The 141,631-nt window shown below is 41.7% G+C and overlaps 7 protein-coding genes and 1 long non-coding RNA gene across 20 annotated transcripts; 4 read left to right on the top strand and 4 right to left on the bottom strand.

Moving 5' to 3' along the window:
- Positions 1-29,585: 29,585 nt before the first annotated feature.
- LOC146677005 (uncharacterized) lies at positions 29,586-34,432 on the top strand. 2 transcript variants are annotated; one of them, XM_085417550.1, is made up of 6 exons: positions 29,586-29,743; positions 30,422-31,331; positions 31,600-31,696; positions 32,070-32,180; positions 32,629-32,795; positions 33,128-34,432. In XM_085417550.1, the coding sequence occupies exons 2-6, from the start codon at positions 30,424-30,426 to the stop codon at positions 33,585-33,587; spliced, it is 1,743 nt and encodes a 580-aa protein (XP_085273676.1). In that variant the 5' UTR covers positions 29,586-29,743; positions 30,422-30,423; the 3' UTR covers positions 33,588-34,432. The 2 variants fall into 2 exon arrangements, with proteins under 2 accessions (XP_085273676.1, XP_085273683.1); XM_085417557.1 differs by lacking the exon at positions 30,422-31,331 and having other exon boundaries at positions 29,618-29,743.
- A 1,142-nt stretch (positions 34,433-35,574) lies between these two features.
- LOC146677004 (uncharacterized) lies at positions 35,575-39,534 on the bottom strand. The gene is made up of 12 exons (XM_085417540.1): positions 39,328-39,534; positions 39,147-39,179; positions 38,963-39,052; positions 38,480-38,551; positions 38,283-38,371; positions 38,068-38,170; positions 37,701-37,803; positions 37,569-37,621; positions 37,379-37,457; positions 36,661-37,157; positions 36,268-36,461; positions 35,575-36,159 (listed from the first exon to the last, which is right to left on the bottom strand). Exons 1-12 carry the CDS (start codon positions 39,475-39,477, stop codon positions 36,015-36,017), a joined length of 1,608 nt encoding a protein of 535 aa, XP_085273666.1. The 5' UTR covers positions 39,478-39,534; the 3' UTR covers positions 35,575-36,014.
- Positions 39,535-64,306: 24,772 nt separating this feature from the next.
- Positions 64,307-76,156, top strand: LOC146677003 (uncharacterized). 2 transcript variants are annotated; one of them, XM_085417488.1, is made up of 22 exons: positions 64,307-64,477; positions 67,601-68,556; positions 68,713-68,774; positions 68,856-68,894; positions 69,988-70,046; positions 70,128-70,162; positions 70,258-70,380; positions 70,508-70,633; positions 70,958-71,074; positions 71,188-71,312; positions 71,409-72,043; positions 72,117-72,207; positions 72,312-72,448; positions 72,546-72,682; positions 72,775-72,847; positions 72,967-72,992; positions 73,075-73,206; positions 73,728-73,858; positions 73,943-74,801; positions 75,232-75,298; positions 75,426-75,547; positions 75,631-76,156. In XM_085417488.1, the coding sequence occupies exons 2-22, from the start codon at positions 67,636-67,638 to the stop codon at positions 75,661-75,663; spliced, it is 4,050 nt and encodes a 1,349-aa protein (XP_085273614.1). In that variant the 5' UTR covers positions 64,307-64,477; positions 67,601-67,635; the 3' UTR covers positions 75,664-76,156. The 2 variants fall into 2 exon arrangements, with proteins under 2 accessions (XP_085273614.1, XP_085273605.1); XM_085417479.1 differs by having other exon boundaries at positions 70,128-70,171.
- Positions 76,157-76,660: 504 nt separating this feature from the next.
- On the bottom strand, positions 76,661-89,527 carry matr3l1.2 (matrin 3-like 1.2). 4 transcript variants are annotated; one of them, XM_085417510.1, is made up of 22 exons: positions 89,253-89,527; positions 87,661-88,561; positions 86,596-86,657; positions 86,386-86,424; positions 85,795-85,889; positions 84,055-84,092; positions 83,752-83,868; positions 82,514-82,639; positions 82,241-82,429; positions 81,780-81,904; positions 81,120-81,531; positions 80,845-81,042; positions 80,682-80,772; positions 80,478-80,494; positions 79,960-80,082; positions 79,646-79,774; positions 78,752-78,880; positions 78,539-78,669; positions 77,582-77,852; positions 77,350-77,488; positions 77,122-77,237; positions 76,661-77,006 (listed from the first exon to the last, which is right to left on the bottom strand). In XM_085417510.1, exons 2-22 carry the CDS (start codon positions 88,402-88,404, stop codon positions 76,947-76,949), a joined length of 3,351 nt encoding a protein of 1,116 aa, XP_085273636.1. In that variant the 5' UTR covers positions 88,405-88,561; positions 89,253-89,527; the 3' UTR covers positions 76,661-76,946. The 4 variants fall into 4 exon arrangements, with proteins under 4 accessions (XP_085273636.1, XP_085273626.1, XP_085273646.1 ...); XM_085417500.1 differs by having other exon boundaries at positions 87,661-88,558; XM_085417520.1 differs by having other exon boundaries at positions 80,682-80,769; positions 87,661-88,558; positions 89,253-89,526.
- A 263-nt stretch (positions 89,528-89,790) lies between these two features.
- LOC146677001 (uncharacterized) lies at positions 89,791-102,863 on the bottom strand. 8 transcript variants are annotated; one of them, XM_085417416.1, is made up of 22 exons: positions 101,485-101,825; positions 99,939-100,839; positions 98,921-98,982; positions 98,468-98,506; positions 97,979-98,079; positions 97,559-97,596; positions 97,339-97,455; positions 96,772-96,897; positions 96,440-96,688; positions 95,416-95,540; positions 94,010-94,643; positions 93,753-93,935; positions 93,590-93,680; positions 93,386-93,402; positions 92,869-92,991; positions 92,525-92,653; positions 91,795-91,923; positions 91,582-91,712; positions 91,171-91,387; positions 90,848-90,959; positions 90,652-90,767; positions 89,791-90,548 (listed from the first exon to the last, which is right to left on the bottom strand). In XM_085417416.1, the coding sequence occupies exons 1-22, from the start codon at positions 101,583-101,585 to the stop codon at positions 90,495-90,497; spliced, it is 3,795 nt and encodes a 1,264-aa protein (XP_085273542.1). In that variant the 5' UTR covers positions 101,586-101,825; the 3' UTR covers positions 89,791-90,494. The 8 variants fall into 8 exon arrangements, with proteins under 8 accessions (XP_085273542.1, XP_085273523.1, XP_085273532.1 ...); XM_085417397.1 differs by having other exon boundaries at positions 89,796-90,548; positions 97,559-97,602; positions 101,485-101,823; XM_085417406.1 differs by having other exon boundaries at positions 89,797-90,548; positions 97,559-97,602; positions 99,939-100,836; positions 101,485-101,823.
- On the top strand, positions 102,803-113,907 carry LOC146677000 (polyadenylate-binding protein-interacting protein 2-like). The gene is made up of 4 exons (XM_085417465.1): positions 102,803-102,938; positions 103,196-103,338; positions 105,622-105,801; positions 113,106-113,907. Exons 2-4 carry the CDS (start codon positions 103,198-103,200, stop codon positions 113,169-113,171), a joined length of 387 nt encoding a protein of 128 aa, XP_085273591.1. The 5' UTR covers positions 102,803-102,938; positions 103,196-103,197; the 3' UTR covers positions 113,172-113,907.
- Positions 113,908-127,165: 13,258 nt separating this feature from the next.
- neurog1 (neurogenin 1) lies at positions 127,166-128,335 on the top strand. The gene has a single exon (XM_085417396.1). The coding sequence runs from the start codon at positions 127,308-127,310 to the stop codon at positions 127,890-127,892; it is 585 nt and encodes a 194-aa protein (XP_085273522.1). The 5' UTR covers positions 127,166-127,307; the 3' UTR covers positions 127,893-128,335.
- A 5,288-nt stretch (positions 128,336-133,623) lies between these two features.
- LOC146676998 (uncharacterized) lies at positions 133,624-134,301 on the bottom strand. Its single transcript, XR_014907314.1, has 3 exons — positions 134,148-134,301; positions 133,876-134,053; positions 133,624-133,789 (listed from the first exon to the last, which is right to left on the bottom strand). It is a non-coding gene; the product is annotated as an uncharacterized LOC146676998 (long non-coding RNA).
- Positions 134,302-141,631: the final 7,330 nt, after the last annotated feature.

Below are 141,631 nucleotides of genomic sequence, written 5' to 3'. Positions count from 1 at the left end.
GGTGAGAGCAAAGGTGTGAAATGTATAATGAACAAGATTAAACATCAAAGACCAGAACAAAGTGTTAAATAAAGGTCATGACAACAGCTACAGGAGACACGCTTCGTTAAACACACAAACAGGAAGGTAATCAAACTTGAAAACATCACACACTGTAATCAAAATAGTCCTGACAAATATATATATGTACCTGTCCTTTATGTCTCATTGGAGCTACTTTGCTCTCCAGAAAGAAGAAAACTGAAAGTAAGATTCACATTTTCTCCTTTTGCTTTTTCTGTGGTGAAATCAATATTAGTTCTTCTGCACTGAACAACTTTTGCAGATGGTCGAGGAATAAGTTCTATTTTGCTTTAAATATTATTTGCATTATTTAACAATCATTGATGTTCTAAATGTGCAGCTTTACAAACATAATCAAGGATAAGTGTGCTTAAAAAATATTGCACGTATTGTTGTTTTAAAGCTCGACGTACATAGCAAGACATGTCAGGAAGTGACAATAGACTATATGCAAGGAGTTTGATACATGTTTTATTCAGAACTTTTCCTTAATAAAGTAATTTTCTTATGTTAATTTATGACCAATCATAACTCTTGGAGTTTTAAACTTAATCACTTCGGTTTCCTTTTGATTTCCAAAAACTAAATTTAAAAAACTCTGTGAAAATGACAAATATTATTAACAGAAAGTATTAAAAGTTTAAGACCCATCACTGATCCCTGGGGTACTCCAGAGGCAAAGTTTCTAAATCCCGATTATTTTGTTGTCTTAAAATGCATCAAATTTGCACAGATAAATATATCCAGGAAACATTATTTTAAGGTTTAAACCTTCAAACTTAGCTGTTGTTTAAAATTTTGCAATTATTTTTACATCATCGTTATATGGAGAGATTTGTGGGGGCCACTTGAACTTTTCTTTGGACACTATTGTTATCCCTGTGGCTTTGGTGGCACCTAGGCCTTTTAGAGATGCTGGTTCCTTTTTGTTTTTTACTTTTGTTTGACCCCTGACACTTTTGAGGAGTCCTGGGTACTTTATGACCTCTTGGATTTTTGGAACTAGGACACCTGAGACACTGGAAACATGATTCTTTGGCAGGCCATAGCCCTGGGACTTTTGTGGCTCCTTGAAAGATTTTTTTTTAAAGGTCCTGAGACGTTTTGGATGCTCATGATCCCAAAAAGTATGTGACCTGTGACTTTTGGGAACCCTGGCACTTTTTTTGGCTCCTGAAATGCATTTTGACTTTTAAAGGTTCTGGTCCTTTGGCTCTTTTGGGGCCCTGAAACTCTGGAGCTCCTTAGATTCTGGGGGCTCTTTATATCACCCCCATCACAAAAGAAAGACTTGTGATGATGGGACTTTTGAAGGTCCTGCTGCTCATAGAGCTGATCTGTTGAGTCGGTTTGGGCCCCTGCATGCTGAGGGCATGATGTGGTGATTTTAAATTCATAGAGAATAAAAAGAAATGAAGCTGGAATTTAATTTCTTCACATTTACTGACCTCCACTTCCTTTCCCAGCTCCTTTTCTTCTTCTGCAGCTTTCATAAATGCTTCAATTTAAGGCCTCATTTCCTCTCATCTGCTTCTACGGTGGTTTAATATTTTGTTTTAGTCTTGATGACCGGCTGTGAAGGTCAGTGGACAGAAACCTGGACCATCTTTTCCCCCTCCCCTCTTCCACGGTCAGTGTAAGGACCATTACCTGAATCCCATTAAAGCCATGGCTTTGTCCCAAACCCTTGTAAAGACACCCCCTCCCCCCCGACTCCTCAGCTGCTGAGTGAACAGACCTTCAGAGGTGAAAACATACTTGTCACATGAATGTAAATGAAATGAAACCTCACCACGCCCTGTTCCTGTTACTCTGCCTGTCAGGCTGAAAAAAGGGCACAGATTCCTCTCGATATAGACGTCTGATTGCTTTTTCATTCCCTCAAAAGAATGGTAAAAAGAGGTGAAATTTACACTTAAAATATTTAACTAATTTTCTTTTTTCCCCTCTGAGGACTTGTGTGAGAAATCTAATCTTATTGTCTGACACATTTAGGGCAAAATATAGACGATCTGAAATGGTCGAACTGATCAACCTCCTCTAAAGGTTTCAGGCTTTTGCCATGAAAGCTCGAGCTTCTCCCTCTTCTTCATGTAAGCTGCGTTAACTTAACGAGCAGTTTGCAGCAATCACACACATTCACCTTGGAGGATGAACGCCGGAGTCTTTAATGACCCCGACTGCAGTTTTTACCTGCAGAAATTATCGATTTCATCTCATGTTTGTTTGTTTGTTAATCTCTGTGTTTAATCAGCGGGCTTCTAATTAAATCCATAAAGCAACGGACCTGAAGGATTTTATTTGTTTCCGTGTTTTCTCAAGGCTGCGTGTTGGTTTGTTATTGAGTCAAACTTGCGTTGATGAAAGGAAAGAAACATCCTTCATCCGGTAAGCTGTCACAAAGACTTCTTTACATTTTAAATAAATGCTTTAAAGGATCATTCTGCTTCATTTCAGTCTGCAGCTTGTAGAGCTCAAACTGATTTTTGATACCTCAACTTTATCATTTTTGGTTTTTGGAGCCAGGAGTGACCATATTTGGATGAGTGGGTGCCACCAGTGGTGGTTATCAGTTCACATTCTAATCTTGACACATAATCTGTAGCTGTCCACAAACTTTTGTCCAGAGGTTGACTGAGAGTCGAGTCTCTGAGCTGGTTTTAAATCAGCGGCCCTGATCTGAACAGAGCTGCTGTAAAACATGTCTGCAGACATTAAAGATGTCTGACATCAGAGTTCACATCTGGAATCACATGCTGCATGCCTAACACATCTGGACTTCCTTGTCGCCGTAATCAGAAACATTTGTCAGCTCGTCCCGACTCACAGAAACGGTTTAAAAAAATCTCTCCTTTCTTTTAACAATATTTTAAATATATAATATATATATAATATATCAGTCAAAGCATGGTGAACTGCATCATGGCGTCGCCTCCTCTGTTGCCCTGTTAGGTACAAGGTGTCCTGTAGCGTTGGTGTTCTGATGTTCCCACGGTAGATCATTTACAGATGCGTGATTTGATGTTTCCTTCAGTATGACCTGAAATGAGTCACTAAGCCCACAAACTCATCAGGAAAGTGTTTACAGAGGTTAAAGCCAAGGGGCGTTTTCCCATAGACTTCTATGGGACAGGAAGTCCATAGAAGCTATCGCCCCCTGGTGGCTTTGAGACAGAGTTTTAGATAGATTTTTCAAAGAACAGGATGCGATCAGAGTGGATGGAGCATATTGAATCTTTTCAGCATTTTAGAGGCTCAAGTGTAAATATATATCATCTCCTCTTGGTCAACAAACCAATGTTCTGTACTGACAGAAGATGGCGCTAAACATGTTTTTGAAACTTTAAGCACTTATTTTTTCAATCGGGTCATCTGACTGCTGTATTATTGCAGTGTCTTTAGCTTAGTAACATCAAGCACCTTGAGATGAATGGTGTTGAGATTTGGTGCTATAAAAAAACAAAAACAAAACTACTGAATTGGACCTAAACTAAGAGGTCTTTTAATTTAAATTGACTTATCGTCTTAAAGCACCTTAAAGTACTTTAAGTACTTAAGCAAAGTAATTACACTTTTGAAGATGAGATCAATTGTTTTTTTGTTTCTATGTTTGTTTGTTTCTGTCTCACCCAATTATACAGTATCCAGTGTATTGGATGGATGGCTGGATGGGCAAGCCTGAGATGAACCTAGCAGAAATCCTGAGATCTGAAGCAGAAAACTGTCAAACTGGTGCATTAAGAAACCACCGGTACGTAGGAACTAAAGCATCCATGTGATCCAGCTCCAGGAGGCCTCTGGCCCTGCTGCTGGGACCTCCTGGTGACCCCTCGGACCGCACGTTGAGAACCAGCTGCGGCTCCAGTGATGCAGGAAGAAGCGCAGGAGCGATTTGTTTGAAAGATGGCCGACAGCCTCTTCAGAGAGACGGCCGGCGTTCTGGGCAAACGAGCGCTGTCACATATTTCACGCGGCCGCGCGCTCATTAAAGTCGAAGGCGCTCGCCGCGGTAATTGTTTTAATTTATTTGTTTATGGCGAAGACAGAGGGGACGGGCACATGGCACTTTGCTGCTTTATTGGGAACATATGGAAGACATTTATCACCATTTGCAGCGATCGGCCTAAATGATTTTATTAACTAATTTGTAACTTTACACTTTTTTAATCAAACACATGCTGCGTGCTGTAATGTTCTGATAATGCTCCGGGGCTTTGTAAAGAGAGTGCACGCAGCCACAGGGAAATAAAAAGAGAGGAGAGGAAGGAGAGATGAAATGAAAGTGTGGAGGTTTGGGAGGAGGCGGGAGAGGGGAGGGGAGGAGTGTTGGACTGATGATGGAGATGATTGTGAGCTGAGCTGCAGTGCGCGGCACTCTACTCTCAGCTACTTAGGACGTCTGTTTACCTGAAGTCAGTGAAGCGGTGTCTTTTTGCTGCGGCGAGCACGCTTTTCCTCAGTTATTTGTGGCCCTACAGGGTCTGAAATGCCGCCACAGTGGGCCTGAACAGTACCAGGACCGAAGTGAAGCGGTCCCCGAGGAGGCTCTAGGGGGTTTCCCTGAGTCAGGTGGTGCAGCCAGGCGAAGCTCCACCCACCCTTCCCCCTCCATAACTGCTGCTCACAGGTTTAACAGCATCACAGGGACAAAGTTCAGGCTGCTGCAGAGTTCACAGATCAGCTGATCACCTAGTCCAGACATCCTGAGAATGGACAGACACGGAAATTCAAAATAAACAAACTTTATTTCAAACTGTTAACGTGTAACATCGAGATAGAAAAGTATCCAAAAAGAAAGGAGACACTTTAAATCGTGCGGTTACATCCAGTGGCTCCTTTTTCCTAATCCAAATGAAAAATGACAAAAAGAGATCAAGAAAAGTTAGAGAAAAGAGCAGCTGACGTTTGTCTTTGTTTACGTAAGTAAGAAATGTTTCACTGGGTAGAATCTGTAGATCAGCGTGAATTAAATGTCTTTATTCTTTAAAACAACGTTTTTTTACACCAAATAGAGTCAGACTTTCTTCTAGTCAGTGTTACTCATTTAACTAAACTGACACAATAAAACTGGAAAATAAAATGAAACAAAAACTCAAAATCAAATAAAGATTGATCAGAAAGGATGAAACTACAAACATGAGTTAAAATGACTCCTCTCTCATTACACATTTCATGAACCTGACTTTAGGTTTGTGTATACAGAACAAGGCCTGCAGTTTTCAAGAAGTGCTCCCGGTTGTCGGTTTGATTCCTGGAGCTGCCTGATGACCTCTGAACCTGAGGTAGAAATGGCGTGAATGAATGCCTGTGTCTGTTGTGATATGAGGCGGCATGACGACACGTTTAGACTTCTAAATGAGTCGACATCTCAGACAAATCTTCCACCATCTGCACCTCCCCCTCTCCTCCTCCTTCTACATGGGCACAACGTGACATCCACCTCCTCTCCTGCCACAACACGTCAGTGATGCCTTATTTGTCACCTGCCTCTTTAAATAAAGCAGCTGACACGCTGTCCGCAGCTTCTTCGTCACCTTTTCCTGTTAACTACTTTGCTGCGGCTCATCCCGCTCTCACGTCTCCTAAATAAAACAAAACGAGTGACAGCTCCTTGTCCCGCAGCAACCCCACCACGAACATCTGGACGCAAACAAGAGCATCACAAACACACAGCCGCTCCTACATAAAAGACGAAGCCAACTGCCGTCCTGGAGTGAGCGAGAGCCGCGTGACACGGCAGCAGCGTCTCTCCCATTAAGGCCCTAAAGAGTAGGACATCAAACCGGGTGGAGGTGGCGCCGCGGCGGGAGCCAGGATCATCACATTTTAATAGGACATGTGGCGTTTCTGCCCCCCTCTCCGGGCCAAATGGCAATCCTGAATTCTGCCCAGCTGTCGAGCTACAAATGGCCTGCAATTATCTCCATGCCTCGACCGGTGAGCTCAGGCGTTGTCGTTTCACAGACATGCTGAGAGGTCATACAAGGGGTCATCAACACTTAGAGGTCATCAACACTTAGAGGTCATCAACACTTAGGGGTCATCAACACTGAAGGGTCACCAACACTGAGAGGTCACCAACAGTGAGAGGTCACCAACACTGAGAGGTCACCAACACTTAGAGGTCACAAACACTGAGAGGTCATCAACACTGAAGGGTCACCAACACTGAGAGGTCACCAACACTGAGAGGTCACCAACACTGAGAGGTCGCCAACACTTAGGGGTCACCAACACTGAAGGGTCACCAACACTGAGAGGTCACCAACACTGAGAGGTCACCAACACTGAGAGGTCACCAACACTGAGAGGTCACCAACACTGAAGGGTCACCATCACTTAGAGGTCACCAACACTGAAAGGGCACCAACACTGAGAGGTCACCAACACCGAAGGGTCACCATCACTTAGAGGTCACCAACACTGAGAGGTCACCAACACTGAAGGGTCACCATCACTTAGAGGTCACCAACACTGAAAGGGCACCAACACTGAGAGGTCACCAACACTTAGAGGTCACCAACACTGAGAGGTCACCAACACTGAAGGGTCACCAACACAGAGAGGTCACCAACACTGAAAGGGCACCAACACTGAGAGGTCACCAACACTAATGGGTCACCAACACTGAAGGGTCACCAACACTGAGAGGTCACTAACACTGAATGGTCACCATCACTTAGAGGTCACCAACACTAAGAAGTCACCAACACTGAGAGGTCACCAACACTGAAGGGTCACCAACACTGAAGGGTCACCAACACTGAGAAGTCACCAACATGGAGAGGTCACAACCACTGAAGGGTCACCAACACTGAGAGGTCACCAACACTGAAGGGTCACCAACACTGAGAGGTCACCAACACTGAGAGGTCACCAACACTGAAGGGTCACCAACACTGAAGGGTCACCAACACGGAGAGGTCACAACCACTGAAGGGTCACCAACACTGAGAGGTCACCAACACTGAGAGGTCACCAACACTTAGAGGTCACCAACACTGAAGGGTCATCAACACTGAGAGGTCACCAACACTGAAGGGTCACCAGCACTGAGAGGTCACCAACACTGAGAAGTCACCAACACTGAGAGGTCACAAACACTGAAGGGTCACCAACACTGAGAGGTCACCAACAGTGAGAGGTCACCAACACTGAGAGGTCACCAACACTGAGAGGTCACAAACACTGAGAGGTCACCAACACTGAAGGGTCACCAACACTGAGAGGTCGCCAACACTTAGGGGTCACCAACACTGAATGGTCACCAACACTGAGAGGTCACCAACACTGAGAGGTCACCAACACTGAAAGGGCACCAACACTGAGAGGTCACCAACACTGAGAGGTCACCAACACTTAGAGGTCACCAACACTGAGAGGTCACCAACACTTAGAGGTCACCAACACTGAAGGGTCACCAACACTGAGAGGTCACCAACACTGAAGGGTCACCAGCGCTGAGAGGTCACCAACACTGAGAAGTCACCAACACTGAGAGGTCACAAACACTGAGAGGTCACCAACACTGAAGGGTCACCAACACTGAGAGGTCACCAACAGTGAGAGGTCACCAACACTGAGAGGTCACCAACACTGAGAGGTCACCAACACTGAGAGGTCGCCAACACTTAGGGGTCACCAACACTGAATGGTCACCAACACTGAGAGGTCACCAACACTGAGAGGTCACCAACACTGAAAGGGCACCAACACTGAGAGGTCACCAACACTAAGAGGTCACCAACACTGAAAGGGCACCAACACTGAGAGGTCACCAACACTGAGAGGTCACCAACACCGAAGGGTCACCATCACTTAGAGGTCACCAACACTGAGAGGTCACCAACACTGAAGGGTCACCATCACTTAGAGGTCACCAACACTGAAAGGGCACCAACACTGAGAGGTCACCAACACTTAGAGGTCACCAACACTGAGAGGTCACCAACACTGAGAGGTCACCAACACTGAAAGGGCACCAACACTGAGAGGTCACCAACACTAATGGGTCACCAACACTGAAGGGTCACCAACACTGAGAGGTCACTAACACTGAAGGGTCACCATCACTTAGAGGTCACCAACACTGAGAAGTCACCAACACTGAGAGGTCACCAACACTGAAGGGTCACCAACACTGAGAAGTCACCAACACTGAGAGGTCACCAACACTTAGAGGTCACCAACACTGAGAGGTCACCAACACTTAGAGGTCACCAACACTGAAGGGTCACCAACACTGAGAGGTCACCAACACTGAGAGGTCACCAACACTGAAGGGTCACCAGCACTGAGAGGTCACCAACACTGAGAGGTCACCAACACTGAGAGGTCACCAACACTGAAGGGTCACCAGCACTGAGAGGTCACCAACACTGAAGGGTCACCAACACTGAGAGGTCACCAACACTGAGAGGTCACCAATACTCAGAGGTCATTAGCCAAAATGCAAACCTTGGGGCTGGAACATGATGATGTTATTTTAGCTTCATTAGTCAGAAAAAGAGTTCAGAAGCTCCCCGGGAATCTGTCTGGTTTTAAGTTTCCTTCAGTTCCACAGTGATCCGTGGAGGTTCATCAGAATGTCAATTTGCTGATGACAAACAGAAGCTGCCCAGTTTGAATTCTTGATTTTTATGATGTAAACACTTTAAAGCTAAATAAAAATGGAGCTCCAAGGATCATAGTTACCGTTTTACCGATGTTTCAGGTTAGGTCAGTGTAAAAAAGCCAAGCATGTTAATAGACAACCTTTTTTTCCTTGCAGCTCTGTTTTGGTGCGGGATAATGGCTCAGAGTGACGCCTCTCTGAGAACAAGCTCCGAGCTGAGCGACGCTGTTTTTCCTGACATGAAGCCAAATGCTCCATTTTTCACGCAGAAGTGACTCTCTCCTCCCGCTGCCAGGGACAGCAGTGAGCACCGTAATGGATGTTTGCTGAAGATGTTTCTGCTTCGTATTGCTGCCGAAACACGGCTTCAGGCAGGCCTGGATCCATTCAGGATGGCTTGATTGTGCAATCACATCTAATTAGGTGAAATGGAGTTTGGTTCGGGGCCAAGGTCAACACCAACGGCAGGTTTTAGTGTTTAGTGGCTATCATACATTTCTGCTGGAGCTGTAAATCTCCGACTGAATGGAGCGTGCTAATCCATAACACTGCAGCTGGAGGCCAGTAATTTACTGACTTCATCACAGGAAGCAGTGGGAGGCCTGCAGTTTAACCAGAGAAGGTGTGGGAAACGTGGAAAACCATCATTGTTTCCTCTCACAGAAACACAGAGCTGCGAAATTCCTGCCAGTTTATGGAGCTGAAACATTTCCTGCTTCGTCTTCCCCAGAAGGAATGAGAGTTTAAAACTTTAACTTTTCTCATGTTAAATCAAACGTTTCACTGAGAAATACGCTGAAAACTACATTACCCATCAGACTTAGAGCTCCCACCTGTCCTGTGCATGCACACATGTATATAATAACTGAACTGTCTGTGCTGCTCACAAGAATTCTTTATTAGTTTATTAATGATTTCCTGAAAACTGAAAACTCAATTATGTTTGTGCCAAATTGCAACAACAGTTGAGCAAGTAATTGGTGACAGTGAGAAGGAAAAACTCCCCTTTAACAGGAAGAAACCTCGGCAGAACCAAGCTGAGAGGAGGGCAGCCATCTGCCATGAATGTTTGGGGGTGTTCGTATGTAATAAAATAAGAAATACTTTATTTGTCACAAACGCTGGGAAATAACTGTGTTAGAGTAACCAAAAGAGAAAAGCGAGTTTGCTCAGTAGGATAAAATAGAACATGAGAGAACAAAATAAATTGCAAAAGTATAAAATCACAGTGAAGAAGGAGGTCATTTAAATAGAAAATACAAAAGAGTGAAATGCTCCATGTATCACATGATACCGTAATACTAACTGAACAGATTTTAATCACAACTTTTTTTCTTGTTCAAAGGCTTCTTATTGTCCTGTATGTTATACTGTAAATAACCATCTTCTTTCTCTTCTTCACCATCTTGTGCTCGTCTGTTGCTTTGGATGGTTGACCGCAAATATTTAAACTCGTCCACCTTCACTACTCCTCACATATTCACCTTTCCACCTGTCTCCCTCTGACTGCTTCTAGTGACTTTCATTCCTCTTCTCTCCAGAGCACACCTCATCCTGCTCCCTACTACACACAGATCACATTGTTCAACTCTACCCTCCCACCTTTCCTTCTCTCTCATTGCCTGCGACTATGCCACCCCCCTTTCCTCTTATTTGGCTTCGGCCAACAGTAGCACAGTTTCCACTGGTGCTCTGTTATATCAACGGAGGTGGTCGTTGTTAAACTGGAGCCTGACCGATCCGGTATGGAAATGTCATTTTTGGTGATTCCTCGTAGCTGGGTTACCAGGTGCCATGGAGTGTAAGCCAGGAATATCTGCCCAGTGTGTTAGCTTAAGCTTCAGAAGAACTTCAGAACTTCATTTATGCAGTGCGTTGCAGGCTTTCACTGTGGAAGGACAGTTTCTGTTTGGCTTAATTTAACACGAGCACGCACTGTCGGTAGGCTGATAGTCGCTCTACATGAAAACTGAGATGAGAATGCAGGAATATATCAAAAATCTGAAGTTCACCTCAGAAAAACATAATGGAGTGTTGATTAAAGTGTGCAGATGGGATTTCCTGATTCAAACAGCTGCTCTGTGACATCATTCCCGGTCTCTCCGTGAGCCTCATAATGAACTCCAGTGTTTCTACATAACGCCGCGAGCCGCTGTCCGCTGCTTTGACAGCTTTCCGTTGCTGAGGATGTTCTTCCTCTTCTTGTTGGACTAATTTAGACGTCCATCATCCTCGGCGGGAGCATGCTCACCTCACCGCGTAGATTACTTTAATATTATCTGCTTCACTCCGGGGACCAACACACTGTAATCACTGCCTCCAAATAATTTGTTTTCCACCACAGCTCCCCTGTTTCCATCCTCCCGTCCAGCTACAGATTAATATTCATAACACAATCCAGCAGGTTAAAGCACCAAGCAAAGACAAGTTTCTATATGAAGCTTCTTTAATCTGATTAAAGAGCTTTCTGGGAGTTATCTGCTCTTCAATATGAAGGATTCATTTATGACTGTTGTTGGAGCTTCACATTTTATCCATCAGAAATCTGGACACCTGAAGATGGGACATGGTCTGATGATTGAATCAGCAGCATGAATCCACAGAGTAGCAGACATGACTTTTGGGATTAAGGTGCCCAAGAAATGGATTTATTTAATGTACGATAAATTGAGTTTATATTGAAGTTTTGACAGATCGCACTGATTAAACACAGCCTTCTGTGTTTGTTTGAGAATCTTCCATTTGAGCATCTGGGAAATCTTTTCTTGACTTGGTGATTATCCAGACTGACCATGTTGCCCATTAAAATCAGCAAAAGGTTGCAAACCTGTGTTACATGTACAGTATTCACTCAACATTATCATGGTTTAAATTGTTTGAAAGATTTCTGATAAACAGAAAAGTAAACAGTAAAATGTTTTTGTAGCACCAAAAACAAAAAAAATCAAACACGACCAAACGTGTTAGTTTATAAATTTTTATTTTTTAAATATTAGAAAAAGAGGGAATGCATCAGAGAAACACGCTTCTGTTGTTGTTGTTGAGGACATGCTGAAGTTTTCTGCTGGTAGAGCTGCTTTTCCTAATGCTGTTAGCTGCTAATGCTGACTTACAGATGCTAAGGCTTAGGGAATAAAGGTTGACTCTTATCAGCTATTTGGGGACAGTGGTTTTCATTTCTTTGGTGAAGGGAACGATAAAACACAGGTATGTTTCTTCATATTTTGAGTCTGATGGTGCAAATGTAACTGTTCCTCCATGACGCATGAATACCAACTTCTGTTCACCTCCACCTCTGGTGTACTACAACCTGATTAGTTGGCAGGGAGATGTCCCACCCACTGTATTAAAAGATAGTGGAGAAACATGTCGGCTTCTGCAGAACAGCATCTGCTTGTGTTTTTAATACTTATTACTTATAAGTTCATAAGATTGCGTCGATTTGTTGGAAGACATAATAGTAACAATGACATAAAAATATTGTTTTGTTTTATTTTTTTTCTATTGAATAACCTCAAAAATATTGACGTACCTTTAATCTTAGTGTCCACACTGAAATCTGAGCTATTCTTTCCTGCAGCATTCAAACATTTGGAGCGATGCTTTATAAAAAGAGGCCCGGGATATTGATCCACATTTGGGGTGTTTGAAGAGGAGCAGAACCTCAGAGGAAGGTTATAAAGCCCAGTTGTCTGGCTTCGTCCCGTACTTGTTTCTGATTATTTTCCTCCTCCAGCTCTTTGACCTCTGAGCTCTTCTACTTCTTCTTCTTCTCCCACCGGTTTCCTCGCTGACCTCCATCCTGCTGTGTATTAACATCGCTGCCTGTGGCGGCACTCTTACACGTGAAGCCATGTTTGTTTAAAGAGTAAAGTGCTGTGTGTCATTAGGGGTGTGGATGTTGATGTTCAGTATAATTTCTCAAACAGCCTCCAACGCCGCTGCTCCCTTTTGCCTGATGTCGGAGGAGGAGGAGGTCCAGCTTGGTGTCAGAGGTCAGGACTCAGAGGTCAGGATAAGATATACTTTATTTATCACAAATAAATAAAGCAAAACTGCAAGTATATTAAAAATACCCCCACCGGCACCTGCTGTCTTTTATTTAAACAGCTTGAACCACTCACTGTTTTACATTAGTTTGTGCATAAAAGAGCCCCAGAAGCTGTTAAGTGTTAAAACAACCTCTTTGTTCTCCTAACAAAATCTACACCAACTGTTGGAATTTGTCCTTTTTATTAGATTGTGAATTCATTTTGGTTTACGTTTAAATAAGAAAGCGTTCCAATACTTTGGGAACTGCCACTCTTTGTGGGCTGCAGCTTTTTGCTGGTGTGGGAGCAGAAAATAACATGAAAAATTCAGTTCTGAGGAGGAGGAGGAGGAGGTGCTCCAGTGGGTCTCTATCTTCTGCATTAAAACCTCCAAGAAGTTTTTCTCCAATAAATAAACTGTATTGTTAACTAAAGATCTACAGTCACATTCTGGCTTGCTTTTTTTTTTTTTTTTTTTTTAAATAAATTCATTTCATTGCTTCTTCGTACAGTTAGCAGCAGATGAGTTCTGACCATGAATTTAGTTTGCATTTTCCATTTTTACCTCTCTATAGAAGGAAGAACCATGCGGTTAAACCTTCATTTGGACCAATTATTGCATCAAAAGCAGTTTATCACACTATATATCCAACATGTTGATGAGTTGTGTGAAAACACAGGAGTGAAGTCGTAAAAGTGTAGCTCCGATTTACTGTGTTGTGAGGCAGCGGCCATTCGGGTGGATACAGTTAGCCTGTGTCATAATCCACCCGTCAGAAAAAGAAGCCATGTGCCTAACAATGCAAACTTTTAGCCTTAATACAATTGAAACAGGTGAGTTCTCCAGTCTATCCGGTCGTTAAGTCTAACGTCACTAGCTGTGTCTGGGCCTAAACTCCGCTGCAGGTTCATATATCAAACGATCACTATGGCATTACTAAGAGTTGAAAAACTGTCTAAAGTCTTTCATCTTTAATAAAATGATCAGCATTCTGCTCTACCAGGTCTAACAATTGAGTTTAACATCCAGGCATCCATGAAAACGGAATTTATGACATTTAACGGAGTTAGAAGTTAGCAGGGAGTTAGCTCGCTAGCTTCTATCTAAATACAATATAGCATGTCCTGACTGCGGGGTTTTGGAAACAAATTCAAACGTACAGCTCTGTTATCACTTCCAGCATAAATGAAGACAGAAAACTAAACAGCAGTGACGTTTGTAGGGTTACTGAAGTTTGGCTAGCTGGTATATAATGATGTGCTACTGTAGTTACATCCTAAGGTTTTAAAAACTGAGCTTAAATAAATGATTAGCGCTAATAAAAGCCGAGGGAGGTCAACAGTGATCACTGACTGTTTTAGGAGCTTTTTGAGATTAAATAGAAGAAAATACATAACATTAAACATGTTAACAACACAAAAGCCATATTAAACGCAGACTACTTTAGACCCGGAAGTAGGATTCGTCATGTCATCACTTAACGACTGGAAAGAGACTGACTCCCGCTGGAGCCTCTGGTGGACAACAATGGAACTGCAGCTTTTAGTAGGGTGTATTTAACTGTTTTAAACACCTAAAAATCCAGGCTGGAAAAGCCTGGGTCAGTGTGAGTGAAGGCACCTGACACTGCAGGTAAATTCCCACAACACACCGATGATTTTTACTCCTCCTTCCTGTTATCTATCTAATTTTCACTCATCCACAGTTCATGTAGGAGGATGATGCAGCAGAAAGAATGAGACCAAACTTAACCTTTCTGTTTGAGCCATCAGTGAAGCCTTTCATTGATTAACAGGAAAAAGCACCTTCATAAATATTTCGCAAGACTAAAACACAGCATAAAAAATGATGACAACCAATCAGCATCGTCTGTAAAGATATGTTGCAAACACCAAGTTTAGCCCCTATCTTAGCCAGGTCATCTAAACTTTGTTCGTTTTGGCCACCTGATCTCCTGAGTGCAGGTAAACACAGATGTTTGGTGTCCATCGCAGGGTTTCTGCACACTTCCAGCTCCGTGTCTTTAAAACACTGATGGTCATTTATCCGTTTTTCTAGAAGAAGTTACAGCAGAACTAAACTCCAAATTTTGACACATCCGAACACACATCCAATGCGTGTGTGTGTGTGTGCACGCCCTGAGGCTCTCTCTGTTACCGCAGTTTGTTCGGCCCACCGAGGCCCGCTCACCTCGCAGCAACAAACAAACAAACAAACAAACAGAACTTTCCTCCGCTCGCCGTCCTGAGCCACACCACCGCAGCTGAGCAGGGATCTAGCTCCGCCCTCTCTGCGCCTGCCCCGGCCCAGCCACGTTCAATATTTGAGATGATGCGACGGGGATTCGAGCTAATTACCTCGCCAACGATCCTGACCTGTGCCGGCGGGAGAGGCTGCATTAGCATACCGTGATGCAAATGAAATGTGTCCCTGTGACTGGCTCGCCTTATCAAAAAATGATGACCCCCGGCTAATTATTAGCAAGCAGGGCCCTCGCCGGGGGAAGAGCCATTGTTCTGCTGGAGGTTTTTACATTAAAGATGGATGTCGGAGGAGAGCGTGTAGGAGGAGGAGGAGGAAACAGGCCGGTTGACTCCGGCTCTGACCTCTTAAATCTTCACCTCAGGTGTTTTTTCACCACATCCTTTTTATCCTGCGGCATCCAAACTCTCAAGTAATGCAAGACAAGCGTGAGGCCGCGGGGCACAACAGCACCTTGGCAGCAACGAGGGATGCGACCTCGCCCGCCGCCCGCACCAGCTCCGTAATCACATCATCAAACCAGAGCAGGTAGTTAACATGAAAGCCCTCAGCCGGGGCCGCAAGAAGCGGCAGGATCGGGCATGACGTGTGTGTGTGTGTGTGTGTGTGTGTGTGTGTGTGTGTGTGTGTGTGTGTGTGTGTGTGTGTGTGTGTGTGTGTGTGTGTGTGTGCCTGCAGATGTTGGACGGCATGAACATTTAGGGAAACAAAAGCGGCGGTGAACTCTGCACAGGACGAGCGGCGGCTGCAGGGAAATGTGCCGCTGCTCGTTTAGAGGACCGCCAAACAAAGAGGAGCGCCTCCATGGCAACCGGGCCCCATCTGTTCGCTGCTAATGACCTCTCCTACTCATACACTGTTTTAATTAAACCACACACACACGCGTGCACAGAGTACCTGAGACCTCCTCCGGTTCATTGGAAACATACTGACACATTAGACGATGAAAACACGCCTTCACACGGGCGGACGGTCAGCACTCGGTCATGTGACATCTATCCAGCAGCGACTGCAGAGGTGGCGCTTTCAGCAGACTCTCCAATTGTCCACGTCAGTGGGTTTAAACGCTCCTTCAGCACCAAAAAGCCAACAAAACACAGCGAGGTTAAAAACTGCAGCGCCGATAACATTCTGCAAAGACGTCCACAGCACCAGGCTTCCTTCACAAATCTCATCATTTTAGACGAATTCAGGTCCTCTAATGTCTGCTTGACTTTACAGCAGACTAAATAAATTCACATAGATTTGTGTTTAAAGCCTTTTAGTGCCTAAAAACATATTGGTGGCCTCCTAGTGATCAACAATAGCATCAGTTTTACTACGTAGCCTCGTTCACACAGTTGGGTGTCCACGACACTTGGTGAGGTGACAACAAAACCCAGTCAGCCTTTTATGTCTGAGGGGTAAAAAGCAGAAAATCAGTGAATAAGCTGTAGGAGCACAGACAGCATCTCATCAGAGGTTCCTGGAGCAGCTGTCCCATCAGTCAGGCTGATCTACAGACGCCTCTAAAGGTGACAGAAGTGGAAGAGTTGGAATGAGAGGAGGATGAAGGTCATGAGGACTGTGAGGTCTCCGAGTGTTAATGTTGAAGCTGAGTGGATTCAGTCCGGAGTGACTCCAGACCCCCGAAGAGCCAAAAACACAATCGCAATAATTCAGCCGGAGACCTTGGGGTCGGATTTACCCCCCTCATTATTTACACGCTCGTTAGTAGTAAATGAAAACCTGCAGCGTGACGCATGAGGGCTTTATTTGTTGGGAGGACGGGGGGTGAATCTGCTCTCAGGCTGCTGCTTCCTTTACCCACATCTTAAGAGGCTTCGCTCGCCAAAATAAAACCCACATTTTCTTTTCGTTAGTCCAGATCGTGAGATACGAGCAAATAAGAAATAACACTTCAGCTCTACAGGTTCAGATGGTTCGTAATAGCTGGGAATAGTTTTATAGCCCATTTAACTCATCTTACTGACTGTTAATGTGTGTATATATTTCTGTCGTAGTTAAAGACACCTCAGCATCTTCAACATTTTTTGTGCCGTGACATTCTGGTCTCTAAAATGAAAACTTAGCAGGTGGGCTGCTTCATATAAAAACAATTAAACCTGAAAAACGGACCCCTGAGAACGAGCTGAGGTTTCTTTTATGATAACTTTATTTAACAAAGCTCTGCAGAATTGTACCGTGAGTATGTTCAGAGTTGGAGGCCTGCGAAGAACAAAGTGGACCCAGATTTGTTGTTTTCTGAGCCTTCATAATGTGAGACTTTCAGGGCTGAAAACAGATTTAAGCTCTGCAGCAAAGACTGAACCTGATTTCTGTTCAGTAAAAAATTATTTTTGCATAAAATCGGCTTTGAGCATCAGTATGATGGCTCTGCCACAGCCCTAGTAAACTTCAGCAGTTTTACCCTACATGCTTGACCTGTTTCTGATGATTTACTGGAGAAAACTACAAAAAGTGCACTCTGGGTAAACTTTCAGGGCTATGAAATAAATGCTGCATATAATTTGGAAAGATCACAATAGTCAAACCGCTTTAGATCTTGGAGAAGTTTTTAAAACTCCTTCTCAAGCTTTCATGTGACCAGTACCAAAAATATCATAAAATAATCACTTTTTAAAATCCTGATGTGTTTCTCGGCCCCCTCGTCATGATGATTGCAGGGGTTAACTTTACAGACCAGCGTCAATGCAAGTGATTATTTAATGGACATGTTTGAGTTTGATGTCTCAGGTCTTCGTTGTCTCCTTTTGCTCCTCGGGGCTCCATGAATGCCGTGGAAGGAGAAATTTTTACTTTTGGAGGACTAATTGAAAAATATCAGTTTCTGTTTCATCGGCACAATTTCGTCACACGGTAGAAGTGAGCGATCAGGTGAACTCATCCTGAAAAGAAACCAAGCTGCTGGAGTCACATTCAGGCTTTCAAACAGCTCTGAATTCACTGGCACGCCGCCATGTTAGCTGCGGATAAGTTGGCTGCTGATTGGCTGTGTGCTGGGCGAGCTGATTAGCAGGCTCTCCGGACAGTGAGGACACTGTGGTGTGTTCAGGGACTAAACAACAGAGTTAATGTTTCTGTATCGGCGCCGCGACACGACATCGTCTCCTTGACCCAGAGGCAGCGGTCTCCTCCTCCCCGCCCCCGCCACCTCACCCGTCCTCACCCAGCTCCCACCTCGGGGTGCGTTTGGGTCTTCTGGGCCTCTCAGACCTTGACTGACTGATTAATGGACTGGACGGCAGTCAGCTGGTGAGATTACAGAAATGCCGCCTCCTCGTCTGGGGACGCCGCTGCAAAGAGAAACATCCAGCAGCCTCAGTGCCAACCCCTAGCCCCCCCCAACCTACCCAGGAATCTCAGACGTTGGGGAAATTAACGCTGGGATGGAGGAGGGGTGAAGGCAAACCGCTTGCCAAGCCATCTGAGATCTTCCTCCTCCTCTCTCTCCTTTTTCGATTTTGTTTGTGCCCGCCGCCGATTCCCCGGCCGGAGTTTTTCGGCTCAGCGTCAAATCCCCGCCGTCCTCACGGATTCTCTAGATCTCATTACAGTCAATGAGGCTGCAAAGACTTTCAGATCAAAGTGAAAGACTTCAGCCTCTGAAGGAAGCATGAGGGAAGAGGGGGTAGGTTGGAGGGAGGTGGGGGGGTTCGTGCTTGCCAAGCCATGTGAGAACCATCCAGGAACGCCAGGAGCTGAATCCGAATGCTGCTCAGTTTTCAGGTATCCAAAACATGGCGTAAAGGAGGTCCAATCCAAACCACAGCGGGGGGATTCACACAGAAGTGTTGTACTTTTCCTGCTCTACATTTATCTGACAGCTTTAGTTAGTTTACAGTATTGAACAGAAGCTGCGCTTTGCCTCATGATAACGGCATGACGTGCAGAGTGTTCATGCACCAGGAGTTTAACCAAATATAAGGAAGCAACGAAAAATGATGATGCCCAGGTCATTCCCACCCGTCTCCTCAGAATCAGCTTCTTGTACAGCGATAATTATTAATGATACGACACTTTGAGGTTTTGGGAGAACTTTTCCAGGATATAAACTTTGAAACACTTCAAACTGTTATACAGAACATGTGAACGCTGATGTTATTTATATATTTCACAGCCAGAAGCTGCACTCAGTGTGTGGGAATGTGGAGGTTTTAATTTACCAGCAGGAATCACAGCTATTGCAGCTAGTAGATGAACGTGCAGGTGAAAATAAGATCTTATTCTAGCAGTCAACTATTCGACATGCTGAACTGAGCCCTGAAATTTTACCAAAGATGCACTTTTTTGAAAACATCCAGTTTTTATCCGAGCTTGAATTTATTTTTCAGCCTTGAAATTTTCACGTGGATACCGATGATGTTACGAGAGCTCAGAAATGCTGAAAGAAACCAATTTGGAAAATCTTCATTATATGAACGTAAAATTCTGCACAGCTTGATTAAATTTACTAAAGTTTAGTATATTAGAAAAATCATTTGATTCTGAGGTGGTCAGGTGGGAATGTTTATGCAGATTTGGCTGATTTTATGTAAAAAGACACTAAATGTTGTGACCCTAGACTGTGCAACAGCTTGATTGGCTCATATTATTTCTGTCTATTGATTGGCTCTTTATTGTAACAGAGGTTACACGTGTCTTACTGTCTTTATTTCTTTGGTTTACCAAATCTGACAAAAACTGTCCTCCAGGCATTCCTGAGTTTAAATGATTAACCAATCGTTAATCAGTACACCTGCTGATGGAAAGTTATTGTCCATCATTTTAGTTTCCTACAGGAAAGTGCTACCAACAGCGATTGTCAGACCACTGAGCAGCAGCATCAACGAGAAGCTTGACATCTTTCAGCTGAGGCATCTACACTGAATTCTCAAGGTCCTAAATTCCTCATGTTTCAATTAAATCTATAAAGCACCAAATTACATCAACAGTTACCTCAGGGTGCTTTATTATGTAAGGTCCTAAAGACCCTACAAAAAAATTACCCCATGAGCAAGCAGATGGTGACTGTGTGAAGGAAAAACTCCCTTTTAACAGGAAGGAAAGTCAGATAATGATCACATGACCACCAAGGAGGTTCGTGGCTCAAGAGTTGGGAGTTCGCCTTGTAATCGGAAGGTTGCCGGTTCGAGCCCCGGCTTGGACAGTCTCGGTTCGTTGTGTCCTTGGGCAAGACACTTCACCCGTTACCTACTGGTGGTGGTCAGAGAGCCCGGTGGCGCCAGTGTCCGGCAGCCTCGCCTCTGTCAGTGCGCCCCAGGGTGGCTGTGGCTACAATGTAGCTTGCCATCACCAGTGTGTGAATGTGTGCGTGAATGGGTGGATGACTGGATATGTAAAGCGCTTTGGGGTCCTTAGGGACTAGTAAAGCGCTATATAAATACAGGCCATTTACCATTTACCATTTAAGAAGATGGGTCTTGTGCAAACTCCACCAGAAGAGTTCAACTGGGATCGGGGTCGTCATGTGCTCGGTCAGGGTTCAAGTCCAGCAGCTACGCAGCCACGCAGTAGTGTGATTGGTTTTAGGCAGTCACATGTTCTGATAAATAACAGAGCAACAGTTGTGAGGCGCTTCCCCTCCTGCAGGACTCTGACTGTTTGTTGGACTTCTTCTCCACGCCCGCTAATAAATAATTGACAAACCAGCGAGTTTGGTACCGTTTGCATAAACATCAGCCTCGCATGCATACATTCGCAGCTCCGTGTCAGACATAAATCCTCGGGGCTTCCTATTTTAACATATTCATTACCGTCAGCCCGGTGCTCATTTCCAAGTCGGAGGTGCTAAGCAGCCATAATGCTCGGCGCCGGATGTCCAGGGCAGGACTCCGCGGGCCTGAGCATGAATAAATTGACCGGGTCTCAGGAAAGTCGGCGCTGCGTGTTGTAATGAGGGTGAGACGATGTTGGGTGGAGATCCCTGAACCCTCGCCGTGATACACCTTATGCCACCACCTCTGATTTACGAGGACATACAGCCTTTGTTCGCCACAACGTTCAAGGGTTTATGGCCTTCTCTGCTCACCGCCATCACTGTTTAAATTAGAGTCACGTGACTCTGACAGTAGCTCACTGCTGTGTGCATTTACTGACTCTCAGTTTGGCTTCAGTGTGCGTTGGTATGCTGAGAGAGACAGCTGTTCACCAATAAACACTTTACGGGATAAATGAGGGAGCTGTTTGTGTCTCTGAATGTTTTAAACCCTCAACTCTCAGGACAAAGTCTCACTTTCACAGTAACGCTTATTTAATGAAGCCATACAAAGTTTTAGCTTCATCCTCTGAAAATCCTCTGAGGTGCTCCAAATACGTTGGGGTGGAATTAAATTTGATGCTTTTGAATTTGTGTTTTCAGCATTTTTTAGACCCTCGTAGCTTCATAAGTGCAGGAGAAATCCACATTAAAGTTTCAGAGGTAAGAAAACAAATTTAAGCTCTGTTAGTGTCACAGTTTGAAGACTGTTTCTGTTCAGTGCGTTTTTTTCTATGTAAAACCAACTTTCATGGCATATATCATAGTTTGAGCATTTTGAGTTTATTGCATTCTGGGTAAAGGCTCATATCAAATTGTGGGTTAGGTTGCTGCTCAGAACAAGTTATATTATATGAAAGGTCTCCAGGATCTTCTAGCCCCGATTCGCTCTGTTATAATCTGGTGACTTTTGAGTTTTAACCCTCTTCTATCTGCTTTAAGGGTCTGTAGGTCTGATTAGTCTTCATTAAACATACGGTACTAAAATAAGGTGATTCTGAGAGGATCTGAGGAGATTTTTTCCTTCAGATTTGATTGATTTAATATCCACTGACCCTCAGTCAGCTCACATTTAGACTGGATTTGTTATAGTTCAATACTTTAAATTAGTTTTTATATTTAGTTGATTTTAATGGAGTTTTTTTTTGGTTTTATTTTCAGTTTTTAAAGTTTGACTGTTTCAATTTAGTTTTTGTTGTTTAAAAAAATCTATAATATATAAGTTAGATAACATCCGATTAAAAACCTGGAATTTCACTCACCAACACTGGAGCTCAGATTTCTTCTTGGACGTTAAGCTCACAGCAGTCATATTATTGGTCAGATTAAAAATGGTCCAGAGGTCCAGTTCACTAGCAGCCACAGCTACCTTTGTCACAATTCACCTGCCAGGCAAAGAGGTCACACCCCTAATAATGCAGTTGTTATGAAGTTGCTAGTTTTTGTATCAGGCTGTTAACGTTTATTTGTGCTGTAAGGTTTTTTCCCCATGTGAGTTTACGGGGACTGACTCCCTGCTGGAGTCTCTGGTGCATGTTAGAGGAACTCCGGGTTTTAGCGCTCTATTTTTCAGCGCTGAGGTCTTCGTGAAAAATCGGATCTTTTTATTTGAAGAAAGTAAAAATAATTAAAATTTTAATAACAATTGCCGGCAAGATGGACCAATCAGAGATGTATATGAGAGTTAACAGCAGTGACTCCGTCTCCTCAGGCTAAACTCTGATAAAAGTCAAAGTGGCCTCTAAAACTCAGAGCCGGTTTGACCAAAATGCGTCAGTGTGCAGATTAAAACACGACACGGAAACGGAGCTGGGGTTGAGGGTTTCACTGTGAGCACGCTCAGCTGGATGTGTGCCAGGCTGAGTGGCTGCTAGGTGAGTGGGGGTGGGGTGGTTAGGGGTGATGATGAGGATGATGAGGATGGTGGTGTTGGGGAACCTGCAAGCGCCATGTTTGACCTTGGGCTGTACAACTGGTTAACACTTGGTGTGTCAAACAGGGACCCTCACAGTGTGTGTGTGTGTGTGTGTGTGTGTGTGTGTGTGTGTGTGTGTGTGTGTGTGTGTGTGAGTATGTGTGTTCGCCTCTAGATGCTGAAGCGCTAACCCCCGCCTTCCTCCTCCGCCTCCTCACATTTCAGCTCTTTTGTTTTGCTTTTGTTTTGCACGATGGTGGGGCCTCCTCAGAGGCTCAAAAGAAGAAGAAGAAGAAGAAAAGGGGAGAGGTGGGTGCTGGTGGGGGTGATGGCGATGGCGGGGGTTCGGTTAGAAAACTTTTTCTCCAAATGCACGCCAACAACCCCCCCCCCCCCCCCCCCCCCTCCTCTCCTCCATCCAACCCCTTCAGATCCCTGAGCGCTCCCTCTCCATCCCTGCATCCAAACCCCCACTGCACTCAGCATCTGCTCAGAGGATGAATAAATGAAGCGCTCCCTCTCCATCTCCACCCCCTGACTGACAGAGGCCCGTCTTAATTGTGGCTGAAAGCTGGCTTTTCTCCCTGCTAATTAGCAGATTGCGGCGTTAAATGATTCAAAAAGTCGGGGCTTATACGGCCGCTGCCGATCATCACTTATTCACGCGGCGAGCGGCGCTTTGTGCGAACATCGGCGCCCGAGGTAAATTAATTTACTCCAATTAGCAGCCGCTGTCAGCGCACATCACCGTCTCCCGACTTCAAGACACGTCTTTAAAAAGTAATGCTCTTATTTTGTCCTCTGGTTTTGTTACATCTGATGTTCGCTGGAGGGAAACGGGGCAAACATAAAGAGACCGCAGGAAGTCTCACTCACACACACACACACACACTAAGGGAAGAGGGCCAGCTGGGCTGCCAGCGGAGGTGGGTGGAAGAATCTGCTCCTCTGGCTGAGTCTCTGCAGGCATCTCCTGCAGGAGGAGGAGGAAGAGGGGGAGGCTGCGACACACAGCGATCAGCATCAGCATTTCACGAACATCAGACAACCGCTGCACGCTAACCTTTATTGATACTGTAAATAGAGACAGGAAACTCAGGAAGAGAGAATAACAGTCTGATGTGCAGCAGGGGTTGGTAAATGTTTGGCCCAGATGTGGCCCACATCTAAAATTTCCTTTGGTCCTGACTGAGAGCGACTCATGCAAGGTGTCAGGTGTGCTGTGACATCTGGATCAAAGGTAACCCAGCCAGCATATCCATTCACCAGCGTGAAACTCACGGTGCCATAACTGAGCCAAGAGTTATACGCACCTGTTGCTCTAACTTTGCTGCTGTCATGGTCATAGCAACAAATTCCAATTGCTCACAAGGCAGCGTCCATTAGCAGCTAGTTGACTGAAGCATGAAGCATTAAGTGTAAAAGAAATAAATTCAGTTCATTAATACATCAAAGCAAACCAAAGTACATAAGAGGTGAGTGGCATCTATCACAACAGATTGTGATTGTAGTGTCAAAGCAGTCAAACTAAATAAAACTTTATAAGCATCTTTAACACTTTTTTTTAACATTTAACATTTGCATCAGTATTAGCCACGACATCAATGACTCGACATGAAAAGCAACCAGTTTTTTAACCCATATTTTTATTTCATTACAGTGTTATATACTTAAGTAGCATTAGCTAGCAGCATTGCTTACTACAGCAGATGAGTCAGCTACCCATTAAGCTACTGTAGCTAACGGTTTGTGGCTATTAAATGAGAGGGTAGCTCATGATCAAATTAAATATAGCCTAATGAGCCGTTGAAGGTGTTAAAATATAGCAGCGTTCTTTGGGGCAAGCAAGGTTGGCAGTGCTTCTTCATTAGTGTGACCATATTTTGATTTCCAAAAAAGAGGACACTTTGCTCAGTCATGAAGAACTTGCTTAAAGAAACATAAAATCGGCTCGGGCATTTTGACTAGAGACCGGCCCACCAGGTATTATAGGAAAAACCATGAAGCCTTTGAATGAAAACAAACGCTGTTGTGACAGTGATGTACAGTCTTGTTAGTATATGTATGATTTCTATACATTTTACATCAGATGAAAACTTTGGTTGTAAGATTCCCTATTAATGCCCTGCCTGCCCCCCTGGCAGCACTTTGCTAGACCCGCCCTACTCTGCCTGGTTTACACTTAATGTCATTTACCCATACCTGAATATTGTATATTGTATATTGTATAGCTTTCTTGTTAATTTGTATTGTATTTATTTAAATTTTTACTTTTTAATTATTTTATTTGCATTTTTTAATCACTCTCTTATATTTAAATGTGTTAGGTGTGGCTGTGTGCAGGCAGGAATAGGACCCAAGGTGCAGACTCCAGAGACAGATGTAAACTCAAAAACCGTTTTAATGTTAAACTCAAATATAACATAACTGGAAACAATCAAAAAAATAAACTAATACCGGAGGACAGACAGAACACACAGCTTGGTAAACGGTAGATCGCGACACGGACACAGAGAAACACTGGGCTTAAATACACAGAGGGAGCAATCAGGGAATGGGTAACAGGAGGGAAACACAGCTGGGACAAATCAGAACTGACGAGACCAAAGAAGCGTAAACTGAACACACTGAGATAAGACACAGACCTTCAAAGTAAAACAGGAAACGCATAACACAGACTGAACAAAGACACAGGCTCATAAGCAGGCACTACAAAGGGAACAGAGACGTGGGAACAGGGCAGACACAAAACACTGACTGAACACGGGGATATAGGAACTTAAGATACACATAGACGCGAACTAGACAAGGGGATACAGCTGACAGGGGAGACAGCAGCTAGAGAAGACAGAGACATAAACTATAAAACAGAACTCAAAGAAACCAAAGACTAGAAAGTATAAATAATATAATAAACTCAAAACCCCTGGGTCAACGACCCAGGCATCCTAACAAAATGTTCATTGCTATTTCATCTAGGGTTTGAGAGTAACGAAATTTCTATTCTCTGTATGTCCTGTACATGTGGCAGAATTGACAAATAAAGTTGACTTTGACTTTGACTGGTGTTGTTTGTCTCTCAGAAACAGTTCATAACTTCCCTTCAACTCATTCATGTCACCTAAAAGGTAAACCTGTTTCTCCATCACCTGTTCAGCTCTGATGATTCAGTAAGGACATCTCCTGGTTTCATCTTCATGTTTCCCTCTCATCACATAACCAAACCAATATCATGACCAGCAGCTTTACAGCTGTGGCTCCAGCAAACATCAGCTGATACTAGAAATTAATATTTGATCAATTCTAACAACAGCTGATCAAGCTTAAACGTGCAGCTGTTGTTTAGTGCTACATCCACTGGTTTCTTCTTTCTGGCGCAAAGTGGGCGATAAACAAACAAGAGAGCCGATCAGCTGATCATTGATCAGTTTCATGATTGAAGTAGAAACAGGAGAGGGAGGGGAGACAATGAGAGAAGAAGAGGCAGCTGTGCAGCGTAACGACAGAATAACTCCAGTTTTGTGTCTTTTCCATTCTAGCTGAAGTACGGGACAAACTTTGTTTCTTTTCAGCTCAATACGACACGCGTAATATTTTCTCTGAATACGGGACAATTCCGTTTTTTACGGGACGGTTGGCAACTCTACTAATTAACCTTATGAATAAAATGAAGTTCACTATCAGTAACATCAAAGCTTTGGGATCTTTTAAACATCATTAGGCGCGTTGGTGCTGTCTGTCCTGTCTGTGAGCGCAGAACAAGCTCACAAAGCAGCAGCTCGGGGATGAATGACGTCACACACATGAGTCCTCTGTCGGAATATAGGAAAACACGGACATTCTTATCAATCTCAAAAATACCCCCGGACGCCCCTCACAGAACGTAAAAAGAGGACATGTCCGGGGAAAAGAGGACGGTTGGTCACCCTATTCTTCATTATACTAAAAATCAGCAGCAAAACAAATCCCAGAGTTTGTCAAGATGAGAGGTCAACCTTTTTCTGGTTTTTTGCGCATACACTTTGTAGTTAAACCTAAAAGGTGATGGGAGACTCGCATGCTAGGCAAGTGTACATTGGCTCTGCTTTCACTATTCTAAGATCAGTCATAAGCCAAGATTTCTTCGGAGCTACTTTTCGCCAACAGACAAGCTTCTATGATTTATTATTGTAACAGATATGTTTTCTCTTACTGACTACTTTGGCCAACATTTGTGATGTAGAGGAGTTAGAGTACAGAAGAACTTTTTTCTGCTAAAAATAAAAGAAGTTATTCAGGTGTGACACCAGATATGAAAGAAAACCGGTTGGGATATTCAGGAACAAGCCAGGAACCACCAAGGCTCAAATCTGCCATGACCTGGAAGCTGCTGGAACACCAGCACTGTCCACATTGAAGCCAGTTTTACATCGCCATGGACTGTGAGGATGTCGACCAAGAACGAAGCTCCTGCTACAAAACTGACACATTCAAGCTTTACTGAAATGTGTGGCTGCCCACACGAACAAGCCAAATGTCTCCTGGAGAAAAGTTTGATTGTCAGACAAGACAAAGAATGTTTGGCCACAATGACAAGAGGTAAGGTTGCAGGAGTAAAGGTGATTCTTTCAAACCTTAGAACACTGTACTTGGTGTCAAGCATGGTGGTGGTAGCATCATGCTTTCGGGCTGTTTTACTGCCAGTGGTACTGGTACATTACACAAAGTGGATGGAACAATGAAGGAGGAGGACTACCTCCAAATTCTTCAACTGATTCTTCAAGCTGCTTTTTCTGGCTTTTAAACGTCCTCGGCACACTTTTCCTCCTTTAGCTCCACGGCATGTTTTTTTTTTTCTTAGCTCATGTTCCCTTGTTTTCGGTGAAGTGCAGCTCTTCACAGCTGAGAGCCGTCGCAGGCTAAATGTACTTCCTCTTCTGCTCGGCTGTATTCCATATGCTTCATCATTAAAAGTGCGGCTGCTGTAAGGAGTCATGTATAAATGTTGAATCGCAGCGGCGTGCGGTGGCACTCCAGAGACGACAGATGTTAGTGCAGAGACAATTAATTAACAAGCGAAGGAAACCCAGGGGGGACGGCGGGGACAGTTTGGACGTCATGGTCACGGAGATCTGGTTCTGATCCTGTTCTGATCGAGTGGATCCGCCTGCAGTATTTTTTCTAACTTCCAACGCCACCACAACACAGATCAGATAATTTTAGATTTCAGAATTTATCAGTTAAGGGTGAAAAATAACAATATAACCTCAGACATGTGACATGGGTGTTTTGTTAGCAAATGAAAACTTAAACAAAAGAAACTTTGGTTGGATAATAAGACTTTCCACATTTTCAAATGCAATTAAATGATTAAACAGTTATAGATTTTATCTTAATAATAAATTATAATAAATAAAATAAGATATCCCTTAATGGGAACCTTAAAGTGAACTCATCATGCTCATTTCAAACTCTAATCTCTAAATAAAACTCAGCTGAACTGAGTGTCTTGATACCTGTGCTCTGTTAGAGTAGCTCTGCGTTGCCCTTTATATTTAATTATTTCTTTTACTTTCTTTTACTTCTCTGCAAAGTTTCATGACATTCAGACTGCAGACAGGTCAAGGACCCTGAAAACACTTCTGAGGAACAACTCCAATAAAGCTCACTTAAAGTTTCAACATTTGCTCCCTGAATGTTCAGTGACCTCCATCACCTCCCATCCACCTCCCGTCCTCCACCATCGGACAGATGCGAGCGCTCCTGCAGTGCCGAATGCACGCTGAGCTGAGCGGAGTGTCGCTGATGGCGAGGCACATAATCGGCGTCCTGCATTACATCATAAGTAACCACAGCTGCAGGAAGTTTCAGGTCCTGACAGGAGAGGAGCCATTTATCAGAGACCACCACAGACCATGTGGACTGGATGAAGAAGGTGGCCCCACTGCTGCTCAGCATCACCTATTATTTTAACATCATGTAGCTGCGCACACACACAGACACACAGTTTGTCAGGGCTCATGTTTCTGCAAAGGAAACCACATTTCCCATCAGCCCTTTTGTTCATTACCTGGTGCTTACTGTGAGTGTTTTTACCATGATTTTGATACTTTTTGTGTCATCAACATGAACAGTCACCATGTGTCACGACACATCAGCAACAGCAGACTGAGCACAGAACCATGTGCTGTATTATTAATGTTTATGTTTATTACACTCACTCAGGTGCCACACACAGACTGTATGTAATAGATGGACCTGATGAGGTCATAAGCGTGGGGTAGGCAGGATGTGGCCAAATGTGACATCTGGCCTCTGTCAGGTTTACCTGTGGCTGAGATGAAGCAGCCAGACTTACCACAAGTCAACACCTTAAGAAGGCCAAATTTAGCCCAAAATGCAGGTGTGCGTGACATCAGGGCTAAACCCTTTAACCAATAAGATGTATGCGTGCTTGTTTCTGTTCGTACCTGATAGTTAACTGATGATTAACTCATCATCCTATACATGGAATCCTGAGTGATGTTTAAGTCGTGTGATTACAGTTGAGTTTCTTGAGTAACACCTTATTTGGTGTGGATTTCTGTGCATAGGTTAGGTGGAGAGATTATAATTGTACCTGCTCTTCTCATTGTTTTTAATCTAGTCCAGCTGAAACTGCAGACAGAATGCACTTCCACAGACTTTCTTCTGATAGGCTGGCTCACACAACCAGGAGGTTTGTCCAGTAGGTGGGTGGGGCTTCTGTGCCTGAGAGGATTTATGAGCTGTGTCCACACTTGAAATTACATAGTGACCATAATAGCCACTGGAAGTGAGCGGAACTTTTCTCAACATCTAGGCGAGTGATTGGAACGACTACCAACAAGGGACGATCTGATTTCCTCGTGTCAGCATTGTTCCCACATCATCATAATTAATGTTGTTCCAGGTTCAACATTGCAAGTGACCAATCACCTTCTTGTGACGTCATTCCTTTGCGACTTCGAAATACCCGCCTTCGAGTATTTCGAAATACAAGTGAAGAAGCGAAAAACCGCCGCCTGTCCGCCGAATTTGAAGTCAATTCGCCTGTCCGCCGAATTTGAAGTCAATTTAGGATACTTTCCTTTAATAAACGGTAAGCATTATACATATGTTCCTCACTTGGCTTGCTGTTTGTTTGCTAGCGATAGGCTACTTGACGACAGCATTAGCTAACCAGTGTTCTCTAGACCAGCGTTCCCCAACTTTTTGGGTGTTTCGTGGCCCGGGGGTTGGGTCAGGCAAAATTGCAGTAGCTTCCCTGATCATTTTACAAACATAAGTGAAGAGAATCTGGACTAAAAGGCCTAGACTTATGGTTGTGTGCTGAATCTATGAATCAAACTATCACCTGGAAACATAATTAACTGGTCCATAGCTGTGAAACTGGACATGAGTTCTTGATTCTATGGAGATTAACAGTAATCCAGAAATTTACAAATTTGTCCCAGGGACATCGCGTAGATGTTGTCCCTGGGACATCGCGTAGATGTTGTCCCTGGGACATCGCGTAAATGTTGTCCCTGGGACATCATGTAGAAGTTGCCCTGGGACATCGTGTAGATGTTGTCCCTGGGACATCATGTTAAAGTTGCCAGAGACATACCATATGAAAGTTTAGCTTCTTTTAGCCCCTGTTTGTTTTATATTATTTTATATATATATTTTTTTAATATTATATTTAATATTTACATTGTATTGCAAAAAACCCCAAAACAAGTTAAAATGAATTAATGACTATTGACTAATTAAACCTTCGTTATTTTTCCACCAGAAATGGACGACATAATTAGAAGAAGTGTTCTGAATGACGAAAAAAAAAGAACTGGAAAAGACACACAACTTTGTGTGCATGTGTCACAATGCCAGGAGGACCCATTCAGTGTTGTGTTAGAAAAATTGAACTCATTAACCCTTCATGGACATTATAAATGTTTAAATGTTGCCTCAGGTAAAGACAGGAAAAGAGACTATTACAAATTCAACTGCATCAGAGCTGGGGAAAAAAGTCGAAACAGCTACAGAGCAGTGGGCTGTAAGGCCTATGTTTCATTTAAAGTACTCAAATGTTGGAAAGACCACACAGTCATCGTGCAGCGTACATATGATAAGCATGATGGGCATGATCCTTCGGACCCAAAAGACGCACATTTCAACAATATTTCCAGTGATTTGAGGAGGAAGATTGAGGAACTGCTTTCCCTTGGAACTAAGCCAGCCATCATACTAACCGAATGTCATAAATGGGCCAAAGAACATGGACACAGAGATCTTCACAACAGAGAGCATTTTGTCACACCACGTGACATTGACAGTGTTAGAACCTGCATGATGAGGAAGAAGCACTTTAACTGTGGAGACAGTCAATGTGTACATACCTTACTTAATGGAAAACATCAAGAACATGTTCTCTTCTATCAACCATACACATCTGACCAAGAACTAATGATTGTTTTGCAGACACCTGTAATGAAATCAAACATGGAGAACTATGCAAAACAGTTAGTATTTGTTGACACCACGCACTGCGTTAACCAGTATTCATTTCCCTTATTCACACTTGTTGTAAGAGATGATCATGGGCATGGAGTCCCTGTGGCCTATGCTATTGTCAGCAACGAAAGTCAGAAAACCCTGGAAACTGTTCTTGGAATAGTTTGTGAGCATTTCCCAACTTCCCCGAGGTAAATAATACATTGACAGCTATTAATTTTGAAATAATTCCTTTTCAAAAAAGTTATAACATGCCAGAATCTAATGCTATAGCTGCAGCATGGGCTGCAAAAAACTTTCCTTTCCAGTTGTTAAAGTTATTCCTATAGGCTGTATGCAGTATTTTATATATCTACTTGTGAGTTGAAATGTTTAATTTGGCATTGAAGTGGCGCTTTGAGATAGCAAAAACATTTTCATACTGTTTAATCTCATTTAGTGTTTTCTTTTTTTCTGTAGAGCATTTATGGTTGACAAAGACTTTGCGGAAATAAATGCTTTGCAGAAGGTTTTTCCAGAGTCAGCTATCCTTCTATGCTGGTACCATGTCTTGCAGGTAAACCACATTGTTTTCTTTTCACGTTGTCTAAGATGCACCTGAAACACATTTTTACAACAGGGTCCTGTTGTTATGATTTGCCTCATTGTGATATTCACCTACTCAGGTTAATGAATATAAAGGGATAAAATGTTGAGTGACTATGTCCATCCATTTAAGACCACAGTGCACTCATCTTCTGGTGGCTGCTTCCCAAAGCTCTTTTTGACATTTAAAAATATGTTTGCCTGGTTGATTTCTGTAATGCACAGGTCCTCTTGTCCAGTGAGTGACAAAGTTATTTTTGGACGTCAGCTTTCTTTTATGCTTTTTGTACAGCTGCTCCTCTGTCTCTCTCTCCAGATTAACTTTTTTTCTCTTACATTCACAGGCTGTTAATCGATGGCTTTCAAAATCAGAGTCCGGGGTCCATGGGCTTTCTAACACCCAAAAGAGAAATGAAATCATTTCTTTCTTTTGTAAGCTGAAAGCTTGCACATCTGTAAGTGTAATTTGTCTATTTCACATTTTGATTTCTTGATTACACTAAGAGCATAATAACTTTCAGTTGCTAAAAAAAGTTACAGAGAGATACAAAATAGATTTTTGAAACAATTTCTAAAACTGGCTTCTTATCTTGCTTATCAAAACAAGTACTTAAGCTGTGCAGAACATCATTGTGTCACCCACTGTGCAGTAGAACTTGTGAGTGGGATTCTTTCACAGACAGATGCTGAAACCAAATATGCTTATAGGTTTAGTGTTCCTTCTTAGCCATTGTAAGGGAAGAAATAATTGCTTCTTAATACAAAAACACGACATATTATTAATAACTTAAAATTCTTAATGTTATTCAATAAAAGGAAAAGGGCTTCAATACATAATATTAAAGATTTCAATAGGTCTGTTAAATGGATTGAAATATATTCTGTTGCATCCAATTCTCTTAGGAGGACGACTTTAAAGCCACATCAGCAGAGTTCTGCCAGACATTTAAGCAATACCCTTTGGTGTGCCAGTATTTTCAGAAGCACTGGGAAGGCATTGGCCACATGTGGTGTGACTACGGCCGTCGCTTCAGTCACGCTCGTTCTGAAACAAACAATGTGATTGAAAGGTATGATTTATTATTTTGACCTCATTCGATTGTATTGCTGAAAAAAAGATATTATGCTTTAATCCAAGAGGCTAAACTGAGTAGGTTCGTCATGTCATTGCCAGAACAGGTTTTAGGCAAATCCTTTAAATTCTAGCAGCGTTTTTTATGTTATCACAACAAAAAACAGAGTAGGTGGATTTGCCTAAATCAGCTAAACCGGCACAGAGCATTCCTTTATAAAAGACGTGTGCAATAGGTATTCCAATTTTTTAAAAAATAATACAGTCTTGATTAAAACTTTAAATTCCTTCAATTACAGTTACTAATCATTTCAAATAACTGTTTTTCAGATTTTTCCACCGCCTGAAATACCAGTTTTTATCTGGCTACAAGAATAGGCGTCTGGATGATCTGATTGAAGTGCTCCTAGGGAAGGCCGACGACTACTTCTCAGTCATAAAAACCCTGCAAGATGTGGGCCGCATGAAAAACAGGTTTGCTGACACCTTGTCTCAAGTTTCAGACTCTGCTTCAAGACTGATGGAAAGTGGTTGGGCTCTTAAAATTACAGTCAAGAACAGCCATGGAGTTAATGCATATCAAGTCCCATCTGAGTCAAGAGAAGACATGGTGTATGTCTGCCCTGTTGAGTCCTACTGCAACTGTACATATGGCTTACGAGGACTTCTTTGCAAGCATCTAGTGTTACTTGCAAAATTAGCAGAGGCTGACAATGACATCTATCCAAACATGGAAACAGACCTTGGCAAGAATTGCAGTGAAAGAAAGGCATTACTTTGTACACTGTGAGGACTTGAAAGTGATAAAAATGCCAAGTTTGTTTGGAAATCTGTGTTTTTTTGCATCAGCTGAAACACTTCAGTGCACTTGTTGTACGTTCTCTCACTATAACACATGTGCTTGCCTGAAGGTGGCTTGTAGCCATTTTAAACAAATGAAAAACTCTCTGAAAAGTCCTCTATCAACTTTGAATGACACTCCTGTAGTTGAAAGCACAGACAAAAAATGCACAGAAGATGCAGTTGGAAAACTAAATGCTGTTTTAGACACAGTTAAACAGTGGGCATTCATTCCAGAGGGTATTACTGCAATGATAGATGAACTGCATACAAATGTCTTAAAAACAAAACAAGTAGGCAAAAGTATATGCCAGTACGAAATAAAGATGACAGATAATGCACGCAAAATTAGGCCATTGTATTCTAGCAAGAAACGTTCGGCCAGCATCGACATTCCAACAGTCTGAAAATGAATGTGAACAGTCGATAACCACTGAAAGAGAGACATCCTCTGGAGAAAATGAAAACCTTTTGGAATACAAAACAAAAAAGAGAAGAGTTAAAGCTAAGTATATGCACAAGTAGACTTTTGTGTGACATTTCAAAGGGACTGCATCCATTACTTCTGTTTATTGAAACCTAAAGCTGAATAGCTGTCTTAACTTTCTGCCAAGGAACAGATGAAAAGAAATTGTTTGGTCTCTCAAGCAGTTGTTATTTATGTGTGTTATTCATTACTTTGGCTTGGTTGCTGTTTTTGATACAAATTCATCTGTGCCCATTGTAATATTTTCATATGTTACTATTTTTATATTGCTATGCATTATAAATAAAGGATTACTTATTACTATTAAAGGTCTGCATTTGTAATTGTTGGTATTATTTATAAAATATGCGCTCTTAAGTTTTTTGCTCCATAAAACGATACCTGTCACTTTTTGGACATAGAGTATCAGCTGTTGAGAATCCTGGCTCATACAAAATAGAAGTAAAAGGTTTCAACATCCAGCCTTTTTATGATTAAATACAAAGTGTAATAACAGAGTTATTGGGGTGTGATTTTGTTAATAGTTAGTCTTAAGTATAAGTTTAATAGTAATGAGTAAGAAAATATAGCCAGAGTAATGGAATGAGACTAACACCTGACCTCACACTGAGATTTGGTATGAAGTGGCATGTTTGTGCTAATGCTGACATTGGGGCTCAGAGTTCCTCTGTGTGTATATATTTGTGAACGTTAACTTGGCTAATGTCCAAGGGTTTGACTGCTTTCCTGTTGGATTGTATCACAAAGAACAGGGATAAGAGCACCAGTGGCCGTGCACACCCTCATATCTCTCCTTCACCCGATCATTAGTGTTGGAAACCGGCATTAGCTCAGAGTAGATTAGACTTCAGTATAGTGCAAGTGATTTGATTTTATGATTATTTGATTCAGTTTTTTCTGTGTTCAAGCTCAATTACTTTAATAAAATATGTTGAATTCAAACAAATAAATAAACAAATAAACTGTGGACATTACCCTTTTAAACCTTTCTGAAACAAGACAGGTAAAAACCAGTGTATAAAAGTTTACATAGGTATAAATAGCTCTAACACTTTACTCCAGCCTGGCGTCCACACATGTGGACATCACATTTTGGGTTATTTAGACCAAAATACTAAATCTTGATCAACAAGTGCCTGATATACAGTTATGAGGACATTATACTGCAACTGTTCTATCGAAATTTCAAATTAATGTCCTCATATGTGGCTCTCATTTTTCTCAGAAACAAAAATTAGGTAAAAAAAACAAAACCTGGTAATTCTTTCTTTTTACATTCATCGGGTTCCAATCGGCCCAAATATCAAAGAGAAATTAAAAATGCATGCCATGGAAGATTTCGGGTCTTAGGGGGTTAAAATGACCAGACCCCTCCGGCCTGTTTTCCAGGCCACTAAATTAAACCCAGTCAATTACCAATTGAACAGAATAAAAACCTACGAGGTCCACTAATAGTCCAAAAGTCCAAATCTTTAATAGAAAAGACAGGCAGAACTCAAACAAACAATAATCCAAACGAGGAGCATATATACACACTGGAAAGTAAATAATTATAAGTTATTAAATCAGACTAATTAAATACAGTAAAACTAATAAGGGAAGACGAACACACGGGAAATAAAAATAACAGTGTAAACATACCAAAACTCAAAATAAAACAGGAAAGCTACTACAAACCGAGTGTGACACAATTACATTCATATTGAAACATATGTGATAATTTTCTTTCTTTGTAGCATTTTTAAGATATGTGTTAGAACAGTCATTATGCTGTTTGGATTAGGAACCAATCATTTTTGCCAAATAGTTAACACAAACTTAGAACAACAATGAACAATTTTCAAGATTCTGATTTACAGAACAAACAAAAGTCACAAAAGGTTTCATTATTTAAGAGACAAGATCAAGTTTTTCACACAGGAATGAAATGACAGAATCCAGTGCAGCGGGGCCAAAGGTGTGTGTCAGCAAACTGAAGGTTGAGGAATCAGTCAGCTCATGTTTAAGATTGTGTTGGATTTTGAGAAGAGTCTGTCTGTTATTAGAAAGTAAGATTAACAATGTTACACCAATAACCCAAATACGGGGAAATGACAAATAATACCAAAAAAGATACAACTTTCATATTGTTTTACTAACTTACTTTGTCATATCAGCACTTGAATGGTCGATGCCTTTACAGACCATGTCTGTTGTGACATCGCAGGCCAATCTTCCGGCAAACCCGAGGGCTAGCTCCCCAGCCTCCTCTTCACTCAGAACACTAAACACTGTTACTTTAGTTTTGGCCTTCTTAGGCCTGTCAAGAATCATTGCGGGCAGTTTGGCTTTACGGCCCTAAAAAAGAAAAAGTGCAAACACCAAAAGAGCAGAGAGAGACACACACACGCGCACAAAGTTAAATGCTTTTGTTTACATGGTGTAATTGTGTATATGTTGCAGCAAATGCACAATTTCCAGCCACATTGTCACTTCATTGATACGAGTAACCCGGATTTATTTCAGGTGACATCAAAATCACGAAATGTATACCTACCCCAATCAAACCTCTGAAAACATGAACTGACATGTTCTCTGCATTGATTCTGCGCTTGATCTCGTCTTCTGTTATTGTGTAGGTTTTCTTTTTTGAGCTTGGTACAGATAAGCGACCATGCACTCTGTAAACTGTACTAGTTCCTTCTGAATCAGTTTGAAATTCTGCATCTGCATCGATCCTGTCAACATCATCAGCAGCAGCATTATCTGTACTCAGACTTGTGCCGTATACTTCTGCTTCTTTTTCGTTGTCTTCAGTCTGTGTACCTTCATCTCTTTCAGTCTGTGTACCTTCATCTCTGACTGTCAGTCTTCCTATCTCACTGTTACTTGTCGATTTGCTGCAGATGTTCTCTCCCTTAGGAACTTTTCCTTTGTCATTCGCTGCCTGATGATTTCCCTGATGACATTCTTCACTGGCTACTTCTATTGCTCCTCCTGTATAGCCACCCACTATGCTGCACAACTCCTTTCCCTCTGCTGTGCTGCACTGTGCTGTTACATAAAGAAGAATGATATAAACAGCACTATATCAATTTAATTGTGAAGAGAAATCCCCACAATACGACACAGTTATGTCTAAAATAGTTTTGTGTAAAAACTGGATCTTGAAACGTCGACTTTAATTACACAGTCCTGGTGTGCAAAGGCAAAATTACGAAAAAAAATTTCACTTTAAACATTTTTGGACATTGTTTAGTTATATTGTGACTTACTCTCACAGAAGATACAGATGCCACAAACAGACTTTGAACAACGCATGTGCTTGTATGCACCACATTTCTGGCACTGCACCTGTGAATTAAAAAAAAAAAAAAAAAGAAGAAGAAATAAACAAACAAAAAACAAATGAACAAAGTCCATTAAATAAACAATCTATATGGCTAAGGACATGTCATAGTGTACCCGGTCTTTGGCTGCAATCACACACCAGCACTGACTGCACTTCCTAGTTCGATCTGCAAAATATAATTTGTTTAAGTACAAGTTACATTTTCCAATGTTAGAGAAAAAGAAGGCGGCTAATTTTATCTTTACCTATTGAGGAAAATAAGTAGCGGCAAAGTCGGGACCTGAGCTTTGTGATTTCAGTGTTGTACTCCTCCACTTGTGTTTTACCGTCAATGAGAGATTGGGCAAACTAATAATTGACGAAGAAGAAAAAAAAAAAAAAGAACAAAAAGAATTAGATTAACAAAGAAATGTTTGTTTGTTTTTAACCCCCCCCCCCCCCCCCCGAGAAAAAAAAAAAAAAACAGAGCAACCAAAGCAAAGCATTACTGCTGAAATGGTTCAATCTACAAAAAAAATTGAGATTTTACCATCCTGCCTCTAAGGCTTTAAAAACTGAATAGGCAAAAATGTAAACATTACTTATATAGGTTAAAGCTATAGTTTTCAGTACCATTATGACATGCACTCCACATGAGTTCCCATCCTGTTGATGTGGGTGGCTCACATGTGACAAGGTCCACTCTCCAGCGCAGCCTCTTGCTGAAGCAAATGAGCTGAGAGATCGCAGTTATTACAAATAAAAAGCATATAGAGAAATCAATAACCACGTTCGGTAATGATTTCAATTAAATTAAATATGTTATGTTAAATATGTTAATTAATTACCTCCAGTTTTTCAACACCGCACTTTTTCTGACCTCCGACTCGCCAAATGAATTCATATAGACTATGGTCCTCTTGGGTATGTCACAAAACTGTTTTGTAAAAAGATGGATATGGTAGGCTTGGGCCTTGAGCTTTCCTAATGAGGGACACTGAAAAGTATCATGCACTAGAGAGAGTGCAAAATCTGTGCAACTTACAAACAAGGTCCAGTGGCTGCCGTTTTCCAGACAGGCTCCAATCAATTTCTCATACATCTGAAAGATGTTTTTCTGGAAATAAAAATAATGTGACAAGTATGTTTTTCTGTCAAGAATGACACTGCAAAACTGCGAAAGCTTGTCAGGTGAGACTTGTAATTAATTCTGCAGATACACAAACATATAGAAAGTGTCATTTTTGGTTTACATTAATTAATTTCTATAGTGTGTACAAAACAAATCAAGACCACAGACTCAACACGCACCACTCAATTTTTGTTGTTCTTTATCAGTTGGCCAAGACAGAAATGTTTTAATCTGTGTGCATTGCTTTTGAACAAGTCTTTACACAGAAAAGGTTTCAGAAAGGTATTTTTCAGGTTCTTCTGACAAGGCTTCAATTTTGGAAAATGCTGTTTGTTTATAGTGGCAACTTATAAACCCTTTGTGATAAGAACATAGTTACCACAGTCCAAGTCATACCTTCAAAAAGTATGCACTTTGTGCTCTTGTGGACCCATCCAAAATTTTTCCAGTAATTTGGCTTGGTATTGGATAAATGTGAGGGAAATTCTATAAAAATAACAAATACACCTATGTTTTCAAATACATTACAAAAAACGTAAACATGCTATGTCATTATGATCAAACAAGCTTTTCAACATACCTCACACTGCAAATAGATTAGGCCATCTATTACCTTATAAAACAAATAAATAAATACATATAAATAAAAACAGAACTAAGGAATACGATTCATTAAGTAAATTGTACAATAAAGTGTATTTAAAGCAGAATTTAACATTAGTTTTATGACAACATAAAAGGATTTTTATGTCAAGAGGTACCTCATCTGAAATGTTAGTCTGGTCAAACAGGGATTTCAAACTTGAAATACCAATAGAGTTTGGTCCAGCTACTCCCACAAGGTAATCTGTGAGAAAGCATATGCTGTAGTCAACAGATATCATTTTCTTTTTGCATGCTGCAACCATCATCCATTTCAGTCTTCTAGGAGCTTTGTCTGGTTGTAGTTCTTTTTTCTCCTCCTCATCTATTAATTAAATTGTTTTCTGACCTTCCTAACTGTTTCCGACCTGTCTTCCCAATGTGATGTTTAAGCAATATATGTATGGTCAGAAGGGGGTGAAATTTTCATTGCAGTTGTACGTGTAACATTGCATGTGATAATAAAAGGCTTGATTGGCTGATTATTCAACATGAGTTGACATTTACCTGACATTGTGAAGGAGTCACAGTTTCTGTAAGGGTGTAAGAACATAACATGTGGATTTGTTATACTTCTTTTTCACAAGTTAATAACAATCAATAATTTTCATTCCATTATTTACAAGCTATCACACGATGTCCCAGGGACAACAATTACACGATGTCCCAGGGACAACATTTACACGATGTCCCAGGGACAACATTTACACGATGTCCCAGGGACAACATCTACACGATGTCCCAGGGACAACATTTACACAATGTCCCAGGGACAACATTTACGCGATGTCCCTTGGACAACATTTACGCGATGTACCAGGACAAATTTGTAAATTTCTGGATTACTGTTAATCTCCATAGAATCAAGAACTCATGTCCAGTTTCACAGCTATGGACCAGTTAATTATGTTTCCAGGTGATAGTTTGATTCATAGATTCAGCACACAACCATAAGTCTAGGCCTTTTAGTCCAGATTCTCTTCACTTATGTTTGTAAAATGATCAGGGAAGCTACTGCAATTTTGCCTGACCCAACCCCCGGGCCACGAAACACCCAAAAAGTTGGGGAACGCTGGTCTAGAGAACACTGGTTAGCTAATGCTGTCGTCAAGTAGCCTATCGCTAGCAAACAAACAGCAAGCCAAGTGAGGAACATATGTATAATGCTTACCGTTTATTAAAGGAAAGTATCCTAAATTGACTTCAAATTCGGCGGACAGGCGAATTGACTTCAAATTCGGCAGACAGGCGGCGGTTTTTCGCTTCTTCACTTGTATTTCGAAATAATCGAAGGCGGGTATTTCGAAGTCGCAAAGGAATGACGTTACAAGAAGGTGATTGGTCACTTGCAATGTTGAACCTGGAACAACATTAATTATGATGATGTGGGAACAATGCTGACACGAGGAAATCAGATCGTCCACCAACAAGAGTGACAAATAACATTGACTGACTTTGTAGCAAATACATTAAAATAGGCAACCAAATCTTGGAATATCTGCAAGTGACTAGTCATCAGCTTCAAACTGAAGTGTGTACCTGTAACTTTGTTAACTGAAAATGTGAATTATGTTGCAGTTTATTGTATTCAGTGTTTTTTTTTCTTATTTCCATTGCCTAACAGATATCTCACCAATATCACCAAACAACTGACTTTTACCTCAACACAGACTCCAACACAAACTCCAAAAGGACAAAAACGATAAGCAGTCTGTTTATAGGACTTTGGCTTAGCTGCTAGCAAGCAAGCTAAAGTTAGCCAGCTAGCGCTATGGTGATTATCAAGCAGTTTGTCTGCGTTAGCAGGTAAGCTAACGTAAGATAATATTAGCCAGAAAAAGAACAGTATTATCTCATGAAGCCTGAAGCTGTGAATGGATAACACTGAATAATTTATTCTAATTCCTGGGCTTTATCTTGTAATGTTGCTAGCTGTTCAAATTACTTGGTCAGCTAACATTAAAAGCTATCACCAGATTGATGCAGCTAGCTGGCTAAATAACGTTAGGGCTACAAAACTGTATCTTAGTCAAAATGCTTGTTAGCTGACTACTCAGATTATTTCCATGACACTAGCTTCATTAATACTGACTTTATCCATCAGTAAATCATGTGGCACAAAGCAAAGAAGTCTAACTAACATTTACTTTTGGCAATTTATGGTAAATGGCCTGCATTTGTATAGCGCTTTACTCAGTCCCTAAGGACCCCAAAGCGCTTTACACTACATTCAGTCATTCACCCATTCACACACTGGCAATGGCAAGCTACGTTGTAGCCACAGCTGCCCTGGGGCACACTGATGATTCCCTTTTTATGTGCAACTTAAAATGTGCACGAAGAGGCTCTTTATTCATTGATCAGGTGGGGAAACTTTTGGGTCAGCTGCAGGAAGTGTCATCAGGATTTTTACTGTCCCAAAGAAGCTTTTACAAATCAAAAAATCCTAATAGTTGTGATGAACTAGTGCAGATGTGTACAAAGGTTGTGTCTTTTTCGCTGTAGTGAAGCTGAGGATCGTCTGCAGCCCACATGCTGCCACCTTCAATGTAACTTGTCACTCCGAATTATCCTTCACCTCTGTGACACGCCGCAGGTTAACAGTCCAACCGTAAAGTGGCGGTGCTAATGCTCAGCAGCTGGCTGCTTTTCTGTGGTTAAATCAGAGTTTACAAGCTGGTAAGTTGAGCTAAGACAAGTGATTAATAAAGACACTGAAACAGAGTCAGAAATCAGTGTGTTTGCAGGCCCCTTGGATCTTTTTCCCAACCCAGAAATAAACATATCACATTTAATCTGTTACAAAAGTACAAATCTGCATTGTGACGCACAAACGAGCTGCTTCATTTGAGATTAAATGCAGCAAAATGAAATAAAGACTACATTTAAGCAGTTGTGTTTCCTCCACAGCCAGCTGGTGTCCGTACGGAGGCTTCGACAGCACGGAGAGGATGTGAGAAACGTGGGAAGCAGAGGGAGATCTCCCGGGACTGACAAAACAACTCCCTAACAAAGGAGATATTAACCCGAGGAGGAATCCCAATCCAGGCCGTTTGAAGCTGACAGTTAATGAGAGTCTGCAAAAATCTGTTTACAGCTCAAACTGCAGCCTGGAATTAAATATTGGACTCTGTATGTGTTTGAGTTTAACTTGACATCTTTCTTTCTTTTTTAACTGAAATGATCTAAAGTTGAAGTAAAAAAAGAAAAAACAAAGATGCTGACAATGGGGTCTGATAGTGGTGATTTAAATTTGTTCCATAGTCAGTAGTTTTGGACAGATTATCGTGACCTTGGGGGCTGGACATAAATTTGTCATGGGAGAAAAAAAAGAAGGGATAGCAGATGAGGAGAAGAAAGAAAGGAGAGGATGGGAAATAAGAAATAGGAAAATTCCAGGGGAAAGAAAATCAGGGAAGATGGAATGAAGGAAAAAGAAAGTTAGGAAAGAAACACAAAATTGGAAATGATTAAAGGTTGAAGAAAAGAAGAATACAAAGGCAGGAATTTTGTCCCGTTATAAATGATAGTAGGCATAGTTGTCTTATGGATGAATTTGAAGCAGTTTTATCTGAAACGGTTCAGATGTTTAATCTATTGCTTTCTGAGCATTGATTTGTTTGTTTTAGTGTCCCTGAACATGATTTTTTTTCCTTTTAAAAGGCAAAAAACCCATAAAACTACACTTAGAAATACCCAGTTTTGAGTCTTACATGTCACAGTTTTTTACACTTAATTTGTAATAAAAAGATTTTAATTCTACAAATTAATTGTACAAATGTGTGTTCCTCACTCCTCCGTCAATCGCCACCTTACCGTGCCGATTGGTTTATGTGTCCCAATGATCGTGGAGGCTAAATTTCCCCCCAACAGAAGACTACATCACTCTTTGAAAAAACCGAAACCCAAACAGCCGTTAGTGATATTTCAGATGTGACAGCAGGAATTTTAAAGCCTCCTGAGGGACAAAAAAATTGAATTATAAAGCATTCAAATTATTGTCTTTCTTACAAACAGACTTCCCAAAAGTTGAATCAAGTCTATGTTAAACAACATCTTAAGCCTGGATTCTTTGTAATGACCAGCAGAGGGCGACACATTTGGTTGTAAAAAAAAAAGTCTGGGTGTGTAGAAATCTGTATGAAAATGGCTATCTACCTCTCTTTATTCATGAGCTCAGGATTCACTGTCTTGATGAATTTATGAGCTTAGTTCCAAATCTTCTTTAATACAGTGTGACGTTCACTTTGGCTCCATCAGTATTAAAAAGGACAATAAAACAGGCGATGATTTAAGGTGAGGCTAACCTTTGATCCAGATCTATCACTTGCTTATGACATCAGGTTTCAGAACACCAAGACAATAACTGTCAAAACATTAAGTTCAACTTAAAAAAGTCTCAAAATAAAGCGTGACTTTGCGCACCAATGTGGCGTTATCCATGTTTTTTTATTAAGTTGGTCACCAGGCTCATTCTACATATAAGCATGATTGTTTTCAGTGTAAAAGAAATGTTCAAAGCAAAACCTGCAAGTTTTTTTGTTTGTTTTGTTTACAGATCCACAGGATGTAAAAAGACAGAAATTTTTGTTATTAACTCTTTTTATTATTTTTACTTGACTCAGGCTGCTTTCCCATCCCTTCCTCAACCCTGGATGTTTTTATTCTCGCTGTATGCATTCATGTCATAACTAATAAAACAGTCTATCAGACTCTGGAAGGTGACAGAGGCAAACAGGCGGTTTGTTTGGCAGCAGGCTCGACTCCCGGCTGAATATTCATCAGCACCACCTGCCCTCCTGCATGGTTTTTAACAGCAGCTTCAAAGCCACGGCCACAGTGTATGTTGGCTTCTTGTTCAGAGGACTTTATCCCTGCTTCGTCGGCCCTCACAGCGACCTCCGGTGGCCTGAACAGCTTTGAAGGCCTTCTACACGATGGTGCAGTCGTCCTTCGCTGGCTGTCTGCAGCTCCTCTAAACGAGGTCCTCTTCCATCCAGAGAGCCATCTATCAGGATGAAACAAATGAGTCATTACGGCAGCTTTCAGAGCGTCCCGGCAAGGCTAATTCTGCTCTTCTCCTGAAACGTGTGGGAGTTTTTAATATTGTGGAGAGGAGAAGAAGGTGTCATCCTGGGACCAGTTTGGCTTTTCATCAATCTGCCATTTCCTTTTCTTTCCTTTTTTTTTGGGGGGGGGGGGGGGGGGGGGGGGTTGTTATTTTTCTCCCTCTCGCCTACACTGAGTGAGAAACAGCAATACAAAGACCCAGAACAAAGCGGCTTTTTTATTGTACTCCACTTAAAAAATCAGCTCTTGTTGTGCTGAAATCTCAAAGGAAACTTGGACTTGAGAGAGGTGGATGTTTTTCCAATAAAAGCTCTGGGAATATTATGAAATCTCTTTGTTATGCACGTCAAAGTTTTGCTCGTTTTTCAAAGTTAGAGCATATTTTGTAAAAGAAAAGGTTCTCATCAGCTAGTAACTTAAAAGAAACCAGATCTTGCTCCTTTAATAACAAAGTGATATCCTCTCAGTAAAGCAGGCAGACATGAAACTAAACCATTAGCTGCAAATGTAAATCATCAGTTTGTGAGCTAAAATAGCAGAAAACATTCCTGTGCAATGCTACAAACAGACAAACTGAAAAATGTGTTGACATACACAACAAATGCAAAATACATGTAGGTCACATTAGCTAATAATGCTGGCTGTTTAACCTTTTAGCAAATGTAAGTGAAAGTTTATGAGCTGAAACAGTAATAAATAATCTTAAAAATAAAACTTAGAAAACCCTAAATAATAACTGGGTTTAGCTGGTTAAACAGTTTATCAAACACTGCTTTGGTTTATATTGGCTAAGTGGTTAGTTTTGGTCCATGTTAGCTAATAGTTTGGAGGCATGTAAAAGTAAAAGCTTAGTTACTTAGCTTTTAAGTAAAGGCTTAGTTTTGATTTTTGTCAGCTAACTTCTTCACTTTTGTTTAGGTTACCTGAAAGAACATAATGGGGGTGTCCAAATTCATGGGCTGCATCCTCTTGAGGCCGCATTTGTAGGCCGATTGCATCACAGCGATGCGACGAAGGCTGTCCAAATTATTAGACTCCTCTGAATGCAGCTGACAAATGCGTCCTCCTTTTCCCCGAATTAGAAGGAAGGGTCGGGTGTATCCTTCGTGGGCTTCCATATCCCAGAATTCATAGTGTGGCCTAGCCGATTACAGTTTCCAACAATGGCTAAGTTTTTAATATTACTCTTATGACTCTTTCTGGGTCACAAAATAAACTTTTAACACATTTTCAGGCGAGAAAGTAGCTGTGTAAACATCAAATATCTGTTCGGTTTATCAAGGTATCGCATATTTGCAAAAGTGCTCCGACATTTTCGGAGACGTCTGCTACCCACCAGCTGGATAGCTAGCCAGGGGCTCGAGGATCACTAGAGCTGCCGAGAACGGCAAACTCTCGGCACATCATTTTCAGATCACCGTGGCCTTTCGCTATTCAGGTTAAACGTAATATATAAGTCATTTAGACAACCTAAAAATGTTATTGTTTGGCTTTTTTCAGTGTTTTGTTTGTTCGTGAGTAAATCGGTTTGGCTGAGATTAAAGTTATTAGATTAGATTAGATAAAATAAAACTGTATTAATCCCCCGGGTGGGTTCCTCCTTGGTTTTCACACAGCTGAATAAACGTCTAACAGAAAACTAATTAAACAGAAGTGTGAGATGGTCGAGAATTTACGCCAGTGTCCTGTTATATTTTAGATAGCAAGGAACAAACGGCCGAGTTTATTAAACTCCACCGAGACAGCGGTGACGCAAATCAGAAGGCTAGACCGTCCAATTCCACAGCTGTTTACTTCCAGCCTACCCGACCTTCTGAGGACCCGGCCCACGTAGACCGTGAAGGCCGGGTCCTCAGGAGGATGCAGCCCATGAATTTGGACACGACTAATCATTCCATTTCAGTTTACATTAGCTAACAGCAATGGTTTACAAGTTGTAGTTTACAGAAGTTGTAGTTTCCCACAGTTTTATTGTATAATATCAATAAGGGCTATTTAATCTATTCTACATTAGCTAATGTTTTAATTTTTCTTAATTCTCAGTTTTGGTATATTCTAGAAAACAAATAATTTGTAGTTTACTTTAGCTAACCCTTTCTTTCTTTAGTTTTGTTAGCTAACCATTATTTTCTATTTACGGTTAGCAAAAAGCTTAGATTTGTTTTTTGTTGGTTAACTAATCAGTTTTAATTTATGTTAGCTAACTTCTTATAACTTTTATATAACCTAAAAGTGTGGTTTTTGTTTACATTAGCTAACTACTAAGTTGAGGTTTATGTAAACAAGTGTTCTACTTTCAGATTTAGTTTATGTTGTTTTTTGTTTGGTAAACGCTTAGTTAATGTTTTTGTTAGTTAACTAGTTATTTTTGATTTATATTAGCTAACTGGTTTAGTAGAGGAGATTTTACACTTGTAATTTTGAGTCAGATCACAAAGGTCTGACCTGAACTTGTTAAAGGTCTCATGTTAATCTCAGCTGAAACACAGTCCACATGTCAGCTCCTCCATCTTCATTACCATAATGCCTCAGTTATCACTGTGGACCAACTAATGTTTAACAGTTGCCTTTATATTTAAAAATGCATGAATTAAAACAAATGTTTGTAGCGTGATAGGGCGAATGTCCATGTTTAAGAAAACATGTCGACACAACTGGAGAACATCAGTAACACGAGGAGGAGGAGGAGACGCTTCACTTCACCTTCCTCTGTTTCCTCTCACCGAGAGAAGGATTATATAAAGAATGACTTCCATCTGGACGGAGATGTGTGCGTGTGTTTGTGTGTGTGTGTCTTTGTGTGTGTGCGTTTGGGGATTTCTTTCCCTCTAAAACATCTGGAGAAACAATCTGCTGTAAATAAGCAGCACCGATTCGCTGCCACCCGATAAATAAAAAGAGAAGAAGAAGAGGCAGCAGCCAGTTTGTGCTGAATCTACAAACACACACACACACACACACACACACACACACACACACACACACACACACACACACACAGGCATACATTGTTTTCCTCATGTGCTGACAGACATGATGGATACAGACCAACACACACACATGCAGTGCTGCTGTTAGTCATGTAGTGTGTGTGCAGGCAGCAGTTTATCCACACAGAAAACACATTTCTGCCTCAGTGTTTTCCAGACGATTCTCTGTACGAACACGACATCATGTTCGTGTCTGTGTGCGTGAAGCTGAATTAAACTCGCTGGTGTGGATCCATTTCACACTGAAGCGCTGTGTGAGAGGGATGCAGGGAAAAACACCAGCAGAAACATGGAGCTGTGTCTGCTTTCAGTCACGATTCAAACATGTAGTATTTTGTCCCAGCTGTATATGAGTGCTGATCATATTAGATTTTTTTTTTAAAGATAAAATATATGAAAATCTTTGAATTCACAATATAAAGCACCACCAAAAAATCTGATTGAGGAATGTTTGTTAATATTTTGATTTCAGAATATTCTGGTTAACATAGTGGTCTGTGTAAATTACAAGCTTCGTATAAAAGATGGAGGTATCCACTAGAGATGGACCGATCCGATATTACGTATCGGTATCGGTCCGATACTGACCTAAATTACTGGATCGGATATCGGAGAAAAATAAAAAATGTAATCCGATCCATTAAATATCACGAAAGCACCTCACAAAACTTGCAACACGCCGTAACTCAGAACGTCGGAGCAGTATGCATCACGTGATAGAGCGGCTGTGGCATGCGGGACCTGTCGGTGGTCTGGATAGCATTTGGAGCTTCGCTAGCAACCTGGCATTTAATCTCCGACAAAGTTATCCCGAGAGAAGTAAAGCAAGTGTGTAAGTCCACCTCTGAATGTTTGTAAAGCATTCCTGCGTTAAGCTTAACAAGCGACTGCCTCTCGCTCTCCGGCTGCTACTTCAATCGTGAAACTGCTTAACGATCAGCTGATCGGCTTTTCTGTCGTGAGTCCGTGTCTCTAGTTTGCTTTTGGCCCACTTTGCACCAGAAAGAGGAAACCAGCGGCTGAACAACAGCAGCACGTTTAAGCTTGATAAGCTGTTGTTAGAATGTATTTAATATTACTTTCTACTCCAGGATCTTTTTCTACGTAGCTGACGCTGGTAACTGTGCAGGGCCGGATCTAGCAAAGTTTAGCCAGGGGGGCCGATAGGGCATGAACAGGGAAAAGGGGGCACAAAGACATACTTTTCTTTCTTATTCTCATTTAAAATGTCGAGCTTTTAATAAATAATTATCTGACACCCAAAGTTTTAATTTGATGTAAAATGAATAGAAGTCAATTACTGTATATAGTCACTATTAAGTCTAATATATATACCCTAGTAAGCTATAGTACTTTTTCCTTTGGGAAGGTACCATCTGTGCAGTCTACAATTTTGTTGAAGAAAGATGTTGAATCTATTTAATATTTCTTGAAAAATAATTGATTTCTGTGCATTTTTTTCACACTTCATCAAATTAAGGTTGATTACGTCGATTAAGCATCATGAGGTGGAGCGTGAGGGGTGGTTCCCTATTTTTTATTTATTTATTTTTGTTGTTGCTGGGAGTTGGAACCCTATTAGTTAGGTTGCTTAATATTTATGCTAAGTACTCTTTAAAATACCAGAATAGGGAGGATGGTGTAGGTCTAAGTTTATTAGATTGATCAGTATTGCTGAACTATGAAATATTTTTTTTGTATACAGGTATAACAGAATAGCTTTAGTGTAGTTGTTGTTTTAAACTTGAGTATGAACTTGCAGACTTGCAAAATGCAGCAAGATATTTTAAAAAACAGTTTTGTTGATTAAAAAACACTATATCGGATTCATATCGGTATCGGCAGATGTCCAAATTTATGATATCGGTATCGGTATCGGACATAAAAAAGTGGTATCGTGCCATCTCTAGTATCCACCATCATGTCCCCTGTAGATTTGTGAAGCCTAGTTTTGAACCCTCCCCCTTTGCTTTAAGGCTGCTGTAATCTTGGTTTTCAGGAGCAGGAAGACAGTTTGATTAGCAAGCTCCATCCATAAACTGTGTGCTGATACATGCTAATTAATGCAAAGTAACATCCAAAAACAGTGCTCAGACTTGGACTTTGTGTTAGTACGATTAAAAGGACATGTTATTGATCAGATAACTGCATTAAAAATGCTCCAACAGCACAAACACAATCCAGAGGTCCAGTTCAGGGACTCCAGTGATGTTAGGATAAGCCTAGCAAACAGCTAGCAGCTACAGCCGCCAGTCAGTCAAAGAGGCCACACCCCTAATAATGCAAACTTTAAGCCTTAATAAATTGAAACAGTTATAAACACGTTTTCCACCTGTACAGGTGTTATGAAGGAGGAAGTTATCTAGACCAAAATCAGGCTGCAAACGTGTAGTTCTACTGTGACATTTTAACATGGGAATCTCTGGGGGCTGACTCACTGCTGGCGCCTCTTCTGGACATTAGAGGAACTGCAGCTTTTGGACCTGGATGTAAACTTTTCCAACATTAGCACATTTGGAGCACAACTTTAAATTCTTTATTGCAAATAAAGAAGTAAAAGCTCATGTGCTGTCATGTTTTAAATTCTTGTGACTTATTTTTGTTGTACTTTTTTGGAACCTTTTTTATATTGTATTGTTCTCAGATCTTCCTTTATTAAAACAGATATGCATTTCATGCAGGTTTTGTGTAGTCGTTGTAATTTGAGGCTTTTTTGCTTTTTATAGCAGATCTTTTTCTATTTATGCATCTCTTTTGTCCAAATGTAGAAAACTAACCTTGTGGTTATTAAAGTTATACAGAAACTTTGAATATTACTTTATTTTTTTGTTTCACACGAACTCGCCTTCTTTCTAATAAGGTGATGGAGTTAGTATGTGGAAATGGTTCCAATGAGAACTGCTCAGTTCATGATGTGAGGCTGGACATCACACTTGCACATGTATGAAAGCACGCGTGTTCACGTCCACACTCAGTCTCTTAATTCACTCCAACAGCCAGCGTGCACATTTGTGTTTCTGATTCACTGATAATCTTCAGTGTTTTTTTAAAGAGGCTGAATTAACAACACACACACACATCCATCCTCCCCCCCTCGGGCCTTTCTTGGCGCGCTTTCCCATAATTCCTCTTGTCCACACCACAAAGCGCCATCCCTCAGCAGCCTGCAGTCCATCAGAGAGAAGAGCGCCGAGCCGCCGCCGCCACCATTATGGTGAATGGTGGTTTTCTCGCGGGACGCTGAGCCGGCGCTCTGAACCCGAAAACACGGAGCTGCTTGTGTTGTTGTTGTTGCGTTTGCTTTGCTGCGTTCAGATCGACGATGCGCTGCACACACAGCGTGTTGGCTGCTTAGTTTGGCAGAGACGCAGGTTGTTAATTATGTTTTCCATGCCAAGCATACAATCACACGTTAATTGGAGTTGGAGCAGAGGATTGTGGGAGTGAAGTGAATGATAATGACTGCGTGGTCATCTGCATCATCATCATCATCATCATCATTGGTATGATCAGCACCCGAAAGAGCTGCCGCTGAACACTGAGAGAGGAAAGAACAACCAGACTCAGACGCTTTATTCAAGACCCTGAACATACAACATACTCACACTACACTAAATACACAACACGCTGAATCTACAATACACAACATAAAACACACTGAGGGCCAGCTTAGGACCACATCTGTGTGATACCACCATTGTGAAAATGTGCCTATTAGAGCAGAAAGTTCTGCTAACCATGAGCTCATTTATAAACAAAGTATATACGAGTATCACTGAGGACCTGAAATACACGGCGTTCAACTCTAACATGCAAAGTGAGAACTCACTGAACAGCTACAGGACAAAGTTTTGGCATCACGCTCACAGCTTTGAGCCATCCACCCGTGCCAATTACGCAACCAAACTAATAACATCTCCCCCGTCGTTCCAAATAGATCGGCACCCCAGCCACATCGGGTACAAAGCAAGGCAAGCTTTCTGTCTATAATAAATTGAGCACAATTTGCAGTAAATTTAATGCTGCAAAACTCATAAATTCATGTCTCTGTGATTCTTTTAAAGAGGCTTCTCCAAAATATCACACGCTGAAAGGGAAACTTGTACAAATACATACATTGTAAATAAGAGCTAGCCAGATAAATACTCATGTCCACTCTTTTCAGCTGTAAAGTCGACAAAGTAAATCCCAACAGTAGCTTTTAACGCCTAAATAGGCTTTCTGGGTTAGTACACACTATTAGTAAATATGTCACAATACATCTGTAACTGTGTTTCTGCTCTTTAGCGTCTCTTAGCTTAGAAAACTATTTTTTACGATCTTCCCAGTGGGCCCTGAATGCAGCAGCAGGTCTTCCTCCCATCATCACCTCGGTGTGGCGGCTGCATCAAGAGTCACCGGGCTCTGTGGCGGCGGCTGCGGTGAGGTGTGTGGCGGCAGATGGCCGACGGCCCCACAGGGAACCAAACGGCCACTTCGAGTGCCAGCCCCCGCTGAGAGGTGAGGGGTTTCCGGCACTGAGCAACAGGGGCGAGAATGAGGGTGAGCCCGGCCTCGCCTCGACATCCGTCAGGGCTCGCGTTAATGAGGAGATGAGGGCGAGTGAGGGAGTGAGGTGAGGCTCAAGGGGGCGTCGAGGGGGAGCAAGGTGAGAGATAATAGTGATGGTGATAAATAAGAAAACAACAGGAGGCAGAGAGAAGGGATGATGCAGCAAGACGAGCAAGAGAAGAAAGTAAGAAGACGAGAGAGACTGAACCATGCAGACCTCCACCAGGCTGCACAATCCTCCCAACAAGTATTTAATAAAAACCAATAAAACCTTCAAATTTTTATGATCTGTATTTCTCACCAAACCCCCAGGAACATTTTTATTTTCTCCTCCTGGACATCTCTCCTGCTTTGTTTTGTTCAGTTTGTTTGCATGTGCACCCAAACTTCCTCATTAAACACCACCTGTACACGAACAATTATAAGAGAGTGCTAGTGCTTAATTATCATACTCTCACCTTCCTTTTCATTTATTGGTATTTCTCTTCTGTGGATTTTATTGCCCCCAAAGTTCTGCTAATCTGCCCATAAAAAGCCAAAACCTAACGAATTCTCATCCCATAATGCCGTTTTGTCAGACTCTGCCTGCATCTCTGCATTAAACACAAGGTGTCTTTGCTGTATCTGTGGGAGTATCATGCTCTTGTCCAACATAATCAATGCTAGTAGGCAGGTTAAAGGGGTGGTGGAAGTTACCGAATTATTGCGGCTTCCATGGCCTTTGGACCTTCATGTTTTTCCTTTGTTTGGCTTCATTACACCTAATTTAGCCATTTAGGTTTTTTTCTTTTTCGTTTTCACACTAACAAACCCACAAAATCAGGTTTAGGAATTAGAAATTACTTGGTTATTTTTACACAATGAAATCAAATATTGGTTATGTTTGGACTCCACATAGTACACAGTTGGGTTTTATCACGAAAAACTGCTCAGATTTAGGTACTAAAAACTAGCGTTCTTTTGGTTGAGGCTATCAATGCTACTCGATTAGCTGTAGGCACTGAAAGCCAATGTTAGGTTTAGGTGCTAAAAACAAATTGGTTAATTTTAGGCACTAACAAATATTTAATTAGGTTTTGGTGCTAAAAACTTCCAAGTTAGGTCTGTGTTCTAAAAAATGCTCAAAAGGTTTACACGGTAAAACTTGCTTGGTTAGCTTTACAGGCTAAAAACAGTTGTTAACTTGACGTACTGATATCTAGCCTACTTTGTTACTACACAGCTTTAGGTGCTTAAAACTTCTCCATTAAGTTTACATATTAAGGCATGGATGGTTTTAAACTTCCTTAACCTAACCTTTACTCTGGTGTTAGTCTGTCATCAGTTAGCCGCCTGCAGCCGGTCCAAAATACTGCAGCACGGTTACTAACTGGCACACGCAGGCAAGACCACATATCCCCCATACTGGCATCATTACACTGGCTGCCAGTTAGTTTTAGAATTAATTTTAAGATTTTATTATTTGTTTTTAAGGCATTGCACGGGTTAGCACCCTCATACCTTTCTGATCTTTTAAATTGGTAGACTCCTGCAAGATCACTGAGGTCTACAGATCAAATGCTCCTGGCTGTCCCGAGGTCCAGAGGAGATCGGGCCTTTGATGTAACTGCTCCTAAAGTGTGGAATGAACTTCCCCTTCACATCAGGACCTCCCCAACATTGGACACTTTTAAAACCTGTCTGAAAACCCACTTTTATTCCTTGGCTTTAAATCAGAATGAGTTTGAATTACTTTTATTTGTCTTATATCTCACTCAAATCTTCTAATTTTATGATTCTTTTTGTTAACTCTTGTCATATCTCCCTATGTTTTCATTTCTTTCAATTATCTTAATTGTACAGCACCTTGGTCAACGGTTGTTGTTTTAAATGTGCTATATAAATAAATTTGGCTAAAAACTACTTGTGGAAATTTACATGCAACGATCTACGAGTTAGCTTTAGTTGATATAAACTACTTGGAAAGGTTTTGGTGTTTAAAATCTACTCGGTTAGCTTTGGGCGCTAAAAACGTATCAGTTAGGATTATGTTCAGATTAAGATTATGTACTTAAAGCTACACAGAATTAGATGCTATAAACTATTCTGAAAGTTTTAGGCAATAAATACTACTTGATTAGTTTAGGTCCTGAAAAGAGCACCTAAACCACTCATGTTTAGGTGCTAACAACTACTCATTATGGTTTTGGTGCTAAAGATTCATTAGTTGAACTAATACATTTGGAATTGCGAAAAACACAAAACAGGATTTGTTCCTGATTAAAATTCTGACTGGGCACTCAGAATTTCCAAGTATGAAGTGCCAACATTTAATTTCAGCGTGAACATGTTTCCAAACAAATCATTACCAACCTTTCCTCATCTGGTCACAGTTAGGTTTCCTCCCATTGGTGGTTCTGAGAGATGACAGCAGATGAAAAATGTTTTTGGTTTTTTTTGTTTTTTTTCAGAAAGCCCAAGCTGGAGAGGCAGAAAGAAAGAGTGAGACGGCGATTAAAACCAGAGACAGAGAAATGGAGAGAAAAGAATAAAAAGAAGCTCAGAGTTCCTCTGGGTTCAACATCGAGCTCCTCAAACTTCTGCAATTTTAAACTGAGAGAAGAAAAGACAGAAAAAACTGCCTGTGATCAGGAATTAGCCTCCTCCATCCCTCCAGGATCTCTGCTCCATCATCCTTTCTCCCATCATGCCTCACCTGACAGAACATTACAGATGCATTATGGGGTCTGAGGGAGGAGGGCGAGGGGACGCAGAGCTTCATGAATATTTGATAAAACATGAGACGACCAAACAGAGGTCGTCAGGAGAGGAGGAGGGTCATCAATATTACATCAGAGCGCCACATTGACTGCCTCGCTTCACTCTTTTATTTCTGCTCTTTGTTTCATGGAAATTTAGGAAAGTTTGAAGAGAAGAAAGAGTTTATCCTCAGTACACCTCTCCGCTGCTGGAAAAAGAAAAAAAAAAGACAAAACTTTCCTCTGCAGGACTTCAGACTCCAGTACAGTTTTCCTGCATGGCTGTTTTTGCATGCAGGGTTTTGTGTTGTAGCTCCAAAAGTCATCAAATTAGAGTCAATTGTTTACTATAGTGTATAAAATTATCCTTTATTTGATCTATCATTTTTTTTAATTTTCCATGATGGTGGATTTTTTTTCTCTGTAAATGCAGATGGACTCAGCAGACAACACTGAAGTTATGAGCTGCAAAGATAATCAATAAGCAGAAGATGAGGGATGAAGCCTGTAGGGTTCAGATCTGTCACATAATTAAAGCTAACTAAGAATCAAAAGTGGGTTTCTATGGAAGCCCGTTTCCGCCACTAAAAAAAAAAAAAAGGATCCATAACTCGAAATTTCGAGTTATTATCTCGAAATTTCGAGTTATTATCTCAAAATTTCGAGTTATTATCTCGAAATTTCGACATATTAACTCGAAATTTTGAGAAAAGCAACTCAAAATTTCGAGTTAGCGCTGCCAATCAGTAATCTACGTGAATGACATCATTTCCATGTTATCCGGAAGCTGAAGCCCTCAGCTACAAATGCTACAGCTAAGCTACTGGTATTACATCCAGTCGTGAATGCACAGATTGCTGAGTGTTTTCAGCCTGGCTTCACAAATGATGAAATCCCTGTGTTATTAGCTGAATCGCATGGTGTTACTATCAGCAAACATACTTTAATTTGTTGGGATCCGTTTTTGAGTGCGCGGTCCTGCGCCATATGCTTCCGGGTAACAAGAAAGCGACCTCATTCATGTATATTTTTGATTGGCAGAGCTAACTCGAAATTTTGAGAAAAGTAACTCGAAATTTCAAGTTATATTTCTCGAAATTTCGAGATAATAACTCGAAATTTCGAGAAAATAACTCGAAATTTCGAGTTATGGATACTAGCTTTTTTTTTTTTTTTAGTGGCGGAAACGGGCTTCCATAGGTTTCACTCATACAACCATGAATGTTTAGAAGACCTGCTATGAAGACTGAGATGGAGGTGGAAGAGTTGAAGATCATCCGTCAGAGAGAGCTCAGAGTCAAAGAAAGTGGAGATGGTTTGGATATGTGCAGAGGAGGAAGAGTGGATATACCGGAGCTGCCAGGCAGGAGGAGAGGAGGAAGACCTTAGAGGAGGTTCATGGATGTAGTGAAGGAGGTGTGACAAAGGAGGATGCCGGGATAAGAGGAGATGGCAGAAGATGACCCTGAAGGGAGCAGCTGAAAGAAGAAGAAAGATTTCCTGTTTGACGTGTAGAAGCTCAGCTCCTTAACTTTTAATACTCCATGTAAAAGTTCTGTTCTGTATGAAGATATATTTATTTTTTAAATCTGTGTGTTTTTATGTGCACTCGTTTCCCCTGATAAAATCCAACTGAAGATAAAGAAACCACTGCACTTCACAGTTGCTACAGTTCATTTTGTACCTGTTTGCAGTGTCGCTACCTTATTAAAAAGGTAAAAACCCACGACAGACTGACTATAAAAGTTGGACAGAGTACTGTGCTGTCAGCTATGTGTTTTTAAACAGGATGTGATGAACAGTTTCTCTGACTGAGAAACTGAGCATGGCAGTGACCTTTTATTGACACTGTAGCTCGTCCCCGGCTTTATCGTCTTTTTTTACTCTAGTGATGTCAAAATTTACAAAATGAAAACTATTTTTTATTTAATAAGAGTTAAAAACAGCAACTGAGACCATAAAGTCATCACTAAAACATTCACTGAAAACATTAATCAAGTGAGCAGTAGGGTCATTTTCTCATAGACTTCTATAGAGTCAGACTTCTTTGATCAGCGGGTGTGTCGCCCCCTGCTGGTCATTAAAAAAGTGCAGGTTCAGGACATTTTATTAATTTTGTGCTCGTTTTGTTGGTTACGTCTCGCTTTGACATGTTCTCCAGGCCTTTAAAATCAGCTGTAGTCTGAAGTATGTTTATACCTGTATTTTCCTTTGTAAATATTATGAGTTAAATGACACTGATATAAGAGCAGGTGGCATTTTTTGATGCCTCTCATTATAAAATTATTAATAACCTTCCTGTCAGGTCAGCGCTGGCTCACCCTTGAGACTCACTGTGATTACAGTCGTCTTTGTGTTCGGAGCGTCTGTGGTCCTGCGGGACGAGCGGTGACGCTGGCGGATCTGCCGCCGTCCCGCAGAGTGTCACACTGCAAAGGGGATGATGCTGAGCTTGTTTCACGCCGGCTCAAAGTGATGAAGACGTGACTTTGATCGCGGCCCTGTTGATGAAGATCAGACTAAATAATCAGGTTGTCGAACATGGAGGAAACATGAAGCCGTGAAGGAGATCGGAGAACGCAACTTTGAACCGTGAAAGCATAGAACTCACATCATTCATGAGGTGCAGCGACCTTCGACCTCCACCCAAGTGCAGCGTCTTTAACTTTTTGAGTATGAGATGTACATTTTTTGAGAGTTTAAAAAATTTGTTATTGGGTTTGTTATAAGAAGCTCATGACAAACACTTTAAATCCAGAAAGTCCACCTTAATCCGTGTTAAGGTGGACTGATTGTTAAAAGTTGAAGCTTTTTTATGATGCAAGTTTTCATAGGGCTCATTCATTCTGTTATCTGGTATTAAAATAAAACTAACTACACTTATCAAACAGAGGGATAAGGAAACAGCTCCATCAGTCCTTTGTGACCTCCTGGAGGGCTGCAGACCTCAGTTTGGACCCCTTTGCTGGGCTCTCTGAGGCCTGATGGGTCCCAGAGGATGGATTCAGTGTAATAGTCCTCCTGAATGTAGCAGGGTTATTTAAATTGCTAATTATGATGGAACAAATAAATAAAACATGACCTTAGCGTGTTTTTATGTCGCACTGTAAAAACTTTGGGCGACAGTAAATCTGTTCGCTGATGACTCGCCTGTTGTCGGGTAGAAGCTGCTGCTGCTGGGTAAATGTCACAGTGTTTAAACAGCAGAGAATCCACTTACATTTGTATTTAATTCTGCTTTTATGTTTTGATGCAATATCATTTTTGTCATGTTACACTTTACATATCAGCACTGTTGTTCAGTATAGCGCCTCAGTGCTTAATAGCTGACATTTCAACTATGATTTTCAGTTCTTTCTTTGCCTTACATCAGGTTTTGGTTCATTATCTATATGAAAAATGCTGTTTTAGCTCCTCCCTCCTCTCAGTCAACTTCCTTCTGATTGGTTGCCCTTCTGAAACTGATTGTTTAAACATCAGGTGGGTGGGGCTTCTGTGCCTGACATCACTGATGGCATCATACAGATCCAACAGTTGAAAGCTCAGCCTTCAGACTTCACTGTTTCACTGTTTGTTTATTTTGGCTCTGTGTGACGTCATAGAGGGATTGTTTACTAAATATTGAGCTAGAAACGAGCCCTGTTCTGACTCCATTAACTGCTTGTGAACAGCTTCTTTAGTGGTTTTGCTGAACACAGTGGGATTGGAGATTCTTCTGTAGCAGCTAATAAGAGACCTCTCTAAGAGGGCCTCCTTCGATGGTGGTTTAAAGCTAGCAGATTAAAGTGAGGTATGACATTTAACAAAGTGTAGAGAGGCAGTTACAATCGTTAAAATCTTCTTAGATTAACAGTTAGAAGTGCTTTTAAAAAAGGATGGAAAGGTGGGGTCAAGGGAGGTGTGGGAGGAGCATGACTTTGCCTTGATAGTCATATTTTTGTTGCAAAATCATCGCACCTGCCAAGTTGAAATAAAATCACCTGATCCTGCATTTACAAACTTTCAGAGAGCTTGTAGCTTACCCTAAAAATATCAACAAGCACTCCCAGCTCAAAGCTCTGCCCACATGGGAAGCATTCAGCAGACATGTCAGTGACTCTCTGTGGTCTCTGGTCATCACCTCGCTGCTGGTTGCTTCTTGTGTGGACGCCCCTTCACAGTGGTTTAAAAAGACTAGAATCCAGTGTGGCTGAACCTGTCATTGAGTATGATATGACATTAAAATCAGCGGAGACCTGCATGCACAATCCGACTCCTTTCTACAGTAATGGAATCAATGAAAACAGAAAACAATCAAAGTTAGGCTGCAAATGTAGTTACTGCAGTCAAGAAACAGTCGCCATCTCTCCATTGTTTCTTAACCCACCTTGAATATCTCCGCCTTGTTCAGTCAGTTTGTTTTTATTGGTTCTCTTGGATGTCATGATTGGATCCCCTGGAGCTTAAAGGTGAAGATTAACAGGATGTTATGTCATGTAATTTCAGGTCTCTGCTCCTTACGAAGCTCATAAACGACCTTTAAGCGATAAGAACTCCTCAGATGACTTCTGATTAACATTTATTTTTACCGTGATTTAACTTTCAGGGTGAGTTCTTAGAGCACAAGGGTTGTTTGTAAGTTTGTCTAAAGTCTATTATGGTTAATTAAATTTCTTAAATCAGCTTTCTGAGGAAACCCGGTTGAACTAGCAGCGTAATCTCGTGCGGTATAACAGCGCAAACTACACTGGACAGATGCTGATGTTTTAACATGTAGTAGAGGTCCAAACATTAACGAGATTATTGCAAAAACGAGATGAATGCATGTGTCTTTGTTTTAACACGGGTCACAGTGCAGCATGATTTTTAAATTAGTTTCAGGCCATTTATTTTTATTTATTGTGAATTCTGACTCATGTGTTGCATGGTGAACCTAAATATGGGCCTGAAAGTTGTAGGTTGAGGGGGGGGGGGTTCTTCCAATTAGTTAGAAGCTCGTATAAAACAATTCTTAAACTCTTAACAAGGATGTCCAGGCAAAGTTATTGAAGTAGCACTTTCATTTTGTTTGCTGGCTTGCTTTTGTAATAGCTAAACTAAACTAATTTATTTTTATAAAATATGGATCATTGAACAGTGTTTTATGGTTTTCGGAGCAGTTTAAAAACTCGCCTCGATGTTCAGGAGCCACTTTAGCTCGAGCTGTTGTTACACAAATGCAGATTAACTTCACTGATGAATATTTTACTTTAATTTCACTTAGCAGGATTGTGTTTGAGAGAAGTGATGTGAGCTGCTCCTCCATTTTAATGACAAAACACTTGATTTAAACATTAATGCCGCTGCAGATGTATATCCAGAGGAGGGAAATGGGGCAGAAACCTGAAGGAGAGGATCTCATCAGGTTTGGACAGTAAGTGCTCCGACGAACAAAACAGCCATGCATAATGTAGAAACATCCATTTGTCATCTCTGAGTGTGACAGGGAGCAGAAACAAAGATCACCTCATTACTGTCATTATCACAGAATAAAAATCTAAAGGGAGGTTTGGAGAGGGCACAACATGGTCCCACAGTCAGCTTTAATTTTGGAGGGATTGTTCCTTTAAAAGCACCTGCTGTCAGATATGACTCCCACTAACAGAGAAGCAGGATCTTAATTATCCCCTCAGGACCAAATGTTGGACCCCATCAGCTGATTAAAGACACAAACTTCTTGTAATCAGTCAATGGACGAGTGTCTACTGGATATTTTTATCTCTTTCCATGTATGAGGCTGACTGTGGAGATTTTTCAGCTTCTTTTCTTTTACATTATAAATAAATTAAACTTCAAGTAAGCGTAAGCCTTCACTGTGGGCTCCAACATTTTCCCCTTGAATAACAGCTGAATACATCATTACACACCAAAAATAACATAAAACACTTAGAAAAGCTAAACGCTGTAATAATCACTTTATTTCAGTCGGAAAAAACAGCTTCAAGCTTTAAAACACATTAGGCTGGCAAACACCAAGCAGATGTAGCTTTAGCTCGGTAAGCTGCCTACACTGGCTAACAGCTCATTTAAGCACAACTGTTTACCTCCAGTTAGCGTTCAGTTGAAGAGAAGGACAAATATATACTTAGCTGCTGTATAATTAGAAAAAAAAAAGTTTTATCCCTGTTTACTTTATTTAAAGAATGCAAGAATATTACATAAAAAACTACTAACTATTATATTATATTATATTATATTATATTATATTATATTATATTATATTATATTATATTATATTATATTATATTATATTATATTGTATTATATTATATTATATTATATTATATTCTTTAAAAAAATACTTTCATTTGCTGAAACCGATAATGACTTAAGAAGACGAGGCTCCTGTAGAAAGGTACCTCAGAGTACTTTGCTATCAAAATTGGAATTAAAGTTCATTACAGTGTGTACTTAATTAAAGCTCTTTGTATAAATTTCCAGCAGCTGAAGGATGGCTGTTTGTCATGCTTCCACCTGGTGACAATAAACAGTTACAACATGTAACTGATGGGCTGACGGCTCTGCATGGAACCAACACACAACTAAACTACACCCGCAGCACTGCTGCACAGTGATATATATATACACAGGAAAGGATTTGTATCAAAGGAAGAATTTTTATAATAATAATAATAATAATCGTTGAAATTGTATGTGCTATCATTAAAATTATTACAGCTATTATGACTAGTATCAATACTGTTTATATCATCACCATTTCCATGAATGAAGAATTTCTTGATGTATCATTTATGTATAAATGCATATGTAGACTGGTATTAATTTAGCAGTAATGCATCCTGAAAACCTGAATATATTAAAGACAGATTTTTCCCTTTGTTTGAATGTTTGAATGCAAAGTTTTGTGACTGAAATGTTTTAAATACTGCATGTTTTATGTTACATTTACAAATTGTTACAAATTTTACAAATTACAAATTGTTCCGATTTTGTCGATTTTATCAGCAGCGCTGATAAATGAACTGATTGTGAAATTTATTGAGGTTGTGTATGAATTTATTGCGTAGTTCAAGAAGAGTATTTTACTGAGTTATTTGAAACAGTACAAATACTTATGGTACTTGCAGTACACATTCTGCTGTACTCACAGCTCTGATAGCGGCCTCAGTGATGTACAACATGTGGTCTGTGGCTCCACCTGCTGTATGACTCCTACTAATAATAACAAGTTTACTTTTATTTCAGCAATTTTTCAGTGAGATGTTTTTGTTTTTATTGTGTTTCACCTTCATTTGTTTCAGCTGAAACATAATTTACTGTCATATTTTTAATGTACGGTATATGTTGCTGAATAAAGTGTCCTTATTCTTATGATATTTGTGTCTTTAACAGTAAATTTTCTATTTTTGATTTTAAGGCAACAAAAATGAGACAGGCTCAGTTTCTTCTTTCTTTCTCTCCTTTTTACGATTCTTCCTTTTTTTTGTAAGTGTTATAATTTTCATGTATTTCTTCTCCTGGTTTGAAATCTTGAAGTGAAAGTGAAGTGAAATCTAGATTTGTCTTGGATCATTACAATACACACACATATATATATTATTATATATTATATAGTTTATTAATTCAATGTATTTAAACCAGTTATGTTATTCTGCTGTTACTATATTTATTGTATTACGTTTTTGTTTATATTTTATTTTCATTTTGATATTTTATCTTCAATGTATTTAAACCAGTTATGTTATTCTGCTGTTACTATATTTATTGTATTACGTTTTTGTTTATATTTTATTTTCATTTTGATATTTTATCTTGTTAACCTTTTATTAAAATATTTTACTGTTTTATCAAAAATGTATAGATCCTTGTTTTGTTCCTTTTTAACTTGTAAAACATGTAACGTGTTTTAATATTTAAATATTTATTTATATTAATTTACCCAGTGATCATTTTATTTTTAATTGCAGTATTTTGCAATTATTTATATTTTGTAACTGTCATATATTTACTGCATTAAAACAAATTTCCTTTATTATTATTATTATTATTTTATTATTTATTTATGGTTTATTTCTTGATTTCTTTTTTAATTTAGCTTTTAAAAATGATTTTAAATTTTTGGTGTGTTTCGTTAGAGACCGCCTGGTTATCAGTATATTAGTATACATTTATAGTATATTTACATAGTATTTATATAGTATATAGTATATTTACAGTATATTAGTATATTAGTATACATTAGTATACATTAGTATACATCACTTTGTTTTTTTTTAATCCTTTTTGTGAATAAATGTTTTTGTTATTAGTTAAATTTGTTATATTTAGTGCGAGCGTCATATGTAAAGTATATCGTGTTTTTATTTTTTTTACTGTCTGCTCTGAATCTGAATGTTGTCTTCTTCATCTGCCTCAGCTTTCCAATCCACACAGGGAGGAGGAGGAGAGGTAAACGTTTAACAAGCACACCGAAGTCTTAGATCGCCACCTTGTGGTTACACACAACAACACAACAAAAAAATTACTGCAAATGAACTTCTCTAACATAATTCCACAAATTTATCCCAAAACATTTCATTTATCTATCAGATGAGCACCAGTAGGAGAAAAAACAAGTTAAGATTTTAAGTTTGGAGGACAGAAATTGAAACTAAACAAATTAATTAAATAAACTAAAAAACAAAACAAAAACAAAGTACATTAAAAGTACTTAAAAGCAAAATGCTGAATCACTTTGGGTAGATTTGATAATATACATCATATATGATCATATACACTTTTACTGTATATAAACAGTAAACACAAGCCATAAGAATATAAAAGAATAAGTCCCTCTAACAAATAAAGTATCTCAACACATAAAATTACAACAAATTAAGCGTTCACTTTAGTAAAATATAGCAGGTCAGTAAAACACTGAGTGAAAAGGTCAGTAAAATACAATAAATATATTTCTATAGACCAGTGCTTCTCAAACAGAGGCCAAGTGGGGCAATCAAAACATGATTTGCGTCCACTAAAATTAGTTTTCTGATACTATTCAGCTTCCTTGTTTTTCATTATTTTTTAAAATAGTTAATTCAGACATTATGTGTGACATGTGTGAAAATGTTGATAAGCTATAAAGTAACTTTAGTTATTTTGATTAATTAGCATTTATTTACATCCATATTCTCTAATATTTTTATTATATACATTTTATTTAATTTCCATTAATTTTATCTCAAATGATTGTTTTGTTATTTTTATTATTACTTTATTATTTTAGTACATACATTTTTGAATGGACTGTATTTTATTACTTACATTTTTTACATCATGTCATTTTACATTTAATCTATAAATATGTCTTAATTTTATTCATTATTTATAAATTTTAGTGTTTGTTACTTTTATCTCTGAAAATATTGTATTGTATTAATTTAGATTGTACTTTAAATTAATATAATATTCAATATATATATAATATATTACTAACCTAATATATTTTTTATGAATTTTAAATTTATGTATATATTATGCATTATTTTCATGTTTATTAATGTTTTCTTTAATAAATAATTTCAAGTGTAATATATTAATATATTAGCTTATTTTATATTTTAATAATAAATGTGTTTTCCTCCAAATTTTTTTTATTTTGGTTTAATTTAATTTGACAAAATTTTTAATTGATCTATTTTGTTTCAACTTGTTTTTCCCCACCAGCAGAGGGCGAGAATGCGTCGATGTACAGACCCCTGTAAACCGAAGAAGAAGAAGAAGAAGAAGAAGAAGAAGAAGAAGACGACGAAACAGCTAGGTTGCTTGCGGCTTTCAATCGTCGACTTTCTGCATCTGTTTTCGTGGAAAACGAAGCCAGCGGCAGGTCCAAGGTCCACGAGTTGTTTTTTTGCCTGGAGCTGCGTGGATCACCTGAGAGGGTGCAGCGGTGATTTGAGGTGAGCCGCTGATTTTATTTCCTCCTCTACGTTTAGCCGCTAGCTAACTGTTAGCGGAGTTTTCTACACAGGTTAGAAATTAGACGGGTTTTTTGGTTCGGTTTTGTTCGACGATGTTTCTGATTGAAACTCGGCATTTTCTTAGATCACACTTTCAGTTCGACCACAATGAAACCACTGCGCGCTGAATTTCCTAGAAGCCTCTTTCTCTGAACGTTCAACACATCTCTGATCAGAGAGGATTAATTCGGGTTACACCAATCCTGCTCTACATTAATGAAAATTACATGCATTTTTCCCGCTCTATGGCCAACATTTTCTATGTTTCTGTGTCGCGTTATAGTTCCACCTGTAAAACACAGTCTACCTGCGTCAGTGTCTCTATATTTAAACAGCTGGTTAAACTGATACTCCCCCCCCCAAAAAAATAAATAAAAATAAATAAATAACAAAACAAAAACAAAACACTGATAATAAAAAATGGTCAAAAGAATATGGTAGGCAGAGGAGAAACTGATGCTGCATGAGGAAGTCAGGAGTGGTTGAGAAGTGAAGGTATAAGGGCAGGATATAAATGAGGACAGCGAGATGGTTTCAAGGTGGGATTGCATCAGGGATCTGCTCTGAGCTCCTTCGTGTTTGGACAGGCTGACAGATGAGTTCAGGGAGGAGTCTCTGTTTACTTTAATGTTTACTGACGACACTGTGATCTCTAGCAAAAGTGTGGAGAGGTGAATATATGCTCTGGTGAGGAGAGCAATGAAAGTCAGTAGAAGCAAGACAGAATATATGTGTGAATGAGAGGTGGGGAGGTGGACATGTGAAGAGCAGAGAGAGTAAACGTTTAGATAGGTTTGAATATCTGGTATCATGGACATTTGCAGAGGACGGAGAGTGGATGTATCGGAGCTGCGAGGCAGGAAGAAAAGAGGAAGACGTCAGAAGATGTTCATGGATTTAATGAAGGAGGACATGGTCTGGTGTGACAGAGGAGGGTGCTGGGATAGGAGAAGATGATGGCAGATAATCTGTTGTACAGACCTCTAAAGCTAGCAGTTTAAAGAAGAACTGTGTTTATTTTTTATTAATTTCTTCTTTATTTTATTGAAGCTTAAACTAACAGCATTTAGGGATCAGCAGGATATTCTTATCACTTTTCTGGTTTTCTATAATGTTACGTAGGGCTGTGCGATATGACCAAAATCTCATAACCTGATATAAGACATCTATCATCCCGATAACGATACAAATCACAAAATTTAAAATTTTCTGTAAATTCTGTGAATCTCGGGCAGCTCGACCTGCGTGAAGCGTTTCTAGTACCTGGAGTCGAGTGTTTTAACTGATGCATGAAACGATGCATTTTTAGACATAAGTTGTAACAGCCGCCGTTTGCTCTGTGAGTATTTATTACACCACGTTCTGCGGGGAAAAGCCTGTTCTAACGTTTGAGTCCAAGGTTTATTTTTTAGCACCTGGCGGCTCTTTTTGGCTTCTCATCCGTAAATACTCTGCATACTCTTTCACGTGATTCGGTTTATTTTGAAAAGTCTCAACAGGATCTTGAGCTTTATTGTGAAAGGTTTATGTGCAAAGTAAACCAGCGGACACGCGATGGTTTTACCGTCGTTAACAACGCATAAAGCAGGCGCTTGTCCGTCTGTAGTGTGGTTATATTAAATATAAGAGAAAGAGAGAACTTTAAGAAATTAATATAGCCACTACGGTGACCATCAAAACGATGAAAAAAATATTGCCGAAACAAACAATAGCATAAAATGAAAGATAGACGTTTTTATATCGTCATCCGATATATATCGTTATATGAACAGCCGTAATTTTACGTTAACTGTGTACAACTATGGTTAAAAAGAAAAGTACACCTGCTTCAAATTCAAAGGTTTTCAGTATCAGGATGTAATGAAAATCATCTGATTCTTAGCAGGCCTTAAAATCATTTAAATACAACCTCAGATGAACAGCAACAGATGACATATTACATGTGTCATTATTTATTTCACAAAAACCTAGACAGAAGCAGAGTGTGAAAAACAAAGTTCATCCTTACGGCTTACATGGGAATGAAGAGGGTAAGTAGCAGCCGGGTGCTGGTAATCAAACGCATTGATTAGTTGATCTTCATCGAAGCGGAATTATGGTGGTCTGGATTACTCAGGTGTGTTAACAGAACAATCTTCCCAGGAGGGGACATCCCAGCAAATTCACCCGAGCTCAGCCCGTGCAATGATCAACTACAAGAAAACCCAAGAGCTCCGTGTCAGACTACAGGCCTCAGTTAGCATGTTAAAGTTCATGACAGCACAATTAGAATAACAGGTGTGGCTTGTTTGGAAGGTTTTCCAGGAGAAAGCCTCTTCTCTCTGAGAAGAACATGGCAGCACAACATAGGTTTGCAAAGCACAATCGCCTCAAACGAGCTGTCGGCACGGTGGTGGAAGGTTCATGTTTTGGGTACCTTGCAGTCCCTGAGTGAACAGTGAACTCTTTTCTCTACTAAAGTATTCTTGAGTCAAACGTGAGACCACCTGTCCCACAGCTAAAGCTCAGCTGATGTTCAGTTCTCCAGCAGGACGGTGATCCAAAGCACAGAAGCAAATCTCCACCAGTGGCTGAAAAAGAAAATAATCCCAATGCTGCAATGGTCCACACCTCAGCCTGACTGAGATGCTGTGGGTGGGACATTCACAGAGCTGTGCATGAGTGATTGCTGCAAACCTCAATGAACTGAAGCAAGAAGAGTTTGACCAGAACTCCTCCACTGCGATAACTCAGTTATTGCTGCTGGGTTTGTCGTTTTTCACACGCTGCTTCTGCATGTCCTCATACTTAAAACCTTACATCTGACAGAGGGTGTACTTCATCTTTCACCAAAACTGTATCAGGATGAACACTTTTTATGTTTTTGTTTACATTATCAGCAATTTCCTATCATAAAGTAGCCGAGGCAGACGTGACACAATCTAGAAAATAATGTTTTTTTTCCTTCTTCACTTCCTGAGCACGTGGTGTTCACTCTTAAGTGTTTTCTCTCAGGGCAACTCGTCCTCCACCTTCACATCACCTTTTACGTCTTCTGTCTTCCCTGACACCTTCTGTCTGCAGGAAACGCCCAGAGCGTTTCTCCACAGCTCGCCATCATGTCTCAGAATTACCCGTACAGAAAGCCGCCGCCTGACACCGACCTCAGAACTGATCCCGGGCCTTACAGATCTGTGGACTACCGCCACTCCTCAGCGGACCGTGACTTTTACAGGCAGCCACAAGACTCCTTCTCTGTCTCCTCCTCCTGCCCGTCCTCGTCCAGGGGCTCTGGAGTGCTGCAGTCATCGCAGGACAATGTTCTGAGCATCCTGAGCAGCTGCGGTCTGGAGCCCAGTGATCTGGCGCTGCTAGCTGAGCTGCCCGAAGACGTCCTCACTATTGAGTCTCTGCCACACATCCTCAGACAGATCAAATGCAAGAAAGGGACCGTCAAACCTTTCCCTCCCCGGGCTCCGTCTCCCTCCTCCTCTTCCTCCTACCCTCCCAGCTCCTCCTCCTCTAGAGACTGGGACCAGCTCCATCGCACGTCGGTCCAGTACCCGCTGGACCACCTGCCACCACCACCTCCTCCCTCGGAGCAGCTCATGGATCGCTGGAATAATCCGATTACCGTGAGCTCCGGCCGAGCAGAGCTGCCACCATCGTCATCCTTATCATCGTCGTCGTTGGGGTACACGGTGGACTTCCACCGCAGGCAGGGCCCCTCTGATTATGGTAAGGCTGGTCCAGTTCCTTCTTACAGCCCAGCGAGGCGAGGAGATAGAGCGCCGTCATCTCGATTCTCTGAGGCTGGACCAGCTGATTACAGGTCATCAGCGCTGGTGACGGCTTCTCCTCTTCCTAGCGAGCACCAGTCCAAACCTCTGGCAAGCCGCCGTGACACGTCCTCCACGAGGAGCAGTCAGTCCTCGCCCTCAATGCCTACACGGAAAGAAGCTCTGGATTTCCACGGGAAGGTCCCGCCGTCGTTCCCGTACTCGTGCTCGCTGTGTGATATCACTGTACTGTCGCAGAAGGTAAGTGCACCTGTCCTCGAATCTCTCTCTGCAGTCTGTGTGGGTGGTGTGAGGGTCTACATTCAGCAACAAAGGATGATGGGAGCTGCACGTGTCCTATGAGACCGGAGTGCCACAAAGAGAGATGGTAACGGGTTTACTTCCTGTTGTTTTTAGGTTTGGATTCAGCACGTGACTGGCAGGCACCATGCAGATGGACAGCTCAGCCTCCTGCAGCAGTGAGTTTACTTCACATCAACGCCAAGTTTCTCCATCTACTGCTTGCAGGGTTTAATAACACTCTCCCATCTCCTCCACAGGTTTCCTAACTGGGACTGCCGCATGCAGACGGTCCGAAGGTCAGTGACCGAAACCACATCATCGTTCTCACGCCTCTGAACAGAGATCTGAATTTTATCAAAGTGGAAAACTTTGGCATGTCTCAAAGATGAAATGTTGTTTTTTTGATGTGAATAAATAATCAGCGAGCCAAAAAAACATGGATCAACTGAACAACGTGGATGTTAATGAACCCTGAAAAACGTTGACCAATTTACAAGGATATGACATTTAACCAAAGCGCCACATTTCAACAAACGACTGTAAAAATATTTTTTAGTAAGTTTCCCATTTTAAATTGCTCGATCTTTTAAAACTACTTCAGCCTGAAATATAAATGTCAAGTATCAATGATATAGTTCTTTAAAGAATAGGGACCCCAGCTGAGGTGGAGCAGAGGCTGCAAATGGACAGACTGGTTATTGCGTGTAAGCTTCCCACGTGGCACTGCTGGCTCTTCTTCTGTTCGTGCAAAACTCACACCGCCCTTACGCATGCTGAGGAGAGGGGCTTGCAGCAGCAGCAGCCAGCAGATTTGAATTGATTAACTTTTTGACTTGTGACCACTGAAAATGACCACCGAATTACTGTGTCCATGCTTTGAATAGTAAAAAGTAGTGCCATCTGGCGGACAAATAAAATAAAAATTTCAAATTGAAGGCGAGTGATCCAACATTAAAGAAATGCTTTGGTTGATGTCAAGATAAATGTGGGATCAGTGATTTTCAATTGAGCATTTTTTGGCTCCAGGATGAAATGTGGCCATTTTTGTGTAGCTTAGCTATTTTAAACTAATTTAAGGAACTGAGAGAACAATTCTAAAATTAAAAAAAAGAAAGAATGGCAAATATGAGCGATGTTCATTCAGCACAGCCAACTAAGTCTGGGAAAAAAATTAATAAAAAGCTGTGACCCTGCCAAAAATCAATCAATTTTTTATTTTTCTAATAATTGAAGGACGGGTTTTTGGTCCAGATGTTAGCGGTCCTGATATTGATCCAAAGCTGCTGTGATCAGCTTTTTTTTTTTTTTTTTATATTGATAAGATGTTTGTTTTTCATTCAGTGGCTCTGTTTTTAATTTGTTTGATCGTCCTCTTTTTGTCATTTTTAGGGACGATAAATCTGAGAAGAAGAAAGATGGAGGAAAAGGCGCCCCGGCAGCTAGTCAAAGTAAGTCTGCCTCACTCGGCTGTGCCTTTGTGTTTACACGTTTAGGTTTTTCTGCTTAAACTTGTTCTTTCTGTTCGGCAGCATCGCAGTCGAATAGCAAGTGGAAGCAGAAGAAGGTAAAGAAGGTAGAGACACGTGTCTAAGATCTCGATGAGGTTCGCTTTAGCCCCTCCTGAATCAGCTGAAAGTCTTTGTGTTTGTTTCCTGTCAGAATTTGGAGAAAGGGAAGGTAGTGTGCATCAAGTTTCCGTCTCAGTCTGTCGATGAGAAATACCTCAGGAAGCTTGCAGAACCGTTCGGGAAGATCATCAAGGTCATCATGTTTCCGTCTCTGGTGAGTCTGCGAGGTTCTTCATCATCACACCGATGATATTTGCATGTTCGTTCATTTAAAGACGAGCAGCAGCTTTCTTTCTCTTTTTTGCACATGAGCATTATTAAAGTGGGTTTAAACCCTGCAGGGCTTCGTGGAGATGGGCTCGGTTGATCAGGCCAAAGACTTGGTGAAGTTTCACAGCAATTATCCTCCAACTGTGAACGGAGAGCAGCTCGTGTTCAGCGTCTCCAGCGCCTTCAACTTTCTCCAGGTAGAAGAGAAACACTTCCAGTGTCCAGTTTTTCCTGCATACGAAAAGTACAGAAAGTCCCAGTGTCAAACGTTTGGTTATTACTGAGAAAAATATCTCAGTCTGGAAAAGCTCCCGTCTCACAAACACAGCGAGAGGTGTCAACATTTATTTTTATTTTTTTTACATGCAGGGAAATCCCTGATTGCAGGCAGGTGGGGCTTCTGTGTTACAGCCGGGCCATATGAGAGTATTCCCTCTTTGTGACGTTGTACAGTTCAGTATTTAGAAAAACGTCTGTTTTCATTGTTGATAAAGTCTCTTCACACTTTGATGTCTCCTCAGAGCTCCCGGGTGGTGAGTTTCACGCCCGCTCCATCGGGAGAAGACGGAAAATCCGACCTGATCAATATCATCAAACGCTTCGGCCCGCCGCTCTACACCCTGTTCCTGCCATCAATGGTAAGGCTCAGCCCATTTAAAAAACTATACCGGAGAGGAAGACAGTTTCTTTGTTTTTCTTAAATAATCACTTTAAAAGACTTTAGAAAACACATACAAGGTGTTGTTTTCAGGTGTTCGTTGAGATGAAGAACGCCCCTGATGCTCAGAAGCTGGTGGATTATTATCTGTCCAACACTCTGAGGATCAACAGTGACTTGATTTGTGTCTCCTTCTCTGGAGAGTACAAGACTCTCATGTGAGTACGACCGACCCGATAGGAAGGTAACTGGCGGATTATCATCCAGGGGTGATCAGTGATAATGGTCCTGCTTTTGTCTGGTCTGTCCTGTAGGCGGGTTTCAAAAGCCAAGAGGTACGAAGAAGAAAACGAAAGTACAAAGAAGAGTACCACCAAGAGGACAAGGAGCTCAAGCCGAGACAGAACGACAGAAAATAAGAAAAGAAGGTCCAGATCCAGAGACAAGGCCAGCAAAGAGGAACGGACCAGAACAAGGTCCAGGTCCAGGGATAAATCTAAAGAAAAATCCAGCAGAGATGCCAAAACTAGATCTAGGTCCCAAGACAAGTTGGATAGAAAAAGGAAGAGCAGAACCCGGTCCAGGTCCAGAGATAAGTCCACTAGTGAGAAGCGGACCAGGACCAGGTCTAAGTCAGGGTCCAGAGAAAAAACAAAAGAAAAATCCAACAAGGAAAGCAAGAAAGGGTCCCAAGCGAAGAAGCCAGACGAATCGAGAGAAAAATCCAACAGAGACCAGAAGACCAGGTCCGCATCCAGAGACAAGTCCAGCAGAGAGACAAAAGCCAAGTCTACAACCCAAGAAAAGTCAAGCAAAGAAAGAAAAAGCAGGAGCAAATCTAGATCCGTGGAAAAATCCAGCAGAGATAAGAAATCCAGGTCTAGAGAGAGATCCAGCAACAAGTCCTCCAGACGGGACGGAGAAAAGACGGCAGAACCAGAGAAACCAGGTAAGAAAACGCAACACGATGCCAGGACCAGTCGCTCCAGACAGGCTGGTGTGAAATCTTCTTTTCTACACAGATGCAGAGTCCACATCCAAAGGACAACCGTCTCCTCTCGAAGACTCCAAACCTGAAGTTTCAAACACAGAAGAAGTGGAGGGGGAGGCAGCGTGAGTTCCTCATGTTGCTGTTTTTTGTTTTAGGTTTTTTTTTGTTTGCAGAAAAGCCTCTGCAAGTGAAACTAGAACAGTCTTAACTAAAGATGCCACTTCAGGTTGCCTGGAGAGGAGAGCGACATCGAGGGGATGGAGGTGATTGCTGAGGATGGAGAGAATCTGGCAGATGACGATGAGGAGGCTCTGCAAGAGGAAGAGAAAAAAGAGAGTCCTAAAGAGAGAGCACCTGAAAAAGGTAGAAAATGAGAGCTGAGCTTTCACAGCAAAGCTGGCTTTAAAGGAAAACAAAGGAAATGCTTGACTTTGTTAAAAAAAAAAAAACTCCCTTACAGATGAAGTAAAGGAGGTGATAGGTGGAGAGCCTGGCAATGAGGAGAAACCTGCGTCGGAGAAGGAGATAAAGAAGGAAGAGAAGGAGGAAGTAGAGGAGTCAAAGGAAGCAACAGAGACTCCTCTACAGGAGGATTTGGTAAAGACTTTTAGATGAACATGTTAGTGTGGACATATTTTAAGCTTTAAAGTGGAAAAAAGGGATTCAGTTGGAGCGATGTGCTTTTTCAGGAGGACTTCCCTGTAGACCTGGAAAACTGCATCACTCTGGATGAACTGGAAGAAGATGACTCTGACGACCAAGGTATACCTGGAAGTCTTGTGATGCTGAACACAAAACATATTGTTGTACCAGCACGTTTGGTTGACTTTTAAAGCTCACTGTTCAGTTTCTGATATTCTTCCTGTTTGATTTTGTTGCAGGTGGAGAATCAGCAGATGAGCCCAAGGTAAGTGTTACCTTTAATATAACGGCTGAGTTTTTGTCTGATATGTTGCTGATTTAACAGTTTGTTCTTTCTTTGCTTGTAGTCAACATCGAAATCCAGCAGGGTTTTTTACTTCGGCCACCTGCCACCTAATTACGCCCTCTTTGACTTCTTCCAACTGCTGCGAAATTTTGGGAAGGTGGTGCGCTATTACCTGATTGGCAATCGACGAGAGGTCAGTAAGAAAATGAGATGAGATTAAAAAATTTATTTTTTTTTTTTAGCTTTTTAAAATTTAAATACCGATTATAAATACATGATACAAAGGGAATATCTTTGTAAATGAAAATCAAATTTGATACAGTTATTAGCCTGAATACAAACTGCATAAAGGATACATTGATCATATACATCATTCATCACAGTCATTTTCATGACCTCTGTCAGCTGATAGAGGAATCCAAACTGTGTTGATTCAGCCCAGCAATAGGAATGATGATTATAATCCCTGTGCATCATCAGGCTCCTCCATCCTATTGGATAAAAAAAATAATAATATGGAAATTGATTAGCCAGCCAAGTTGGCTTGAGGCTATCTTACATTGCTGTGTTTGTGTATGTTGGCTTTGGTATTTGCTACTAGCAGTAAGAGTTATAGTAATTGCGTTGATCCTGTTTATGTTGTGACCCTTAGAGTTCAGAGTTGAGTGGATTCTTTACCTTTGGGACCATTTTCAGACTCTTTTTGTGTTTCAGGGTTTCATTGAGATGTCGAGTTCTTCAGCGGCCCTGAAAGCTGTTGAAGAGCTCGTCAGCAAACCAGCCATCCACAACTGCCCCAAACTCAAAGCCCGCATCTCCACCAAATACTACAGACTTGACAACGGGTCCGAAACCGCCTCTTCACTCTTCCTAATTTCTTTTCTGTGAACTTTTAATCATGAAATTCATACTTTACCCCTTTCTTGCAGATGGGTTGTTCACTCGGACGGCAGCAATGACAAGGACAGTCGAGGCAGGAAGCGCGAGAAACGAAGCAAATCCAAGACCTCAGACCAGGACGAGACCGACAGGAGGTCTAAAGGGAGGAAGGAGTCCCCGAAGAAGACATCAGAGAAATCAGGCAAAAAGACTCCAGAAAAAGATTCTGGGTCAAAAAAGCCTCCAGAGAAAGACTCATCAGGGAAAAAGACCCCAAAGAAAGAGTCCACATCCAAAACGTCTCCAGAAAAGGATGCCAAAAACATCTTGGAAACGAAATCCACTGGGAAAAAGACTCCAGCGAAAGATTTGCCATCTAAAAAAACTTCAGGTAAGGATTCTACAACAAAAAAGACTCCAGCGAAAAAGTCCGCATCCAGAAAGACTCTGGAAACCAAGTCTACATTCAGAGAAACTTCAGCAGAAGAGTCCAAAAAGTCTCCAAAGAGGGAATCGTTGGACAAAGAGCCTCCAGAAAAGGTCCTTAAAAACGGCCCGGAGAAGGAATCCGCAGGGAGAAAGACTCCTGAGAAAGGGTCATCGTGTGCAGAGATTCCAGACAGCGAGACGCTGGAACCAAAAGGAGCTCCTGACAATAATTCAGTGCCTCAGACAACTGTGAAGAAAGAACTAAAGAAAGAAAATACTCAACAAAATGAGGAACCAGCAGCTGATAAAGCGCCATCTGAAAAAGATTATATCAAAAAGGAAACACCACGCACATTCAAGCAGGAGGAGGAGGAAACACCAATAGACGTTTGTATGGAAGCAGGACCAAATGTGAAAGATGCAGAGAGTCCAGATCCACCAGTCTCCTCTACAGAGCCCTCAAAACCACCACCTGAACAGGTATAACTGAAAGCGAAGGTGCTGTGATCCCAGCTCAACAGAAATATTAGTTTCCCCAGGATAACATCAAAGTCTTAAATGCCATTTCACATAGTTTCAAAACGCCAAAACAAAACGGCCTTTTTAGAAACAAAATTTCTAAAAAGGCATTCCCATTGTGTTTGACAGATCTCAAATGTTGAATCAGCTGTTAAAATAGCTCCATTCATTTTATCTGCAGTTCAGTCTTAAATATGTAGTTTTGTTCAAATTGCCTCAGCCATGAAATATTTATTAAAATTACCTGTGCGATGAATAGACTTTAAATGTAAATATATTGCACAGCAGTTAAAAACACAGTTAATGATGGAAAAATATTTTTGGCCATAAATAAATGAAAATCTGCCCTGAAGTGCAGGATTAAAGCTCATGACTGATTTGTTACTTTCAGGACGCGAAGCCCCAGTTTGAACCTGCAGAGGGCGCTGCTGAACCTCAGAAACCCACCAAACCTGTTGGTAAGAAAGCCTCTGAGCTTATTTGAAATCCCATTTAGTTACAGTTTAGTTTGTTGCTTCCTGTTGCATAATAAGGAAGTTTAAACACGTGCAGCGGTGCATTCACTGTCGCTTGTTTGTTTTGTAGGGACGGAGTTCGTGCGACCGGTCGTCGGTTATTTCTGTAACCTGTGTCAGCAGATCTTCGCTGAAGAGGATGAAGCCAAACAGCAGCACTGCAGCAGCCTGTCGCATTACAGCAAATACCAGGTGGAGGGAAAAAAGGTTTTAATGTTAAGTTTTTATTTTTCAGCTGAATTTAAATTAAGTCCTTGTTTTGTTTGGTTTTTCAGGAGAAGACTGGGAGGGATCCGTGGACGAGCTGAACATCTGCAGAGAAATTGGTTACCTTCAGATTTTATTAATTGACTTTATCAGAGCTGAAACGGGACTGAGATCCTAAACATGATTTGATTTCTGTCTGTTCTCCACTGGACTTTGAGTTTCTGTACAAAGATTTTGTTTTTTAAAAAGCTTCTGCTGAAAAATCCAAAAATGTATAAATATTTAAGTTTTATGTCATGCAGAACAGCAACTGTATGTTTGAGAAAGGGTGAGATGTGACTGTAAAAAGCCACTTGCCTACATTTCTGTTAAGCTCCAGGCTCTCTCCTACTCGAGTGCTCTAGTCCTAAAAGGTGTTGATTGGTCAACCCAGAAAATTTAGAAACAAATACCAGGTTCTAGTGCTGTCAGAATATTAACTGCTCCCTGGGCTCTAATCAGTTTTTGTCCAATTGTACTCATGCCGCACCTTCACAGAAGCTATGTAATTTAAGAATCTGTGGTGTTGTCAAATAAATAATCTCACATGAACAACAGTGGTTTTATTATTTTATTTTTCTAAAACATCAACAGAAAACTCCAAAAAAAGTGAGACTTACAGTTCAACATGTCAACCCAGGAAGTCGTGACGCCGTCATAGATCAAAGACTAGTTCACGATCACAGCCATTGATCTGTCGCTTCATTGTTTACAAACGTAACACTGATGTAGCGGTGAGACTGCGGTAAAGAGATGAAAATCGAGCCGTGACTAAATGGCACGAGACCAATGGTGACAGCACAAAACACTGGGTCTTTTATTTTGAAAATAACCAGATTATTTTAAGATCACGGAGGTAATCTGGAGTAAAATCACATTTTTATGTGACCTGCGTGAACTCAGGTGACGTGTAAGGAGAGTCCATCTTCAGGACGCTGTAGCTTAATCATGGGAAAGATCTGAGCAGAGGGGGAGTTGGGGTCGCCTGATGATTCTGTTGATCCGATGTTTTTAGATGAATAAAGAAAGTGATTGACAGCTGTGTAAACACCTGTACGGTATCAATTTTTTGTTTAGTTTTAAAATTCGGATCTTAAACACAGTATTCCTTTTCCTGACCGTTTAGACAGAAGAAGAACCAATAAAAGAGCTAATCAATACCTGCAGAAATGAAGCCAAAAAAAAAAAAAAAAAAGGAGGCGTGGCTACAAACAGCGAGTCCTTCAGGGTTCAATGCCACAGAGCGGCAGCAGAAAGTCGCTCCGATGTGTGCTTCAAACGTTGCTATAGAAACAAAGATTTTTAAAAAAGTCCATCCACACTTCTTCCTCAGTTTCAGATGTTCTCACGGCGTTGTCGTCTTCACCTTCTTCTCCGCTTTGCTTTGCTCCTTCTCCAGGTATTTCTGAAAAACAAAACAAACTTCAGTTTGTTTGGTGGAGCCGTGTGTCAGATGTGTGGAGCTGATTCAGGCTCAAAGGTCATGTGTGGGTGGAGCTATGAGTGGGGCGGGTTCTCACCTGGAGCTTGTCGTAGTGCGCCTGGCTGCTGCAGTGCGTCTTCTTCGCTGTGTCTTCGTTGGAGTAAAACAGGAAACAGATGCGGCAGTAAAAACCTGCTTTCACATGTTCGACACCTGCAGGAAAACAACAATCGTATTGATGATGACGCCTTTTTTTTTTTTTTTTTTTTTTTTTTTTTAAAAACATAAACCAGCCAACTGCCTGGTGATCAGAAAGTGTCCTCACCAATGGGCGTGTTGGGGTCGTACGGTGGAAGCGGCATAGACGCCACGCTGGGTTTGTTCTCAGCAGGAGGAGGAGCCTCGGTCTCCCCGCTCTGATTGGTCGATGTCTCCATCTGCTCCACCAGCTCCTCCTGTTTCTCCTGAAAGGAGAGAATTTGTTTAATCCAACTGTATTTTAAGTAATCAATAATCACGCCGTTATCGGTCATTAAAGATCTTCAGAAACGACTCACGTCCTCGCTGCTCCTCTCAGCAGAAACTTCAGGAACTTTCTCCGCGGCCGACTTTTCTTCCACCGCTGTCTCTTCGCTCACATCAGGGGTCTCCATTTCCTCCTCCTGCTGCTTCTCCTCCTTCTGATTCTCCACATCCTCCTTTTTCTCCTCCTCCAACTCTGGTTGGGCCTCCTCTTTAGGTTTCTTGGCCGGTGGTTCCTCGGCATCTTTCGAGAACTTTTGTGGCGAGTCGTCACTCGCTCTCTTCACGGTGTTCGGCGTTCGATGGCTGAGTGAACACAGTGAGATGAGACAGAGCGTTTAATGTGACACAAACACAAACTCCCAGCATGCACCTCAGTATGCTCTTCACCACAGCCTCAAAAACAGGACTGCAGATAAAACTGAACAGAACCTTTGGACTAACAAGGTGTGACCCTTGGTCAAAGCTTTAAAATGTGATGTTTCATCAACACTACAGAATAGTCGTCTGACCCGACAGTCAGCTGGTCCCAAGGCTTTCATAGAACCTCAACAAAGCTTATAAAACATCAGAAAGAGTTGTTTGACTTTTCACCATCGAATGTTTTTCTCAAAATTAGCAAACCAAAGAGTGAAAATCCCTGGCCGACATTAGAGGGCAGGCTCTCGGGACACTTCAACATAAAAACAGTATTTAAAGTTTAAACAAGTCGAAGTTTTCATGACTGAATTGTTTTTTAAGTTTTGTGATAATTTTTTTTGTTTCCTGCACAGTGATGACATCATGCACTCAGATGTCAGCCTGGAGATCATTCTGGAAATACAGGATTTTCCAGCAGTTAATGGCAGAAACATGTTCCAGCGACAGTTCCTGCTGCTTGTGGTAAAAGAGTGTTTCTAGATTGGTTGTAGTTTTTATTTGGTCGCCAGTCGAACAGCCGTTAGTGGTGACTCATGCACCCAGGGGCCACAGAAGACGACGATGACGCTCACCCGTGTTTCAGTTGCTTGTACTTCCTGCTCACGTAGATGGTCAGGCGCTTCCCGTTTAACTTTGGCGACTTCGCTTTATAATCGGCAGCCATCTTCTCGGCATCCTCGGCATTGTACATCTCGAGGAAACACTGAGGAAAAATGTTGGACAGTTTTAAAGCAGCAGTAATTAAATGGATTCAGTTCAGGCGTGCGGTTGCCCTGGTTCTGTACCTCTCTCCGGATCCTGTTCAGGAAGTACTTTTTGACCTTGCCAAATGGCTCGGCGAACTTCAGGATTTCCTCGTCTGTGTATTTGCTGTTGGGGAGCTGACCGATGTACACCACCTTGCTGGAACCGGACTGAACAGCAAGCAGAAAAGAAAACGTGATCAAATCAAAGAAAGGAGTGGGGGAAATTCAAAAGGTCTCAAAATTAATTCATTATAATCCTAAAGGCTGCCGTAAAACAGACGTTACTGATGCAAACTGAGCTTTATAGAACCTTAAATACACTCTGAATCAGTTAATCTAGCTCATAATCTGGATTAAGAGTATTTATATAAATCTCTTAATCCAGAGTGACCGTAGATTTATTGAGGAAGCATTGAAGCTATTTTTTTGATATGTGGAGAATTTAACTTTTACTTTCTCACTCCATACTAAAAGTCTAACATGTTACAGTCAGATCATCAGCCTGCTTTTGTAGTTTAAAACTGGTTAAAAGAGACTCTGAGCAAATGAGTCTTCCGCTGCTTCTTTAAACAATCAACAAAATCAAGACAGTGCAAAGATGGAGGTAAGGCATTCCACAATCTGGGGTTAAAAGGAGATTGTGGGACCATTAACAGCCTTTGTCTTCTGTGGGGATATGAGATTTTGGCCATATCGCACAGCCCTACGAGAAGCTCAGAAATATACGCTGGAGATTAAAACTGGGGGCTGCCTTTATCTTCACCAGTTTTTTGGATTTTAGATAGCCGATGTTTCACGTGGTGCATTTCATTTGTTCGTGGCTCAGTTCTGTGACAGAGCAGACTCAGACACATGAATAGAGGTTTCAAACATGTCTGACAAAGTCAAACAAAGTCGCGTGGTGTAATGAAATAAAACCAGCCGAATGCTCACCTGGATGGTGGGGTAGCTCATGGAGTGACTGATCCTCACCGGCCGCCCGCACACCGACGCCGTGATGTTCCCGTTGTAGAAGTTGGCCATCGCCCGTGCTTCTTCTTCTGTGGCGAACTGAAGGAACGCCTTACAAGGGAGAGGAGACAAACAAAGAGGTGTTTAAACGGCACAGAACAAATGTCTGTAACGCGTACGCCTTAACCTTAAAAGATGCTTCACAAGTGACTGAAAGGAGCTCTCAGTTTTACTGATTTTCAAAATTAATCTCTAATTTTAAATATTTTAAATACTGTGAGTGAGTTCTGGAGTACCTCGGGTCTCAGGTCCAGCACCAGGTGTTTGACCACCTTCCCGAAAGGCTGGGCGAGTTTCAGCAGCTCGTTGAGGTACTGGTACCCTCGCCTGAAGCCGACGATGTTCACCACCCTCATACCCTGATGGGAGGAGCAAGAATTGAGGAATTCCAGTGAAACAGAGTGAATGAAAACAGGTTTCTGAACAAAAGTTATGTTGGAAATCTCAAAATGTCTGAAGCTAGCGCAATTACATACAAAAGCAAGGATATTATGGATCAAAAACCATTATTAATGCAAAATTTTCCTCTGTGTGGAGGTTTGAGCAAACACCATTATAAACATATTGATTATTATAAACTCAGAGTATTTATCAAAGTAAACGCGTCTGACGAAGCACTAAATAGAGTTAGAGTGACAGTGTGACCTCAGAGGATCAGATTTAGAGGGAGTGTCATGCAGCTGAGATGCAGTGATCCACAGAAACATGAAGTCAAATATTAAAGGTATCAGAGCGACGGCGCTCGGGTACGTACCCCTCGCCTCGTGTTGTCTGCAGAGAAGAGGAGACACAAACAGAGAGGAAGATGTGCGTTAATTTCAAACACCTTTTTGTTGATTGAAGACATCGTCCTCACATCCATGAAGGAAAATGACTTTTTTAAGGAAAAGCTGGTGCTGCAGCACATTACAGGTACAAGTGTTAACTTTGATCTCTAAATATTGATCTGATCAGGTACCGATATTGTCCGACTCTCCATGGGCTTCGTCGTTGTCTTCCTCCAGCTCGTCCAGCGTCACAAAGTCCTCCATGTTCTCTGGGAAGTCCTGCTGGAAGAGACATCATTAACACACCTGTGCCACTCCTGGATTACAGACTGAAGGACAGAGCAGGTGCATCACCTCTTCTTCGGGTAGATCTCCCTCCGCTGCCTCCGGCGCCTCTGAGCTCTCTGCCGCCTCCATGTTCGCCTCCTCTTTGCTCTCGTGCTCCTCGGCCGAAGTTTCTGTTTCTGCCGCTTCCGTTTGTGGCTCTGACTCCGCCTCCTGCTTGACCTCACTCGTGTCTCCAGGTGTGTCATCAGTGACATCATCAGTAACCTGTGTGCAGTTCGGTTTAATTCCAGGAATCACTCTTGGCTTTAATATATTTTTCTTCATCTTTTTTGTTTTCTCACCTTCTCCTCCTCTTTCTTCTCCTCCTCCTCCTCCTGTCGAGCATCCTCAGACTCCTCTACCGTCAAATTCACAGACTCTGCTCCCTCTGACTCCTCCCCCTCTCCATCAGTTGCTGCCTGCTCCTCCCCCTCCCCATCCTCCCCTCCTTCCATCACACCTGAGACTTCCTTCTCCTCCTCCTCTTCCTCCTCCTCCTCTGGCTCTGCCTTCACTTTCTTCTCCTCTTTCTCTTCCTCCTCCTTCTTCTCCTCCTCCTTCTCCTCCCTCTTCTTGTCTTCTTTGGACCTGGAGGTGGATGATTTGGATAAGGTGGTTTTGGAGGAGGTCCTGGTTCCAGTGCCGGAGGAGGTGGAGTTGGCTTTGCCACTCTTCCTGTTCGAAGCGTCTCCTCCGCCCTTCCTTGCGTTCACACTGCGTGAAGCACAGAAGCATTAATGCATTACTGACTTAACTTTTCTTACTCAAGTTAGCTTTATTACTTATTTACTTTCTATAATTACTTTTTTTTGGTCAAATTTACTTTATTTTCTTTACTTGCTTTTTGTTAACTTAATCCAAGTTACAAAATTCTGTTAGTGTTTCCTACTGCACAGAAGAGGAAAGAGTCCTGCACCAGGTCACAGACAATGTCACAGCCATCACGCGTCTGAGGTACTCACTTGAGGGTTTTGTACTTGGTGCAGACATTGAGGCGGATCCGTCTTCCTCGGATGGTGAGGGGGTTCACAGTGTAATACTTCACCAGCATCTCTGCATCCTCTGCAGTTCCCAGCTGGATAAATGCCTGCACACATGGAAAGTCAGACTCATTTTAGCTCATGGAGGGCGTACAGGCCAATTTTGTGACCAATAAAAAAAAACAAAAAACAAAAAAAAAAAAACACACTTTCCACAATCACGAAAAGCAGCATTAAAAAAACATTAATGAATAACTGAATGTTAGTTAGAACTACCAGACCACATGGCTGACATGCCAGGTTTAAGCAACACTGGTGTCTGAAAAATTTTGGGGTGGTGGTCGAGGGATGAGAAGTTTGGATCCAGACAGATCCCTGCTCGACTTTTAAGGCTTCAAACTTTCCTTTTTGCTAAAGCTTAAAGTCAGCGATGGCACCAGTACCTGATCTGTTAAGAAGAGGTGTTTCTCCACAACACCAAAGCGCTCAGCAATGGTCAGCAGCTCCTTCTTCTTCTCATCCTCGCGGGGCAGGTTGGAGAAAAAAACTACCTTGCTGGCTTGACCTTTGACCTCCCTCACAGGTCTGTCCATCAGTCGATCCATCGGTCGGTCCATCGATCGCTCGTCTTTCTGAGGGTCAAAAACGGAAACCTGTGAGGGTCTGAGTGTGTCAGAAAGCAGTGAGTTTTATTTAACCGGCGAGGGCAACATTACCTCGATGAACATGAGGGTCTGGGACAGGTAGAAGGAGATGGATTTGCCGTACAGAGATGCCGGGTGCTGTTTGTAGTAGTTCACCACATCCAGAGCTTCTTCATGAGTGCTCATCTCCAGAAAAGCCTGATGGACACAGATATTAGACTTCAGGTCTTACTGTGAAACAGGAAACAGGTCAGATCCTGTGGTTTGTGATCTTTAGGACGACGATACTGAAGCTTGGCTCGTTTCTGTAAAGTGTGAGGGCTTGGACTGAGCGATGGTCAAAGTTTTTCCTCTATACAGACTTTCTGGGGAAGTTTTTCCTTAAGTTCAAGTCACCCTTCTCTTTTTTGGTTTATTTGGTGCGCTTGTTTAAAAATCCTTCTGAAAAATCAACCCTTATTTGACCCGTTTAACTTTATGAGTTATGTGACATATTCAGCTTAATTTAAATAAAATTTGTAGTTAACATTTTGTTCTTTTTTAAACTTTGATTATATTTGATCCAGACATCATTTTTTGCCATTTATGTAGATTTTAACTTGCTGCAGTCAGTACGTTATTAACTTATACTGAATTTTAGTTTGATTTTTATTAAGCTCACTTTGTTTTATTGAAGCATATATTATTATTATTATTATTATTATTATATTACACCATTTTATTTAAGATGCGCTAACGTGATATTTCTTTTTCTCTCCTTTTTAAAAAACATTTTGAAAATTGTTCTTCTGAGTCAGAGCAAAACACAAATACTTCAAACAACACATCAAAAAAATTATTTGTATTTTCTTAAAAAGAAGAAGAAAAAAGAAAAAGTCCAGACATCTGACACATCTTCGACTGACTGACCTTCCTATGACTCATCAGTCTTCCCTTTCTGATTTATATTAAATTACATGAGTCGTCACATTTAAAATCAATCGCTACCTCCGACCCAATCCCGACAGAATCAGCTAACCTCGCAAAGCCCAGCAAAATCTTACCTTCACACAATGAATATTTCCAGTTACAGCCCTCAGAGTTCATAGGGGTGCTCAGAATTTTGCACTTTTAATTTGTGTTATTATTTTTACTTTAATTTCATGAGTACAGCTGGTTTCCACATCAAATTCATGTGAGTGTCCCAATCTAAAGCCAAAATCTGTTTGTTTTTTTGTTCCCTATGATTTTTAAAAATTATTAAAAGGTATTTTTTCCCTTCCTCAGATTTGAAATGAATGAAGTGGAAACAGCGAGGTGAGCTGTCCTACCTTGTTCTTGAGGATGAGGTGCTCCCTCAGGCAGCCGAAGCGCTCAGCGAAGGCGAACAGGGTCTTGTTGCTGAGAGGCTTCCTGTCGTATTTCACCACCACCACCCTGCTCCTCAGCTGAGGACACGACATTTAACACTGCTGCACCGTCACTGAAGCACCACAAAGCTTTTCAAAGATATTCTGGATGACGTGAACTTTTAAACAATGTGTTTGGCACAGAGGGAGGAAATATGTTTACTGAAACCCTCTGAAATCCACAGGGTCAGAGACACAGCAGGTGACACAAGCGTTCAGACTGACCTTATTCAGACCCAGCTGTCCAGGACCTCCACCTCCACCTGACACAGAAAAACACAATGTTTAGGCCACCAATTTAGGATCTTTTAAGTGACCAAAATGACCATGCAGGGTTTTTATTTTATACAGAAATAAACTTTTTAAAGGCTCTGATTACATTAAATTAGGGTTGTGCGATATGACCAAAATATCGCAAAAACATTTCCCATCCTGATAACACTTTATATCACAAAATAGCGCATTTTCTGTAAATGCTGTGAATCTCGGGCAACTCGATTTGCGTGAAGTGTACCTGGAGCACACGACGCCTGAATCTATACATTTTTAGATAGAAGCTGTAATGCCTGCCATTTTCATTGTGAGTATTTATTACATGGCGTGCTGCTGGGAAAAGCCTGTTCTAATGTTTGAGTCTAAAGATTATTTTGAGCACCTGACTTCTCTTTTTTTATCTGTGATGGTTTTTGTGCCCGAACATTTTCAGAGCAATTATTTAATAAGTAATGTAAGTCAGCAAGTAAATAAAGTAAGATAAGTAAGTACAGTAACAAAAGTATAGTAAGTACACTAACCAAATTAATAAGGTAAGTATAACAAGTAAAGTAAGAAAGCTGAGTAAAGTAAGCCAAGTAGAGCAACTATAGTTTATTTATTTTACTCACTAAAGTGATCACAGTAAGTAAAGTACACTAAATACAGTGAGTACAATAAACAGTAAATGAAGTGAGAAGAGTAAAGAAAATATGGTAAAGTAAGTACAGCTAATAAAGTGAGTAAAGTCTGACAAGGAAGAAAACAAATTACAGGAAGAAAAGCAAAAGTAAAACATGTTTAGTTTTGCTACTTATCTTACTTAAATAGAGTAAGTATGTACAGTCAGTAAATAAACAGAAATAGTAAAAGTAAAGTTAAATAATGAAGTCATTAAGTAAGACAAGTAAACTAAATAAACAAAGGAGTACACTGAGTACATTGAAAAAAGTAAGCAAAGAAAGTAAAGTTAACAAAGTACAGAGAGTTAAATAAGTCAGTAAGTAAAGGACGGTAAGAGTAAAACTACATTAAAGAAAATACTGGCAGCAGCCTCTGCCACCTCTCAGCCTCCTAGTAGATGCACCTATGGTATGAATTTCAAAATCCTGCATCACCTTGTTCTCAAATTGTTCAAACCTAAGTCAAGTCCATGAGAAAAATAAGAAAGCTCTGGCTGATTCATTCAGATAAGTAAAGTAGGTAACAAAACTAGGTGTAGTAAGAAAAGAATGTGCGTAAGTAAAGAAGGTAAAGTAAGATATGTAAAACAAGTACCGCTAGTAAATGAGGGAAAATAAGAACTAGGTAAGTAAGTAAAGTAAGTACAGTATGTACAGTAAGATAAGTAAAGTAAATAAGACAGACAACTAAGTATTGAAACAAAATTAAAGATAATTTACTTAATTCCTTTAATTACATAAGTATAGTAATTAAATGAGTATATTATAATAAGCTAAAGTAACTAAATTAAATTGAGTAAAAAGACTAAGCTAAGGATGCAAGTGAAGTCAGTACATTAAATGAACAAATAAATGTTCATTATATTAAAAAAAATGATGGATTTAAAATATCACGATCGGCCCTTTAGAATTTTAAAAAATACATAAGGACAAGTTAAGATGATTTATGTCCTGGAGTGGACTAAAACCTCCAGCAATAATGATAACAGTAATAATTAGAAGAAGAAAAATGCATCTGCATGTATCTTACCCCAGCTCGAGGACATCCCTCCCATTGGTCCTGAAGACATGGGGGCGGGACCCAGCAGCCCTGCAGACAGGTTGGGGGTCTCTGACAGACCTCCACTGGAAATAAATGAACTAGGGTGTGAGTCAGTTATCAAACATCTGGATTATTAGAACAAAATATAATATGATGTAATACAATATAAAAATTACTCAATTAGCACAAACAAGCTATAGAAGCTGCAAAGAGTCTGTGAACCCCAGAATTTGATTTTTTATGATATGATGTCTGATTCTCAACTGCAGTCTATCACAGATTTTACTTTAATTTGAAGTATTAAAGTATTTTTACTTCCAGTGTGTGAACAGACTGAAGTGTAATGTCCCCCTCAGTTGCCTGTAGCAGCATGTGGGCCGACTCTGCTAGTCCATGTCATGATTTCACTTCTGAGTGCTTCAATGACAGCACAAGCTAACTTAGAAATGCTAGTGCTATCATTGCTATCACTTAGCTTAGAAATGGAGTCCACAATTCAGTCATGATTACAGAGAGCAGCAGATGAATTATTTTCTACACTATAATTACTGTTTTGCTAACAGTATCAGTGTCTCTTACCCTCTGCCTGAGCCCATACCGGGATCCCACTCAGGATACCTAAAAGAAAAAACAAACAAACAAAAAAACATTCACACAATATTAAACATCTATTAAAGAGGGAAAGACCTCCGAGTTCAATCCAGCATAAACCAAGTAGGTGACACATCTTGACTGACTGCAGATGGTTTCAATGTTTTGGCTCACTGTTGTGTATTAAGAGCGACTCACATGTCAAGAAGCTGCCGTCTGTTTTCAGCATGGCGGAGTCCATTAATGTGTTGATTCCACTCCTACAAACACATCTAGAGAATGAGTGACGCTCAAACACTTTCATTTCCTAACATGGAACCTCTATATTAAAGGTCCAGTTCAAACAGTTATTAACCTTAAGTGGTTCATTCAGAAAAGCACCCAGGGAATTGTTTTTGTTTTGTTTTTTAAACTAAGTAAAAAAAATATATATATATTATCACCTGTTACTTAAAGGGTATGATAAAATGGTTCCTGTACCGTTTTAAAAATTAAAGGAGTGCTTTTTAAGATCTTTTAGAAATGACTTAAAAAAAGAAATGAAAAACAGCATTTGATGCCTTTTTTCCAAGAAAAGAAAAGGGTAATGTGGATCTTTTTGGATTCTAAACTGGCTAGACAAAACAGTAACAGTCACTGATTTTAAGAAGGTTATAAAATACCATGTGTATATTTCTCAAATCTTTAGCAAAGGCTTGGGAAATAGAACATTTTAAGACCATTTTAATTCCTTTTTTAAAAGTTCATACTTAATGCCCCAGAAGAAACCCTGACACCACAAACTAAAGAAAAACAAACACAAGACCCCAGCTGCCAAAAGTCTCACAGGTTTAAAAGCTGCCAATTCGATAAGTCCATGAATGTGTGAGGAGCTTTAAATGTTTCATGTTGGAGACACAAGGAGCAAATCAAGATCCTCCCAGGACTTTGTTAAAGCTAATGAAGTGAAAAGATCAAGTATATCAGACTGAATGTGTAACATGAACAGCTTTACCAGCTCATGTGAACAGATACTAATTATAAAAAGAGATTTTTGGTTTAATTGGATGACCGCTGGAAAGATCCAAATCTAACTGGTCAATGCTGGAGAGCTTCAGCTGAGAAAATGGAGACAGGGAACATGCTGTGAGGAGATACAACAAGGAAATTATATGAAGTAAACCGGACCTGAATCAGCGCCTGTCACTGACTGAAGGAAGACTGGAGCTCAAACAATTACAGTTAGTCCGAGAAGAAAAGAGGAAGCAGGTTGGACGTACTCACCATGGTGGAATGAACGTCAAAGTCACAAAGAGAGCACACGTGGGGGAACATGGGGGGCATGACTCCCAAGAAGTCTTGGACTTTTCCGTTTGACGGGGAGCCCATCCTCCTCTGCATAAAGACGGGCTCAGACGGGCCCATGCCGAGCCCACTGCGGTGGGAAAGCTCAGAGTATGGCCTCTCTCTGCTCCCACCTCCACCTCCACCGCTGTAATTTAAGCCGTAGCCCCGGCCGGAGGAGACGTCCTGCAGGGAGCTGTACCCAAAGTCTGTGGAGGACTTGGCTGAACCTTGTCCCAGAGAAGAACCGCCCATCCTCCCCACGTGTCCCTCTTCCCAGCTTCCTCCTCGATACGCAGCATCAGAGGACATGGCCGCCCGCCGCTCTCCTGCTTCCCCCTTGCGACTCTTCAGCTGTCTGAGGATGTGTGGCAGCGTCTCCACACTGATCTCCTCCTCAGGGATTTCAGCCAGAGCGTCCAGGTCAGAGGGCGACAGCCCCAAACTGGCAAACAGCTTCATGGTGCTGCCAAGATTGCTGGTGCTGCCGCCACCGCCGCTGCCACGTCGGGACATCTGCCCGCTGCCGTCCTGGCCCTCCATGCCCATGCCCACGCCCACACCCATTGGTCTGTTGGGACGCTGCTCGTTCATGTTGAAGTTCAAGGTTTCTGCAGCGGCCAGGAGCCCCCGACCCACAGCGAAGTGTTTCTGAGCACCGTCAGCCTGCGTCTTCTGAGACATGATATCAAAAAGTCTGTCCCGCTCTCTGGATTCAGCACAGAGAGCCAAGATAAAGAAGGAAACAGGCGCTGGAAAGGTCTTCAAAGATGACAGGAACTTAATGTGGTCAAAGAGAGCAGGAGCTCCTTTTCTTCTGTGGTGGCAAGTCTTATTTCTGCTGAGACACAATGAGGTAGAAAAAGCTTCAAACAAAGCCTCTCCTAAGAAAACAGGAGCCAGTGGAGGCCCTGAGCAACAGACGGAGGAGCACGACTCTGATCTTTACTGCAAAGGGAACATAGGAGGCGGTTAAAGGAGGAGAGAGAGAAAGATTCACCTCAGCCCAGCAGGAGGAACATGACCTGATGCAAACAGAGTGATGGAGACCGCCTCACTGAGGAAGAGAAACTCTGAGTCCACGAAAACATCGGCAAGAGGCGAGATTACAACGAGCCTCTGAGTGAATCACAGCCTGACACAGACCAGGAGTAACATCTGTGCAGGTACAGTGAGAGGAGAAGGAAAGGTGTACCAAACACGCCTACGGGGGAGGGGCTAACAGCTAAACTAAGCTAAATGCGCTAATATCATCCATAAACACTACTCTGTTTAGCCTGACATGTTTTAACTAAAAGCATAGATAATTAAAACTAGGCGTCCAAAAGTGAGTAAAAGCAGACCGACAATGACTCAGACAAGCTGTGTAGCTAAGGTAGCTAACATTGCTAACACACGTCGCCTGCTACATGCTAACACTAGAATAGGTAAAACCCTTCAATTATCTGATATTTAACGTGCAAACTGTACATGAAGCTGTTGATATATAACGTGTATAATGAGGATTAATCTGTAGACACAGACGCTCTTACCCTTTCTCCAAAACCTTTTAGATCAGTTATTTATGAGCCTGCGTGAGAGACAACCGCACACTACGAAGTATCGCGATATTTCGTCTCAACTCACAGCGGGTTTTACTGAGGTTTCTCCGCTCTTCGCGGTTCTTTTTCTTCTTTCTAGTGCAAATAGAGGGCTCGGCAAGTTCTTCTGTCTTTATTACTAGTTAATTAAACTACTCTTATCATCAGCAAGACCGAAGAGCTGGAAGGACAGTTAGGGCTTGTGAATAAAGTTTAAACAATGGACTCTCCCCCCGTGCTCCGTTTAATGGTACGTCTCAGTACGATCACGTGTCTGAATGTAACGATCAAACAAAAGGTGTCTGTTCAGTTTGTATGAAAGCTCAAAAATCTGCAGCCAGTTTTAAATACATCATTTAAATACATCATCTTGAATGTCATCTTTTTGTAATTTTAGGATAATAAAAAATAAGAGGAGAAAGGAAATAAATCTCCTTCGTTCACATTTATTTTAGCTTCACAGGTTTACTTATTTCTGCTTAAACATCTTGTTTTTCTGAACAGCAGCATCAGTCAAACTAGAGGAAGGTAGTGAGGAAAACTGTTGAGAGAATGAGGTTGATTACCTGGCAGAAAATAATCCAGGTAGATGGATCACCTGATCAACCGGGTAAATTACAGTGGAAGCCCAGCCAACCACATGCTGCCTCATGCAGAAGTAAAAATTTTTTGCCCTTTATGTGGTACTGAAACTGAAAATTATCAAAGAAAAACTGATGTCTTTGAAAAAAAAAAAAATCTTTTTATTATTTTTGGAACAAAAAACTACAAAAAAGCTAACCCTAAATAAATAAAAATACAAGATAAAAATGTCTATTTTAACAAAATTCTAACACATTTTATTGAGAAACCAAGAACAAAATCAAGTCCGTTTCAGACGTTAAACAAATATTCACATCTATGAGTCTTAAAAAAATAATTTATTGTTCAGATGTTAGTTTGAAAAACCAGATGTTTCAAAAATCAAAGGAAAAACCTGCACAGGCAAAATGTTTTTATACTGTTTGGTCAACATTTTGTTTTGTCTAATCAATAACATAACTAATCAATAACAGAGTCTTTGAGGCTTTAAGCCCACAGAGCAGCAGCAGGAAGTCACTCAGATGTGTGTTTCACACATGGCTAAAGAAACAAAATTAAAACCTTAAAAAAAAAAATCTGACATTCACGTCTCTTCCTCAGCTTCAGGTGTTCTCAGGTCGGCAGCACCTTCTTCTCTGCTTTGCTCTGCTCCTTCTCCAGGTGTTTCTGAAAACAAACATATGCTGTAATGTGGGCGGGGCAGTGTCGCATATGTACTTCAGGTATGTTATAATGTGGCTAGGTCTAAGGTGTATCATTATGTGGGCACCTGCAGCTTGTTGTAGTGAGCTTGGCTGCTGCAGTGCATCTTCTTCGCCGTGTCTTCGTTGGAGTAAAACAGGAAACAGATGCGGCAGTAAAACCCCGCCTTCACGTGTTCGATACCTGAAATAGTAACAATGACGATGATGACGGCGAGTTTTTTTTTACGTGAACCTGACGATGACCTGGCGAAGCTTTCTCACCGATGGGTGTGGAGGGATCGTACAGCGGCAGGGGCAGAGACGCTGTGCTGGATTTGTTCGCAGCGACAGGAACAGCCTCTGTCTGCTCATTCTGATTAGTCGATGTCTCCATCTGCGAAAATAAAAGAGAAAAACAAAAGATTCGTCTTGTTTACCTGTTTTATTTCAAATCAAAATTTAAAAACAAAGTTTCCCCATTGTTAGCATGTTAGCAATTAGCTCAAATCTCTGGTCAGTTGATGGAAAGATGTTTAAATGAATTCGATGTCACCGAAGTCGTCTTTGATTGAACGTTTCAATAACGAGCTGTACAAACGACTCACGTCCTCGCTGTCCTTCAGCTTCTCAGCACCCAAATTTTCATCCATCACCGTCTCTTCACCACTGACTTCACAGCTCTGCACTTCCTCCTCCTTTTTCTCCTCTTCCTCTTGTTTGACCTCCTCTTTGGGCTTCTTCCCTGGAGGCTCCTCGCTGTCATGGGAGGATTTTAGTGGCGGGCTCTCGCTCGCTCTCTTCTTGGTGTTCGGCACTCTATGGCTTAATGGACAGACGTGATTGAGGGGTTCAGAGGCTTCAGCTTAAAGCAAAGTACATCCACAAGCTGTAAAAGACAGGTGTCATCTCCAGGTTTACATTTAGATAAAAGGCCTGAAGACGACTGCTGCTGTGAAGAGAAACTAATAAATCAGACTCGTGCAGCGAGCACACAAGAAGTAAAAGAAGAAACTCACCCGTGTTTGAGCTGCTTGTACTTCCTGCTCACGTAGAGGGTCAGGCGCTTCCCGCTGAATCTCAGTGGCTTCGCTTTATAATCGGCAGCCATCTTCTCTGCGTCCTCGGCATTACACATCTCGAGGAAACACTGAGGACAAGCATCAGACGGCTTTAAAGCAGCAGGAGTTATGTGGATTCAGGTCGGACGTGCATTTGTCCCAGTTCCGTACCTCTCTCCGGATCCTGTTCAGGAAGTACTTCTTGACCATCCCATATGGTTCGGCGAGCTTCAGGACCTCCTCGTCCGTGTATTTGCTGTTGGGGATCTGCCCGATGTACACCACCTTGCTGGAACCGGACTGAACAGCAAACACAGAGAAAATGAGCCCACAAAGAAGAAAACAAACACCGACTGTCCTCATACGGTCGTGTTTCTTTTATCTGACAAATGTCACAAATATCACATTTTTACTGGCCCACAATAATCTGGAACACTAATAACATCCACATCTTCTCTGATCCTGCTTCCTGTCACCGATTTCCAGTGTAAGTCACAATTCATTTTAGTTTTACTATAAACATAAAGCCCAACACAGCCAGGCATCTGCTTATGTAGCAGACCTGCTGAAACCTTAAAACAGCAGTTTGATCATCTGATCAGAATCTTTTAATTGATCCATGATCTTATTGTAAATCCAGAGCCGATCACACTTCGAGGTTGTAGCTCGTAAACATTGGAACAGCTGAATCTGGGGTTTGTTTTAAATGACTGCTCAAAGATAATTTTACTTATTTATTTTTTATATTTTAGCTTTAACCAATGACCACTGCAGTCTGGCTAAGGTGTATGTATTTAGAACATTTTAGACACAAACCTTATTCTCAGGTTTCAAATTTTGTAGAAATTAATAAATCAGATGAAAACATAACATGGAGGTTAAAAAAATTTAAATAAATCACCTGGATGGTGGGGTAGCTCATGGAGTGACTGATCCTCACCGTCCGCCCGCACACTGACGCCGTGATGTTCCCGTTGTAGAAGTTGGCCATCGCCCGTGCTTCTTCTTCTGTGGCAAACTGAAGGAACGCCTGACGAGGGAGAGGAGACAATGCGATATTCAAAAATACTTTTCAGGAAATATCCAACTACTTCAATTGGATGCAGGTTCGTTTACCACTTCTATATTTACCACTTCTCCAAATTTGCATTTGGAACATTTTTCAACTGATGTTTGAAAAAGTTGCTTTACTGGTGTGATACAAATGTCCAGGATTAAACTTTCACTTAACACTGAACAGAGTACCTCGGGTCTCAGGTCCAGCACCAGGTGTTTGACCACCTTCCCGAAAGGCTGGGCGAGTTTCAGCAGCTCGTTGAGGTACTGGTACCCTCGCCTGAAGCCGACGATGTTCACCACCCTCATACCCTGATGGGAGGAGCAAGAATTGAGGAATTCCAGTGAAACAGAGTGAATGAAAACAGGTTTCTGAACACAGATTATGTTGGAAATCTCATAAAATGTCGAAAGTAGTGCAATTTCATATAAAACTAAAGTTATTGTGAATCAAAAGTTCAATTGCAGTTGAACTTTGTCAATCTCCCCTCACTCACAAACTATTTGAACTATTCAACTTGAGGGAGTCATTAATTCACCAATGAGCTCTCCACCCTTCAGTTGTAAAACAATAGACCACAGAAAAGGTCAAAATATTTCAAATGTATTAATAAAGTGAAAAACTGAGATTCTTGAGATGCAGTGATCCACAGAAACATGAAGTCAAATATTAAAGGTATCAGAGCGACGGCGCTCGGGTACGTACCCCTCGCCTCGTGTTGTCTGCAGAGAAGAGGAGACACAAACAGAGAGGAAGATGTGCGTTAATTTCAAACACCTTTTTGTTGATTGAAGACATCGTCCTCACATCCATGAAGGAAAATGACTTTTTTAAGGAAAAGCTGGTGCTGCAGCACATTACAGGTACAAGTGTTAACTTTGATCTCTAAATATTGATCTGATCAGGTACCGATATTGTCCGACTCTCCATGGGCTTCGTCGTTGTCTTCCTCCAGCTCGTCCAGCGTCACAAAGTCCTCCATGTTCTCTGGGAAGTCCTGCTGGAAGAGACATCATTAACACACCTGTGCCACTCCTGGATTACAGACTGAAGGACAGAGCAGGTGCATCACCTCTTCTTCGGGTAGATCTCCCTCTGCTGCCTCTGGAGCCTCCGAGCTCTCTGCCGCCTCCATGTTCATCTCCCCTTTGCCCTTGTGCTCCTCGGCCAAGGTTTCTGCTTGTGGCTCTGACTCGGCCTCCTGCTTTACCTCACCCGTGTCTCCAGGTGTGTCATTAGTGACATCATCGGTAACCTGTGTGCAGTTCGGTTTAATTCCAGGAATCACTTTTGGCTTTAATATTTGTTTCAACTTTTTTGTTTTCTCACCTTCTCCTCCTCCTGTCGAGCATCCTCAGACTCCTCTACCATCTCCTTCACAGACTCTTCTCCCTTAGGCTCGTCCTCCTTCTCCTTGCCATCAGGTACCTGCTCCTGCTTCTCCTTGCCATCAGGTACCTGCTCCTGCTTCTCCTTGCCATCAGGTACCTGCTCCTGCTTCTCCTCGCCATCAGGTACCTGATCCTCCTTCTCCTCGCCATCAGGTACCTGATCCTCCTCCTCCTCGCCATCAGGTGCCTGCTCCTGCTCCTCCTCGCCATCAGGTGCCTGCTCCTGCTCCTCCTCGCCATCAGGTGCCTGCTCCTGCTCCTCCTCGCCATCAGGTGCCTGCTCCTGCTCCTCCTCGCCATCAGGTACCTGCTCCTCCTCCTCCTCGCCATCAGGTGCCTGCTCCTCCTCCTCCTCGCCATCAGGTGCCTGCTGCTCTTCTCCGTCCTCCCTTCCTTCCATCACTCCTGACACTTCCTCGTCCTCCTCCTCTGTTACCATCTTCACTTTGTCCTTCTCTTCCTTATTTTCCTGTCTGCTCCTGGAGCTGGATGAGGAGGTTTTGGAGTTGGAGGACTCGGCTCTGCCATTCTTCTGGCTCGAACTGTCTCCTCCGCCCTGTTTGTGCTTCACACTGTATGAACGAGTGTGTATGAGTTTAAGCTTCCATGTGTATCCTGACATATATACACTGTGTTAGCAGTTAGCCAGCTAACACCACCTCTCATAACGAGGTCAGAGATGATGTTCAATTTCTAACTTTTAATAAAGAGTCGGGTTTGCTCACTGGCTAATCTGGAGCTACTTCTGCTGACACTCTGCTGTTTTCAACATGACGTCTGCTATGATCTACGAAAGCTGAAATATCATGGATCAGCTGTGCTGCACCAGTTTAAAGTCTGTGACACAGAGGAACAGGAACAACCATTGGTACCCTGCATGTTTTCTTATAATTGACTTGACAGAACTTGAAAAAATGCATTCTGGGTACATTTTCACAGCTCGTATCACCACAATTTAGAGCAGGGGTGTCAAACATATGGCCTGGGGGCCAGAATCAGCCTGGCAAACACTCCAATCTGGCCCACTGGATGGCTTTGGAACATCTGGAGGAAGATCTTTAAGTGTCTTTTCATAAGTTTTGCAGCTTTAACTACTGATACAGATGCTCCCCATACCCGTCCATTTTTCTTATATTAAAATATCTCATGGATTAGATACATAGTTATGGTTCTGCACATCGGCAGAAAGGAGAGTTCTGGTCAGGTAACTGTCTTTTATGTCATTTATTTCCCACAACCTCCAGTCAAAGGGTGTATCTGTCCCTTTCACTGCATTTCATTCATGTATGTGTTTACAGTTCCTACACCATGTCATGGTAGCAGTGTCTGAAGCCGGGCACTCACTTGAGGGTTTTGTATTTGGTGCAGATGTTGAGACGAACTATTCTCCCATTGAAGACGAGGGGGTTCTCGGTGTAATGATTCACCAGCATCTCTGCGTCCTCCACAGTTGCCAGCTGAATAAACGCCTGGACACACAGACGAACACAAAAGCAGCCATCATTCAAACTTATTCACCTTATCACAGACTATACTCAGCCAAATCTGATCTCCACACTTTCTGTAGTAATGCTGGCATCACATGAGCACTCAAAGAGTAGCAGTGTTTCTTGCTCTGTCTTGATGATGGTCAATCATCCAGGTAAGTAAATCTCCAAAAGTTGATTCTGTTCATCTGGACGTAGCGTTTTGTGGGAGAAACGTTTCGTCACTCATCCAAGTGACTTCTTCAGTCTCAGCTGACTGCAGGTTTCCCCAGTCTTATAAACAGTACATTTGCATAATGACTGAAACCAGGCCACTTAAGGAACAATGGGCTGGGAGGTCAGTTCCTTAATCTTAATTATGCAAATTCTCATGACCATTGATCTACAACCACTGACCAAAGCTCACTGATCAAAGACCACTGATCAATGGCCATGAGTACCATTCACAGAGAGTTGGGGAATGGCTGCAATCACAGCATTGTAAGATGGTGAAAGATGTACCCTTAGGCCCCCTCCTCGATTCAGAGATGGTTTTTCCCTTTTCACGTAAATGGCCTCCTTGACTCCGCACTCAAACCAGCGTTCCTCCCTGTCCAGGATGTGCACATCCTCATCATTGAAAGAGTGTCCAATGGCCTGTAGGTGTAAATAGACTGCAGAGTCCTGACCTGACGAGGTAGCTCTTCTGTGATGTGCCATCCACTTCGCCAGAGGTTGTTTGGTTCCCCTGATGTATAAGGCTGTTTATAAGGCTGGGGAAACCTGCAGTCAGCTGAGACTGAAGAAGTCACTTGGATGAGTGACGAAATGTTTCTCCCTCAAAACGCTACGTCCAGATGAACAAAATCAACTTTTGGAGTTTCCTGCTCTGGTTTATTTACCCGGTCGGTTAAGAAGAGGTGTTTCTCAACCACACCGAAGCGTTCGGCGAGGGTCAGCAGCTCCTGTTTCTTCTCGTCCTCTCGGGGCAGATGGTAGAAGAAGACCACCTTGCTGCCTTGACTTTTGACCTCTTTCTCAGGTTTGTCTATCGGCCGCTCCACCTGCCGGGTCATCGGTTGGTCCCCTGGTCGGTCTACCGGCCGCTTTGTCAGTCGGTCCATCAGTCGATCCATTGGTCGCTCGTCCTTCTGCAGGTTAGAAACAGAAACTTCTGAGGATCTGAGTCTGTGGGGAAGCGGTGAGTTTTATTTAGCAAGCGAGGGGATGTTACCTCAATGAACATGAGGGTCTGGGACAGGTACAGGGTGACGGGTTTGCCGTACGACAACGGTGGATGCTGCTGGTAGTAGTTTACCACGTCCAGAGCTTCTTCATGTGTGCTCATCTCCAGAAAAGCCTGATGGTCACAAAGATTAGACTTCAATGCTGAAATTCAGTTTTCCTCAGAGAGGTTTGCTTTAAGTTTCACAACCACGTATTTAATGTTGTTATTACTGGATTATATTTAGACTTCTTTAATCCCCAGCTATCTATAGTCTCTTATCACAAGCTCAGTCTGACTCCATTTCTACCATCTTGGACTGCAGCTGGTGCCAGCAGTCCTCCTCCTGGTGTGGAGATCCTCTGTGAGTGGGTTCAGCTCAGCGAGGCTGCGAAGGAGAATGAGTACTACCAGCTGCAGTTTCAGATTGAGGAGATGAAGTTCATGTGCAGGATGAAAGAGTGTGAGGCAGCTGATTGTATTGTTCAGTTACATTTATGAAGAAGAAAGTTTAACTAATGTCTACATCTAAGTTAGAAGTAACTGAGGTGGAAACAGCGAGGTGAGTTTTCCTACCTTGTTCTTGAGGATGAGGTGCTCCCTCAGGCAGCCGAAGCGCTCAACGAGGGCGAACAGGGTCTTGTCGCTGAGAGGCTTCTTTTCATATTTCACCACCACCACCCTGCTCCTCAGCTGAGGACACGACACATAGTCTTTACTGAAACGAGCTGAGCTCTGCAGAAATGAGCTGATCCACAGGAAGACACAGCAGAGAGACAGAGGAGGTCAGACTCACCTTATTCTGTCCCAATGAACCGGAACCACGTCCTCCACCTACTCCTGACACACAAACACACCGATGTTCGCACATGACCAAAGACAGATTTCAAAAGGTGTCTGCAGCTTTCTGAGGGCACTAAACAGCTGGGTCTCTTAACCCTCACCCACTCTTTCTAATGGCTCTCTGTATTTACTGTACCTGAGCTTTTTAACCATTTTTATCCCAAAGTCAGCAAGCGTGGCACATAAATGTAACACTGAGCTCACAGGAGAACCAGACTTGATCAGTTGGAAGTTAAAGACTTGACGTCAGCTGTCTGAAACCATCTTTATGAATAAAATAGTGACTCCCCGCACAGAGAGAAAGTGACAAATGACTTAAAATAATACTAATAGTATTAATAGTGATAAAATAAGACATCTGTGGGTCCCTCACCTCCACCCCAGCTCGAGGACATCCCTGCCATTGGTCCTGAAGACATGGGGGCTGGTCCCAGCAGTCCTGCAGACAGGTTGGGGGTCTCCCAAGGACGACCACTGGAATTAAAAACATGAGATCGTCAGTTATCAGACACCTGGATTATTAACACACAACACAAAGCTTTGTTAACACCAGGCCACAGAGACAGTGTGTGAACCCTCTGGAGGCAGGAGAGTTTCTGAATCTTTATCTAATCTAATGAAGCCCATCTGACCAAACAGGAAGTTGCCTGTCAGGTGTACAGTATGCTTGCTGCTCTCTCTGCTGCTGTGGCCCATACATGACATACAATGCAAACAACAGAAAGACAAATCAGTGCAGGACAATCTGTTTGGGCACAGCTGTCAGTAATAACACTTTTCCGAGGTTAGGTCGAGGTCCTTTAGGACTCTAAATCTAACATCTCAAACACTAAATGAGGAGCTTAATGTTAGCATCTCTTACCCTCTGCCTGGGCCCATACCAGGGTCCCACTCTGGATACCTGAAAAACAACATTCAGTGTTACACATCTGATAAAGAGGAACAGACCTCAAAGGAACATTTAGTCAACAACGATGAGCTGAATGATTACAACCTCCTGCTGAGGTCAAAGAGAGATCGGTACTACGGAACAGGATTTCATCTCATTCGTGTAACTTCAGGGTTAACCTTAAATTTTCTGTACTACAAAGGTCGGTTTACTTCTTACCAGGTACGTCATAAACTAATCTGACTAACGCCAGAGTCATCCCCGTCCAGCGCTGGGATTTTGGAGGGCTGCACAGGAGCACGTTTGCGTTGGTTTGGGTACTGAAACTCTAAAAACCAACCTAATTTCTTCTGATGTGAACATGCTGTTAACAGATTTATAACTTAATCTGTTTTGGCTCACTGTTGTGTATTAAGAGCAACTCACATGTCCAGAAGGTGCCGTCTGTTTTCAGCATGGCGGAGTCCATTAACGTGTTGGTTCCACTCCTACAAACACAAACAGAGCATTACTGACACTCAACAGGCCGTTTCTCCTAAAATACAACCTGTATATTAAAGGAACAGTTCACACAGTTATTAACCTTCATAGCGTCACCCAGACAATCACTTAGGACCAGATTTACTAAGAATTTAAATGCACTTCATCAGGTTTCCATTTTAAAACCAAAAATTCATGATTAAGATCTTTTTAAGACCTACAAAAACGAATAATTCATTATATTTTGTGTGCAATAATCACTATAACAGACAGTATTTGATGCTTTCTTAAGCCATCAGTGACAGTCATACAGGCAAGAAGAGCTCACCCGCATATCTTCAAACCTGCTCACTGTGTGACTTTGGTCAGTAGATTACGAACTTCCTGTTGATTTTTGGTAAATTATGTTTTTGTCAGCATTGAAAAGAACCATGTTAAAAATTTTTGCTTTAAAGCCAAAAAGTGTACATTTCTTCTCAGAGAGAATTTAAATTTCCAAATTCGAGTGATAATCGATTAAATCCTTCTTTCTCACTCCTGACACCACAAACTAAAGAAAAACAAACACAAGACCCCTGCTGCCAAAAGTCTCACATGTTTAAAAGCTGCCAATTCGATAAGTCCATGAATGTGTGAGTGTGAAAAGTGAAAAGATCAAGTATATCAGACTGAATGTGTAACATGAACAGCTTTACCAGCTCATGTGAACAGATACTAATTATAAAAAGAGATTTTTGGTTTAATTGGATGACCGCTGGAAAGATCCAAATCTAACTGGTCAATGCTGGAGAGCTTCAGCTGAGAAAATGGAGACAGGGAACATGCTGTGAGGAGATACAACAAGGAAATTATATGAAGTAAACCGGACCTGAATCAGCGCCTGTCACTGACTGAAGGAAGACTGGAGCTCAAACAATTACAGTTAGTCCGAGAAGAAAAGAGGAAGCAGGTTGGACGTACTCACCATGGTGGAATGAACGTCAAAGTCACAAAGAGAGCACACGTGGGGGAACATGGGGGGCATGACTCCCAAGAAGTCTTGGACTTTTCCGTTTGACGGGGAGCCCATCCTCCTCTGCATAAAGACGGGCTCAGACGGGCCCATGCCGAGCCCACTGCGGTGGGAAAGCTCAGAGTATGGCCTCTCTCTGCTCCCACCTCCACCTCCACCGCTGTAATTTAAGCCGTAGCCCCGGCCGGAGGAGACGTCCTGCAGGGAGCTGTACCCAAAGTCTGTGGAGGACTTGGCTGAACCTTGTCCCAGAGAAGAACCGCCCATCCTCCCCACGTGTCCCTCTTCCCAGCTTCCTCCTCGATACGCAGCATCAGAGGACATGGCCGCCCGCTGCTCTCCTGCTTCCCCCTTGCGACTCTTCAGCTGTCTGAGGATGTGTGGCAGCGTCTCCACACTGATCTCCTCCTCAGGGATTTCAGCCAGAGCGTCCAGGTCAGAGGGCGACAGCCCCAAACTGGCAAACAGCTTCATGGTGCTGCCAAGATTGCTGGTGCTGCCGCCACCGCCGCTGCCACGTCGGGGCATCTGCCCGCTGCCGTCCTGGCCCTCCATGCCCATGCCCACGCCCACACCCATTGGTCTGTTGGGACGCTGCTCGTTCATGTTGAAGTTCAAGGTTTCTGCAGCGGCCAGGAGCCCCCGACCCACAGCGAAGTGTTTCTGAGCGCCGTCAGCCTGCGTCTTCTGAGACATGATATCAAAAAGTCTGTCCCGCTCTCTGGATTCAGCACAGAGAGCCAAGATAAAGAAGGAAACAGGCGCTGGAAAGGTCTTCAAAGATGACAGGAACTTAATGTGGTCAAAGAGAGCAGGAGCTCCTTTTCTTCTGTGGTGGCAAGTCTTATTTCTGCTGAGACACAATGAGGTAGAAAAAGCTTCAAACAAAGCCTCTCCTAAGAAAACAGGAGCCAGTGGAGGCCCTGAGCAACAGACGGAGGAGCACGACTCTGATCTTTACTGCAAAGGGAACATAGGAGGCGGTTAAAGGAGGAGAGAGAGAAAGATTCACCTCAGCCCAGCAGGAGGAACATGACCTGATGCAAACAGAGTGATGGAGACCGCCTCACTGAGGAAGAGAAACTCTGAGTCCACGAAAACATCGACAAGAGGCGAGATTACAACGAGCCTCTGAGTGAATCACAGCCTGACACAGACCAGGAGTAACATCTTTGCAGGTACAGTGAGAGGAGAAGGAAAGGTGTACCAAACACGCTTTACGGGTCGAGCTAACAGCGCTATGATGTCTACGTTGTTTAACCTGACATGTTAACTAAAAGATTAAGTACGCTGCCATTAATGAGAAAAATGAAACCAAAAACGACTCAGATAAGCTGCGCAGCTAACTTTGCTAACATACATGTCCTCCTACCTGCCAACACTGGCATAGCTAACAGCCTTAAGTTATCTGATATTTAACGTGCAAACTGTGGATGAAGCTGTTAACTGTGCATTTACGTGTATAATATGATTTATCTGTAATTACGGACACTCTTACCCTTTCTCCAACACCCGATCGCAGCTGATTAGTAAATAGCACGAGACGGGTGACCAAACTAGAGCATGTGAAGTATCGCGATGTTTCCTCTCCTCCTGCATCAGGCGGTGTTTTTGTTTCTGTTCGCTGCTTAAACGTTTTCTATGAAAATAGCTATTAACACAACACACACTTAGCTCCTCTATATTAATAATTTCTCTCAGGTTCTCTTATCACTATAGAGGATATGTATTTGGTTTAAAAAATGGGTTTAGGCTTGTTAAATCAGTGGATTTTATAAACTTTCGGAGGAAGGCGGGCTTTCAGAGTTTGGACTACAGTTTGGACTACAGTGCTGCATTCACGGTCAGAAAAGGTGCCAGCACCTAACGTGATGAAAGCCCTTCTCAAATTGAAAGAATTAGATCAATTTACAAAACAAACAAATATGCTGGGTGTGAGTGGATTTCCAGATAAAAAAACAACTACACAAGGACTGCTCAAACATGGACTTTCTTATCCTAGGCAGATTATAGTTGTGTAAAAGATCTACAAACATTTTACTCTACTTGTAAACCCACACAAAATAGTTATCTCACTGTTTGCTTTTTAATCCAGACAACACTGAAACCGTTCTACATAAAAGAATCACAACACCTACACCTACTGAACCTTTATACTTTGGCTGCTCCCCTTATGGGTCACCGCAACACTCGTCTCCAACCACTCCACTTCACCCAGTGTGCATGCTCTTCTTCCCCTTGTGCAATGTTTATTGCTTTAGATTGTTGACTCCAATTAATTAAACTCATCAACCTTCAACCTGAGCTCTTTTCATGTACACCTTTTCACCTGTTTCCTTCTCATTTACATGCATGTATTCTGTCTTGCTTCTACTGACTTTTACTTCTCTTCTCTCCAGAGACTACCTCTCCTCCACCTGCTCTCTGCTCTCACTGCAGTTCACAATGTCATCTGTAAACATAATAATCAACAGAGACCCATGACTGTTCTCTCGAATGGAAACTGTAGCTACATCAATTTAGAGAAATACCTAAGCTGATATTTATTCATGATGTCCAGTGATCTACTTACATTGATGACTAAATATAAAAAAAAATAACAAGCTAAAGTGTAGCGTCAATTATAATGTGTATCCAGACATAAGGTTCTGTACCCAACTGTGATATTTAGTGAATGAATAAAAAAATGAAACAGAGACCCAGAGGAGATTCTTAACCTCTGGTATAAATAACGTTTACCTTATGTGGTCCTCTTGTCAGATTCCTATTTTCCGATGTTAAACCACGAGGCCCGTGAAGGCAACACGTCAACGACCAATGAGGAGCGAGCGCACGGTGACGGTTACGGTGGAGATGTAAACAAACAGAAGCAGCGCGGCCATTACAGCAACAACCGAGTTCCTGCGAGTTGACTGTTTGTCTTCTCTGTCGTCGAATAAATCACCCCCGAAGGTATTGTGCTTCATAAGAACACAGATGCCCGTCCCCCCGTGCTCCTCTAACGCGGCTGGGTGCTCGCGGTGGTGTTTTCGCGGTGATATTTTTCTGTTTCTGTTGTGTTCTCGCCAAAAATTATTCGCTAGCTGCTTGCTATTGTTGTCCGTCAGACAGCGGCCATGACAGCGAGCATTATAACGGCCGAAGCTACGTGTTTGTTCCCGCTGACCCCTGTCCCTCTCCCTCACTGTGTCCTCTGGTTCTCCTTGTAGACATGAAAGACCCGAGCATCAGCAGCGGGGGCCCGAACATGACCACCGGCACCGAGTTGATCCTCACCAGCCAGTTCAACGCCGAGGACGACCCGTTCGCCGAGTATATGTGGATGGAGAACGAGGAGGAGTTCAACAGGCAGGTGAGGAGCTGGGACGAGGATGACCTGGACTGCAAGTGAAAAAATCTGCGTTTAGGGCGGAAAAATGGTTAAAGAGTCTGAAATTAAGTTTATTATGGAGGAGGAAAAGTCATCCAAAACAAAGCAGGTTGATCTTTTCAGGTAGAACACATTTAAAGAGAAGTTATACCTCAAATCAGTAGCTACAGAAAGACTCAGTTGACTATTAAGGTGGAAATCTAATGTTTGAATAATATGTTGAAAGAGTAATTATTGCCTGAGATTACAGACTAATTATCTTTTTATTAACTATTGTTTTATAGATACATTATGTCCAATGTAAGGTGGACTCAGATAACTTTTAAGGTGGAAATCTGTTTTTCACCTTACACCCAGAAATTGTTCTCTAAAACTTGTGTATGCAGACAAATATAGCTTTCTCCTTTAAGATTGAAATCTGTCATTTTCCAGACAGATTACACCAGATTACAAGTCTGTATTCGTCTACTTAAAATGAAAGATCAGCATCTGCACATCTCCTCTGACTGCTTTAAGGTTTGACTTGAGGGTGATTTATTTTGGGAGTCAGACAAGGCATCTGAAAAACACTCCAAGATTAATTTTTAAGGTGGGAATAAACACATGAAGTTGCAGATTTGTTCATTTTTATATGAGCTCAGTGAGCTCTGTTTCTAAGGTGGAAATCTGCAGATTAAGATAAGTTGTACCTAAACGGTTGTTTTTAGTTGTAAGCAAAGATCAGTATTTTCAAACAGACTCAGTCAACTTCTAAGGAGGAAATCTGTTCTTTTTTTTATAGATTACACTCACGTTGCTCTAATGTGAAGCTCCCATATGCGGATAAAGCAGTATGTTATGGTGTAGATTTCTGCAGACAGACTTTCCTGGTTGGAATTGGAGGTTTAAGGGAAACTACATGTCAGAATTTTGTTGTTTTAGTCATAGTGTTGCAGTATAATTCCAATCTGCTTTGCTTGGAAGATCAGTTTCCATAGATAGACTTTTAAAGTGCAAATCTGGGGTTTATGTTACAAGAAAAAATAGCCTTAACTTGGACTTGTTTATTTGAGAAGTATCTAGAAACATATTTTTAAGGTGGTAATGTGAATTTTAAATTGTAGTTTATTGAGATTAAGAGAGATAAAGTGAAATTAGGTTGATTTGATTTGAAGGCAGGGAAAGTATCCAAAAGCATGATGGGTGACTTTTTAAAGTGGATATCTGTAATTATCTTTACAGGCTAAATCCAGAAATTGTGCTGTTGTACATCTTGTATATACAGATGACAAATCTTAAGGTAAAAATCTGGACTTATAAGTTGAAGATAAAAAGAAACTTTGTATGTTTACGTACAAACTCAGCTGATTTTGGTTTTTAAGGTGGAAATCTGTTTGTCAAAAATTGTGATTTTTACAGCAAAAAATGTGCACTTTAAGGTGAAAGTATGATTAAATAGAATATTTCCAACACCTGTGTTGTTCAACTGAAAACAAAGGTCATTGCCTACAGATTCACGTTTTTAAGGTGGAAATCTAGGGGTTTGTTTACAGGTTAAAGGAAGGTTAACATTTGGAAATTGTGCATTCTTAAAAGTAGCTGTGATTTTAAGGTGGAAATTTACAGTTTGAAGGAAAATTACACTGAGCAGCTGAAGCCTGTGTGCACCACAAAGCAGTGGCTCCTTGAGCTGGAATTCAGGTCAGGCAGTGGCCTGATTATGCAATCAGCTGACAGCGTGTGGAGTCGGTTAACAGAGGAGTAGGTGGGAGGCGTCCGGTTGGAAATTTCCATAAGGATGTTTTGTTTGGAAAAAGGAAACAGTCTGTGGAGCTGTGTTTTAGAGAGCGTTACGTTTCACAAAGGAAGGAGGACTGCAGCTGCTGTGTTACTTTAACTCTGTTCTGTGTTAAACTCTTTTCAATGTTTCCGATTTATATTTGTAAAATCAGCCGCTCTGTTTCGAGTAGTCATCTCGTTGTGATTGGTCAGGTGCTGCAAACCCCGCCTCTGACATGTGAACACGCTCATTGCTAGATTAGGAAAGCCTGGGCTTACTTATTGAGCTGCTAACCAGCATCATCTTAGGCAGAGAAGGAAACAAGGATAACTGGATTAGTAGAAGGGGGTGCAGAGCAGATTCACCCGAAGAACATTGTAGCATCTCTCCTTAAAGTGTTATCTGTGTGATGTTCGCTCTCAGGTTGGACGACATGTTAAAAGTTTTGGTTCTTCGTTGGTCCAACAAAAGTGTGACTGCTGCTTCTCTGCCTGTGTTTTCGGCAGGTGGAGGAGGAGCTGTGGGAGGAGGAGTTCATCGAGCGCTGTTTCCAGGAGATGCTGGATGAGGAGGAGGAGTGGGAGTGGTTCATCCCGTCCAGAGATCTCCCTTCTCAAAGCGTCAGCCAGCTGCAAGAGCAGATCAGCCTCCTGGTCCTCGATGGCGACAAAGACCTGGATGTGGTGGTGAGTTTATCACCTTTACCATTGGTTACAGAGAAAACTCGTGTTTTGGCCATAAGAATAAAAGGACACCAGAAGTATGGAACGCCAGGACTGCCATAATGAATTAATTAAATAATTAATTAAATGTGTCAATAATTAATTAAAATTGGAATTAATTAATTAAATAAATAGTTATGACACATGTAATTAATTAATTATTGACACATTTAATTAATTATTTATGTATTTCACATTTTAATTAATTATTGACACATTTAATTAATTAATTATTGACACATTTAATTAATTATTTATGTATTTCACATTTTAATTAATTATTGACACATTTAATTAATTTTTGACACATTTAATTAATTATTTAATGATATATTTATTTATTTCATTTTGGCAGTCCTGGCGCCTGGCTCTCATCATGAAATAATTTTATCTGTCAGCCTCACCCATCAAACTCAGGGGGCGGGGTTAACGCTGATCGAGTCAAAACCATTGCTTTGGCCTGGTGGCCATTGTTTCTAGCACACAACAACCGGCATGTGGAAGCTAACAGAACTGAACTTTGAAAAACCCTGTTTGTGTGTCACCAAATACCGTTTTAATATTTTTTTAGCCGAGAATGTAGTGGTTTAATCTTCATGTGTCTGGTCGTTTTGTCAAGATACAGCCTCTTTGCAAAAGTGTTTCGATGATTTCGGAGATGTCGTCCCAGTCTCACGGCAAAGCGTGGGATAGACCCGCTCGCCTCGCAAGCAATCCCACCGACAAAGCGCAGACCCCGGTACACAGCTGTAGTAACCCCCGCTGAGTTCTTTTACTGAGGTTATATTTATCGGTGTTTTATTTCCTGATGTTCTTATGTGTCCTACGTGTTTCAGTCGCCAATTCTGAATTCTAACTAACATTAAAAACATGTTTAAGGAGGAGAGAGAGAGCAAATAAATCTGTTTAACATCTGATCTTTGGGTTTTTGTTCAGTATCAGCGTGACCTGTGTATAAACACATAAAAGAGATAACGTTGGTGTTTCCGTCATGTAGTAACTGCTGGCTTTAACTGTACAAAGGTTGTTCGACACTATGAAACACATACAGACTTCATGATGTTCGGCTAATATTTTTATTGTGAATATTAATCATGAGGGTAAACGGCCCTGTACACCACGGAGCGAGGTCAGCATAGCCACGATATCCACGATATTCTCAGCTCCATGAGTTAACACAAAGTTTCCCAGCTGACTATCTAACTTCCAACTATTCCAGAGACGTGAAAATATATCAAATCAAATCACTTTTATTGTCACATCACATGTGCAGGCACACTGGCACAGCACATGCGAGTGAAATTCTTGTGTGCGAGCCCCACAAGCAACAGAGATGTGCAAACACAACAACACAAACGAGCAAAATACAAGAATGGCCAACCTGAAACTAATAAATATATGTACAATATATAATAGTGTATGCATTTCTGGATGTGTATACTAAATATTTTCCTACGTGTGTGTGTGTGTGTGTGTGTGTGTGTGTGTGTGTGTGTGTGTGTGTGTGTGTGTGTGTGTGTGTGTACACATTTTTACAAATTAAATAGTAAAAAAAATAATAATAATAATAATAATAATAATAAAATATATAAAATATATATACAGAGTTGAATATGTGCAAAACAAGTGGCATTTATATACAGTGTGGAGTGCATAATGTTGAAGTTCCAGTAGTGGAGGTGAGGTGTCTATGACGTGTTCAGCAGTCTGATGGCCTGATGGAAGAAGCTGTCTCTCAGTCTGCTGGTACGGGACCGGATGCTGCAGAACCTCCTTCCTGATGGAAGTAGTCTGAACAGTTTATGGCTGGGGTGACTGGAGTCCTTGATGATCCTCCCCGCTTTCCTCAGGCAGCGCTTCCTGTAGATGTCTTGGAGGGAGGGAAGCTCACCTCCAATTATCCGTTCAGAGCACCGCACTACTCGCTGAAGAGCTTTGCAGTTGTAGGCGGTGCTGTTGCCATACCAGGTGGTGATGCATCCAGTGAGGATGCTCTCAATGGCACAGTGATAGAAGGTCCTGAGGATGCGGGGGCTCATGCCGAATCTTTTCAGTCTCCTGAGAAAGAAGAGGCGCTGCTGCGCCTTCTTCACTGTTTTGTTTGTGTGTACTGACCACGTAAGATCCTCAGCCAGATGTACTCCAAGGAACCGGAAGCTGCTCACTCTCTCCACAGCAGCGCCGTTGATGGTGATGGGGGTGTGTACTTCTCTGCACCTCCGGAAGTCCACTATCAACTCCTTTGTCTTTGCGACGTTGAGGGTGAGATGGTTGTCTTGACACCAGTGGGTCAGGGCGCTGACCTCCTCCCTGTAAGCTGTCTCATCACCGTTGGTGATAAGACCCACCACTGTAGTGTCGTCCGCAAACTTCACAATGATGTTGGAGTTGTTAGTGGCTGTGCAGTCGTAGGTGTAGAGTGAGTACAGGAGAGGGCTCAGTACACACCCCTGTGGAGCACCAGTGTTCAGTGTGATGGGGGATGAGGTGATGCTGCCCAGTCTGACCACCTGGCGTCTGTCAGACAGGAAGCTAAGGATCCAGCTGCAGAGGGAGCTGCTCAGTCCTAGATCCTGCAGTTTCCTGTCCAGCTTCGAGGGAACGATGGTATTGAATGCTGAGCTGTAATCTACAAACAGCATCCTCACATACGTGTCTCTCTTCTCCAGGTGTGACAGGGCAGTGTGTAGTGTCAGGGATATGGCATCATCAGTGGACCTGTTGTGGCGGTATGCGAACTGTAGAGGGTCCAGTGAGTCAGGTAGTGCAGAGCAGATGAAGTCCCTGACCAGCTTCTCGAAGCATTTGCTTACGATGGGGGTCAGGGCTACAGGTCGCCAGTCGTTCAATGAGGAGATGGTGGAGGATTTGGGTACAGGGACGACGGTGGCCATTTTGAAGCAGGCTGGGACTACAGACAGAGAGAGGGAAAGGTTGAAGATGTGTGTGAACACTCCAGCCAGCTGAGCCGCGCATGACCTGAGGACGCGGCCGGGAATCCCGTCCGGACCAGTAGCTTTGCGCGCGTTCACCTTCCTGAAGCACTTCCGCACATCCTCCTCAGACACAGTGTGCGCACTGACGTCATCCGCGGTGCGCACACTGTCCGGTCTCATGGTGTTCGCTGCGTCGAATCTAGCGTAGAATACGTTTAGATCCTCACACAGAGAGGCCGTGGTCTGCGGTGTGCTGGTTTTCCCTCTAAAGTCTGTGATCGTGTTTAGTCCCTGCCACATACTCCGAGGGTTGTCAAACTGTTGTTCCACCCTGTCCCTGTACTCACGTTTGGCTGCTTTGATCGTCTTCCGGAGTTGGTAATGTGCGTGTTTGTAGTCCGATGTGTTCGCGGAGGCAAAGGCGGTGTTCCGTGCCGCCAGTGCCGCGCGAACATCTCCGTTAATCCAGGGTTTTTGATTTGGGAAGGATTTAACTGTTCTGGGTGGGACGACATCTTCCACGCATTTCCTGATAAATCCACAGACTGAGTCTGTGTACTCATCAATGTCTCTGGCGGCCACGTGAAACATTTCCCAGTCCGCGTGATCAAAACAGTCCCGCAGCGCAGACTCCGATTGGTCCGTCCAACAGTGCACCGCCCTCCGGGTTGGAGCTTCCTGTTTCAGCTTCTGCCTGTAGGCGGGCAGGAGCAGGATGGAGCAGTGATCTGATTGGCCGAATGGGGCGCGGGGGAGGGCTTTGTACGCATCCCGGAAAGAGGTGTAACAGTGGTCGAGTAGCCGGTTTCCACGTGTGTTAAAAAGGATGTGTTGATGGAGTTTTGGTGAGACTTTCTTCAGGTTTCCCTTATTAAAGTCTCCGGCTGTGATAAACGCTGCCTCTGGGTGTGCGGTTTCCTCACTGCTGATCGCGCTGTACAGTTCCCTGAGTGCACGGTCAGTGTCGGCTTGTGGGGGTATGTAAACAGCCGTAATAATCACTGCAACAGCCGTAATAATCACTGCATAAAGAAAAGTGTAAGAGACTCAGCAGCAGATTAGAATAACAGTTATACATTTAATAAATCACCAAATGAATCCAAGAAACGAGCAAACCTGTTCCGACAATTTGAGTTTGTATTCCCTCAGCTGCAGACTCGCTGCTGTTTAAATGTTTGAAAAGGAAGATTAGATATAAACAAACGTCAAACATAGACTCAGTCTGCCTTCACATTTGATATGAGGCCAGCACGTATAGTGGCCTCAGCAGGCTATTACTGAAATACACGTGCTATATCATAAACTATGATATAAATAGGGAGGTCCTATTAACATGTTTAGTTTTAAAGGACACCTTCCTGCCTTTAGTCTCATTCATGAGCAGTATTAGTTTTCTTCTAACATCCAGAAGTCTGCACGATGTGTTTCATAGTTTGTAACAAGCCTTTGACAGGTAAACATAACATGACCGAAAAAGCAAAAAAAAAAAAAAAAAAAAAAAAGAGAGAGAGAGAGAGAGAGAGAGTGTTGACATAAGAAGAGAAAATGCTCTCAATTATGGAGACAGGCAAATGGTTCATTTATGTTTGATGTGTGTTTATTCCTCCCTAAATATCGTCGGTGAAGTTTGCCATGCACGTCAGATTTTCCTGCGCATTTTTATACCTCTGCCAACAGAGAGAGAAAAAAATCACATTCTAACAGACAGCTGGTGCTTAGAATACAGTTGAATAACTATTAAAAAACAGATGATATTTAGATGATAGTTCAGTCTAACACATGTGCCAGTGAACCATTAAACGTCTGTGAAACTATGCAGTTATGAAACGTAACTTTAACCTCAGCCAAACCGATTTGCTCAGTTGTAAATAAAACAGCGAAGTAAACGTAACCCGACAGACAGAACCTGAGTGAATGAAGTCCAGCGTTTAACCACTGAGAGCTAAAACTCAGCTGAGGTTTGAAAGCTGTGTGTTAGGTTTGTAGCTTGAACCCATCCGCTGGAACGTTGAAGACAATATAATTACACTGCTAAGCAAGACACAAGTAGGCAAACTTCTTCATGGTACTCGTGCACGGGAGAGAACCGGACAACCGCTTGACTCCAGTTGGTCTCGTCCGTTCTCCCATACACTGTCCTTTTATTGAGGTTACATGAATATGCATAGGTTCATTAACATACGACGTCTACATACAAACAAAGAGTACCTTGCCTGTGTGTGTGTGTGTGTGTGTGTGTGTGTGTGTGTGTGTGTGTGTGTGTGTGTGTGTGTGTGTGTGTGTGTGTGTGTGTGTGTGTGTGTGTGTGTGTGTGTGTGGACTGCTGATCAAAGGGTCAAACATCCTTGGTCAGGAAGAGGGTAGCCTCCCCCTCACCCTAGATGGTTCATCCTAGATAACACGGTGAGGAAGTCCTGCAGTTCATCTAAACAAAGAGCACTTAGACTAGAACAGACGCAACTACGTTAATCCTACCATAAAATAATAAGACACGGTATGACCTCTCATGCTCCCAAAGTGCTGTCTAATACACACAAAGTTTGCAGACTATCAAGGATCAAAACCTCTACCAATCTACAACTAATTACAAAACTCTAAGCATATATAAGTAAATATTTCTAAGCATAAATGACAATCAACAATACAAATCTAACACTGTGTGCCGGTGATTGGACATCAGCCGCTGATAAAGCTGTTCGCCTATAAAGTGCTCTGTAAGGAAACAAGCTCCAGCAGCTCTGCGCTCGGGGAAAACACTATATTTACTTATCTTGTGCAGAAAAATGCGCTGACATTGCGTTATATCGAGCACCGGCTGCCCAGTTAAACTGTGACTATCACCAGGTAACGTAGGCGTGTTTCTTGAATTAGCAGCAGGTGTTAAACAGCTGACAGATGAGGAGGAGGATGCATGCAGGTAAACTGAGGGTCTGCTGAGCTGATCGCTGGTTTCGTGAGAAAAATGTCAGCTCGTTCTTTATGTTACAGAAGCACAGAGACACAAGACCAGGCGGAAAGAGACGATCGTTCGGTGAAAATGAGAATCTGCGAATGCAACATGTGGAACACGGAGAGTGGAATATGTAAACAAACCGGTTAACGTAACCCCCTCGGTGCACTCTGCATGCTAACTGTTAGCAGAGCTAGTGAAATCTCTGAAAACATCTGAGCACTTTTGCAAACATGTTCTGTGTTGACAACCTGACCAGACATACGTCGCGACATTCGCGGCTAAAACACTGTTAAAAGTGTAGCTGGTGACAGAAAAACGGGGTATTTTAAAACTACACCACCACCATTGCTGCCTGTGATTTGATCTGCATTCTGGGATAACTGGCTGCCCCAAGTCTACACAAGCAATCGATTATCTAGGATCGACCTGTTTTGACTTACTTTGCACGGCAACCAATCAAATGTTAGAGAAGCTGCATGGGCAGCGTTAACCCCGCCCCCTGAGTTTGATGGGTGAGGCTGACAGATAAAATTATTTCATGATGAGAGCCAGGTGCCAGGACTGCCAAAATGAAATAAATAAATATATCATTAAATAATTAATTAAACGTGTCAATAGTTAATTAAATGTGAAATACATAAATAATTAATTAAATGTGTCAATAATTAATTAATTAAATGTGTCAATAATTAATTAAAATGTGAAATACATAAATAATTAATTAAATGTGTCAATAATTAATTAATTACATGTGTCATAACTATTTATTTAATTAATTAATTCCAATTTTAATTAATTATTGCCACATTTAATTAATTATTTAATGGTGTATTTAATTAATTCATTATGGCAGTCCTGGCGTTCCATACAGAAGATGGCGTCCTGTCAGCTGACATTATTCCAACACATTATAAAAAAAATGTAGGATTACAGCAAATATACTCCAAAGCCAAAACATTAAAAACAACCACTAATAAAATAAAATAAAGTTTGAAAAATAGAATAAAAACTACACAAATAATTAGTATAGCCAAATGGAAAAAGACAAAGGACCTTTAATTCAGTAAAAATCTGAAACACTGAAACACGTTTAATCTGAATGTAAAGCTGAATATGATACAACAATGTGTAAAATAGTGCAATAAAAAAGGATGAAATCAATAATACAGAAAGAGCTGCTGAGTGAGACACAGCACAGTGCCTGAACGTGTCTGATAACATCTCCACACTGATTGGTTTCTCAGGGTTTTTTTCTTCCCAATTAGTTGATTATTAAATTAGTCTCTGACTGTTGACCCTCATCTGTCCAGCAGAGGTGGCTGTTTCTTTATTTTCTTCACAGAAATAACAATGACGGATTTTCTTCTTCTCTCCTTCAGGTGACCAGCAGCTTGAACCCCAATGCCAAGGAGTTCACCCCAGGCATCCAGAAACATGCCATGTGACCCGGCTAGGCTCCTCCCTCCCCCCCAACCCTAGTCCGCACTGTGACATCATCACCAAGATGTCTGCTGTATTTTCCAGCTGCCACTCGACCTTCAGCCTGACGTGTTGCCAAAGTTCTGCGCTCGCATGTCTTCACAGTTACGTGTGTGTGTGTGTGTGTGTGTGTGTGTGTGTGTGTGTGTGTGTGTGTGTGTGTGTGTGTGTGTGTGTGTGTGTGTGTGTGTGTGTGTGTGTGTGTGTGTGAACTCTCTGAATGTACATCAGCTGAGAGGAGTGTTTGTATGACTCTAAATCAGAACAAACTGCTTCCTGTCTCCACTTTAATTATTATTTGGGGCACTTTTATAAAACCTGAAATCAAACTGTGTGCTTGTTTTTGTTTTTTTTTTGGTTTTTTTTTTTTTTTGGTTTTGGTTTTTTTTGGGTTTTTTTTTAATTCGACTTCCTGTTCAGAGGGTCGCCTTCGCCGCCTCGTGGCGTCTAAAAGCACTTTTCCGGTCGTGGTTTGTTTAGCTGGCTGTTCTGCTGTTTCTTGCTCTTTTTCCCAGCATCCTTGGCGTTTCTGTCAGCTCTGACTTGTCTTCGCTCTGCTGCCTACATCAAATAACTCGTGTTGACTTTTTTTCTAAATGCACAGAAAGTACTGTATAAAAAGTCATATAAACAAAAACAATGTAAAAAAAATCTATTTTTTCTTATACTACTTGAAATAAATGTTTATGAAAGGAAAAAAAAGTGTTTGTCTGTTAATAAAAAGCATCCACACAGCTAGGAGAGCAAAAAGGACTGGGTAAAAGTCTTGAACCACCCCAAAAGTGCAGCGATCAAGCGAAACATAAACATACATGGAGATGCAGTATATGATTTATGTAAGTATGGTCATTTATAAAGTAAGAAATATATAATTTTTTACGTTTTTTAGAATGTTCTTTAAAATTGTTAAATACTAATTTTTAAAAATAAATATACATATTTTATTTATATGCTAGACACTTGACCTCAAATAGTTCACTGAAAGTTAAAAACTTGTGTTTTAAGGGAGTTTTGCAGCTCTACCTGCAGGGGGCGACACAGTCTGCCCAGCCTGTAGGCCCTCAGCAGGGTTTCTAACCTCCTGAGCTGCTTTCTGAGCAGGAATTTAGAGCGAGGACTAATTTATCTGACAGGAAGTTCCTCCTGCTTGCTCTGCTCTCTCTTCTTCTGTGACAGAGGCACAAAGCAGCGGCGGCCATAGATCAGCCGCAGCCCCCCATTGTTGCCCGACAGGTCAGATACAGACCAGGACTGCAGCCATGCATGCTGATGAGGGTGTGTGTATCAAAGGAGGCGTGGCCTCAGGGGTGGCAGGTCACACATTCTCGCCGAGTGCTGATTGGTCAGAGGGAGATGTTGGGGAATGTGCAACAGGCACAGATGTCTGCAAAGTGCTGCGAGGTCATGACCCCTGTGTTGGTGTCAGGACGCCCAATCCCCACCCATCCATCTGCATGTGATCACCTTCAGCATCATCTCCATCGGAGCGTCCGACTGGGAGTCCTCAACAGAGGCTCATTGTTCCTCTGGTAGAAGAGGAGGAGGAGTCTGAACATCATGCTGCTTGTTCTTCACCTCCGAGACGAAGGTTCAGGTTCAGGAACCGTGGCGGTTGGGTTTGGTCAAAGAAACACCCGATGAGACCTTTTCTTACATTCGTTGGACGTGATCCTTTTCGCCGCATGGAAGGAGTGGTTCTCATTCCAGATCTGGGCCACAAAAAAGCCAAAACACGAAACAGATCAAACTTTAGTGGACCAGACTGAAACATGGTTTAAGTTACTTTTTTCATGTTACATGCTTTCCAATTACTCTTATAGCCTTCACACACCGGACGCCTAAAATTCCTGAGAATATTTAATGCGTTAAAAATATTTTTCACCTTTTTCGGACCAATCAGGTCACTGCATTTGACAACAAGTGCACTTGAAGTTTAAAATGAGCACGAGTACTGAATACACAGAGGTGACTTTTGAGAAGTTTCTTGAAAGACTCTAGTGACGGCACATTGCGATGCTCAGTGCTCATGTTAACTCCATTTATTATCGGTCATCCTCATTCACCTAAATCATCCAATGAGCAAAAGGAAGGAAAAACAAATCTCTTTTAGGGTAAATGGGCCTAAGAAAATCTGACAACTCCAGTATGGGAAGCTACCTGCTGTGGTTTTAAAAGACGTTATTTGAAAAAAAAATTGCACCTAAACCCAAAACGAAATCAAAGCTATGCCGGAAATAAAACTTTTGCAGAGAACAGCTGTGATTGGCTCATGCAGGCACACCATCAAGCATTGATTTGGGGAGCGGTTGATTTGCTTTTCTTTGCGTGTTAATTGGTAAAACACACACTTTAAACATTGCACAGTCATGCTAATTTAACTGTGTCAAGTGAAAATCATAATCAAGATTTAAATTTAATTAATTGTGCAGCAGAAATAATACGAAAAAGTTGTTCTATCCAGTGAAACCATCTGACCGTACATCGGGGTTCAACATCAGCAGGACACTGAAGTCGTGGAGGAATTATTCTGTTTTCAGGATCAAAGAAAGAATATTTCTTCTTGCTAAACTAAGCTAATGCTAGCCTGCCTGCTAACATGGTCAAACTGTAAGATTTTATTAGGTTTTATTAGTAAAATGTTATCTTGAGTGTATGAGGGTTGGCGTAAACATTCAGAACTCCGGAACTGTTTTAGTCACTTAGCTGTCCATTGTAAGATTACTTTATCAGCTATAGTTACAACTGGATTCATCCATTTTAACTTCACATGATAAATTCAAATTCAAATTTTATTTGTCACGTACACAGTCATACACAGTACGATATGTAGTGAAATGCTTGGACAACTGCTCGTGACCTAAAGAAAACAAAAAAGGAAAAGGCTATGAATAAGATAGGAAATAAATATGAAAAATGAAAAAGGGTAAAGATAAGATTAGATAAGATAAGATAAAAAGAACTTTATTTATCCCGAGGCAAATTCTTTTGTCATACACATGCTCAATGCAGCAAGAGAGACAGAGGAGCAGAGGAATAAGATATACAATATGTACAATAGAATACAAGTATACAGTAATATACAGTAGGATAGTGCAAAATATAATATCAAATAACTGTAACAAGTAACAATATAACTATCCTGAGAAATAAATAGCTTAGCTTAGCTATCAGTGCAGATGATTCTAAAAGTGACATAGTATTGTGCAAATGGATAAAAAAATCAAAACTGTGGATTTTTTTGCCATCCATAATTAGAAATTTCAGGTTATTATCTCAAAATTTCAACATACTGACTCAAACTTTGGAGAAAACAATTTGACATTGAGAATTTATTAACACGTTTGTAAAACACTGCAATTCCTCAAATGTCCACTAGAGGCTCCAGGAGTGAGTCAGTCCACCTAGACTCCCATGCTAAAATAATATATCACAGGTAATTGTGGGGCTAACTTAGCAGTCTGCACTCTTTTCTACTTATGGTCCCTTCTGGCTTCAGAAAAAAACCAACATGGGTGCAGCTTAAATATTCCCACTGAAGCTTCGCAAACCAAAGGGTGACGTCTGAGTGTTGGCGTGCATCTTTGAATAATGTGTGTGGTGCAGACTGGGTTTTATAAATAACCGTCAGAGCTTCGGTTTGACCCATTAGACATCTCTTTCACGTGTTTCTGTTTGATTGATGCTGGGATGCTAAATGAAGGCTTCTCTTTATGGAAACCTGCAGTCTTCACACTCTGTATTGGAGGCTCCATGATGAGTTGGTGTCCAACCCGGTGACTCTTTTCAGGTGCTGTGTTTTCTGGTCGTGACGTTGTCATGACGCCGGGCAGCCGCAGATAAATCCAAACTGCTTCCCTTTGTGGCTGTTAACGCAGAGGTAAATTATAACCCTGAGCAAACAGCCTGCAGACAAGTGAAAGGGAAGCAGCTCCCAGAATGCATCAGCAGATTGATGGAGGTGGAGGCCGCGCGGCGCTGGCGGCAGCAGCATTCATGCGCCTGATTCACGGCGGCGTTCCATTACATTAAAACCTTCCTGAACAACAAGACGGCTGTGAGGAGAGGGGAAGATATTCATAAGAGCAGACAGATGGGACAAAGGACTGTATTTGATCATGTTTGTGCGCAGAGACGTGATGGAGGAGCAGAGGAGGAAGAGGAAAAGGAGGAGTGTAAAGAGTGTTTACTGAAGCATCACTCTTCGACCTGGAGCTTCTATAAGCATAGACACAAAGGTTCTGATGCATGTTTTTAAAGAGCTTTTACAAACCGAACCCAAAGCTCACCATACATTCAGTTAATTCAGTTATTTTGAGTTTTAGCCAAAAATCTTCAAATATTACACTTTAATAATTAAAACTAGATAAACTGATTGTATCGCTAGATACTCCATAACCAGTTCATTTTCCAGTTTGTTCTTTAATAGAGAGTCTTTAATAAAGAGTCAGGTAGTGAAAAACATAAAGACAAAGCATATGCAGAAGTCGAAAATCACATCTCGCAGCCGTCCCTTCTTTATCACACATCAATCTGTTGCATGCATGTGCGAAATGGGTTTCTTCCTTCCACAATAAAAGCCCAACCTTCATACCATATATGCTTGTTTATGTTCATCGACTTAATTTGTTCCATCTTTCCTGACAGTCAGCATGACTGTGAAACTAAAATATTTAAGAGGACTGCGGAAAGACTGAAATGTATGTTAACCTGTGGAGTTAAACCAAACCTAATGAGAAGTTTTTTATTGCCTAAATCTAGCTAACTGACTGGTTTCTCATGATATTGAATTAATAATGTGGTTTAATAATAATTGTGATTTCAAACCATTGTTTTTGATGGTGCCATCTATATTGTTAATGCCTCTGCATTGTTATACCTCATCCCTTCAAATTGAGAAGTAGATAAAAATATTCCAAAGAATCGGAATTGTACTTGTCTGAGCTCATCAATTCTTTTACTAATGCCTGCAGGTGCTGGCAATGCACAATGATTCCAAACCAGCAGTGTCATATATGCACGTCTTGCAAGAGTGCCATACATTTTATGCTCAGTCTTTGTGCACCACAAGTGTTGCTACTACTGTTCCGTAACCGGGAAGCTCATCTGTGTAGATGCCTCGAACAATTTTATCTGAGTAAGAAAGCCTGAATGAAAATGAATGCCATGCAAATATTCTCTCACATTCTCTCATCATTAAGTCTCCTCCGAGTGGTCACAGCATTATGGATCATATCCAAAATCCTTAATGGGCAATATGAATGGGATTTTCACTTCCTGAGCCTCACTGTTAAGTTCTGATAATGGGGAATCAACGGCAGTGAGGGGAAGGTGACAGGAACAAATGCTGTTTCTGGCACCCAAAGCTCCACCCTCTTTTGGGGGTGTGGCGATCAGTTTGAGCATTGTATTTGTATGAGATGCAAAGTGTTAACTCATCAGGCTCTAGGGTTGGGTATTGATAAGATTTTCACGATTCCGATTCCATTTTTGATTCTGTTTAACGATTCGATTCTCTTATCGATTCTTTTTAAAAAAGGAGAACACTAAGGTCGATTAGCTTAGAACTTTGTTTTATATCTTCTCTTTGAACAAGATAGAAATTTAGGAGTAACATGGCCTTACAAACCCAACAGTGAGATCTTAAGAGATCTACAGCCTACGGCTCTTCAATGGGGTGTCACAGGGTCCCCAGCAAAAAAAAATTGTAAAATAATAAAATAAATATTCTTCTGTAGCAATAACAAAGTATAACATAAATTATTCAGTAGCAATTACACAAGAATATCCAGTAATGTCCCTGCCTACAATTAAACACATTCACTTACCGAAAATTGGGGGCATCTGCTGTGGCAAATGGGTGCAAGCCTTTGACCACAAACTTAGTCACTGCTCGGTGACATTCGTCTATCCTGGCCTGAAAGGAGACGCTAACGGTAGACTGCAGCGAGAACTGCCAGCATCTGAGCCAGACTCTGTCTGTCTCTCTCATCATGGCCACCCAAATGCAGCGCACAGTAATGGCAGATTTTGCAATAACGCCGATCGCGCTAACATAATATGCACTGTTATTTGATTATTTACCTGCCGCATTAACGGGAGAGGACGTGCAAACGTTACCGCTGCTGCTGGGTTGTGATTCACGAGTCCGGAGCGGAATTAAAAACATGACATTCATTTAAGGTCATCGCGTGTTTTGTGAGCAAATGCTTTTGCATATTCGTAGTGTTTCCTCCCTTAAATGAAATATCTACTTTGCAAGTATTGCAAGTTGCCCTGTTGTCATCCGTTCTCGTAAAGTATAATCACACTTTTGAGCGTGTGAGCTGCTTAGGCGCCGTGCCAGATAAATGATGCTCCGCAACGTGGTGACGTCATTCGGGGTGACTGGAATCGCTAAGGGAATCGTTTGCAAAAATGGCAAACAATTCCAAGGAATTGAAACAGTGGGAACCGGTTCTCAACAAGAACCGGTTTTCGACACCCATCCCTATCAGGCTCCATTTCCAAAAATAAGCTTAATTTTTTATGTGGATAGGAATGGTTTAAGCACTGAAAGAAGCAGAAACATGGAGGAGGAGGAAACACCTTTCAGTTTTTTAACAGACATTTATCAAAAGTAATTCTGCTGCTGATAATCATATGTTCCTCACACATTTTCTTACTTTTCCCCTCTGGTTATTTTTTTTTTATCTCTACAAACATTTTTGTTCAGGTAGTGCAGAAAGAATATTTTAATAATTATTTTTAAGAAATAAGTGCAGAAATCCTGGAACAATACGAGCTTGTACATGTCACTGCTTATAAATATTTAAGTTAATTGTCGCAGATAACAGTTTGAAATATTAATCATTTCAGGAAATAAAAGTTAAAGTGAAGATACAAACTCAATATTAAGGATTTTAACCGAGAAGTTAAACGTAAACAAGCGAGGTTTGAGAGGGGGAGAAGGAGCAGGCCATATGGTTTGGAGTGCAATAACTTGAATTTGCTCCAACAAAGGAGTAATTGAGAAGGGGAGAAGGAGCTGTGAGTCTTGACTCGACAAAGCTGCGAAAACTCTCTTCTTTCAGGCTAATGAAGCTGTTGTCTGGGGGTGTGCTGCAGAGTGCAGGGGGTGGAGGAGTATGGAGGAGGTAGAGCGGCCCTGGACGTGATTTGTCATACAATCTGAATCTTTAGGAGGGCCACAGCGGAGGGAGACCTCCTCTCCATATGTCTGCTTCGTTTGCATCTGAAAGCTGCAGGGCTGAAGGCTGGGGGACGAGGAGGAGGAGGAGGGTCACACTGCTCTGTGCATCATCAGGTTTGAGGGTATGTGTGGCTCCTGTTGTTGTGTTTTTTTGTTTTGTTTCACTCAGCTGTCGAGATTCTTCTTTTTCTTTAGGAGAAAAGAAACTGCAACAGTATCAGGAAAAATCTTAAAAATGAGAGGCTCAAAATTAATCTCCCCTCACTTCGACTGCTACAACTCAAAGTCCTGAGGTTGGAAATGTGTCGTAAGAAAATTGCAATGAAAAAGTCAATAAAGCTAAAGAAAGAAGAGCCAGGAGGAAATAAAGAAATACAAGCAAGAGATCAAGGAAGAATCTAAGAAGATGAGTAAAAATTATAATTGACACCAGAAGGAAAGCAGACAGAAAATATGGAGCAGATCAACTGAAGGATGAAATAAGTGAAAACTACAGTAAAATAAACTGTTCTCTGATTCCAGCTTTTTTCTTGTGATTTTACAAAGCAAACTACATGTTTAAGAGTTCGTCCCCGTTAGCTGAACACGAGGAGACATTTATTAAAAGCACGTTTGTGGCGAATACAAAGTCAATAATGAAATTAATGACTTGTTGCAACTCTACTGCTGGTGGTTAAAGCTCTCTTGTTCTGCAGGTGGATGCATCTTTGAACTAGAAGGAAGTAGCAGTTCATGAAATAGACCTCTAATCCTACGATTTGTGTTCCTGGGAGCAAAATTTCCCGCCCTCACCCTTACACAGGCCTAGCGACTGGTCCATGACCATCTGGCAACTACTGTCGTGAGGGAAACAGAGTAAAACTTCTTGAGATCATTGATCTATTGATTGCTAGCAAATTGCTAACTGTCTGTAGTTTATACGTCCACTCTATGGTGTGAAAAGCATGACGCAAACCGGAAATATAGACCATCTACTTTCAAAGTAAAAGTTGCACCCTTTGAATCATGCTGGCACAAGTTTATACTACTTTTATGCAGCGCTTTATTAAGCTGTACTACCGCTCAACGAGTAGTTAGCAAGTATTTGCAGACAAAAATGTAAAACTACAGGTAACCGTGGCAATCTGCTGTCAACTGTGGCAATCATGGTGAGGTGTTTGGTGGAGGACTGTCTTTAAAACCAATTTAACCCAGCGAGAGCCAGCAACCTCCAGGTACAACCACGAACTCCCAACCAGTAACAATGGGAATAGCCTATATGTTTCCTAGCAACCATATTGGCGAATATCTCTCAAACAAGGTGCATATGACGTCACGGGAGAAACCTTGCTGTTGGAGCCTCTAGTGGCAAATCCAGGAACTACAGTTTTGATGCTCGGTCACGTGAAAACTTTTGGCACTCCGTGTGATTTTATTTTTAATCCTTTCAGCTCTCGGTCTGAAAAATAGAAAGCAGCAGCAACAAATAAAAAACACTGATGTCGACCTTTCTCTTCGCTTTCACTCACACAGAGGTTTTGTGTTCATCTCCACAGTCGTGTGAGCAGGATTTTCTCAGCCAGAATATGTTTGTGAAGTGATAGATTTTGTTCTGCTTGTGTTACAGGATTACTCGATCAGAGTCTGAGAAGATTAGACTTTTTCTCTCCTTCAGCTCAATCACTTGTTTTTGATTCCTCTTTTGCCTCGAGAGTCCTCCAGCTTCTCTCTTCTCTGTTTTTTTGGAGGGTGTTTGGGAGTCGGGGGGGTCCTTTAGTTCATTTCTTTCTGTGTCATTTTCTCACGTGTTTCTCTTCATTGAAATTCAATCACATCTCGTGTCGCTGAGACTTAATCCTGTCAGAGCTTCACCCCGGACGGACCTCTCACTCTGCTCCCTTTCTTTCATTCACTCCTGTTTTTACTTGTATTTTCTTCTGTCTTTTTTGTTCTCCTGTCCTCATCTGTGTTCATACAGAACCTTCCCATACAAAATACAACACAAAATACAACGTACGTGTTGTTTTCTTTCTGAATCAACACAAATTCATAATAAAAAACACACTTTACATAAAACACATCATACGATAAAAATGAAAAATAAATTTAAAAAAAAAACATTACTGTGATTATCGAGAGAATTTAATTTCTTAAAGACGTCAAGGATTACCATTTAGCGACATGCAGATATACAGACAGTTACAGCCAGGTTACAGCAGCCGTGTTAGTTGTTATTTTACAAAGCAAGCCTTTGTAAAACATGTTTTTTTTTAAAGAAAGAAATGAGAAAAGTATTTTAATAATTACTGAAGTGTGCTGAAATAAAATAATCATAGTGGTCACTTTCACAGCTGTTTCCTCCCGTTAGAAGTAGATATACTTCTTTATACTGCGTACTGTGATGATCCCCTCACTGGGCATGGTAAGTGTTTTCATTGTACCTCTTTTTAGGTGTGTTTTGTGTGCTGCATTAATGCATTAGCAACAGCCAGCTGGGAAGTGGTCCAGGGTGAGCTGTAGAAGCTCCAGGTGTATAGCTTTAGAGGTCACTGGTCAACCCAGGTCCTCTCCACCTCTCTGCATTTCATGACTGCTGTTTAACAGGTTGTTTAAAGCTAAAAAAAAAACCCTCCATATTCACACCGATGACCTTCATCCTTCAGCCTCACTCAGAAACAACATCATGCAAATCTAAACTGTGCCACCCACGTGTCCATCAGCTCTCAGCCAAAAGGATGTCAGCCGTAAAGTGTTTCCATACACTTTAACTGCAGCTCGACAAGCTGTTTGATCACTTTGAAGTGATGGAGGCTGTAAAATAAAAAACCTATCTCCACCTTGTTCTTCTTCTGCAGTCTGTTGGGGTTTAAGCTGCTCCTCCTCCTCACTGCAGGAACGCTCTGTGTGTGGTTCAGACAAGGCAGCGCAGCATCTGCATCAAAAAGACCATTTTAGAAATGACTCTGGGTTAAAAACTAGAAAATGGTACATTTATTTGGTCAAGCTGCCTCCAGGGACAATAGTGAGCTTTTACACTCTGATCCCCCTCAGTTTCCTCTTCTCATATGTATTTATTGAGCTGCAGATACCTTAGATGTTAGTTTTTTCTATCAAATTATCCAACCAAATGTCCCAGACCCTGCAGTTCCTCTATGACGCTGGATCCAAAATTGTATTAACAGAAATTTACAGCCATGTTTACATCCTGCTATGAAAAACAGATTCACCACTGTGTTGTCAAAAAGTCTTCACCCAGCGAGAACGAGCAGGATTATCCTCCTTTCTGAAACTTCGAATGATCAAAATGTGGAAAATGGACTTCATGTTTTATTCAGTGACTGAGCCCAAAAACTCATCAGGAACGTTTTACTGAGGTCAGCGCCGAGGACTGTTTTCTCCACAGACTTCTATAGGACCAAAGTCTTTCTACAGAACAGAATTAAGACACTTAGTTTCCCTTTTTAGACTTGGAAACTACATCCGTCTTTGGTCTCAGCATTACGGAGAAGGTACCAACCACAAAGAGATAACAGTCCTGTTTTAGAAACCTACAAAGAGTGTACTCAGAGGTAGGAGGTTTAGAAACTGTGTTCAGTTTGGATCTTTGTGTTTGTTTTGCTTGAACCTACTAAAAACATCTTAGTTAGGTTTACAAAAAGATGGTGTTTGGGGTTAAAACATGCCCCATCTCTGGCTTTATTAGATTATTGTTATCGTTTGAGTTTAGTCAAAGTGTTTTTTATGTTTAACAAATAAATCTTAATCTGATTTGCGATTAAACAGACTATATGTGAATCAGAAGTAAAAACTATAAAGGTGAGAGTTTCCTGTCTGCAGGGAAGAGCTGGTGTCTGGGTGGTGTTTAGCGCCCTGGAGGAAATTATAAAGTCCATGTCAGGTCAGTGACACAGACCTCTGATTTTATTTGAAGAGTTTTAATGATTTGATTTAAGAATTTCTTCTTTCTGTTTTTCACAATCATCTGTTTGTATCTCTTATTAATCGGACTTTCTTTCTTCCTTTCCTTCCTTGTTGTTCTTTTCCTCTGGATCGTTTTCTTTCCTGTTTTCTGTCTTTGTTTTCTTCTTTAACTCTTTTTTTCTTTCTTCTGTTAATCGAAAGTCAAACTCTTCACTGAGGGGTTAACCTTTCTTTCTTTTGCACACCATTTTCTTCTTCTTCTTCTTAAACAGGTGCTTTTATTTCATTCAAACCCACACTTTCTTCTTTATTATTAAGTTCAATTATTTACTTTTTACCGTCACTATTTCTTAATCCTTCTTAACTCCACTTTTTCCTTTTTCCGTCCTCAGATCTTTTCTTTCAGCACTGAAGGTTCAACCTTCTTTCCTTTCTTTTCTTCCTACTTTGCAGAATTTTAAATTTCATTAAAATCATGCACCAAACTAAGCAACATGACAAATTCTGCAGAGAAAGGGATTTGTTGTACACTTACACTCCTTTTTCTTACTATTTCTTTTTGACCTGACAATATTTCATCTTCTCTCTTTTTCTCTTTTTTTTTCTTTCCTTCATAAAAAAACTTCCCTGACATAAAACTAACCTCTGGAAGATTTATTTCTCTGTTGCAGTCAATTGTTTGTTTCTGAATTTCATCTCTTATTCGTCTTCATGGGTTTCTACTCATCTTACCTTTCTTTATTTCCTCTCTACTTTCCACTCCCTTTCTTTCCTTCTTTAACTCTTTCTTTCTGCATTCAACAAAATCTTCCCCCAGGGTTCATCTTTCTTTCCTTTGAAGGCTCCTTTATTTTCTTTCTCCTTAAAGAGTTTCCAACCTTAAAGCAAACATGAAGTCTATAAAATTCTGCAGACATGTCCCCTCAGAAACATTTGTTTTTAAACTTCAGTAAAATGCAGAAAACTGGATTTCTTCTTGTATTAAGCGTGCTTTATCCTCTTTGGGTGAAATAGGATTTGCTGGCTCGTTGTTGGGGCCTCACGGAGGCTTGTGCCGGCCCTGCAGCCGGGGCAGAGATGATTTGTGTGCAGCCTGGGTTTGGTTTTGTTCCTGCTGGGGCCCATTTGAATAAGAATGATGCCAATAGAGTGGCTGAGGCAGAAAGAAAGCAGCACAAAAGGCGAGAGGAGCTGAATTTGGACCAGGGACAAACCAGGAGAGGAGTGAAAAGAAGTGCAGGGCGGACAGCCACAATGGAACAATTCACCTTATAATCGCTTTGATATATTATACATGCCTGAAGACTCTAAACATTGTGTAATTATTTATAAATGAGTGTCCCCCCCCCCTCCTCATGCAGAAGAAAGCAGCAGAAAGACTCTGCAGGTCTCTGCTTCTCCTCCGCTGGACTGCATACTGAATAAATGGAATAATTAATGGAAAATTGTATGCCTGTCTCATAAAGATGTCTTTAAAAAACACTTAAAGAAAATTGGTCTGTATGCGCTCACGCTGGATGGGTTTACTGCTGCCTGAAGGGATGAAAAGACGGACAAAAAAGCCAGACTTCATAAGGTGAAACAGTTCAGCCGAAGCCTGACGTGTCAGATAAAAATGACCCAAAGATCGAGGTCATTTTTAACGCTTGTGTTCAGATGCTGGGGTTGTGGTTTACATTCTATTTATCTCTTACAGAAGCGTTCTAGCAGCTCTCTTAGTGATGTCTGCCGGTGAACTCTGGAGCACCTCAGGTCGCTGTTGTAGCTCCCTGTTTATTTTACATGCTGCCATTCAGAGTTTTAGAAACACTGAGGTCAGAAGTGCAAATGTTCCCCTAGCAGAGCCCCCCATCAACCAAACTCTCTATATTTTTTAAAGTGTTTAAGAAGAGAGATGATTTGATTGTATTTTGTGGAGTGTGATGCTGTCTCTGTGTCATGCTCTGAGGCCATGTTTGTAATTCTGGTGGAGACTGTAATTATTTTTGTTCACATACTTTTAGGTTTTTGGACACAAGGGTATATAATGATCTCTGGTGAAATTAAACAAACTTGAGATACACTTTTTGGTTTTATCCAAACTGACATTTATGCAGAAATCAGGTTTGATTTTTCACATTTTCCCAGTAAAGATAAAAAATATATTCTGTGACGGGAAAGAAACTTTAGTTGTTAATCTTATGTTTAAAAGCTGTTGGTGGTCCGACTTTTATTGTGAAAGGCTTCATAGTTGCACGTCTGTCGGATTTAAAGGTGAACAGTATTTTTTGTATGGCTACTGAGGTGCACAGAATGAACAGGTGCAAGTTAAACTTTGAGACGTGTTTCCTTCACGTTAAGGAAAAAAGCCGAGCACTGACGAAGACTTCCAGGTAGAAAGAACTAGTTTTCTTTGTTAGGATGAAGCTCCTTTCTCCTCCTGCTGCTGCTCCTCTTTCTGTGTTTGTGGAACAGTAAGCAGAGGATGGATGGATGGATTCTCCGAAGCGTGTCTCAGCCCGGCGGGGAGGAGGAGGTGGAGGTCTCTCTGCCTCTGCTTTCTTCTTCCACCTTTTTTCATGTTTTTGGTTTAAACTCTCGTAGTGGGTTTGGTCCTTTCTGTCTCGCGGGGGGGCATTGCGTGTAGTTCGCGTGGCCGGCCGCGCGCTCTGATTGGCTGGCCGTGATTACCGGCACGCTTCTCTGTGCGGGGCGGACAAACACCGCGGGCGTCATTATGTTAATGAGCTTCTCCCGCGGCACGGGGCAGACCTGCCGCAGCATTCATCCCCTCATCCTGCGCGCTGATGCCAGGCCGGGGGGGTCACAGGGGGGGCGCGGGGGCAGGGGGCCGGTCATTGTCCTCCGCGCGCTATATAAGCGGGCTGAGGCCGGTCGTGTGCCAGGCTCACCGGCTCGCACGAGCTGATCCAGAGCAGAAAACACGCAGAGACACGCGCGCCTCTCCGAACTGACACAGACTTCAGGTGAATTCCTCTCGCGTGGATCCCTCACGCCTCCTCTCCTCGCAGTCATGGACTCGCTCTACTCCGACATCGACAGCAACAGCTGCGACTTCTTCCCGCACAGCGAAGACGAGGAGTCCCGCAGCCCGCGCTGCGCGTCCCCGCAGCCCGAGCAGCAGAAGAAGCAGCGGCGTCGCGGCCGCGCGCGCAGCGACGCCACGGTGCAGGTGGTGAAGAAGAACCGGCGCCTGAAAGCCAACGACCGCGAGCGTAATCGCATGCACAACTTGAACGACGCGCTGGACGCGCTGCGCGGCGTGCTGCCCGCATTCCCGGACGAGACGAAGCTGACGAAAATCGAGACTCTGCGGTTCGCGCACAACTACATCTGGGCGCTGTCCGAGACCATCCGCATCGCGGACCTGCAGGCGGGCAAGGCTGGAGAGCCGCCTGTGCTGCTCAGCCCGTGCCTAGCCGAGGCCCCGAGCCCGGGCAGCGATGCCTGCTCCTGGAGCTCCAGCGGCTCCTCGTCCTCGTCCTCCCCGGCCTACTGCGCCTCCAGCCCGGGCAGCCCCGCCGCGCCCGAGGACTACAGCTACCTGCGGCAGGACGCGCTGTACGGCTTCCGCAGCTTCGTGCCGGGCATCTACTGATCCATGAGCCCGGAGGTCCCGCTGGAATAAGACTGAGAGCCGCTATTTGCCTTACTCACACCTCATCACCATCGTCGTCGTGCCTCTACGTATGGACTGGAAATGAAAGGAACTGAATTTGATCTGTTTTTTTATTATTAGTTTTGGGTTTTGTAAATTTCTCCAAAAACCTTTGCACTTTCCCCTCTCCCCCCTCTCTCCCCCAGAGTCTGCAGGTTGCCTCAGTCTCAGTTTTTCTGTTTTCGTGTCCGAGGTGAAAAGTCAATTTTACAATTAGTAGAGTGATTCTGCAGAAAAGAGAGCGTGGAAATCGAGTTTCAACGCTCCCACAATAGACTGAAAGGAGCTGCCCGCATTCATTATGTATTCCACACACACACACACACACACACACACACACACACACACACACACACACACACACACACACACACACACACACACACACACACACACACACACCCTCTCTCTGCTGTGTTTTTATTTATTCGACTCGTTTCGTTTTGTCACGTGAAATTTGTATTTTGTACATAAAGAGATTTTATTCTATTTACTTGGAGCTTTGGTGCCACTTTTCTACTAAATAATAAAGTTATAACGTTTCTATAAAACTCGCCTCTGCCTGCTTCTCCTTGATCCCGAGCCTCAGTCTGCGCAGATATGCTGCAGTAATCTGAGTTTAATCCGGGTTTAACCGCCGTGCACGGGCGCAGACAATGGCTTCAGGGATCGTGCGTGAGTTTTTCTTTTATTATAATGATAATTAATATTAATAAGATAACGGTTTGCTGAGAGCAGCAGGTGGAAGCACGTCACGCGACACGGAGATCGTTTAAAGTTTGACTGTGATGTTAATGACGCACAAATAAAAAGCGGTGGAAGATCATAAACAAGCAAACTGCAACTAAAGGATTTAATGTGATTTAATGAGCTTTTCAGATGCACCAGCCTGTTGTTCTGCGCATGTGTACAGGCGATTAGAGAGCAATTTCAAAATAAAACAATAAAATGAGACCTGGAAACGCTTCAGAATAAGAGTGTTTGTGAAATACAAAATTAAAATATAATGAAAGATATTGTGGCAGAGGAGGGAGGTGTTTAATCTTCTTCCCCCTCTTCCTCCTCTGGGAGTCACAGCAGTCTTGTTGTCTCTGCACGTTTTGAGGATCTACAGACAATCAGGGAACACCCGAGGGAGGACACAGTGCTACCAACTGCTGGAGGAGGAGAAAAGAGGAAGGAGATTCGAGTATAGAGTGACAATAATCCTCCTGCAGGAGTAATCTGACCGAGAGTCATACTGCAGGAGTCTTCTTCGTTGTTTCCTTCTTCTGTTACTTCTTCTTCTCATTCTTTGTCTTCATCCTCTTACTTCTCCTCCTCTGTCACCTTCTCCTCCTTTTCTCCCTTCTCTCCCCTCTCATCTTCTACATTTCCCCCTTTTTTATTCACATCCTGCTCCTTCTCCTCTTCCTTCCATGTCTTTTTCACCTCCTCATTCTCCTCCTTCTTCCTCATCCATCCACCCCTTCATCATTTGTCCTCCTTCTTTTCCTCTTCCTCGTCAATTCATCTTTCTCCTTTTCCACCTCACTCTTTCTTCTCCTCTTCCCCTTGCACTGTCCCCTCCTCCTCATTTTCCCTTCAAATTAGCATCTTCCTCCTGACTCTTTCTCCTCTTTTACGGTTCTTCCACCTCTCCTCATTTTCCTTTGAATTCTCCTCTTTGTTTTTCACTGCTTGTTTTCCTTTCTTTTTCTCCTCCTACTGCTTCCTTTTCCTCTCCCCATCTTCCTCACACTTATCGTCCTTTATTTTCCTATCATCATTCTCCTCTTTCGCCTTTTCCTCTCCATTCTCCTTCTCTTACTCCTGCTCCTTTACTTTTCTTCCTTTACCTCCTCTGGCCTAATTTTTCTTCTTCTTCTCCTCACCCTCTCTCACCAACTCCTTGATTTCCTTTTCTTCCTCCCCCTCCTCCTTTCTCTGTACCAGCAGTTGTGTTAAATATTTTGTGGATTTGTTATAAATTTTATTTATGTATTTGTCACCGTGAACCTTGTGCCAAAGTTTTTCTCTCATGAGATTAGATTAAGTTACAGGCTGACTTTCATCTGCAGGTAAACACACTGTGATTCACACCCACAGACACAGAGATATCACAAAGCCTTTCAGTGCATACAGAGACAATTCTCAGTATCAATAATTTAATGATATAAAAACACATCTGATAAAAAAAGTTAGAAAAAGCAGAAAAGACCGGAAAGATTAAAGTTTATCCTGTTTCCGAGAGTTTCTGATCACAGACATCTCAGGACCCCCATTATTTCCTCCCGGGAACGCGATGATTGCGCGCCCCCGATGCCGACCCGCTGCATTGTTGGTGTGCGCGGGGCCGTGCGCTAATTGAGCGGGATTAACCGCCGGCGGCCCGCGTGCACCTGCAGCCCCGTAATGAGGTCCAGTAAGTTTTAATTAGATTTCTATTGTGGCCGCTGAGGATGAAGCCAAATCTGTCAACTGCCTCAGCGGCCGAGCAGGAAGCTCATTGGCTGGAAAACACACGCGCCCTGCACGCACACCAGCCCCGGACCCAGCAGGATTTTTATTATTAAAGGGAGGAACTTAAACACACACACGCGCGCGCGCGCAGATGACAGACTGACCTCCCTTTTGAAGGTTTTCATCTTGCTTCAGTTTAGGGGACGCCTGTAAATACTCCAATACCCATGATCCTCAGCAGCTGTCAGGTGTACCCAGCAGTTTAATCAAGCAAGCAGGGGAGAACCACAGACTGTAAATAAAAGATGGATGCAGCCACTGTGAAGTCATCCATTGGTTTCTTGAAGCCTCAATATTAGTGGGATAAAAAATATTACATCTCACTAAAACAGGCTACGCCCCTAATAATGCAAACCTTAAGCTTTAATGCAATTTAAACAGTTGAAATATTTTTTTTCCTCCTTACAGAAGTTATGAAGGCCTAAATTATCTATAAGAGACCAAACAGTTTGTGTATCAACTTTAAATATATTTATATCTGCTATAAAGTTTCTACATGGGAGTCTATGGAGACTGACTCACTGCTGGAGCCTCTGGTGGACATCAGAGGAACTGCAGCTTCACAGCTTTCAGGTTGGCTTCACCTGGTTGAAGCTTGTGTGTATCTGAAATATGTTTTAAAAAACAACTTAAATAACAAATTCGGATCACCCAGACATATGCAGACCTGGTTATATTTGAGAGACATAAGCTTTAAAAAGCTCACCCCCACATAAAAAAAAATAAACGGTTTAAAAGAAAATCCAAAACTTTTAATTTCTTGGGTCTTGTGTTGTTTCAGGACTGCTGTGATGTGACATCATTTTATGATCAGTAAAAAAATATACAATATAAAACTCTAAAAGTACATACTGGGTTTCACTCTTCATTCTCTGTTCATGTGCTTTTTCAAAAACGTTGTGTTTTACTTACAATCCATGGGATCGCGATGTCCCACACACCAAACATTTCTAAACTTCAAGAAGAATCACTTAGACTTCAGTGGGCACATGAAGCCTGGGATCAGGACTTTTCACACAGACTCCAAAGTTATACAGAGGACAGGAGGTGAGGTGGTGTGATGCCTCACAGCAGAAAGGTCCTGGCTTAGAATCCACAGGCGGGCTTTCAGTGTGGAGTTTGAATATTCTTTCCAACTTCCTCCCAAAGTCCAATGACATGAAAATCAGTCTAACTGGTGACTCTAAACCGGCCGTAGCTGTGAACGTCTGTTTTTGGGAACTGAAGCAAAGTTTGGCTACTGACATCAGACTTGATAAGCTGATAGGCCCGATTTGGGGTAGAGGGACATCAGGCCTTCAGTCGAATGGGGGGGGGATCCTGGAGGAGGACAGCAGGAAACAGGAGCTGAGCTTCTAAAGCATTCTTCCTTCCTTTTTAACTCAACGCTTAAATCCCTTAAGAGGATTTAGCTGAAAGTCACACCCAGCGGAGGCAAATCTTAGTTTCTGTGAACTCAGCAGTTTTTTGTTACTTTATGTTTCAGTTTTTGAAAGATGGTTTAGCAAAATAAAACAGAAGATCAAAACCCTGCAGGCCTCATTATTAGTAACTACACTGAAATGCGGTGCTCAGGAGCCCATTCACTGTTACTGAAGCACACTGTGGGCCCAGAGTGGACTGGGTTTGCTGGATTGTTTTGAAATGTATCTCAAAAACAAGAAAAAATATTAAGATATTAAGACAAGATTAGTTTTCTGTCTATTAACTACTAACACCACTGATGAGATTTGTATTTAATACAACAACCTGCAAGTTCTGCAAGTTTATTCAGTTGGTTATTTACCTGGAGTTACTTGTCCAAAACTACACTAGTGAAACACTTTTATTTTGAAAGGCAGGGAAGGAAGATGCCTTTTTCCCACATGTGTTGCACAGTCTGTCCATGGAAGGTCTTTGTGACATTTTGTGAGACTGTAGCTCTGCAAGGATACGCCAAAATTAAGCCAATAGAGATGCACCAAAAGTTGCATTTCTGCTAACATCCACTAGAGGCGCTAGGAGTGAGTCAGGCCCCATAGACCCCCAAGAAATAAACATGTTTATAAACAGCCTGATACGAAACAATTTCATCCAAGTATGGTCACTTCTGGTGCTGATGTTGATGTTTTAAAAAAAAAGGGTGACATCACAGTGGATGTGTTGATCTTTTTGTACTGTCTGTAATTTATACTGGACTTCAGGGTTCTACTTCCTGTCGGTACTGTCTCAGGTTGTGGTTTCAGCTTTATGGCTTTATCACCTCATTTAATATTGATCAGCAAAAGATGAAGGAGACAGAAGGCTGCCGCCCACCAGCAATCCTTGCACTGTGTATGTGTGTTAAAGCAAGGAAGAGAGACAACTTTATTGATTAGAGCACATGATGAATACAGTGATGCACTCAGAGCTCGGGGCTCAGCTGGGCTGGCCTGCAGGGCGCTGGCCCCCCTGTCCCCCTGCTCTCCATCTTTAACTGGTCGCTCTGCAAGTTGAAATTGTGACGGTGGAGGTGCAGGAGTCAAACTACATTGAACACACACGGGACGGTGAAATCTCCCTTTACAAAAGACAAACATAACTTTGGCTTTCCTGTAAATCTCTCAGTGGAGCGTGGACTTGAGATAAAACCATAATCTCTGAATAAAGTTGTGTTTAGTTTTAAAAACTATTGTTTGATTCTGGCTTATTTTTAAAATACATGGAATGAAAATTCTATTGATGCTGATCATTGGGTCGTTGTAGAGAGATTGTATGAAAGAGAAGCATCCACTGCTGGGAGCCTGGTGGTCCCTCGTGTGGACCACCATAACTTCCAGTTCACTCTGACCTGCATTAAGAAGTGAAACTGTGGATTTGACAGAAGCCTCTTTGATTTGTGCAGGTTTGGTGCAGGACTGTTCTGATCGCCTTGTTGTCACCCCGAGGCGACAGCAGACACACAGCACTGATCCCAGGTCAGCCTATGCAGCCACCTCAAGGTCACAGTGTCACCTTTAGACAGTGACCTTCGACCTCTGGCTTTCAGCAATCTGCCCGTCAAATGTAAGAGCGCAGAGAGGTGGAGAAGCTGTTGAGAACATCAGAGATGAAGAGAGGAGTCTCAGAAATGTTTCCTCCTTTTGTTACGGCCGAGACCGTTTCAGACGAGTGACAGGACTCAAACGCAAGACGCCGAACAGCTCGTAAGTATATTTTAAGAATAATGTTTAATGTTTACACAAAATATTCATAAACAAAAGGTGAGCGTAGACGTTAAACTAAATAACGATCTGGTCCGGGTCAGAAAGGACAGCTATTCCGGGGATTGGACTGGAAAGCAAGTCACAAAGGGTCCAGGAAAAAGGTCGGGGTCACTGTAACAGAATGCAGATGTTCAAACATAGATAAGGAGGCATATGAATATGTTGTTTGGCTCAGAATCCTCCTTCGTACTGCGTACTTGCCAACGGAGGTCGGGGATGACATAGAGGGGTGAGTAGTCCGGGTGTGTAAATCCAAAAACTCCTGGCGTGGAGGCAGAGAGGCAGGTAGGTAATTTTGGTAATAGCCTGAGGGACTGCCAGAAGGTCCAGCATCCAAGTAGAAGCTCTTCGCCAGGGGTTGACAGTTAGGTGTAGCTGAAAAAGGAGGCGCACAAAAAACAAACATACAGTGAGGCAAGGTGATTCAAAAAAAACACGTAGGGAATTTATGGTGGTGGCCTGCACTGACTGATGTTTAGCAGAGAATCTGGCGAAGAGAGATTGAGAACGCTGGCCTTATGAGTCCCCGGCTAATTACCCACAGATGTAAGCGATCAGCAAAAACACTGAGGCCCCTCCCAGGGGTGGAGACGCCGGCTCGGAGGGAGACACACTGGCACACACCCGGACCATGACACCTTTAAGATGTTTTCCATTATTTAGATGGAAATACAAAACACACACACACACACACACACACACACACACACACACACACACACACACACAACACAAAAAAATAAATGGACTTTTTTTTACTGGTCACATCTTTGCCACAAGTGGCAAACAGTTAAAATTAAAAACAACCAAAACAAACAGGAAAAGAGTGGTGGGTTAAATTAAGAGGTGATAAAGACCTGCTTGATTGGTTATTGTTAATTATAAAATAAAATATTTTTAAATGAAGAGAATAAAATATTGATGATAAAAGATTATTATTCAGTCTGATTATCAATAAAAGACAAAGAGTTTAATCATATGTTACCCACAGTTTATGGTTCTGATTCTTAAACATTACCCGTTATAAGTGGAGCCTCATCTGTTTCAGCCTATTGTTGAAGATTCAGCTTCTCCCTCTGTGAAGTAAAGTGAACAAATTGTACATTTAAAATCTCACAGAATGCACTAAATACTCAGTATTTGTACTATCATCCAGCATGCAGTACTTTTAAGTAAACATGTGCACTCCTGAGAACTCTCTGAGGTTGCTGCAGTAATCTAAGCTTGTCTGAGATGAACCAAGTGATAATTAACAATGAATTTAAAGAGTCTAGTCTACAACCTCAGTTTAATTCAACTTTATTTATATAGCCCCAAATCACAACAGTCGCCTCAAGGCGCTTCTTATTGTAATGTAGACACTACAATAATACAACCGAAAAATTCCCAACAATCATATGAGTATGAGCAAGCACTTGGCAATAGTGGGAAGGAAAAACTCCCTTTTAACAGGAAGAAACCTCCGGCAGAACCAGGCTCAGGGAGGGGCGCCCATCTGTCATGACCGTTGTGCTGTCCAAAAGACACACTGTGGTAGCCAGAGATTAAGAATAAGTAATAAATAAGGCAGAGCGGTGTACAAACACATAGTGAGTGAAGAAGAAACACTCAGTGCATCATGGGAATCCCCCAGCAGCCTATACTATTGTAGTATAACTAAGGGAGGACTGAAGGTCACCTGGTCCAGCCCTAACTATATGCTTTAGCAAAAAGGAAAGTTTTAAGCCTAATCTTAAAACTAGAGATAGTGTCTGTCTCCCGAATCCAAACTGGAAGCTGGTTCCAAAGAAGAGGGGCCTGAAACCCGAAGGCTCTGCCTCCCACTCTACTTTTAAATACTCTAGAAACTACAAGTAAGCCTACAGTCTAAGAGCAAAGAGCTCTAATATAAGGCCGATAAGATGGGCCCTGATGAGAGGTCTCCTGACTCATGAAGTGTGAGGTAACGACTTGTTATGGGGCTTATGTTCTCTTTTCATCTCAACAACTGTCTGTTATTTACCTGTTTACCTGTTACCTGGCCCCTCCCAGTTACCCCCCTGCGATGACAGTCTGTCAAACAGACCGCCATACTTAGAGGACCAATTAGACTCAGCTAAAGCTTCTGTTTTATCAACAAATCATTATCCAGCAGCAGGACAGCCGTCGGCACGCCTGCCAGACACGAGAGCTTCACCAGCAGTAAAAATCCTTCTGCTGCCGTGTCATGCTTAAAGATGCAAACAGGCAGAGAAAAATCTGTCCAACACAAGTCCCATCTCTGCCTCAGAGATCATATCATTATTCATAGATGAATATGTGAGCCAGACTCACTGAATCACTGGTCTTCATGGACCCAGGTCTGGACGAAGAGGGAACACAGTTCAAACTCTATTTATACAATACCTTTCAAACAGGACTAATGCACAAGAGCATGGGTTCAAATAAGAAAACCGTAAAGCTGGGTAAAAAAGAAAGTTTTTCAAAAATACACGAGAGAGGGTGTAACCGAAAATCCACCTCCAGGTCTGAAATGTGCAGTCGCCATAGGAGAGCCTTAAATCTGCATTCTCTTTGATGACCAGCAGGGGGCGACACCTGTAGTTCCCTAAATACTTTCCAATAAGTCTATTGGAAATTGGCCCCCAGCTCTCATGTACTGTGAAAGTAAACAGTAGCCTGATCATCAGATTTAGGCTATACTAAACATCATAAGTGTCAGAAAGGAGGATGATGCTGATTGGACAAAGACGTGTGATATAAAAGTCCTCGGCCAATGATAGTGATAACAAGAAAAACATAAACTTAGCTGATACAAGCAGCTGAAATGAGTTTCTTACAGAAGAGGATTAGAGCCACTAGAAAAAAAAGGGTTTGTCTTTTTTTTTTAGAATACTAACTTTAATCTCAGAATAATCCTCCTCCCTACTTTCCTCTGTGAGCAGCTGGACCTTTGACATATAGTTGTGATGTCAGGTGTGAGGGAACAGGTGTGGGGGAAAAGGAGAGAGGATCCAAATGCGGTGCCCGGAGCTCGGTTTGGAACAGAGCACAGATTTATTATAGAGACTGAACTTAACATGAATGATTGGAATTAAACAGGAAACACACACAACACAGCAAAATCTCCAGTGTTAAATTAACACTAGAGAGTGTCTATATGTGTCCACACCTCTGAGTGTTAAATACAACACTGTTGAGTGTTAAATTAACACTTTTGACACTTTTGATTTTCTAACACTGGAAAATACCTCAAAATGTTAGAAATATTCCAGTGTTAGAAAATCAGCACTGCTCAGCGTTAGTCTTTGTTAATCTTCAAAACTGACTAGGTTACTTTTAAACATATAACACTGTCAAAAGTGTTAATTTAACACTCAACAGTGTTGTATTTAACACTCAGAGGTGTGGACCCATATAGACACTCTCTAGTGTTAATTTAACACTGGAGATTTTGCTGTGAAGGAGTTGACGGCGAGGAGGCAAGGAACTGAGAGAAACTGAAATTGGTCGTGTCCAAATTCATGGGCTGCATCCTCCTGAGGACCCGGCCTTTGCGGTCTACGTGGGCCGGGTCCGCAGAAGGTCGGGTAGGCCGGAAGTAAACGGCTGGGGAAATTGGACGGTCTAGCCTTGAGATTAGCATCACCGCTGTCTCGGTGGAGTTTAATAAACTCAGCCGTCTGCTCCTTGCTATCTAAAATATAACAGGACACTGGCGTAAATTCTCGACTGTCTCATACTTCTGTTTAATCAGTTTTCTGTTTGACGTTTAGTCAGCTGTGTAAAAACCAAGGAGGAACCCACCCGGGGGATTAATAAAGTTTTATTTTATCTAATCTAATCTAATAACTTTAATCTCAGCCAAACCGATTTGCTCATGAACAAACAAAACACTGAAAAAAGCCCAACAATAACATTTTTAGGTTGTCTAAGTGACTTATATATTAGGTTTAACCCGAGTAGCGAAAGTTCGCGGTGATCTGAAAATGATGTGCCAGGAGTTGTGCCGTTCTCAGCGGCTTCAGTGACCCTCGAGCTCTCGGCTAGCTATCGAGCTGGTGGGTAGCAGACGTCTCCGAAAACGTTGAAGCACTTTTGCAAATATGCGATATCTTGATAAACGGAGCAGATATTTGATGTTTACACAGCTACTTTCTCGCCTGAAAATATGTTAAAAGTTTATTTTGTGACCCAGAAAGATTAGTATGAGTAATTTTAAAACTTAGTAGCGGCCGCCATTGGTGGAAACTGGAGTTTGGCTGGGCTGTGCTATGAATTCTGGGATATGGTAGGCCACGAAGGACACACCCGACCCATCCTTCAAATTCGGGGAAAAGGAGGACGCATTTGTCGGCTGCATTCGGAGGAGTCTACGAATTTGGACAGCCTTCGGCGCGTCGCTGTGATGTAATCGGTCTACAAATGCGGCCTCAGGAGGATGCAGCCCATGAATTTGGACACGACCATAGACTGGATAATGAGGAGGATCGGAAACAGATGAGAACACAGCTGGGATACATCTAACTAATGGAACAGAGGAAGTAGAACTAAACATAATGCACACAGAAAAAAAGGTTATCACAATAAAGAAGGATAAATACTAGACAATGAGGAAAAAGTCCAAAACTGAAAAAACTATGTGTCAACAACCCAGGTACAACGGTGAGAGAGATTATTTGGGATTATTCCAGTGTCCAGAGTTACAGCAGTGACAGAGGACATGACAGTTTAAACGGACACCTAATCAGTGACTGAAAGTGTTGGCAAACAGTGAGGAGCGCTGAAATTCATCCATGGAAAATTTACATTACATTGCATCAACTCTGCGTCCCAGGTGGCTGGCAGAGTTTAACGAAGTAACAAAGAAACAGGATTGCCCGATTGGCTGTTGAATCTCCACGTGTCTCCGTCTGCATTTGCTATGGAGTATAATTTCACTCCTCCAAAACTCCTCTCTGTGGTTTTGGGGATATGAGAGCTAACGTTTTTAAAAAACATTTTCTTTATTTACCGTATTACAAACACATTTAACCGAAACTGACAATCACTAATCACAAAAAGCAGACAGAAACATGCATTCAGATATTAGACAGGTCCATATCTTTGAGAAAATCCATAAATGGTTTCTAAAAGTTTCTTTTTCCGTGTCAACCACTCAGTTTGTTATTACTGTTTTTATATTTTTCCAACTTTATGCTCAATAATCATGAAACAATAATTTTGTGTGAAATTCAGATAAAATACATAAAATCAAGTGTTTATTTATTCAAACCATTAATTAATAAGGAAAATGGACTCTGCACATAATACATTGTATTTATGTAACAAAACTACATGGATAATTTACATGTAATTTATATGTAAATTAGTTAAAATAATCATTTTATCATTGCAGTCTCTGCAACCTCCCAAACATCTAAATGTTTCATTTTCAAATCTTCCTTCCATGCAAATAATTTATGTTTCAAATTTTCCACCTGAACAGAAGTAAGGAAATTGGGCTATAACTTAGTAACTGATTACTTTTAGATTCTTGTTTGGTTCTGATCTGGCTCTGATCGGGCTTTTCTGCTTCTTCTCCGAGCTGAAGTCTGAGTTTCTCTTTCACTGATCTCTCAGAGAGACAACAGTTTGGTTAATGAGCGCCTGCTCCTCAGCAGCACGCTCCCATTCAGCTCATTGTAAATTCCTCCACATTGTTCTCAATTTGTTGGCCCACTTTATGCTCTTTGTGTGACAGGACTAAAGCTCTCTCCAGTGTCCTCCTCCTCCGAAACTTTTTACGGTGGAGTTCACCTCCTCCTCCTTCTCCTCAATGCCCTCAAATGCTGGAGGAAGATTTCCTGCAGTCAAAGCCTCACAGACTCCACGCTCCTTCTCTTCCTTGTCCTGATTTCTCTGGAGTTTGATCAGATCCTGGTCATCCGTAACAATGCAGGTGAGTCCTTTCACGCAAAAGCACTGCAAAAGGTTTCCATCTCACCCCAAACTCATTCAGAATGAGATGATTGTTTAAAAAAATATATATGTACAATAACTTTAGTTTATTTAATTTTAAAAATCTAAATTTTAACAGAGAAGAAGAAACTGGCCCTTCAGAATTTCTGAGCCCTCATAACTTTATAAGTACAATACAATACAAGTCAACTTTATTTATAGAGCACATCTGAAAAGCAATGGTATAACAAAGTGCTTAACAAAAAAGACAGAAAATAGAACATAAATATTATAAGACCATGACAACGTACCAAATATGCTAACAGGTCAATGTCACTAATACACCGGAATAGCATGAAATGCATATCAAATAAAAACATAGTAAAAGCACAAGGCCATAAAAAGATATGTATAGAAGAGAAATAGAGTAAGTCTAGAAATCAGATACAGGCATTAACTAACAGGAAAGGCAAGGTTAAATAAATAGGTTTTTAACCATGATTTAAATGATGGGATAGAATCAGACGCGTGGATAGCAATAGGAAGGTTATTCCACAAATCAGGTGTAGCCACGGTCACCTCTAGACTTCAGATCAGAAGTCTATTCAGCCTACCCCAGGGGTGTCAAACTCCAGGCCTCGAGGGCCAGTGTCCTGCAGGTTTTAGATATTACCCTGTTTCAACACACCTGAATCAAATGATCCAGCAGTGAGCCTGTGCTGTCCTGTAATTTAGCCATTTGAATCAGCTGTGTTGGGTTAAGGACACATCTAAAACATGCAGGACAACGGCCCTCGAAGCCTGGAGTTCGACACCTGTGGCCTCCCCAAACGTGCATCTTGATCCCAAATCAAACTTCTTTTCTTGTGACTCGGTAGAAAGCTTGAAACCTCTAAAACTACTTACTGCTTGTGTTAAATCTGTTAGACTTTTACTGCTTTACATAAACATTTAAGGCAGGGGTCTCCAACTCCAGACCTCAAGACCTCCAGACCTGCAGGTTTGAGATGTGTCCTTGATCCAACACAGCTGATTTAAATGGCTAAATTACAGGACAGCACAGGCTCACTGCTGGAGCCTCTGCTGGACATTGAAGAGCTGCATGTTTTGGTGCCTCAGTGTTGGCTTCACGTTTTAGACCTGGAGGTTGATTATTGGTCTGTGCTTGTGTGAAACGTTGTTTTTATCAAAATGGATCATGTTGAAACCAGAGTGAGCGGAGCATGGAAGGAGAAAGCTCGAACGCTCCATCAGCCACTCGAGGAAGAAGCTGAAGAGCATTGTTGGGAGACAACAGAGGAGAAGGAAGAGTTCGGCTTTTGTTTGTGGCGTTTCTGTGAACACAGAGAACTTTCAGAAAATGACAGGATTTCAATTCCACTTGGTTTCTCTTGACTTCCTCCATTCAGACGGTCGGCCTCCACCCTGAGGCTGCTCCGCCCTCCATTCACTCACCTGTCCGTCTGCAGCCCAGGAAGTGCACCAATCACCACCCTGTAACAACACACACACACACACACACACACACAGTTTTCCTGTGCATGTGTGGGGCCTTTTACATGATGAGTTCATGTTACACAGAGAACTTCATTTCATTTATGCAGATTAAGTGATCAGCAAATTACACCTGAATCTCATTTTAATAAACGGGTATATTTAAAATGAAGACCCACGTTAAAACGAGGAATATTCGCCTTTTCTGTTATCGGCTAACAGGAAAGTCTCTGAGATCCACATTTTTAAAGAAAAAATAAGAATACAAAAATGTCTCTTTCACTGTGTTTGGTTGAGTTTTACGGAAAAATGCAAAAACTCAACGACAAACAAACCAAACAGAGCTCAGGATCATCCAGAGCAGGCAGCAGGTGAGCTGAATCCACCTGATCACCTCACTCCACCTTTCAGCAGGTGAAGCAGTGAAAAGGCTTGACTCTTCTTGGATTTTGGGGACCTGGCGTGCACCTCAGCAGAAACCTCTGAGATATGCAGCAGCTGCTGTGTTTTGAGTGAGTGAGGATTAAATGAAGACACGGA

This window comes from Rhamphochromis longiceps, linkage group LG2 (genome assembly GCF_057381845.1).
Source record: "Rhamphochromis longiceps isolate RC_006_pf linkage group LG2, R_longiceps_female_GT1.1, whole genome shotgun sequence".
NCBI classification, from domain to species: Eukaryota; Metazoa; Chordata; class Actinopteri; order Cichliformes; family Cichlidae; genus Rhamphochromis; species Rhamphochromis longiceps.
The sequence above is the reverse complement of the archived record's forward strand: the minus strand, read 5'-3'. Positions and strand labels throughout refer to the sequence as shown.

What these genes read in the sequence shown, in the direction of transcription:
- neurog1 (XM_085417396.1), top strand. Translation starts at nt 127,308, where the DNA reads ATGGACTCGCTCTACTCCGACATCGACAGCAACAGCTGCGACTTCTTC.
- LOC146677003 (XM_085417479.1), top strand. Translation starts at nt 67,636, where the DNA reads ATGTCTCAGAATTACCCGTACAGAAAGCCGCCGCCTGACACCGACCTC. An exon ending in TCATCATGTTTCCGTCTCTG is followed by an intron (nt 70,381 to 70,507) that starts GTGAGTCTGCGA and finishes TAAACCCTGCAG; the next exon opens with GGCTTCGTGGAGATGGGCTC. An exon ending in TACTACAGACTTGACAACGG is followed by an intron (nt 73,859 to 73,942) that starts GTCCGAAACCGC and finishes CCTTTCTTGCAG; the next exon opens with ATGGGTTGTTCACTCGGACG.
- LOC146677001 (XM_085417397.1), bottom strand. Translation starts at nt 101,585, where the DNA reads ATGCAGGAGGAGAGGAAACATCGCGATACTTCACATGCTCTAGTTTGG. An exon ending in CTCGACAGGAGGAGGAGAAG is followed by an intron (nt 93,936 to 94,009) that starts GTGAGAAAACAA and finishes AACTGCACACAG; the next exon opens with GTTACCGATGATGTCACTAA. An exon ending in TGAACAGGATCCGGAGAGAG is followed by an intron (nt 91,713 to 91,794) that starts GTACGGAACTGG and finishes GCTTGTCCTCAG; the next exon opens with TGTTTCCTCGAGATGTGTAA.
- LOC146677000 (XM_085417465.1), top strand. Translation starts at nt 103,198, where the DNA reads ATGAAAGACCCGAGCATCAGCAGCGGGGGCCCGAACATGACCACCGGC. An exon ending in AGGAGGAGTTCAACAGGCAG is followed by an intron (nt 103,339 to 105,621) that starts GTGAGGAGCTGG and finishes TGTTTTCGGCAG; the next exon opens with GTGGAGGAGGAGCTGTGGGA. An exon ending in ACAAAGACCTGGATGTGGTG is followed by an intron (nt 105,802 to 113,105) that starts GTGAGTTTATCA and finishes TCTCTCCTTCAG; the next exon opens with GTGACCAGCAGCTTGAACCC.
- LOC146677005 (XM_085417550.1), top strand. Translation starts at nt 30,424, where the DNA reads ATGGACGACATAATTAGAAGAAGTGTTCTGAATGACGAAAAAAAAAGA. An exon ending in GCTGGTACCATGTCTTGCAG is followed by an intron (nt 31,697 to 32,069) that starts GTAAACCACATT and finishes TTACATTCACAG; the next exon opens with GCTGTTAATCGATGGCTTTC. An exon ending in AGCTGAAAGCTTGCACATCT is followed by an intron (nt 32,181 to 32,628) that starts GTAAGTGTAATT and finishes CAATTCTCTTAG; the next exon opens with GAGGACGACTTTAAAGCCAC.
- LOC146677004 (XM_085417540.1), bottom strand. Translation starts at nt 39,477, where the DNA reads ATGATGGTTGCAGCATGCAAAAAGAAAATGATATCTGTTGACTACAGC. An exon ending in TAATCTATTTGCAGTGTGAG is followed by an intron (nt 39,053 to 39,146) that starts GTATGTTGAAAA and finishes TTATTTTTATAG; the next exon opens with AATTTCCCTCACATTTATCC. An exon ending in GCAGCCACTGGACCTTGTTT is followed by an intron (nt 38,372 to 38,479) that starts GTAAGTTGCACA and finishes TTTACAAAACAG; the next exon opens with TTTTGTGACATACCCAAGAG.
- matr3l1.2 (XM_085417510.1), bottom strand. Translation starts at nt 88,404, where the DNA reads ATGTCTCAGAAGACGCAGGCTGACGGTGCTCAGAAACACTTCGCTGTG. An exon ending in AGAAGAAAGAGGAGGAGAAG is followed by an intron (nt 81,043 to 81,119) that starts GTGAGAAAACAA and finishes AACTGCACACAG; the next exon opens with GTTACTGATGATGTCACTGA. An exon ending in TACAAGCAACTGAAACACGG is followed by an intron (nt 77,853 to 78,538) that starts GTGAGCGTCATC and finishes GTGTTCACTCAG; the next exon opens with CCATCGAACGCCGAACACCG.